The sequence below is a fragment of the Opisthorchis viverrini genome (genome assembly GCF_000715545.1).
Source record: "Opisthorchis viverrini unplaced genomic scaffold opera_v5_322, whole genome shotgun sequence".
NCBI lineage: Eukaryota > Metazoa > Platyhelminthes > Trematoda > Opisthorchiida > Opisthorchiidae > Opisthorchis > Opisthorchis viverrini.
In genome coordinates this window covers 20,195-145,520 of record NW_008751975.1, presented here as the reverse complement: position 1 = coordinate 145,520, position 125,326 = coordinate 20,195, and the positions used below count along the sequence as shown (strand labels likewise).

The window sequence follows — 125,326 nt, the reverse complement described above, 5'->3', positions numbered from 1 at the left end:
ACTTCCCTGCTTCTTGCTGAGTCAGTAAAATTGCATCCGATTGAACTGATTGCTGTTCGCTGAAGTCGTGGGATTGGAGTATTGTGTTTGTGTGTAAACTGTTGAACGTCACAATAACTCCTTGTGACAATTTCCAGCTGTGATAAATTCTCACCGTGGAATTTACTTCTAACACTCGAACTACCAGTGGAGAATATCCTTCTTACTCTGGATATATTCTTCGCCGCCGAATACGATTACTGCACAACATTTCGTGTAGTGGGATTATTGGACCACCAATTTAGTGAGTCTGTTCCATTCACTTGTCCATTTCTTATTGCCATTTGTTATTTCTAATCTGATATTTTGATTGTATATTTTATTGAACACGCATACTTAGGTCCTTGTCCGCTACAGATGCTTACCAGACTTTGTCGCCCGAGAAGTCTCTGAGTTATTATACGCCCGACCGTCCACCGATCCATGCGATGCCCTCAAAACAGCTATTATTTCTCGTACCGCTTATTTCTCGTCTTCCAGCGATGAGCAGAATCTGCGGAAGCTTCTCTCCGGTGTTGACGTCGGCGATAAAACACCGTCACAACATCTCCGCCCGCCGATGCACCTGCAAGGTAAGCATCCGGTCAACGATGCGGTTTTGAAAGAACTTTGGCAACAAAGCCTGCCCATCGAAGTCCGTAAAGTCATTTCCGTCATCGAGCAGGATTCTTCCTTAGCGAAGTTAGCTGAGGTGGCTGACCGCGTCCATGAAACCTGTAGACAGTTCGTGGTCTCTAACGTTCAGCAACAATCCACTTCGCAATCTAACCTGGAGGTCGAGTTCAGTGCAATGAAAGCTCAATTTACTGAGTTATCCCTCCAACTGAATGAAGTCACGAAACTCATTGGTCGCCCCCAACAACATAGACGTTCTAGGTCTCGATCCCACAGTCGTGCTCCCAAGCACAGTGACCAACCTGGCTGGTGCTACTACCACCGTCGCTTCGGTGACCGCGCTATCCGATGCACCAGACCTTGCACTTTCCCCACAAAGCCTTCGAATTCGGGAAACGCCATGGCCGGCCAGTAATGGCGACCACTGCACCCGGCTCCTCTACCTGTCGCCTGTTCTTCGTATATGACCGCTCCACGTCCTTGAGTTTCCTCATTGATACCGGTGCTGAGGTTAGTGTAATTCCTCCTACACGCAAGCATAACCTACGGCCGGTGGCATATACTCTGCAGGCAGCCAACGGTACGAGCATTAAGACCTATGGTGAAAAGCTTCTTACTCTCGATCTAGGTCTTCGTCGTCAGTTCCCTTGGGTTTTCACAGTGGCCGACGTTAAAAAACCCATTATTGGTATGGACTTTCTCACGTCATTTGGTCTCACGGTTGATCTCCACAGACGGCAGTTGCTTGACAATTCGACAACTCTCTCCATAAATGGCAAAGCTTCATCCATTAATTCTATTGGAATCCGCCCAGCTTTGCCGGATAACCGTTACACAGCACTGCTTCGCCAATTCCCAGAGATCCTGAAACCTGCTTCCAAGACCACTTCCGTAAAACATGACGTTTTCCACCATATCTCGACAAAAGGCCCACCCACCGCATCCCGTCCACGGAGGTTAGCTCCGGAGAAGCTTGCCATAGCCAAGACAGAATTTCAGCATTTGCTTCAACTGGGTATCATACGACCATCAAGCAGCCCCTGGTCATCTCCACTGCATATGGTCCCCAAAAAGTCCGAGGGAGATTGGAGACCATGTGGCGATTATCGTGCACTAAATCGTGTCACCATCCCGGACAAATACCCAATTCCGCATCTGCATGATTTTGCCCTTACTCTTCACGGCAAATCTGTCTTCAGTAAATTAGACCTCGTCAGAGCATATCACCAGATACCTGTCGCTCCAGACGATATTTCCAAAACGGCTATCACCACTCCATTCGGTCTATATGAATTCGTTCGTATGCCATTTGGGCTCAGAAATGCAGCTCAAACATTTCAACGATTCATGGATCAAGTTTTACGGGGATTAGACTTTGTCTACGCTTATATCGACGATGTACTTATCGCCAGTCGGTCAGAAGACGAGCATGTGCTTCACTTAAAGCAAGTTTTTGAAAGATTTCAGCAATATGGTATAGTCATCAATAGTAGTAAATGCCAATTTGGTGTTTCGTCACTAGAAATTCTAGGACATATTGTTGACTCAGACGGCATCCGTACTCTGCCATCTAAAGTTTCCGCCATTTGCGACTTTCCAGCTCCCAACAGCATTAAGAAGTTGAGACGTTTCCTTGGCCTTATCAATTACTACCGTCGCTTTATCCCTAACTGTGCCGAGGTTGTCCAACCGCTCACCGACCTACTCAGACTGAAAACGCGCAATTTCACCCTTACAGCGGAGGCCATTGCGTCATTTGAAACGGTTAAGGAAGTGTTAAATCAGACAACCAATTTGGCACATATAAATCCTGATCCGTCTACACCTCTTTTCCTGGTTACTGATGCCTCACAAACTGCAGTTGGTGCGGTTCTACAACAGGAGGTCAACGGTGAAATACAGCCTTTATCATTCTTCTCGCATCGCTTACAACCTGCACAGACTCGATATAGCACTTTTGGCCGTGAACTTCTCGCAATCTACTTAGCTGTTCGGCACTTCCGACATATTTTGGAAAGCCGACACTTCGTGATTCTCACAGATCATAAGCCGCTCACTTTTGCACTCAACGCGACATCTGATCGTTATTCACCGAGGGAAACTAGGCAGTTGGATTATATCAGCCAATTCACTAGTGACATCCGGCATATTAGTGGTCGCAGCAATTTAGTTGCAGATGCCTTATCCCGTGCCCATATAAACCACTTGGTACACGCTCCGTTCGATCTGCAATTAATAGCTGAGAGCCAAAAGCAGGACGAAGAATTACAAGAGCTTAGATCACATCCTTCCCTGAAGTTCGTTAATATGCCGCTCTTAAACTGTGATTCTAAAGTTCTGTGTGACATGTCCACTGGTAAACCTCGTCCATTTGTGCCTCAGAAATATCGTCGGTCAGTCTTCATGCATTTCCACTCCATTTCACACCCGAGTATCCGTTCCACTGCTCGATTAATTTGTGAACGTTTCTTGTGGCCTGGTATGCAGAAAGAGATCCGACAATGGGCAAAACAGTGCAAAACCTGTCAACTGAGTAAAGTCCATAAACACACGGTTACGCCACCCGGAAGTTTCAACTTGCCTACACGCCGTTTCCAGCATATACATGTAGACATCGTTGGACCACTTCCACCATCCAACGAATGTTCCTATGTGTTAACAATAGTCGATCGCTTCACACGCTGGCCTCAAGCGACCCCCATGCGCGATTGTTCGTCCGAAACCGTTGCCAGACACCTTGTCGATTCTTGGGTATCCTATTTTGGTGTCCCTGAGAGCATCACTACAGATCGTGGGAGTCAGTTTACCTGTTCCTTGTTTCGTGAACTGAACCAGCTATTAGGATGCAACCATTTCAAAACTACAGCTTACAATCCTGCAGCCAACGGCTTAGTCGAACGTCTTCATCGACAACTGAAAGCCGCCATTATGGCTAAATCATCATCACAGCTGTGGACCGAATCGATACCAGTGATATTACTTGGTATTCGCAATACCGTGAAGGAGGATATTGGTTGCACTCCAGCCCAACTTGTCTATGGACAAACGCTACGTCTTCCCGGAGATATGGTATGTGTATCCACACCCAATGAAGACCTCTCACCATCGACATACGTCAGTCGACTGCAAGATCATATGCGTACTCTTCGCCCGTCTGACACTCGGAAATCCGGTCGACGCACACATTTGGATCCCGGTTTATCTTCTTGTACACATGTATTTGTCCGTGTTGACAGCGTCAAACGACCGTTGCAATATCCGTATGATGGTCCGTTTAAAGTCATTTCTCGCAAGGACAAGTACTTTGTGATTGAGAGGGACGGAAAACCGGACTCCGTCAGTATTGGCAGGCTCAAAGTTGCATTCATCGATGACGAATCGCACTTAGATCCCCCTACTATAGTCACTTAAACACAAGTTCCCGAACCTCCAGTACAGCATCCCAGGGAACCCCGAACATATAGCACGACGTATTGACGATCGCCCGTGACATATCCTGAAACAATCACGTGCTGTCCGAATCTGCAAGACTGCTGTTCGCTTCACAGACTACACCCCTTGAGTTTTGTCACATTATCGAGCGTCATTCCCTTTCATTATTCCTGACGCTCTAGGGGGGAGTACTGTAGTGTCTGTAATCCGTTGTCACATTTACCATTCTTCCTGAACTTAAACAACACTATGTAACTGTCGTTCACATTGCACCATGACGTTTGTTTTAATGTTACGAATATACGATTTTTCCGGGGCGACCTGCTGACTTCTTGCTGAACGAGCGTATTTACGCTCCGTTGAACTGTTTGTTGACTGCCGAACCAATGGGACTAAATCTCTGTGTTTGTGTCAACTGTTGAACGTCGCAATAAATCCCTGTGACATTTTTTAGCCGTGAATAATTTTCCTACCGTGGAATGTATCACTCATGCGGGACCATCTGTGGGAAATTTCGACAAGTGAATATTTCCTTTCACAGCCAGCTACTGCATTTGGATCGATGTAGTGGACTACTGGATCTACACATTCGTGAGTCCCCATTTGACGACTCGTTCTTTTCCTATTGTGATTTTGTGATTTTGTATTGGTTACTTTGTTTGTTAATTTATCCGAACACGCTGATAAGGTCCCAGTCCGCCACATGTTGTTTGTCCATCTCTGGAACTGAAAGACAACAAATGACAATGGAAGCTTACCTGACAACATTCTAGAGTGCCGTGTACTTGTATTCGACATAATAAGCGCCATTGGTGTGGTGGTTGATGAATCAACAGACGTGTTCAGCACTACTCCACAGAGACACGCACCGCGCGGTAGGCGTGCAAGGGATGGAGACTTGTAGCCCCTAAGTGGCTTTTATATGATACGGCCTTGAACTGCTCGCAGTTTGGACCAAGCTGCATGTTGCAGGCTCTGTGATGTAATCACGAGGACGGTGGGGCGTTTTGTGGATAATTCGGCTTCTCCACATGTTTTGAAAGAGCACATAACGACAAGTGTGTCATCCTTGCCCGTGTGAATTTCAATGGAGCAGCACTTCTCAACCTATGTGGGTAAACGTTTCCTACTGTTGCATCAGGCACCCTGGCAGACAAAGCTAAGGAATTCGTCGCAGCCAGTGAGTTTGGTTTGATAGAAGACGTGCTGTATCGGGTAGGGGTAAAGGTTTTATCTTCACCCGTGAATTGGATTCTTGTTAGTGATATCGAACGAATTGTTGAGCTTATGGACAGAGTGAGCAGATTGTGGCCATTACCTTGGCGTTTTGGCAAAACAGTAAGCGGAATGAGACAGTATTTTGGGCTCATCCAACATGTTCCGTTGAAAAACAGTACAAATAGTGTGAACTGCAGGCAAGGCCTCGTACTGAGCGTGATAGTTGTATTACCGTCCTCGCAACGTTTTGCATAAATCTGTTGACAGCTCCTTCCATGACCAACTTAATTGAGCCAGCCGTAGCTGTCAGATCAGCTGCGAGTGGCGAGAATCTATAGATCCCGAATGTTACGAAACCACATTGGCGACATGTTTCCACCCGGTGTTTTGTCAGTCTCCAGACAAAGGACAGACAAAGAGAACACCAATACGACCAATCGTATCGCTCCCGGAGACTTCAACCTACAACCTGTCGAAAGAACTCTGAGGATTGAAATATCTCATCATTGGGTCACAACACGCAGTCAACAACGCAGGATGCTTGTTGGGGGAACCGAGAAATATAAACATCGAAGATGAAATGATGGTTTCCTGTGATGTAAACTCACTTTTCACACTATTAGGCCCGGAAGCGGCCAAGATAACTGTCGCCGATCTACTTGAAAGATATGGTAACTAAATGGATCGCCGAAAAAGAAGACCTCCGTAAATCGCTCAGTCTGTGTCTGACCACATATCTTAAGTCCAAAGGTGAGTACTACAAACAACTACATGAAACGCTAATAGGATCTGTGATTTCTGGGTTGGCTGCAAAGGTTGTAATGGAAGAACTGGAACTAATTGTACGTCTGGACACAAATCTCAAGATAGAGATCCGTTACGCAGACGACAGTTTTGTCATTATCAAAAGAAGTGAACTTAAACGAACAGGTTATCTGATAAACAGCACTTTTCATGATACTCAGTTCATAATGGAAGAAGGAATCGATGGGAAACTGGCATTCCTGGACGTCCTCATAACGAGATTACCCAATGTACAACTGCAGACCGAAGTCCGCAGGAAGGCAGTGCACTCAGACAAAATTATCAGCTGCCGCAGAAGTCACCCGAACTGTCAAGAGCAAAGCTCTATTCGGACCTTTTTCAACCGTATCGAGACGGAGTCAAAATTCGGGTAAGAGAAACTCTCATACAGAGCTTTCCAGAGAGATGGATGTCCTAGAAATTTCATCTGGCGGACTCTGAGAAAACCCAGTTTTACCAACCCTACAACACAAGGAGAAGGTCAAAGGATCACACATGCATACGTTGGGAATATTTCGGAAACGAGAGCACGCTTGTTACGACAGTACAACTGTGCAATAGCGTCCCACAAACTTGCAAAGACCCGACGAAGAACACTACTGAAGCCCAAAGAGATCGAGCTTAAAAACAAACAATCATGCTGAAGCAGGGAACCCACCAAAAATAAAAGCCCCCGCCACAGCCAACTAGTTTTAAGGAAGGAAGACCACAACGCAACACAAATTGGGAACGAAATAACCGCAAACAGACATGAAGCACACAAAACCAGCCATTCGACAAACCATTGGGTAAACGGCACACAGTTCACAAAGCAGCAAAAATCACGGGCGATCCAATAATAATGCGACATAAGGTATATGCCATCTAGCCAATCACGTCACAGGATAACAGATGCTCTTTAGAAAACTATATAAACGCAGCTTGGCACGGTTGAAGCACCGATTTAACTTGGCGCTGATGAGGTTTCCTCGACTGCGAACGAAACGTTTGCAAGCCGATTGCCAAACTCGGCGAACAGATCAACTGCTATCTGATCAACCATCACTAAAGACGACATTCTCGAACAGATCACTGCTATCCTGATCAACATCACTAAAGACGACATTCTCTCTGTCTGAAGGGAAGCCATTGCCATACCAATCCAATAAACTTGTGACCGCCCATCACCGGGCATGTGGAGGACTATTAGGATCACAAGCATGGCATGCAACGTGATAGAAAGCATTCTGTAGCAGACCATCTTCAATCACCTCATCACCAACCACTTAGTATCCCCAGCATAACATGGATTCCTTTCAACCTATTTTCGTATGACGAACATGCTCGTACTTAAGAAAAGCATAAATCAAGATAAAGGTGAAGGACTGACATCGGATACTATATGTTCCGACTTCACAAAATCACTGAATTGGATCTCGAAATTTTCACTGCCTCACAAGCTTGAGTTTTGTGTCATTCAATAAGAATTTTCATGCCCATTTTGGACACTTCCACCAAGCAGAACATTTCGGGTAAAAGAAGGCCTGACAGGAAGGCCCTGCTTTCGGATTACTGTATCAGATCAACGTCACCGGCCCCTCAGGTGCACTACTGAGTGCGTGTCTGCTTTTTGCAGACGACCTAAACTACTAGAGTTTCAAAGCCAGCGGCCTCCAAATGGACGTAAACATTGAAAGTCAGCGGTCACAAAACCTGAGTAGTCCTCCAAATGACAAGGTTTGTGGTTTGGAGGAGACCATTAGACTCCCTCATCATGAGTGGTTTGAACGGACTAGAAGATATTGCAGAGCTGGATACCAATAATAATTCAGGCATCTGGCTTTCTTCGCACACTTCGTCATGGAACATCGTCTCAAATGGCTTTTGTCGTTCTAGATAGGATTCGGCATATCTTCTCCGTGTTGCTGACTCATGCTTTCACACATCCCATGGGGTGTACACAGGACCGCTGTTGAATATGTCGACGGGAATGTCATCTCAGGACGCAAGGAAGCAACCCTTATTGTGAGCATCTAAAGGGCTACTGCAGAAATAGCTACTGGCCTGGAATGCATTTGATCTTTTTCCATGGCGAATCGTCGCTTCTAGGGAAAACTAATATGTCTTGTTTGAAAATGTTTTTTAGGAGGTTGATCCTGTCGACCCAACTATTGGGACGATTTCCAAGCCCAAAAAGCACACTTTCATTATGCAACGAGTTTTCACCATTTTGACTAGTTGGCGCATGTAATACCTTCCTCCGAAGGCTGCTCATGAAACATCGAGTAACCAGTTCAAAGCATTTTAGATGCCTTTTCTAGGTCCTAGCGCTGGCAAGATTACTGCCACACGCTGAGTACTTAAGGATCAGCGCTACACCCTACCTTCGCTTGTGCCTTCTTGAGTGAGAAAAAGCCGTTGAACGACAGGACGAAATACGACGTTGAGGTTTTGAGTAGAAGCCCCGACTTTGCGTATCGTATTCGCACGATGGAATTGATTTCTCGAAAGCTACGACATTTTCAGGCTTGCCACCTCATAGTGTATAATGCCGAAGTATAATATATAGTTTTCTACACTGCTAAAAATCATCTACGATGGTGATTTGTTTAAGTAAGCGAATCCTCATGGTCAGTAAACACCACCGACTGTGAATACGCTACCTAGTGTAAAAATTCCGAGTTGTGGGTAACGTTCACCCACTTACAATGGACGGAACTTTCAGATAGTTTTCCAGCCGAAAAATTCCATGAACATTCCAGAATCTAAATGGCCTTTAAAGATGCAAAATATGCGTAGGTAAATTCGTCCAAACAACGTTTGGTCGAAAATTCCTGTTGCCAATTAAAATTCCGTTGTCCATGTTCACTATTCGCAGCACGTCGTGCCCTTTTGCCGGCAAAAAACAGTTTCCCTTAATGGGTTGCGATTTATGCTAGGAAGACCCTGACGTTTATCAATTAGCAACATGAAACCTACGCCGACCATAGCGGACAGCTGAACGAACCTAGCTGACGCACAAGACTAACATGCGGCTGGAGGTACACGATGCTGTGTGGATGTGGCCCTCCTGGGTTTCATTCTCTGAAGCTTATTCATCACTCCGTTCAGTTGCTTCCGAAGGCCGTCAAAAGCTGTCGGTGGTGGTTTGGGAACAAGTGTGAGGGGCATGCCTTTTTCCGGTAGGTTGTAATACTACAGTCATCGTTGGTGGACTGGGAAGCAAGCCAAGTGAAAATCAATGTAGAATAGTTCTTACTGCTCGGAACAGACTTATCTCGAAATACAGAGGACAGGTGTATGCAGGGGAGCCACATCGCCTGGTAGAAAGGGCATGTGCGTCCTCCAGCAAAGGTGTCAACAGTCTAGGGGCATCTGGGTATTTGCACCACAAACTATACTTTAGTTCACATGGTTTGACCTCACCTTTTTTGTTCTAACACTATCATGCAGCAGCCTCGAATGTGGCGGTCCCAAGTGCCTCAAAACCAGCGAGCATGCATACATTGTCATTCGACAGACCACGTTACGAATGTAGGCGTTATCTTCCAGAATTAGTTGTCTGTTGCAGTGGTACGATATTTGCGTCTCGAATTCCCGCACCAGCCACTCGACGTACTGGGACACCTTTTGAATTGCATGCTCCAACGTGTAGGAGTGGTGCACCCGGTCTTTACGGTGGCCTTTCGCATTCTTCACGCGGTTGTTGATCACATTACCGAAATGGGCCATTCCGAACTGTGCGTGTATGGCCCGTTTTCGTGTAATGTACAACCAGCGGGCCGTAAAATAGGAAATAAATCAAAGATCGGTGTGGCGCAGAAGCTGCAGGTCTTGCCGGAAGCTGTGTGCTAGCAATACAATGAAAAACCTACTGCAGATCGTTGTTCAGGCGAGCCACGTGATGAACTATGTGCCGCCTGTTCGCAGAATGTGTCCACGACCAAAAATACATCGATGTTAGGAGATACATACGGGCTTTCTGATGGTTTTTCAGGCATGAAAATAGGAAGGCGTCACGTCACGGCCGAACAGGACTCTTTCTGCACGCAATTCGTCCATTACTCTCACGGCTAACAAAATTCTTGACCGGATAAGTTCTGCTCATCATTTCTTTGAATCAGTCGAACAGTATACGCATGGGAGCAAACCGTTCGCTCTCTAAAAATGCATAGATCGCCGGACTTCGGGTTCCCATGTCATTCGTCATCAGGAGGGTGAACAGCTTATATCTACATGTAGAATATTAGGTGCTTTAAAAAGTTTACCCAAGATGGTTTGCTGCATGCGTTCCGTCTACATTCACTACATCTGGAAGTCGTTGGAACAACGTTGTCTGCATTCATCAGGAGAGGCACATGTGGCTATATTGAGCTTCCTCTGCCTGGCACACATGCACGCGTCCGCCCTCCAGAATTTTTGCCAGGACCGAAGGCATATCATCTGCCAAATTAAAACCCAACTATGCGGCACCTACTCAACATAGCCGGTTGACACTTCGGGCGGTAGTTGTATATATCCCGAGTGGTGAGAATCTTGCCTAACTCATCCGCCAAAAAACTGTCGCACCTCACACCACGACGTCCCATATTTCAGAAGGGCCTTGCAGGTACCCAACTCTTCTTCGCTTAGCCGTCGATTAACCGGAAGCCGATCGTTGTGTTCTAGAAAATAAGAGGTGACTACCATTTGGAACCTTTGACTCCGTAGACAAAACCGCACTGGACAGCCAGTGCTTCGAGTACTTTTTATTGTAAAATACGCCCGGCTTATTAGCTTATTCTGATTCCACGGCTTCACGTTGGTCTTAGGGGTCGTCTGCTGCATCTGTAGTACACTCATTCGTAACGCAAAACAGCGTTGGTTCTCCGATTACTGGATGTATTGATATAAGGCCTTCTCAAATGCCCGGAAAGGTGAAAACGATTCAGCCAAAAATTTCTCAACAACTGCTTGTGAAGCCACTTCTGAAGCCATAGCTCATCAATTTCGAAGTCTAATGTGCGCCAAAAACTTCTATAGGAGATTAAATAAAACAAATCGAAAAAAGCACGGCAGATGAGGGTGATTGTTGGGCACATATGAAAACAAGTGCAACGTTTTGACATGGAAATTTCTATTCCACCCACAAGGGTTTTTCAGAAAAATGCATTGTGCGTCCAAGGCGCGTCTTACGTATCAATTTCCGATTACTTAAATTCATAAACCCCGCGGCCAAGAGCGGCTGACTGTAGTAAGTAGGATTAACTTTGAAACGCGACGCATTAGTCATTACATAGAAGCCTCCTGAAAACCAAGAAAACGGACAATGTTCGTGGTTGGAATCCCATTCAAAAAATCACCTTCGAAACCTTTTCGTTTGATTGCACATCCGATTCAATACTTTGTGCAGTGTGTAAAGTCTATTCCTCACAAGCTATGCCATTGTCTGCCCACTCACTGTCCTAGTTCGTCCATTTGTGCGCCGATAAGTGTAAACTAAATGCACTGCACTCAGGTGGCGATTTTCATTATTTAAATTATCCTTAGAACCATGGACATGATGCGGTGGATAGACAGGGACATTATTAGTTCAAAAAAGATTAATTATATTCCCTGGCTGTTTACTCTCTAGGCGAGACACAAAGGTTCAACTAGTGCCATCGTTTGCATGAATTCTCTTGAATCTTTGTTTATATGCATATATTTTCACGCCCTGTATCTACCTCGCTCAGAGGGTAACGCACGTATTCGTGGAGAATTTTCGAAATATATGGACGACAGGCTATAACCTACAATATTAACTGCTTGATGCAGTTTGTGGAAGATGTGAGGGTACATGGACCCTTGAGTCAGTCGAAGTCAGTTGAACTGAATTTCAACAAAAGTAAGGAAGATTATGGTTTTCGTTCCGGACACATGTATATATAATCGCAATATTTCAAATAAAATTATTTTCCTAGACATGCGATACTTTTGGAGAAAACTGCATGTGCTGAATAAGAGTAGTGCTTTCTTGGCCACTAAAAATGCGTGGAGATTCAAAGGTCTGTTATTTGGCTACAGAAATGCGTAACTGGAGGTTGCGGGTCGTCGTTTCTTCACACTAGGGGGCAGGCAGTTTTTCGGCGAAGCCCATGAACCTCAGAATGGAATGTGTTAGCTCGAGGATACAAAAGGGCTCCGGAGGCCACCAGGGGAACAACTACCGTAAGATTATTGGAAATAATTAGTTAACGTCACAAGTTAGGAGGGGTGCCGGATTAAGGCTGTAGTCCGAAAACATTACACAGTTTGACCGAAAGTTTGGTTTCGCGCTGGCCATCGGTGTTTGAATTTTTCTGTGGATCCTGTAAAGATGCGTTAACCATTTTCATAAAATATAATAGAAAATGATACATGTATTGTATATGTTGGAGACAGACGCCTTTTGAAAAATTTATTCATCATGTGACCACAATTCAATTCTGCAATAAAGTAAGCCTGGTAGGAATCCTTAAGGAAGAGCGCATTAGAAGGTTTCGGTAAACAAGGAAAGATTATTGCTACGGTCGACTCTAAAAAGGATCCAAGCACAGTATTGCGTTCTCGAACAGTGAAAGCATTTTTTCACTTGCGTAGAAACAGGTTCTTGATAGACCTTGCTAAAGAACGTAACATGATGCTAATTAAAGTACCAGCGAAGGTGTCACACTCGAAGTAGCCGGGTTACGTGTCACTTAGTTTCAGTGAGGCGTTAAGGCTGAATACGATGAAGAGTTCCGTTACATTGTGTGAAATGGCAATACAATTTAGCGTAGCTTTGAAAGAAACTGGGGAAAATTAGAATGTTTAGTGTCGATGTGAACAAAAACAAATTTGTCCTTAAAGTGTTAGCGTACGCTTTGCACGTTGTATGAAGTAATGAAACCAGGAGTCCAGGGCTCCCGAACATACCCAGATGGCGGGTTCGGTATTTTGATAAGGCCGTATAGATTTTAGTTCAGTGTTTCAGCGGCAGCCATAAGTAGCGGATAAATACTTGCGGCGAGATACGAATCAAACAGCCCATTCTCTCCGGGCTTCCCGGTGGCCCGTTGTGGGAGAACGATTGTAGTTTAAAAGCTAGGTATGCTGTCAGCGTACATGAACTGTTGACGTGTATCCTATATACGTCTGAGGTGAAGCGGAAGATCGCCTCAGGAGGCTGTAGAATAATCGTTCCTTTATGGTGGTGGGGGTAGTGGAGGCGTGCTTACCACAGTCAAAGGGAAACCCGGTGGGGAAGGGGGCAAAATGTTGTAGCATGAATGCTATGGAAGACCAATTGTCAGTGGATTCACGAAGTCAAGTGTCCACGGCAATATCTGTAGATGAAAAAAGGAAAGCACAGTAAGCACCGTCGTACACTAACACTTACACATGAATCAATCGCACTGGCAGTTCAACTGTAAACTGCTGGTAGCATGGCAACAAACAGAGAAGGAAGACAAAATTAGTTGAGCGTGGGCCTCATAATTCACTGTTGATTATTGGTTTTACCACAATGCGAAGTTGCCTAAGTAGAAACTTGTGGTGGTGTGAAGAGATTGCACCATTCAAGAGGAGGGATCACATCCGGAATGGATGAATTTGAATCGGACCATGGATGCATCATGCAAGTGGGGTAAACATGGGGATGTGTCAGAAGGATCATAAATGAATGTTGGGAAGGACTGCCGCTCAATTTTGCGGACGCAAAACTTTGCAACACCATGATATTCCATCTTTTCGGGGCAAAATATTTAGAACTACCGTTGCGTAAGGGGTTCCTTAACCGTAGATGTGATCCATTTCTGTGGCCAGAAGTGCGTTTGACAAGTAAGGAGACAAATGATATCGTGGGATCTGCGTTGGTGCTGTTTTTTGGAGGGTGATGGGTAGCCAACGTAGCCGGCACTAAATAACCTGAGATCCTCTGATCAGAATTACCTAAAGATCTATAAAGAAGTGAATGCGCAACACGTGAGTCCTGGATTCGTCCGATATGCGAAGCGGTTCTTCCAACGTATGGCTTGGTGACAAGGTGGCTGTTGCTTAATCCGAAACGTCGGGACGACCACTTGGAGGGAGAAAAGGCTCCAACGGAGGAAAATGGCAATAAGCGAGGATCATTGGCTGTGATTTATTTCTGAAGAATCAGGAAGTAGCAGGCCTCTAATAAATGGCCGTACACCCTCTCTATGCATTATTCAGGGGGTGTTGACTCGTTGTCAGAAAAGCCGATGCATCGCTGCGTGAGTATCGCATAGATGGTTTCTTGGGCATGCGTTGGTTTAGATAACAAGGCTGGTGAGTTGTCGTGTCCTTCATTTATGCGTGAACTTCGTGTATTAAAAAAAATCGCAGTGCCAGTAACAGCTACATATGCTTGAATTCTTTGATGGTCGGAGTAAAAAAGGATAGTGAGTGATGAAGAGCCTGGTGCATTTTCGTCCATCCATTCGCTTCCAACAACTTTCATTCTGGAGCCTACCCCTTCAAAATGCTTGTGCCTTCAGGGCGGCCGCTCCCGGGGTTTTTCAACTTCTTCCGCGGGAACAGGCTCCCTTCTTAGAAACTACATGCTCTATTGAGTTACAAAAAATTGGGCCGTTATGATTTTCTCTATCAGCTTGGGCCACTTTCTGGCACATGATTTCTGAGCAGACTGTCTGTACCGACAGCTGTCACAACTTCAAGGAAAATTCAAGTTCACCTCTGTCGAAATCACTTTTAGCTGTAGTGAACTACAGTCCCTCCCTATATAATGTCCGCTTCCCTACAATTGTCGTCCTTCCCTAGTAGCCACACGCACCACTAAGTATTCGCATATTGCAATTAAATTCTCAAAAGCCATGACGTGCGCAAGGTTATGACCTTATTGTTGAGATTCTCTAAGGTAAATGAATTGATAATAATGATGATGCTTATTTCTCAACGGGTCAGTGGCGTACCGTCAGGCATGATCATAATGTTCGTTTCGGAATAAAGCATGACTGGCGGGATTTGCTGGTACCAGGAATCGCACGTAAAATTGGTGGTTTCACAAGCAATGGATACTATCCGATGAAGACGCAGAAATGCCGAGACCGGCACAATCAGGAGAACGCAGCCAATACCGCTTTCACTTTTCGGGAACAGACCAAGCAAAAGAAATTCCAGGTCGTTAGGGTTTGAAAATGCTGCGGAAAACACGAGACCGGGCAAACGGGAACAAAAATAATTTGAACTAAACCTTACAGCCAACCCTGAGGCCTCGGAGCTGGGAGTGTTGGGCTTATGGCGGGGGCCACGAAAATGCGTAAGAAAATAGTGAATCGGATAAGTAGTAACGGGACCCGCAGGAGCTTGGTGTACAGTAAAATTGTTGAGATTCAATGGTCTCGTTGTTGGAGTAGAGTCGGGTGAGTAAAGGTTCCCTAAGGCGAAACTCGAACCACACATAGAGTTACCGAATTTGTGGGAGCACAAACTGAAATTACACCGAGATTGTGAAATCCAGAAGAAATGTTCAGTAAATTGGAATGAACGCGTCCCAGATCTGGCTGGCGCCGGGTGAACAGTCTGTTCGTATTTGTAGTTAAGGCAACGAGTGGATGGAGGGATACTCTCAAGAGTGAAAAGGGAATGGTCGTTGGTTTGCTATAAAATTGGGTATTTCAAATTATCCGCATGGCTGATTTGCTTACGTGAGCGAGACTTAAAGGTCGTCAATCACCACGGGTTATGAACAAGGCAACTAATTACGTTCTAGCGCAAACCGCTTGCACATGACTAAGTTTTCTGATAGTTCAGCAGCTGAAAGTTTCATTGAGTTTTCTAGGAACTACGTGGTCTTCTTGGATAAACTTTGCGGAGGTGCTACTCCTGTAAATAATATTGATCTTCGTATATCCTTGACTGGACGAATACGACATTATGTGTTCTGCGACCTCGATAATTGCTATTCCGATTTATCACCGTGGAAGACGCATTATATTTTTGGATAAACCGTGTGGGGTTTAAAGAACGTAGGACTAGCGGAGCTTGATGACTTGTGCGAGTCTGTCGGTGAACAGCAGAGTTCTCCACTGTAAATGGCACAATATTCCAGAACGACCACGTCGCCCATCATAGCGTATGGCTGAATGAACCTATGTGACGCACCGGACTAACATGCTGGTAGGGGCCCATGATGCACACTCAGCTAGCAACATGTGACCTACTTCGGTCATAGCTGAAAGTTGAATGAACCTGGTGCCCGTCCAACTATACTAGAGATAAGTTTAAGGGGCAAATTGTGACACATGAGTTATTGAATTTTATTGATCATTTTGATTAGTGTATATGTCCTACAGAGTAGTGTATAGCCGGACGCCCTCAAATGAGAGAAGGATACGAGTTTGGTTATTAAAATATCGCTTCAAGTGAGCCGGCTGTCAAACAGATAGCAATGGTTGCTCTACAGAGGGAGCATTTCAATGGCGACAATACGGTACGTGCTAGTTTACACAACGTCATCTTCAACAACTGATCCGCACTGCGTAGTTTTCTGTATCTTGTCGCCTACTGAAGTCTCGCTGACAGACGAACTGTCTGGAAATCATCCTCATCCCTTTCATCTAGCTGACGCTCTACAACGTTAGTCGTAGTAGTCAGATATTTCACTCATTGGTGTCAATTAGCTCCTCCTTGTACCCAAAAATACGAATAAACACAGACGTCCGGGAAGTATTCTGCTGGGATTCTGTTATACGTAAACATCATAAAACGTCTTCTTTGCGGACCGGTTAGCAAGCACACCTCTGCTTTTCCGAACAGGCCGGGGCCCAAGAGCCAGAAATAAATTATTCATCTGTGGACCGTTTTTGGGACCAGCCCGAAGAGCAGTACCGCACGCGGGTAATGTTCAATATGACAACGGTCTCTGTGATACGTTACTCGATTGGTTGCAGACAACTGGTCGCTAGTAGCAGAAGGCTGGTCACAAAACACACAAAAGCGCAGGTTTGGTTTGAGGTGTAGTATCCTCGACCGCCGACGGCAGGTCGCCAGTTGCAGCCTTGATTCAGTAGGATGTGAACCTGAACAACCAACTGCCTAATGATGACTGTGAGCCTTCTGAGTTGCAGCACCTGAAACTTCCCCACCCCTTGGTTGAGCTGCTCACGCAGGCCGTCGATCGGCAGCTGGTTGCGGCCAAGCACGATGGGTACTGCTTGGAACCGACTGGTCCCTAAATGCAGAGAAAAAATGCGTTTAGAGGAGCCACTTCGTCCACAGGAGGGGCATTTGCATTCTCCGGCGCAGGTGTCAACTGCATGGGAGCACCTGGATGTATGCAACACGAACTTTAAGTTAGCTGACGTAAGTTGACCTCACCTTGTTGGTTCCAACACTATGATACTGTGGCCCAAGCGTTTGCGGCCCAAAGTGCTTCAAAACGTGGGTACACACACGCATGACCATTTGAGGGACAACGTTAGGAACAAAGCTGTCACCTTCCGGGATTTCCCTAAGGTGGCAATTATATGACATGCATCTCATATTCCCGAATGAGCCACTCGGCGTGCGGGGATACTTGTACAATCTGCTCCGGTGTGTCTAAGTTGTGCATTCGATCTTTCAGGCGGACGTTTACTTTTTAAGGCGATTGTTGGTCATTACCAAAGGGAAACGTCCAGAATCGTGCGTGTACAACCCATTTGCGCGTGATGTACGACGTGTGGGCCAGAGTGTGAGAGACAAATCCAAGGTGTGCGCGGCCCAGTTTTCGCATATCATGCCAAAATGTGTGCTAGTTTTGCGATAAAAAAACTGCTGTGCGGCATTGTCCACCCTACACGGTGGAATATATGCCGGGCGTCCTCAGAGTTTGTCTGTGACCAAAAGCACATGGGTGATATATAATGCATACGTGCTGCCTGGTGGTTTATCTAATAAGGAAGTCGCTCAACATTACGTCATGACCAAAACTACTCTCGCCGCCGACATATATGCGACCAACTTGTACGTGATAGAAGCCTTTGCTTGATACTGCTCGCCCATTATTTCCCTGAAAAGGAAGGACGAATTACGCGCGAGAAAAAACTATCAGCTTTTAACGAAGGTAAACATAGCCGGAATCCCGATAACCATTCTATTCTTGATGAGGAAGGTGCAAGGTTTGTGTTTACGGGTCCGATATTAGTGGCTTTAACGAAACGGTTTGTTGCCTAGGTTCAGTCAACACTCATTAGAAGTCAGACACGTCAAAACAGCGCCATCTGCTGCCACCTGGCTACAGTGAGCCTTCCCTGATGGCTGCATAGGCATATGTTCGGTCTCCCAACGTATCGTTAGGATCGTGAGAATCAATTCAGCAGAGTTGATTGACATTTCCGCTGTTAGTTCTATATGCCCGCAGTGGTAACGACCTGGCCAAATTTGTCGGCCCCAAACTGCCACATCTCACATGGCGGCGTTCCATACTTTGACAGATGCAAATGCGCAACACCCACTCGGTAAGCCGTCGATTTACCAGAAGCCGACTGAACAAAAAGCTCAGAAACCTTATGGTTGTGTTCGAGACAATAGGTTACCGTGAGATGGTCCCCCTACCTCAGACAAACCGTACTGGACAGCAGACATTCTGCATACTGTTTGATATTAGATAGCACGCTCGGCTTACCAGCTTCTTCGGATTCCTCGAATCTCCGTTTGTCTTGCAGGCTGCTCACCACATTTATAATACACCTATTCGTAACACGAAACAGCGTTAGTGCTTCGATTACTGGGTGCACGCACAAACACGACATAGTTATCCTTCATGTATTCACTTAAAGCATTTTCAACCGCCGTGGAGGATGAAGGGGAGACAGCCCCAGATTTCTCATTAAACATATAGAAAACCACTTCTAGAGCCATATCGCAGCAAGTTTCAGGTCGAACGCGCGCGGAAAATGTACAAACGAGATTGTTCGAAGCAAATAGAAACGGCGCTTGTTATTCACACCATGGAGTTTAATATTAGAAGGCTACGAACTGTCCCTGATGGTCTAAAAGAGACATGCAATTGAGTTTAGAGTACGAGTCTGAACTTCTGTGCCTCATCTACGCACCACGGGGTCTCAGCAATGCTAGTAAGTATTCCACAGAATGGAAATAGTTTAGGTTGATTTTTGGCTTAACACACTTAGAACGAAATGCAAAGTTTTTTTATGCAATTCGCAAGGGCTTTGCAAATAAGAGCGTTTTGCGCCTGAAAGTCGGTGCCACACTAGATCACTTAGCACTTTCTTGCATCTATCTCTCTTGCTGCCGCACTCTGTACCATTCGCGCCGTGCCTGTACATAACTGTAAACACGGCTATGTACATATCCAGTATATATCCAGCTAACAGTCCCAGCATTCTCTTTAGGCTTCTCAGAAGGAAGGATAGTCCTGTGCAAATGTATACCGAACCAGGAAGAACGCCTTCGTATCCATTTACGTTAATCAGTAGCAATGATATTCGTAGACCAACCTTCAGCATTTTCATGGCCGCTCATCTTCCAATGTTTATGCCTGCTGAAGTAAGCTAGAATTAGCGTATGATTTAGGCATGATTTAGGCGTGCAACTGCATTGAAAGATGAACCACAGTGTCTGTAACAGCAGTCCCACTAACTGACTCCCACTAGTGCACACCAATTACGAACATATTGAATCTCCAGAATGGTGAAGCAACCATGGGCTCCGATTCTTGATAGTTGAAAACCACGCACCAAGGATCATGTAAAGCTAGCTGCGCACTCTTCTTCTTTGACCGCTCTCGACCGCGAGCCCTGATTAAGATGCAGACTCCTGGGGGGACTGACGGTTCTAAACAGTGATGAGGAAACTCAAGTGTGGTGCTTGACATTAAATTCAATCATGTGTAGCGACAGTAATACATTCACACTCTATACAAGTTAAGTAAATGATGAAACGCATGGGGAAGCGGTGCTTTTACGTAAGAATCCTGGATACGTTTGGGCTCTCCTCGCCACTATGGACTTGGGGCTGATCTCAGCTGAGCTGTCCGAGTCGTCTCCCATTCATTGACTGGCTCAGCAACAACTGCAACAACAGTTAACAGTTGGGTATGGAGGGGCCTTGGTACTGAGTGAAAATTACATTTTAAACCAGAGAACGGAGAATATATTGGCATTGTTTTCGCCTAATGCGCTAAGAAAAACCCAGTATAAAACCTTTCTTGTTTGTCTTCACTAAATCAGTAAATTGTAGTGGCACTTATGGCACACTGGTTTAACTTTCCGTTATGACACTTCGTGGGGTAATCCATCGGTTACCTGTGTCCAAGGTGAGATTCCACTTGTTTTCTGAGATAAAGCTATTCTCTGCTTTACAGCGGTTGATATTACGCGGTCGTGTTTTAGTCAGGTGGAAAAAGTGATTTTCAGGGGACTCAATACGCAGGCGCTAACCCGAGCTAACACCAAGCCGATCAGTTTGGATAATCACAACATGTACACTAGCGATGGTGGTTATAGGAAGTCAAGCAAGTAAAATTTTAGCCCGCTCATACAATTCTGATTCTCTGAGATCAGAATTGTAGCGGAAGAGAACCTCGAATTAGCCGTGCACTCTGATGTGAGCTTTGACCTCATGTAGTCACTTGTGGGAATGGGAGAGCAACATAGATTGTTGGCGAAGAAGAGGGTTTTACTCGTAGTCGAGCTGGGACTGTGTTCGGGATTGCCTAGTTCACCAGTGACGTTTTCTGTTCAGCCGATCCGAAAACTCCGAGAAGCCTTTCATTTGATGTGGTGTATTTGGGTCGTCCGTAGTGGGTACAGGCGTCAAGCGCTGTTACAGTTATTAGAGATTCTAACTCTTCCATGGGAATAAAACTAAACAGGGGTCCTGCTCACAGGACTTTAATCCCAAGTATATCCCACGGTGAAGGACAGCATTTGGGACAGCTAGGTTCATGAGGGTTTCCACAACTGCACATAAAGTCCTAGCGCAAAATGGTACTTCCAGTATGTCCGAGAAGACCAAGTCCCATTGTATCGTCTATAATGAGACGTTCAGCTGTAAGGACTTCAAACCATTATAATCGACTTGAATTAACGAGGTTATGCCAACATGTTGGAACTAGCTGGTTGTAGGAGGCTATCGTTGAAGCCCGATTGAAGGGAAGTTAGTATCACCAGTCTGCGGTTAAGTATCAGAGAATCAAATAGTGAGTCGTTAATTCAATAAAGTTATGTGCGAAGTTGGAATGAATATATTGTCTACGTTGGTGAACACGGGGAGGCGGCTGATGAGTCCTGTGGGTAAGCTTGACTTAAGACAATGAATCTGTGAGATAGGGGCCAGAGTTTTGCTCTTCTGTGAGTAGCGAATCCTGGATGAGGGTACACACACCCCCTAGTGCGAGCACATGGGTAGTAAAGACTGTACGCACTGCAACATGAGGGGTCCGTTTTTCTATCCTGTGCAAATGACGTAAGTCGGAATTTAGTGAGTAGTATCAGTTCGGAAGCCCCAAACAAGGGGTCACCTTGTCGCAGTTGTTTGGTTCCAGGACTACGGTGACCCTGCGAGCTACAGTGGTTGGAACCTAGTTCCCTAAGGTTTAGAAGTGTCGGGAAGATCAGTGAGGAAAAGCCCAACGGAAAACAGCAATCTGCCTTCAAGAAATCTTATTGCCGGTCAACGAGGAGACAAAGTCGTACTCTCGTATGCCGTAGGACTGGAGTCAGTAAGGTGTATTCCCCAGATTTCCATGTATATATTTATGGGGCGGCGATGCTACCTTAGCCGGAGTAAGGAGAGGTTGGGAAAGGTCGGCCCTAAATATCTGGAAGGTCCCTAACACTTCGTAGTTCGGACTCTGAATTCAGATACTAGAGGAAGGGCCTTTGAACAGAACCGTATTTCTGCAACCGGCTTGACGATCTGAGGCTCAAATGACCCTCTTCTTCGGCCTAAGTGACCCTTGTGGCCCTTACAACTCTTTATTCATTCGCCCCCCTCCACACATCCTTCAGTGCCTTAACTGATTGTCGATTGCCTAACAGCTGCCTCCTATCTGAGCTTTTGCCCAGTGAACTGAATCAAACTAAACCTTTATTAAATTTAAAGGATCCGATTCACATTGCTGCTTTCAAAGTTCGCAGTGTTAGTCCAACTGCTCCCTTTTTTGATGGATACATGTTGTATCTCCGAAACACACACACATACCCCAGTTTGATAACACATCTCAAATTGCTCGGGACGAACTCGGAGTTCACTCTTTGGATGTCTGGTTATTCTGATGCAGTAATCCATGGCATCCACATCGTGGGAGTTGTACTTGACCTCAGGGCTAAATGCGGTTTATTGGGCTGGATTGTAGCAAACAGTCGCCTTTTCGCTGTTTTACTGACTGGATCAATTAAACTAATCATATCTGGATGTGTTTATTTGTGTCAGCATGTGTTCCGATAGACTGCAGCCTTTAGGCTGAGAATGACGATTTTTATCGAGATTTTGGTTAGCATGAAGGACAGATCGTAATTCTTGCTGGTGGTATTAATGCCTAGGTCTGCCGACTTGGTTGTTGGGGCAGAATTGGTTGATACGCACCGCACAGAGCGACTTCCTCAGCTATATGCAGAGAGTCGTTTTTTCTCACAAACACAGACTTTAACACAAGCATTCACCTTGTGGCTTTGAGTCATCCAACTGCAAAGGCAACCTTGGACTTATTTGAACTCTGTGATAATCAGCTACCGGTTAAGAACCCTGGCAAAAGATTGCCGTTCATTTAGGAGTACACCAATTGACTCCGATCACGGCATTGTATGGGCGCTTATGTCTATTCGTCCTCCCCCAAGGAACACACCAGATGATACAGAGCCATTCAGTTCATCATTTGCACAGCGTATCTGTAGCCCAACAGTATGGGGTTGAGTTAGTTGAAGAGATCTGATGTGTCGACGGGTACGATGGTTGTGATAGTAACTTGGATAGCGATTGATCGAAGGCAGAAAAAGGTATGTTCACATCTTTTTAGACCATATGCACAAGTGTTCGTTGGAGTATACCAAAAAACACTATCTCGTCACAATCAGGAGCTCTGATTGAAGCCGAGGAAACCATGCCAGCAACCAACGACTATGATGGCGCTTGCATATTCCTCAAGCTCCGAATAGTGAAGAGCTTTTAGGCTCATAAAGAGAGAAATATGGTATGCTTTTACAACGGGAATCGATCTTCAATAAAGTGGAATCTCGTTTTTTTCTCAGAAACGTCTGAAACGATGGACTGAACACTTCGGAAAACAGCTTAGCTCATTTTCCTCAGCCTATCCTCCAGAAGGAGCATGTGAGCCATAGTGGGGGGTTTGCACCAGTCCATAATCGTCGACGGAAATCCAGCCTGAAAATCCATCACAACAAAGCACCTGGCTTGAGCGATTTGTGTTGTGTACTGTTCAAAGAAAGTGGAGAGTCCCTTGTAGTTAGACCGACGACTTTAGTGGCTAGAATGACCATCGAATGCACACAGAATGGAGTACCTCGGCCTTGACTGTCACATCCAGAAAGTTTGCAGAAACATTTTGTGAAAACCAACGGGGTATCACTCTAGCGGCCATGACCTCAAAGCCTAAGCAGGTTGATCCTCCCATCAAGAGAGTCATACTCGCGATAACCAAGATGGCTTTTGCTATAGCTACGGCTGGATCGATCATATTTCTACTTTGTAGCAAATACTGAAACTGCGTCTCTCCTTACAGTGACTGGCAGTGGTTGTTTTTCTCGATCTGAGATATGCTTTCGCCATCGCCGATAAACTGGAGTGTGGAAGCGTCTAGTGATGCAGGGTGCATTTCTAAAACCTTGCCTCGTATAAAGACCCTGTATGCGTGCCTACGGCAAATGCTGTTCTGAGTTCACTACATCCAGTGGCATCAGACACGGATGCCCTTTGTCGACATTTTTCCGATTTATTAATTTATATGCTGCATTCAACATAAGTTCGTTTTGTTCGTAGACTTCCGGAGACCTCCCCAAAAGCTCCCGTACACAGAGCGGTGTCCGTCAGGTGTCGCCACTATCTCCATTCCTATTTAATTTCTTGATCAATGGGATAATGAGAGGAATGCTGTGAGGTCTCCAAAGCCCCAGTGTTCTCATAGCCTCTGACAAACACCTTACCGATATGGAATATGCAGTGTGACAGCCCTGCACGAATCTGCAGGGTTCCGGTCGCGTTTGCCAATTTGAGACACCTATGGGATCCAAGCGGGATACCCCTAAATATCATCGGACGTGTGTATCAGGCTACGGTGCGGTTTTTTGTATGGCCAAGACTTGGAATTTTTGAGCAACAGAACTAAGACGCCTACAGTTGTTCGACAGTTGCACGAATCGGGTTCCGGTCGCGTTTGCCAATTTGAGACACCTATGGGATCCAAGCGGGATACCCCTAAATATCATCGGACGTGTGTATCAGGCTACGGTGCGGTTTTTTGTATGGCCAAGACTTGGAATTTTTGAGCAACAGAACTAAGACGCCTACAATTGTTCGACAGTCGTTGTCCCAGGACTGTACCTCGTGTGGTTTGGTGTCGGCAAGTCCGTAACGAGGTGACTGGAAAACGAGTTTTTGGTTGTGCGGCGGGGAATTCCATTGAATAATGTGTCTAGCACCAGGAGCTGCTTTGGTTAGGCCATGTATTGCGCATGCCAAAGGGAGTGCTGTTTTCCGTGCCCGGTTCAAAGTGGTGGATGTAAAGGGGTGGCCAATCGGTGACCTGGCAGAGAGGCACGAAAGAAGTTACGGAAAGTCTGGGTGCAGCCGGTGCTACTCATCTTCCAGAATGGGGACCACGTGATCCCTACTGCGTCTGTTTGGAGAGGCCGCAGGATATGGCTGCTGGTTGATGTCAATGGCGTTCTTATTGTCAGTTTCCATCCAGATTTTTCTGAGCGAGTGTCTGTAAGTGTACTTATTTCGGTATGATTGCCGTAAGCTAGTACTATGGCCCTTTCCCATCTATCCTTACTCTTTTCTTCACGTTAGGGCCCTCTAATTAATCACATTTGTACGGCAGTAGGACACCAGTGTTGAACACTGATCTCATGCTGTCGACGTTGATGATGCTCATGATGAAGAAGTCCAGCGTAAGGCAGCGACGAACATATGATGCCAAGTGTCTCGTTGCAACTGGAGTTACGCTGGTCCTTTCGTGGTTATCAAATTCAAAACCCGTTCCTTTTGGAAAATTCAATGCCACCGATTCTTCTCAGTTGTCTGAGACAATGTCTTCTCAGCTGGAAGCAAGTGGATTGCACGGTATCATCCTCATCAGCTGTAGGAACCGCGTACTTGTCATACAGTGGTTATAGCTGCCACACTTTCGCCTACGGATAATTTTGAGGGATGCAGTAGGTAGCTTGACACTGGAGGTTGATAAATTGGTGCGTAAATGCAGGCTTGTTAGTGGACTTTTAAGTGGGGGGATTGGGAAGAAAGTCATGCTTAGATGCACGAGCGGCATTAAGGACGCGACCGGGCCATACCTGACTGTCAAACTATTGATGTGGACCGTCTCGAGGTCTCCATCAGGGGCGACGGCAATGACCAGCGCAGCTGAGTTTGCTCGTAATTGCTTTCATATTTCTCCGACAAATCATTATTTGACCTCCCCTGACTATCTTCTACCCTTCGTGTGCTTGTACGAAAAGAACTTTTCCAGGAAGTAAGTCGACTGGTATAGGTAGCACGTGGCCAAGCCGGCAACCTACGCAGCATTCTCAATTCATTTATTGTGAGTGAGGTATTCCTTCTGAGTATCATTTGATGTACTTCAACATTGCTGGTCGGGTGTTTCCACCAGACTAAGGCAATGCTCTAAAGACATCAATGTCTAGGCACTGAAAGTCTTTCAACGTTCTCGGTGCTCGGCGGCCAGGTTTTGGACTGGTATAGTGATGTGGAGAGCATCGTAGCACTGTAAATTTGACCCCTGACGGATACGTTGATATCACCCCCACGCGACACAAAAGCTGCTTTAATATTCCGACTCTTTCGTGACCCGGACTCATATAGCTACCCAAGTTTACTACCTCAATCGGCTCATCCTCGGGCATGAAGTTAGGTTTCGAGCCCAATTAGTCTTGTAGTAGCACTCTACACTTCGCAAGTGTGAAACGCACGCTAAACTGTGAGGCGGAATCATTTAGATCAGTTTGAATTACCACATCATCAGATATGAGAACTGTCGTCTGCGTACTCGATATTTGTGAGCAGATGCCTCGGGAGAATTTCGACCCCACAGTATCAGAGGCTGATAGTGCATTCTTTATAACCTTACCAATGACGAATTTGAAGAGGGAAGTTAAAAGAGGACAGTCTTATCTATCACCACCTGATGTGGTGAACTCCGGCGAGAGCTTCCCGTATACCTTCACATTTCCGCCATAGTTGGCGTATAGCTCCTTGAGGAGGGTCAAGAATTTGTGGGGGACGTCTTTGCTTCACAGACTCTGTAATAGTGCCTGACGGTCCACAGATTCAAAGACAGCTTTCAAGTCGAAAAACACTACTATTTTTGATTGCTGGGAACAGTGTCGCTTTTCCGGATTCTACCGGAGGGTAAAGGCATGGTCGATGCATCCTCTTGCAGGGCGGAACCCACCTTGGTTCCCACGGATCTGTCTCTCTCTGTGTCCAGTCAACCTTCAAAGTATAAGGGAGGTGAGGTGGCTCAGTGGTTATAACAAGGATTCGCCGATCTGAAGGTCCTAGTTCGAACCCGACCACTGCCTCTCAACTTCTTCTGTCTAGGCTTGGACAACCTGGTAGTATCCCAGTCCTCATGCTACATTCGGGAGACATCACATTTGGGCACCGAAAGAGTGCTACAGCTGAGTGACTCGAAGGATAAGACCAGAGAGCACCTTTGATGCCACAGCCAGCAAGCTAATGCCACGGTTGTTTTCACAGTGGTTTATTCGCCAGCTGATATCGGGCACAAGGTAAAGACCCACTGCGAAAATTTACAAAGTTGATCGAGGCAGGATGTTCTTTCTTCTGCTGTAGAATCGTTACCAGATGCTAGTTAGCAATCCTGTTTCTCGGCCCAGTGAAAAGTGACACAATTAGCTCAGAATATAGGAGTAGCATATGTGATCTAGCAGATAGCAGGCTCACCCCTCCTCGTCTTTTCTAAATTTATAGGGCTGATAAATTGTACGCTTACATCCAATTGAATTCCGACAACAAGGGCTCTGCCTAGGTAACCTGCTACTCACAATGGGCTGTTGACGAGCAGATATAAACCGGCTTCATGTAGCCTAACTTCTGGTCATTTGGCCGCACACGACATCTCCAGCATTGTTGCGAAAGCTTGTTACTCTTGGAATCTAGGGACTACTGTTGTAGAGGCCTTATTTTTGTCGACAAAACCATGTCGTTACTGTTTAGGCAGGTAGCATGCCCTCCACTCAGCTGCCTAGTATAAGCGGTGTTTCTTTGAGCTTGGCAATTGGCCTTATTGCCTTCGTCGACCACCCCCTATTTTACTCTTCCCCTTGTCAGCTTCCTGTGGGTGATATGACGCCCTGCAGGGACATTCGTTCTTCTCGTAACCGCTACCTGATGTGAGGGGTGTGAGCGAGCCGCATGGCCTCTAGAACACTGTAGCTGCTCGAGATAACGTTTCTACAACTATGCCGTTGTCTTCGCAGTCGAGCGATAGTCTACGGAATAGAGTTTCCTCAGTGTGAAAATTAGGATTTTGGATATTTTTCTGTATTTGTTACGGAAGTAGAGTGTTGTTCTACCTTATTGGTTTATTTTTTCTCGACTTATGACTGACACGCCGCGACGGCGTTTCCTCCATCGGTTAGACAGGTTTGAATCAATCTGTGTTGGTTATGGAGTCTTAAGGAGGCACTGAAATTCAGGATGTCTGTTTTGTGGTCTCTGAGCAATGGGATAGGTTTCTCTTCTATTCACTCTCATATCATGGATGTCGAAGTGCATTTTGAAGGATTGTCTTCCTCCTTATCTGTCTCAGTGGAACTCTTAGAAACTTAAACTTATGAATGTGGGTGGAGCAGGTTTTTACTTGTTGGATTTGGGAAATTTATAGGTTTGACTTTGATCTTAAAATGTTGGCGTGGCTAAAACGTTGAAAATATAAGTACTTATAAACAAATGCGGACCCTTCAAAAACAGGTAACCAGGATTACCTCTGGGCCAAGTTCCTTTGACATTCATATGTCTAGTTGCTTCTAATTGGACCGAACACTGACGGGTTTTTTATAGGTGCATGCCAACGACGGTGCCAAAAAAGAGTCCCACAGTGGCGCGTTGGTTTTTGATCAGGTGGTTGTTGATGTATTCACCGTGTTCCGTATTTGAGTTGTTGTTCTACGCGAGTGCTTTAAACGAAGCGAACTGGAAGGGTTACTCAATTTGAGGGCAATAAAAAACACGCCGAAACAAGGCTGTAAAATATCCTACCTAAACGCGCGTGTTAATTGGAACTACACTTGAACATACACAGAGAAGGAAGGCTTGTTTCTTAGTGGTGGTTCTTGTAATAGACTGCTCGTCTTGGTGTCGGTTTTTGTGATCCCGTTCACGTTTGGGCAAACCTAGTCGGTAGATACCTGAAGAATTGAGTGCGCATTGGAATACCCTGAGATTTTGGAATCGCGGGTTGTAAAACACTCGAATAATGCATGTGAGAGTCAAGCGGCTTCTATGAAAATCTGATGCCGAACCTCAGGGACCGGCTATATGTGTTCGGCTTCGCCGATCTGCTTTTCAAGACGCGGTTCTTTTGAGCCTTTTTGTACTTTGCTGGAGAAGATGTTAGGCATTACTTCAAGTCGATATCAGTGGTCTTCGTGCTGTCCCATACCTCCGAGCCGGTCAGGGTATGCAATATTCTGCCCAGGAACCTTTTGGCAACTAGTGGATGACGCCAAGGTTGCCCCCTCTCATTTCGCCCAGTTTTGTCATGTACACCATAATGGAGTACACACACAAGGGACCCCGGATCTGTGTATTGAAATCGTATTCGGAGGGAAATCAACGGATTTGGATTATCCGGACGATATGGTTTCGTCGTTTTACTACTGATTGTCCGTGCAAACTTCCTTAGCCAAGTTACCGGAGGTCATACCATGTTTGGTGTCGTTTTGTACCTTTAAAGTGCAAATTCTTAATTCAAGGTTTTATATCCCCCTGTTCTTCTTTGAACTTCAGAGTGAAGAGTTTGAGTTTGTTGATCGTTTCAAATATCCTGGCAGCTGTGCAAGTCATCACCGTACGGTAGCAGATGAAGTTAATGCGCGGTTAATCAGGACGCGAGTAGCATTCGCTTAGGTCGGGTGAGGTTCTCAAAGGACACTGATTTGATCCCGCTGATGACGTCCTAATCCGACATGATGCTGTATATGTTTATGTCATTGCTATCGCAAGGTCTAGGTTCCTTACCCTTCATCGTGTTATCTTATTCGGACTAATTCATCATCCCTCCATTTTCCTTCCACTCTTTACAAAGGCTTATTCCTTTATGGCTGTGGTAGTTAAGCAGCGATATGTATTACTGCAAATGACTGTCAATGATGATGGAATCAGTTTCTATTCAGATTAGCGTAGGGTTTTTATATACAGCTATGAGAATATTTGTTTTGAGAAATTATCAACCCCATTTTCCCGGTTCTGGGGACTTTCAGGAGCCCTGGTGTTTGACAGCGAACTGCGAACGTTAGGACTGGTAAAATTGCCCACAAGTATTAAAGATAAGAGTACACATTAGGATGTGCACGCTTCTTTGTAGCACTCATTCAGCTGGCCCAAGTTTAACAACTAGTAAATACAACTTTCCTCAGCTACCCGAGCGATGAGGTAGTAACATTTATTTTTTTGCTGTTGTGAACCAATTAACCAAGTTGCATGCGGTGCTTAATTTTGTCGAGCATCGTCTGCTTGCTGTTAAGTCACTCGAATATGGGGCTGATCAATAACTACCCTTATGATGACTATGGCATTCCGCGATGCTGGTTACAGGTTCAACGGTTCATTTAATGTACAAACCAGTGCACTTGGTCCATCTGTTTGTTCAGTTTGGTTATTGTACCGCACTTTTGCAATTGAATGATTTATTAGAGGATTACTGAATTGGAAGGTTAATTCGAGGGTATACATGGCTGAATATTTTTCATCGGTGGTTGCCCAAGTGTGTACTAACTTCGTAGAGTATTGCTAAATATTTAGCAGCGTGCTCGTCTATTTTTAAGTGCACCATCTGGGAATATGTGATGGTCTCTACTCGTCGGAGAGGTAATTGAAAATTGTAAGTATTTCCGTTCACCTTCGTCACTATTGCTCTTCTATCTTTTATCCTTCGTTCTGTTTGAATAGAAGCTCTGTACTAACTTACTTATTTCACAAGTGACATTTCCAACTGAACCGAAACTCTCAATAAGTTGGGGCGATTAACCGCAGCATCCGAAGCTCAAGACACAAGAACTCGAATGGAAAAGCGTTCATATTGCGGAACAAATCCACTGCCGGGTCTTTCACATCTGACAAGGAAGACGAGAATGTCTGCGTAATTGCTTTACGGGTTTGAAACGAAGGACATGTTTGGAGTCTTTTACCTATCCGATTGAACCGTTCCGGTTTTGAGCAATTTGACAACAAACTTGCCACAGCTGAGTTTTGTAAATGAATCACGTGATTTTACTTGATTGATTATTCGGAATCAATGAACAGTTGGTGCGCTGGCTTTCTATGTATTGTTTTAGGTCGTTCGTGAATATCTCAGAGCAATTACAAGAAAGTCTCTTTATGAAGCTCTGAGGATACTACGTCGACATTTTGCTCTGAGGTTTTGCTCATAAATTCTTACATCTGTCGTACAGTTTGCGTAGACAAACTCAGTCTAATCATTACTTTAGAATATGACTTGAAAATATATTTCTGCACTTGTCCGTCCGAGTTCGCCGACAGACTCTTGATGGATAGTTAGCCCAGCGTGGACAGTAGTAAACTATATTGCTTGGCATAAGGGGCCAATTAAGCTAGTTTCAGTTCGCAGGGACAAAACGTCTGAACCATCTTGGAAACTTGTTCACAGATCCCACTATGGGAACCACAGAGGTTCCAACCTGTATACCAACCATTCAGGACCTGATTGCTTGAACCTTGTTGACCGCGTTAGTAGTCAACCAGCAAGCTCTGATGTTTCGGTTGAATAATGTCCAGATATACAATGAAAATGCGATGGCCGTTATCGTAAAATTTTCTACCTTGTCTTAGGCGATCACTGGTACCATCCCAACACAATGTCATTCTAAACAGCTTTCAACGGGAACAGACGCTCTCAATCCTGTCAGAGTAACCGTAGAAAATGGACTGCCGCAATTTAGCATCCCCCTTCCTTCACGACGTGACACATGCATGTTCATCGTAAAGCCGCTTCAACACACGGTCGGAGATTTAACCAACTTCATCATGTCCGAGGATCGTGGGGTCGACTACGTTGCATTTATCAGTAAGAGTAAGTCCTATTGTGCCTTACTTTGTGGTTTAACTATGTTGTTTATACTGGGTTTTTGTCTGATGGCGAAGAATATATGCATTTGTGTTAGGATACTGGAAGTGGATTTCATCTGTGCTCCAAAGATAAAACTATGAAAAACGTGAAATTAGTGTACCTAAATGAATACCAGTTTTCTCCAGATAACGAGTACTTTTACGCACAGATGAAGCTGTTTCTACTTTCATAATCAGCATCGTCATCGACATCATCATCATTGTCATTATCAGTCGTAAGAACCGTGGACTTGTCGTACAGTGGTTGTAGCTGCCACAGTTTTGGAGATTTGAAGAGGCGGGGTAGGTAGCTGCGTAGTCGAGACGGGAGCTGATAAATTGGCGCGTGGTACCCCAAGTATTCTACCATCGCACATTTAATTGCTTGAAAACATGATAAAGGAGGGATTCAGCTGGGTTCCAAGTGAGTCTCTCCTTAAAACCAAATGGTATGCAAATGAGTGTATTCCGCTAAAGTGCTATGTTTCTATGGTGATAATATCACCACTCCTCTCAACCGGAATCCCATCGGTCGGATAAGGAGACCGCCTTCTGGTTTACAATCGTTGGTTAATATTTGTGGGAGAATACAGTCCGCACATACCTCTGCACCTCACTGTTCAATCATTACTGTCTGTGGGTCCCTGTGGAAAGCAAACATTTGGCTGCTGTGTGGATGTTAGTCAAACCAAACTAATCGAACCTTAGTGGTACTGCGGCAAAAAATACCATTATTCCAGTAGGGCGTTAGTCAGGGTGGATTTTTACTGTAAGTTGAAGTAAGTCATATCGGTTGTCTCCGGCTGTCTGTCGATCAAAACGGTGAGCAGAAACAGTGGCGCCAGAACGCATAATGGCGACTGTCGAAAGTGACCTGTGTACATCACCAATTTAGATACATATAGCCTTGATACTCATACTGAGTGCGTGTATTTCACAATATCCGTGCGAAATCTCGTGCCTCAACCAAGTGGTAATGTGATGCAGGTCAGCCATCATGAAAGTTCTTTCTGTTGTCGCCACCTAATTTTCAACCTCACCCTTATGTGTCTCCTGTTCCAATGACCTTTCTTAGACGAAGCGCCCTACTGAAACTAAACGGATTGTTCTGAATGTAACGGCTCATTCTGCTTCGAAAATTCTTCGCTAGTTCACCTTATGAGTAGTCGGCTTCGCGTAGCTAGTGTATTACGATATCTCAAATATATTGTTAACTGGAACATGAGATGGCTTTTATGTAGCACAACCAGTAGAATTTCCCGTTAAAACAAAATTAGACTGCAAATGAGTTTATTTCACAAGCATAGAGATGTCATTCTCCGCCTGTCTATGATTGAAAAATAACAATCTCACTGTCTTCCTGTGGTTCATCCACAAGCTTATTGAACGAAACCAAGTGTATGTTAACACAGCGGCTGATCTTTGACATGACACTCGAAAACCAAATACCAGCGAGGAAAAATATGCTCTTGTTTTGAGTGAATAATCCATACTACCCTAAGCGTGCCTATGAGCCACAGCCGTACATCCTTCCCTCATATAGTAGACTCACGAATTTTCCAGGGCAGTACACCTCACTGCTTCACGAAGGGAATGCATGGCTTGTGGACCTACTGATCTTCATTAGGCTTGCCCACGTGACGTCCATACAGCTTCACGCCATGTTCGTCAGGGCATAGAGGTCGGACTAGCAGTCATTTTACCCTCTAGGTTGGGCGTTGGATCTTGAAAGGCTGCACTGCTTTGGTCGGCTTGTGTCAGTCCGCTGCAGTTTATTGATATCCAGATCTCAGTACACTGTATTGAGGCCGTAAACATTCCCCCTGTACGTTACAAGAAACAGTGGCTGAATGATGTCAGTGGCGTTCCAGCTGTCAGTTTCAAGATTGTGTGAATGAGCATTTGGAGATGTAAGCAGCTTAGACTGCTCTCAGTAGCTCAGCACCAGTTCCCTTCCCCATCTAGTATTTTCGCTTTTCATCCGAAAGTTTTAAGCGTAATTAACTAAACCTTGTGTTTGTACAGTAGTGAAGTATCAGTCACCACTGAAGCTGTCTCTGATAATGACAACTTCCCTTTTGACTCGACTTTGGCGCCCTGACGACATACCAGCCCACACAACAATCGCGCACGTACCAGTGCTATCATGCTACAAGGGCTCCATCCACCAGATTGTGTTGCACACATGGTTGGGGGCCGGAACAAACTACTGTCGACCCCATCCTTGGATATTATTTCTCAGCTGCCCGTCTGTCGCTTGTAACGGCTACTCTTCAGCTATTGACACGTCAGTGTTGCATCCAAGGAACTGACTAATAGCGCGCCACTGCTCAGATCTGTCGCTTTGCGTTCGCTTCTCGCTCATCATAACCGTTTTATCGCAGTCTTTGATGTGCGAGCTCTTAAACAGTTTGGCCCCAAAGGTTCTTTGACACACTATTGACACTATATCCAAAGACATCTGATGCGTTTCCGAAATTCAGTACAGGATCTACGTGTTTACAGCACCTTTGATACTTAGATGCTATCGCCTGCTAAATTAAGGTGATTTTCCAGCCGACGAAGAGGGTTGTATCCTCATTGATAAAGATCTTGTTTCACCTGCTCACTTAGATCTTGAGCTGAGGTCTCCTCACGTTATTTATTCAATATTTCCAGTGGGTTTCAGTAGTTCAACAATCTGGCTAGCGGGCTACTGATAACGATCTCGTCGGTGACGAAGATTGATTGGCGGGGGAATCGAAGAGAGCGAGTGAAACTGCTATCGGCTTTATGGACTACCCATCCCAACCATTCGAATCAACTAAGTAATCAGTAGATAGCGTTGGATGCACGAGCTATTACCACTACCAGAAAATGCATACCTGTAACTGGTGGCTACGATTGCGCACGCAACCATATCTTGGGTGCTCAAGATACGGAAGGACGACGGAAGACGTAGGGGGATTGCGAAAGCCCAAGACAGGAAGAAAACCTTCGTTGCAAGGAACAGCCGCGCTCTCTTTTGGCCTATTAGCTGTGTAAAGCTGAGAGAAGGTGAGTCCCGGGAGAAGCTAGTTGCAGGAAGGATGGAACAGCCATTCATTTGCAGAGTAGTTGAGTGATGAGATGAGCACGAATCGGCTGAATGGTTTAGCTGATCCCCTTCAACACAATCTCAGAAAAAACTTGACAAACAAATAGAATATCAGTATTATTGCGCCGCCGGTAACCGATCTCAACACGACATATCAATCCTCCAACATAACTGGTAATCCGCCGCTTATGGTTTTCACCTTGCTCTGTTCAAAGAATTTAATGGAACCCTAGCTAGCTGCCTGTCGTACTTCACTGTCGTACTATTTGTGTATGTGCAATTCATGGTTGTACGTGGACTGGGATACTGCCAGGGCGCCAACACCTGGACAGGAGGACGATTAGGGTCCTCAACCAAAGCCTTTGGCTCAGAAGCCTAACCGCAAGGCAGCGGTGTTTGGCGGGAAATGCAAATGCATTACCATTTCTACGGAACAAGTCGCCACATGTTCCAACCCCCAACCTGGAGGGCCAGGAGATTGTGTTCGTCGGACCTCTAACCATTGACCAACCTGGTGTGAGAGACTGTGAGTGTCGCGGGACACTCTCCAGTATAGCTCAATGGATCGCTGAGGTGCGCAAACCGTCACACCACGGTAAGGTCCAGTCTCTTCGTGACGGTCAGCCCTACTACAGAAGATTTGGAGCGAAAAAGAGATTGTTGGTGAAATGGATCGCTTTGATTCCAATCCTTGAAATCGACACACGGACGTCATGCGAAAACCATTGCGACATCAGCTCGGTAGCCGATTCATCCGATGTACTCTTTGTTACCATTCGGCTCAAGCTTTCGCCCTGGTTGAGGATGCATTGTTCATATCTTTGAGACAGATCACAGGTTACCCTGGTTGGGTTGTGTACTTCGTTTGCCAGAGAACGGCTATCTCGTATAGCCCTATTTTCCGAGCTATGAATCAGATGGAGATGACCCAGTGCTGGTCAGTTCATGATCTGGAAACTAAGAACCAAAGAACTTAACACTCAAGTTAGCCGTGATCACTCTCTCCTCGGATGAAGTCTCTTGGAGGAGACATCAATGGTTAGTAAACATGGCTCTGCCACGCAGCCAGCGGCGATCTAGCATCAAAGCTATTACCACTATTAAGTAGCAACTTCAATCCCTGCATTACGGACGAACATTCGATGTCGATGAACTGATTGGGCTATTGCAGCGTGGCTCTCCTTCCATTAACCCCTTCACACTCGGTGGAAGAAGCACGTTGCACACGCAACCCTACAATCCAACCAGCCTAATGTGAGCTACTCTACTATCTGCTTATCTATCTAGTTTCGATGAAGCTCACTCAAGGGAAGTCAGATAGTCTAATTACCTCAGTCTTCTGTATTCCATTAGTTCAGTTCTGTCTCACAATGATTTTGTTTTTCGGTAGTGCGAGGAGATTTGGGTTTTAGTGGAGATTTCGTCCTGTAAGTTGAGCCAATCTATGCTGAAAACCCGAGAAGCACTGTTTGTTTTGTTTGTTTTTGTTTGTTTGTCTTGTCATCCACAAAACCCGCAATGAGACCGAAATGTGCAATTGCAACCCGTGGTTGCTTTGTTTGATTAATAATGTTGCCATTTTTGTTGGCAATACACTTGTCCGACTTTCCTAGAATAGGTGTCACAGCAACCATGGGTTTCATTCAAATACTTATGTCGTTGCGCTGATCATTTTGTCAGAAGGTTATTTCATAAACTTATCAGTTTCAGTAGGATATATCTGGCAAAACAAACATCTCCCGTTTGCTAGGCTTTGTTCTCAAACTACCGCTGTCCTAGTTTGGATTTGCTCTCGAGACACCATTTCTATAGTATTATCTGACCATTGCGTGAACGTCACTAAAAAATTGCTGATTCGCGCAACTTTTAATAACACGGACAGTCGTTCCCGGTACCGGAATTGCATGAGTGGTTTTACGGGAAAATGTCTGCATTTATACGCACCGAGTGGCCACAGAATTGCAGCTTTTGAGCCGACTTGACCGGGAAGAGGCTGTGGTGGGTTTAAAGTGATCCAGGACAGCGTCGTTATCTCTTTGGTTTTTCTTCCTTGTTGCAGAGTTCAATCGGTCTAGTGCTGTATTTTGCATTTTGGTCAACTATGTAGGTTGTGTTCATCGCATTTGTCAGTTAAGTAGTCAATTCACACAAGTTTTAGATGGCCGACCCACCCTCCAGCCATGTCACGGGCAACTTGTTTTCTTTCCGAACTCCAGGTGGTACCAGGATAGCGAAGTCGAACACCATAGCTGACCTATTAACCTCGAACTTTCAACTGGTCATAAACAAGGATGTTTTTCACGTTGACACTACTCCACTAGGTAAGTCGCTATCTCTCGGCTTTTGGCATATTTAGAGTCTAGCTCCAGATTTCTTTCTTCCGGAAGGTAACATATCAAGTCAGGGCAACCAATACCTGCCATACTGGATAAACAATTTCCACCACCACACAACCTCAAAATACTGCTATCGGAGTTTCATTTAAATAATTGTTCTTGAAACGAATCCAGTATTCTTCACGAAAGTTATCTAATTATCGGATTGGCCGCATGGGGGTTGAGCGGCAGTATAGTGTCTGTTTGTGACAACGCAAGCTGCTTATCTGCAATTGTAACTTTCACGTCTGCTATGTCATTTTGAATGCCATCTAATAATTCGGTGTTTCAATCTGTAGATAGTATCTGTGGCCAACTTAGATTATATGATCTTGCTTAGTACAGTGAGTGCTTTGGCTCCCACAGAGTATTAGTGTGTGGGGAATCATCCAACAAAGCCGGTTTTTTAAGCTTTCTTGGTTAAGGCGTCACAGAATAAAGCAAGTGTCCAACCATTCTGTCTAACAACCTTGCTCTTTTCAGCCAAGCCGATATTGAGGACTCAATCCTTGGAGTTCATGAGTACATTCATGGCTTCACTTGACTGATTGGTGTGCTTTCTGTCCACCCAATACCATTTATATTAGAATGCCTCAAAACCCCATTGAAACCCAGGTATATGTCTTGGTAGATTTAATATTTGGTCGATCTGTTTGTCACGTTTACTTCCACACTTTCGTTTGTGCCAATTGATTGTTCTGGAAACGTAGGAGTCCCTGGGTTCGGAGCAATCATGACTCAATAAATACGAAAGATGCATCGAGAGGCCTGATAAAAAACTCTAAATAGGTGGAAGTGATTGCCAAAACTCATCACAACCGACCATGTCGGTCGGTCAACGTTTGGCTCCAACGAGAGAAAGCGAACGACATATCAGTCAGTCGTTATAAATACGATTTCGCTAGCCTAAGAGACGGTGTATTTAGAGCATCTGCGAATCAAATACTGACGACATCACTCCTGCCTAAGTAAATTAGTGTTGACATCCAAGTGCAATGGGGTTGTACTATGAGTAGGGTCTTTGGGAAGAAGAGTAGTAAGAAAGTAGGGACGGTGTATTATCTAGACATAAAATTCGACTTAAGCCTTCCCTTTTTGTTCGCTGGCACGCAAAACGTCGGTGTAATAGAGGAGGTCCTTATGGATGCCTACTTCCACCTCCCATTTTGTAACCCTTCTTTGCTTACAGTATCTTGCACACAGGAAAACGATGTCTCTTTTTTCGCGCCGAATTTCGCACCTCTGCAGAACCGTATTGACAGCCAGGTTCTGAATTCGGAGGTCAAAAGCTTACGCTAGCGTGCCCGGACTCTACCAGAGCAACTTAAGGAGGTCGAAGTTCTGTTATTGGCCGCTGGAACTTACTACATTCACCGATTGTTGCGGGTTTTAATTCTGTGGAGTTCATGCTCAAACTCTCCGTTTTGTGGTTGAGGGCTGTCTCTAGGGTATTTGCTCACGTACTGTAAGAAAAGCCAAATGATATAATCGTTTGCCTCCGGACAAAAATAAAACGAGTTTATCGGAGACGATTGGTTTGCAAATATCAGCAGGCTCAACTGCTAAGCACGCTAACCAGCTGATTCGAAATTTTCCGATTGCCCGTGGGATTTGTTTCTATCAAGTCAAATTAGTGGTATCTGAAATGGATTCGTTCATGATGCCAGCATGTCGTGAGAATGGTTGGGTTTGTGTTTGAGTCATGGGACGTTCTATTCCGCTTTTGAATTTCTCAGAAATCAGGAAACAAATAAATGCTAATCTTGTTACTTCGAGTGCTCACTGACTAACACTGGTGGTACGCAATGCATATATGTAGTGCCGGTAAGAGATGAGATTGTGGTGGGAATCACTGTTTGTAAGACATCGTCTATAGTTACGGTACCTGGCCTCAGAGAACTTGAGAAGGGATTACTGTAGCTCACTGTCGACAGTCAAGGAGAGGTTTTTCACCATGTACCCAACCGGTACGGATATTGCTTCTTTGCTAAGCGATGGATGGGTGCCTGAATATAGTTGATCTCTCCCTTGGTTCAGTGGATGATCCGTGGTTCGAATCCGAACTTCGCATCTCGACATCTCCTGTCCAGGTTTGGGGAACCTGGTAGTATCCCAGCCCTCATGCTTCCTTCGGATAGCACGGCACCTAAAGGATGCTACAGCTGAACTATTTTTTCCATGCAATTATTCCCGTATATTCATATTGACCAGTGGTGATTTACTAGTCAGCAACACGCTCTTTGTTCGCCACTGTTGCTTCGTTGCACTAGAAATGTTCACACTCATGGTGCGCTCATGGTGTCCTTTATGTGCAAACCACCATGTATCGACTCGTTCCTCATGCTTCTTCGGATAGCACGGCACCTAAAGGATGCTACAGCTGAACTATTTTTTCCATGCAATTATTCCCGTATATTCATATTGACCAGTGGTGATTTACTAGTCAGCAACACGCTCTTTGTTCGCCACTGTTGCTTCGTTGCACTAGAAATGTTCACACTCATGGTGCGCTCATGGTGTCCTTTATGTGCAAACCACCATGTATCGACTCGTTTGTCCTAGATATTTACCTTTAACGAAAAACGAGCGTTCCACTTACACCCTTTTTGGATCCCTTTGCGACCTAACTAACCAAGGAACAGAATCCGGCGCATCATCCTGTGATCTCTCGAATGCTCGGCTGATGGTTTCACGTCTAGCGAACGCCTTACATTCAGACGAATTTCACAAACAGCAGGAACTAGAGTTGGAGCGGCGCATCGAAGACGTTTCGTATCAACTACAACCATTTGAAGAAGTAAGTATTTCCAAGAATGCTGCTACTGGACTAAAGCATGTTTGACAATCTCCTATGTTGTTCCTACCTACGTGGACAGAAATGTTCAAATTTTCGAACGATTCTTGACTTGACATGAGTAAACGTCAGTCTTGTACTAACATGATACTAATTCGAACCTAATTGAGACAGTTACAGTCCAGTTGACCCACACAGTCTAATAAACAACCGGGGAAGCACCGTCACTTCTCACTCAAACTTATCATTGAGCATTTCAACCGAAAGGCAGCATAGTTGTTGGAATATACTTATATTCCTCCCCAAATGTGAGGCCAAACACAAGATCACGTGGTTGCTAGTATTCTTTGCCTCAGAAGTTATCACAATTGAGCTCCGGTCGGTGTACGAATGGTTATTAGGTAAGGTGTACCTTTGGTTATCTAACAGTTGCTTAAGTGAGCGCTTTAGTATCTGGTGTGTGAATAACGATCAATACGAACTGTTCGTCTATTGATTGGTTTACCGTGTGACGCAATGTTTGATCAGCCGTTGATTCGACGTACTTTATAGTAGATGTAAGAATTGATGACTGAATGGAGTGTAGGGTTGAGTGTTCAACGCGCTTTCATCTTCTATCCCAACCCTATTCATTTCTCCAACTCGATTACCAGATCAGTAAAGCACTCTAAATCACTATCAGATGCAACGATGTTAGTGCCGACATTGGTGCTTCACTGTTGTACAGCCACATAGTTTACTATAGTGCAAAATTTAATAATTATACTCAAAGCCTCTAAGTGGAAAGAAGAGAAAACACTGGGTGAGGCAGGAACCTTGTACTGGCCTATCGCAAGCGCTCAGCCTAACACATACTGCATTCAATGTCTGGCGGAGTGAATTAGTTGGCTTCTGGCATAACCGCGCACTTCACGACAGAATTATATGACCACCAGTGTTTTTTTCTTCATTAATTCATTCTGTGGGTGGAGGTGAATAATTCTGTGTTCGATAGGTCGGTGCCAGCTCTGGAGTATTTGGAGGATGCGAAACACTGCATTTTTCTGTCAACACGCGCAGCCCTCTTGTTTACTGCTGGTAACGAGCAGCAGTCAGTCTGTCTTTCATTTATAAATAGTGTACCTGAATACATTTTGTTCAGCTGATATAGCTTCTTTCACCGGGTGCAAAGGGACTAATGGAATGAGAGCCACGTTTCGTGTTGTTTGCTTTCGTAGACGGCTGTGATCCTAATTAAGTTTAAAATGCATAAAATCTCCGCATTGTGCGCATGATAACTTAAGGCGGTCCTGGTCACATACATTGCCAGAATATTGTAAAAGCAAACGTTTTTCCATATTTTTGTTTCCGTATTTCAATAGTACAGCTGTACGAAATCCTCTTCCAATGAAGATTTCGTCCTCTAGAAGAAGGCATTTGATACTGAATAGCCAAGAATCACTGTTCAACGGTTTCAGCCTTACCGAATATCACTAACATTGCGCATCTCACGAAACTTCGGGCTATTTCGAACTCGCGACCTCGTGCTAAGTAGTTTGAAAACCAGACCGTTCTGCAGCCAACGGCTGATCAGCAGTGTGATTGACTCGCACCTCTGGTGCAACACAACTCATCCTTCCCTCGCAGAATTTACATCTCGTGGTGACATGTTGACTGATTTATCTGATGACCTCTATGATGGGAAGCTCACTCGGGTCAATTGTTCTTCATTCTGAGTCACTTATAATTTATTGCTTGCCTATCCCGAGTGATAGTAATGTGTTTCCTGAAGTCTCGAGATACTTATCAGATCCGCGGCAATTGACCACGCTTGCCAGTTTGCCCATTTCTTAAGGAACGATGGTGCTCAGACCAACACTTCTCGACGGGGTCTTCTTTTATACCTGTTGGATGTCTATGATGCTGCGATAACTTCGTCCATTTTGGTAAGCTCCTGAAGGTGGTTTGGTTATAAGCCAAAAATTCGCAGCTCACTTTTGAAGCGATGAATCTTGATGTTAATTGGCCGGAGATAGCTCATTGGACGTACTGGCATTGAGGTCCATGGTTCGAACCCAAGCTCCGTATCTCAACTGTTTGTGTCTGCGCCTGGCAATCTCGAAGGAAGCACAGGGAATGAAATACTGCCAGGTCACTCAGACCCAGACAGGAGCAATTGATTCATAAGTTTTTCGGCCATGAACTTTCACCTCAACATATTGAGTCTTGCTTACATTATTTGAATGGTTTGAATAAGTAATCGTGAATGCTTTTAATGAGGACGTAGTTAGAAGAGGTACATTGGCCTGCTCATAACAGGATTTTACTTTATCCGGCGGGTCAATTTTCACAGTGAGTACAAAACCACAGATGTTCATCAAGGCAGTTTGACTGAATTAGTGACACTTTAGCTGGATCATTCAGGTCATCTGGTTTGCCTGATTAATTTTACCGGTGGGACCTGTTTAAGTACTTTGTGAAACATATATCTCCAAAGTTGCCTCTCACTTCGTTTTCTGCTATCTGCGAGTTCGTGGAGTGTAAACAATTCACTAAGACCGATTCCTGTTGCGTTCTCTCTTTTAGCAGTGACCACAAAACGCCAGTAACAACAAATGTACAAATCAACCCCTGGTTATCTTACATACCAATCCACCAATATGTACTTCCTTTTGTCGTGATATTTACGTGGATAGAATGAATGAGAGCTTGTTTTAACTAATATCTGGACAGCTAACGAATTTCTTCGCTGTTTCATCCAACCAGGTGCACATTTTGATAATAGATGACTATTATAAATAGCTAAACTCCAGCGTCATCGGGTGCAAAGCTGGGATCGTACTTACGATCGCGGATGAACATCTTTTGGATTTTGTGAACATAATGTAGCATAATAGGTAAGTTGTGTTTACCTACCGCCTTATAGCTTGGTCTGACCAATGCATTCCGTCCCGACTTGTTCGACGAGTCCTCTCCGTAATTGACGAGGAGGTCCGCTTAACACATTCAGCTGATAAATTGTCCACTCGTTATTTTCACTCCTTAGATCCTTAGGTCCCACGACCAGTTTCCAGTCAGGCTGACCGTTTTTCCTCACCCTCATATCCGCCATTTGTACTTTTGTATTATGTGTGCTTGTTTATATCACAGCTGAAAACTATGATCTCCAAAGAGGCGGCTAAACGAACACGTCGTCTAACCTGGCTCGGTCTTGGTGCGATGGGACTACAGTTCGGCTTACTAGCGCGCCTCACCTGGTGGGAGTACTCATGGGATATCATGGAACCTGTCACCTACTTCGTCGGCTACGGTACTAGCATGGCCATGTATGCATACTACGTTCTTACCAGACAGGTAAGTAGAATGGATTCCTTACTTATTTTTGTTCACAATCAGTAAGGCATGAAAGCATTGGTAAGTATGGTCCATTCGAGGTACCAGGCTAGGATTAGCTTATACGGTGAGTAAATAGAAACGGATAAGAGATATGTGTACGAGGTTTTCGACTGACGCACAAATGATCCAATATTATTCTGTTCGGTCTGTTAAGTTGAACAAGCTCCTTTTCTTAGCTATTGCTTTTTGAAGGTCTCTTGCGCGCCACAAAATTCCTGACTACAATCTTTTCTGTCTGGGACTGGACCCTCCAAATTTAGCTTGTATGTATACAAGGGGCAACCTAAGGATAGAGCACGTCCCATTAGAGACAACATGATCGTTCGTATTCCTTACCTTAGTGGATCTAAGTAATATTTGTTGTCCCTCACAAATACATCATTACCCCACATTCATTTGGGCAGCTGCTACGTTAAATGTGTTTTTTATGAAATCACTCCTTTGATCGTCAGTCAAGAGCTTTCTTGTGTTTCAGCGGAAACTGCACATTTTAGAAATGGAGCTTTGTGAAATGATTGTTAAGAAACACAATAGCCCCTCTTGTTCGTGTTGCCTTCGCACTGGTATAATTTATTAACCTGTTGGAAATCAACTACTACGAATACGACAAAGTGACTTGATTCCTATTCGAAACAACCGTCTTCTGTCAAGGCTAGTCATTGAAAGCTACTATGTACTGAATGCTGTTCGGACGGTTGTCTTGGCCTGTCCAGCGGTAATATGCTAGCCAAACGATGCTTTTCAACTTCTCTTGCTCTGGAATATCTAGTAGCCATCAACCACGGCACACAAGTCAGACGATTTGAGGTATTTTTAATATAGACTTCCCTTAATCCATTCCACCAGGGCACTCAGAGGCTGAGAAAGGTTGATTTTTGTATTTACTTCCATCAGAGACAAAACATTTACCATTTGCAGGTAACAGCTGAAGTAAAAGCGAGTTACTGAGATTGGACGACACATTTTTCTGAGGAAGGTAGTGGTTCAGATCCAATTCCTGGGCAGTCGGATAGCTTGAATAAATAGCGTTTCGGCACTGGGGCACTGTGCTTTTTTCAACGAATTTTTTGGGTTTAGTAGTGTGGCGGTATGGTGAGAGCATGATCAGCTAGGTGGGTCATCTTAGAGGTGATGTTTTGCAGTCAATTACTTGCAGTTTGGTGTGGACGTTAGTACTTTGACTCGTTTTGCCGCGAGGACCTGGCAACTTATCTGGCGTACGTTCTGGGATCCATTGTGAAAAACATCTCTCAGCCCTGCCACAACTGCAAGGGAACCTAGATGACATGCGAAACAGGGTACTCACGAAAACTCCGGGGTCTATTTTGTAACCTAATCTCTCGAGTCATCGACAACAGACGCAGCTGAGCTGCTCCGTGAATATGGCTTAGGGCGTGGTAAAGTTTCCACTTGATGTTGCTTGATACATGGTTGCCCATAATTGTAGACACCACTATATCTTTCCTCTTGGCTAGATGAACCGAACTGAGTGCAGCGTTTTGTTGGTTACGCAAGTTAATATACTGTTCGGAGTGCCCCTTTGCCAACAGAATCATCTTCAACAAACCAATGGGTGGTTGATCGGTTGTGCCAGTAATTTCAGCTCTGCGAAACGTTTTTAACGAGGTCTGGCTTGCGAACCATTGGAAAAAGCTCCTGAAGTGAAAAGTTGACCACTCTATGTAACCTTACAATGAACGCTCCAAACTCAAATCCGGATATAGGGCAATTAGTATATCAAGGAAAGATAAACTAGCATTCATTTCACTCTCTCGGAATGCAGACAAATAAGAGCGAATATCAAAACCACATCGGAATGATAGCCAATCACTTGTACAGGGACACACCGAAAATCTATCTTCACGAGAAAGGTCTCAGCTAGGTCGGACCCTTACAGGGATTGCCTACTTACCAATAGACAGTTTCTTTAAATACAAAGCAAATGTTTCGGGCGTAAATAAAGAATAAATTTGAGAGTGTAAAGTGATATCAACCGGCCATTCAAGTAGTCTACACCATAGCCTCATTTTTGAGGACATAATGAGGAAATGGAATACAGTATCAGAACCCATTCGATTTATACCTGCCATGGATTTGGAAGGAATGCACAAGAACTGTGACACTATCAGACTGGCAAATAATAGACAAGAGCAATTGAAGAACCAGAGTTGGGTGCGTACTAAGAAACTTCCGCCCAGAGCCACACGATGTCTTGAAGTCAGTGGGCTGAAAACTAAGGCGCACATCACGTTGGAGACCGTCGGTTTTTGCACACTCGTCTGTGGATGGCTTTCCAGCACTGCACATGAAAACAGTACTGCCAAAATTTTCGCAGACGTATCTCCGTTAGCACCCACTAATTATGATCATAAATTCGGCAGTGAACTGTTTTTGCAGCCGTAAACCTTCCATTGGGCAGTTTGGTTCTATATCAGGTCCTCATCTGGTCACAACTCATTCCTACCTCTTCACGGCACCTGTGGCTATGTGGTTGTCCTATGCCTCACTTAGCAATGCTGTTAAACAGAATTATCGGGCTAGTGTGTGCCTGTTAAAACCCACAAGACGTCAGGTGTCCACAACGTATACATTTATGGTGCATCCTATCATTGTAGATCACTCAGTCAGCTTGGTGGCGGCATGCCTGGTTATCTAGCTGATACTTTGCGGTGTCAGTCGAGATATCGTGGTATCTTTCTTGATATGACATTACTTATGAGGCTGATGAACACTCCTCGAGAACCCAACGTCGGTTTTTCTCTTCGTAGGGTGTAACATAAATAGAAATACTTCGACCGCAGAAGTATCTTTCCAAGTGGAACATGAAACTGCACGTTGGCCTGGGAAATACCACCAGTTAACACCAATCTTACTTGCAAAAGAGTGTATGACTCCACCCACTTACGATGCTATCTTCAGGTAAAACATAATTTAAAAGGAAAACAGAGAGATGCCAATGGTAACTACGATGTCCTTCAGTATTGACGGAATTGATGAGGATTTAAGTATATGATTTCTTTATTTTTGTTTCATTTGCCTACAGGACTACAGCTTTCCACAAGTCTTTGATCGCGAATATTTGAAACGGTTCTACAAATGCGCTGACAAGCATGCCTTTGACGTGAATCGCTACAATGAGTTGCGGGAACAACTAGCTGATCTGAAATCCGAGCTTCGCCGATTACGGGACCCTCTGCTTTGTAATCTTCCTCTGCAACAGACAGCCTACCTGGTGGCTGAACAAGCAATCGAAGCTGTGAATCGGGGTCCGGCACAACATTCAGTTCCGCGCAAGCCGACTACCGGTATCAATGAAAAGCCATGAGGCCCGACAACAAATTTTCCACGATACACGTCACTTGACTTTGAAGATCGACCGACGATGGCACTGGTACTGAACAAATTTCAATTAACGATCACGTGAGCCAGAACCTGTCCGTTCTTCCATGGTCATCGATTTTTCAGTTTTGAAATGTGAAATTGTACATAGTGCCTCTCAAGTGTGACTTTATTCTTTAGTTTGAATTTTTACCCCCGTCGGGTCTATTTCAATGAAATTTTTAACCAATGCCAGTAGGTGACATCCGTGTGTAACATCCAGATTCCTCTCTTTTTTATTCAACTATTGCTGAGTTGCTTTCCTATGGAAGATTAAACTTCCTACCAGACTCCACAATGCCTGCCTGTATGCTCTCTCACTCCCTCTGCCTTTCCTCACCACTTTTGCTTCAAACGTCTTCATTTACTTCATTTGTTTTACAGTATATTTGCTATTCGATTATATTTTTACTGCAAGTGGTCAACTTTAGTTCTCTTTTGACATATTTGGAGAAATTTTTTCTACATATGTTTCCCTAATTTACTTAATGGGTTCCGCTTGTTTGGCTTTGTACAGCCGTTTTCATCAACAGGGTTTAGGCATTTTTAGGCTTTTAAAGAGAACAGTGAACTTCCTCTAGGTATTAGCCTTTACAAGCAGCCGATCACCTAAACATTCCAGCAGTGATCGTTGTTGCGCGCCCCCATTGATTTCCCATAATTTGATCGACCTTTCGATGGAGACAACGGTACATTTATCTGCGTAGGTTTTGAAATGTCTGTATTGATGAATGGAAAGCGCCGCATAATGTTTTTTTGCATTTGTGCATATGACGGACAATCCCAAATAAGTCTTTTCTTTGTGTATTCGGTCACCGAATTTCCTATTTCATGGAACAGAACACACAATAAGAGCAGCTAGACCGACTGGACCAATGCTTGCTAAGGCTGGCGTGGAAGACACTAGTATTTATTAAATCTGACATCGGAACACAAGTGAAAAGGTAAATGACTATTGGACGTTTGATGGGCCAGCGGAATGATTGCGGTTGCTAGGTGCTCTCCTAGCTCTACTGTAAAGGGCTTTGGGTGGCCACAAAGTACGAAGTGAGATGTCATTGTCCATCTTATGTGGAGCTTAGGTTGGTTTAATCGGTTGAAAAGGTGTTAGGGGAAATTACTTGGCTTGAGGCTGTAAGATTGTCAAAATGATGGGGATGAAATTTTACAGTTGCTGTTTTCTCAAGGTACATGCGTACATTCGTACGTCTTAGATCATCTTCACAGACTTTAAGTAGGTTGGATAACATCCTTTAAGCCAATGGTGTTTGGTCACTCAACGTTTCCGTGGTTATAAGTGTCAGGGTCTTTTTGTACACTGTTTCCAAGACCAACAAATTCGGACTCATGATATAACGTTATCATCAAATTTGAAAGAAACGCGTCAACAACACACTATCAGCTTAGGTTTTGTTGGCACGAATCAACTAGGCACAATCTCCAACTTTCCACCAACCTAATGTTCCACTCGAACACTAACGTTTGCGTAGGTGTAATTACACACTTCGTTGCATGTTGTGTTGTGGTTACCGGGCGCATCAACTGGACCTCCGTTTTGTTACTAATGGGGTGAATTACGTTTGGAGTAACGAAATCTGCTAAACTACATCGAGGAATCCTCACGTTTGGTTATTCGGTAGTACTTGAGATCGATAAACTGTCCCAATATAAATCCGTCTTTCTAATATGATTTGAGTGTGTGTATAACTACTCTAATTTTTCAAATGGATTCTTAATTCAAGTAAGCTCGTTCATTTGGATTGAGGAATGAATAGAATTGAAAAAGTAGAAGATCAATAACGCAGTTGCCGCCAAATCAGGTACGTAATACTTCTGTTTATCTGTGTGTGTAGCCGTTTGTAGCTGTCTGTTGTTAGTTTGTGCAACTATCCAATAGTCAGTTTTGCATTCGCATAATTCATTTGTCACGGACTATGAAGGCACGTTGCGTGACATGAACGACATGAGTGTTTTTTCATGATCATTAAGGTATAAGTTATTGGACGCTTCTACAGTTTACAGTAGTGGTTCTAAAGGTAGTCCCCAGGCAAACACCTCATATCTTTCTGAAGGCGTCTCTTATCAGTTAGATGTATCTCTTCGATACACAGAATAGCCCTACAGAATAGTCTACTGGTTTTCGAAATATCGGTTGAGAAAAGCCGTTGCATCGTAAGATATCTTATAGAAGGATTATGAGAAAATTGCTCAAACATGAAGAAACATTCAATAGTATAGATGTCAGACTTTCCAGTACGATGAGCCGTAAACAACATCCGTACATCAAACGCGGACATAACGCACTGGGTATGAACGATCTTGACATAAAGGCGGATTAGTGACTCATTCATGGATGACGTGCGAGAATCACATCTGCTGTCCTCAAGGTGCAATGGATAATGAATTGCTTTGAAATTCAGTTCTTGTTACCAAACACGGTTTGTGTGATGCGATGGAGTTATCCCGCAAACCCGCACTCCGTTTTAAAGTGGGTTAACGATGTTGTCATCCGTATTAATGACAAAATGTTTGCCGTCAAGGGGTCTACATCAGCTAAAAATCAACAACAATCTAGCCGCCAATATTCCAATCAATCATTTCTCTCTTACAAATATGAAAACTTAGGAGGGATTGGCGGGAGGAATGGCTCACCGCTCGAAAAATTCATTACAAAGAGAACCATGTTTGCATGTGAATATTCATCATTGTTAATTTACGGGCTGGCTTCAGGCGCCGGCTACTAAGTAAGCAATACTGGGCTTCCATTGAGGCCGTCAGTCCACTCCATGTCGTTATTTGCATTCGTGCATGCTTATAGTGTCCATCTATCGGAAAAGGAAAACAGTTAACAATACGTAGTCTGCACAACATACCAAATACCCATCTGAAGTTTTCCTCATATATCGTGTTCAAAGTTCCGCTGCGGTTAAGTAAATTTCAGAATCAGTGATTAGACTGCATTAAAGATATCGAAAACAGGTAGAATATTTTACCAGGGCTTCTGCTATCCTCTCGTGGAACCGAAATCAACACAACGTCCACATAAGGAGCTATGTTGACTAAGTCCCTTCCCCGTCCACCTTTACTCTTTTCTTTACAATAAGGCAGTGAAGCATCAGTGTCGAACACTGATGTCATGCTGTCGATTATGATGATGATGGTGATCACAAGACAGTATATATCGCTGCACGCAACCAAACATTGATTTAATGTATTCGCCACTTTTTAGCTGACTCCGTCCCACAATTTTGCTACCTTAATGCGACGTTCTATGTTCAGGGTTTCTTGGTTTAGCTTTTGCTTACAACCATCTCGTTCTAAATTCGCCCCTGCACTACATGATGGAAATGCGAAAATTCGTTAGCCTTCTTTTCCCTGTTGTGTTCAGATGAATAAATTGGACAGTGCTGCAGACAACTTACCTCAAAATGACCTTATTTTGGAAAGTTACGTAACAGGTCACCGGTAAAGTGATGGAGCCCAAACAATTATTATTGAATGGTAGCCAGGAAAACGCCCTAGGAATGTTGCGTGGTTGCCTTGGGCGCTTAGGTTCATATGACCGGCAGATTTGGATCGGTGAGTTTCCGGAGCAGAAAGGTAAACATGCACGCGAATGGGGTTAAGAAGCTTGTAGTTGCTTTTAATCATAGCGTGCGTTTTTTATGGATAAGAGCATCCATTGAAGCGGGTTCAGAGCGTAGAGTTTGGAACATAAGGTACTGAATTCAAACTGGGAAGGAGTTATTTGAAAGAGTGAGTGATGAATGTTCATTCAAATGATAAATGTGCAAAGTAAGTGGGGTTGGCGGCATCAACTGGGACGGAAGCTGAGGAATAAAGAGCGTTTTATCTTCACTGTTCGCTCTGCATGGTTTCTAGATAAGTAGACAAGCATAGACTAAGAATCACATAGAGGCGCTGTCACTTGTGGAGGAGATAAGGGTGTGACATGCATGTAGTAACTGCAATAATTTCGGTTTGTCATTTGGATTTCGTATGTTTGCCTGGGCAAAACGTCCGACAGTAAATTTACCGTCTGTGGTTGAATCAACGACGTGGGACAGCTTTGTGAGCGGACATGTTAGGCCTACTAATTAGCTGCCTGTTGATCAAAGAACGTATCCATAAATACAGTGATTTACTTTAACTAGATAGCAGGCTGGCTGATTACCTCACAAGTCCAGAGACTGTTTACATCTACCTTTGCTAATGTTTGAGTACCAGATAAAAAGTTTGCTTTTGAATGAATCTTAAACTTATCCAGATGATAAGAAGTGAGTTCACATTTTAGGATATCTGATTTCGTGTAGGGAAAAGGACGGGGAGGTATCCGAGGTCAACGGGTAAGAAATTGAGCTACTACATTGTAGTACACCGGCAGTATTTGAGACGGAAGCCTTAAATCGATGGCAATAAGCCACTTCATTTTTCGTGGCAATATCAGTTTGACCAGTTATCTGTTAGAAACTCAATTCAAGGGCTTGTATTGGTGAACTACAAACAGCCCCCACCAGTTGGAAGTGGTAATCACAAATTCATTCTACAAATTCTCGTACTACAGAGGGTGACTGCAGCGCCAGCTAATCAGTCGTCTAATACCTAGGCAAATCAATAGTTAGTTATCTTGTGTATGTTAGGTGAAACCTGAATTATGCACTCCATTTGCCACTGGCTACCGAAATCATAATGGAGCGGCGTACTCTGACTCTCGGATGCAGGTAACTTCAATTCACTTGCGTTAAGTTTGGTCATTTCTGCAGCGCACTACGTTCGTTTGCTCACCAAATGAACCGCTTGGCACCCTACCGTTCCATAACGTTGCACGATCGATTAAGTCGATATTGACGTGCTTCGAGTAAATTACTGTGAACAGCAAACAAGCGAGTCCACCTGCTACTTAGATGTAGTTGGAGTGCTTGAATTTCTAATTTGGTCGAGGCCAACTTGTTTGTGTGTGACAAAGCTTATTTAACCACGCACAATGGTGAGCTGGTCAATCATTTCCGTTTACACTTAAACAGAGCAGCTGATAGCAGTTGTTTTTCCTCCTTTCTTCGGAGTGATAAATCGCCATAGTTCTTGCGCACCTCACATTTACGAAAGTGAAGGCTGCGAAGCACGTAGTCCCGTCTTTTCCATTATGCATCCCTCGGTATTTATATTTCAAATTCCGCTTGTATTGCTCGCAACCTTCATTTCACTTTTACAATAAATGATTGGAATAAAAACGAGCATAGCAGTGGGACTACCGAACGGAGTATATGCAGTCAAAGAACTCAGTCACAGCACAATGTATTTTGCGGAAATTCATCCCACATGTATCCGTAGTTTTGCCTGAGACGATTTGGCGGCTCTCGTAAGTGGGCTTTGTCGAATATGGTGCCAACTGAATCATGAGGCTGCCTGTGTGCAGCACATTCAGCTGGAGAACATCATAAACGAGAGATTCAATTGAGTCTCCCGTGAAAACCAAATTGATTTGCAAATGAGTGTATTTCTCGAAAACAGTGTTATTTGGGTGCAAGTAGACCATAAGGTTGACGGAAACGCGAGGACTGCGCCTACCTGATGAGCCCCAAGAAGGACGAAACCGGTCGTGGGCTGTCAAAGAGTTTTCAGCAACCTTGTGAGTAGTTCCCTTTATGATAATAGCATTTAACTTACTGCAAGCTTACAGTAAGACATGTACCGACACCAAAGGATTCCGGCCCAATTAATTTTCTTACGTCTTGGCACCAGAAAACGAGCTGATCAAGAACAAGTACAAGTAAGATAATAAGGTTTTATCAACATATCCGACTGTCGTTTTAACCACACCCTAACATCCTTTTTCCCCATGGTTGATGTGCGGACATTCAGTCCTCTGCTCAGGATGCTCATAAGCTTTCTGGTGTGTCTGTAATTCGGAATTCGCATACTTGTTATTTGTTTTGTGTCATATGCGCTTCGGTTAATGTTTCAACACACCCCAAATAGGGCGATCGGGGCGTACAATCTGAAATTTGGATAAGAATGTCATGAAATTTGCCTTTCGGCTCCTGAAAACAGTGTTCACAGTGAAAACTTCCCCAACCTGGCCGTATCGCATTTGAGCACCCTTATTCGATGAAGCTGATCAGAAAAGAACAATGGGCATACCAAGCGTGAAACGACTGCATTTCAGTTCTCCTTACGTATATGCAGTTTGAGAATTGCTTTGTGCAGGAATTAGTCACTACCTAAACGTGGTAAAAAATCACGAGACGGCTTATTTGGCTACTTCGATGGTGACAAAAAATGAAATTACAGTGACGGTTCATAACGCAGATAATGGACCTGTAGGGCACGTGATACGAATTATGGTTGTTCTGTTAAACTCTGCGCTGAAGTCAGTCGATTGTACACAGTCCGGAGACGCGTGAGATAGGCAAATACTGCGAGCTGACGAGCTTGTTTTTGCTTAACATATCAGCAAGGTGCGCACTCTCAGCGTGAATGTTATTGTACTGTAATTGTCTACTACCCACTCAGGTTTAATAGCTAACAGTGAATTGAAAGTCACCGAAAATCTTAACGATTTACTCACAGGTTTCTTGATAAAAATGAGGATTCAGGCACGGAGCGCTAAACCAACCAATACAAGTAACTGAGGAAACCGGAGGCAAGTTTGTCCAAACGGTACACGAAGTGAACGTTCAACTTGTGGGTCCAGTAGATAAATTTCTTAACGAACTGCCAGCATATCAGGGTTGTGAAACCGGTTAACCTGGTTTGTTACAATTGAAACGTATAATTAAAATTTTTGGGATTTTGCTGGATGTCAGACGCCTTTCAGGGATATTCAGCTCTTGCGTTATCTACTCCGGCGTCGTGTTTTTTGCTGTGAAAAACCACCATCCAGATACAAGTACGCTTAATATATTTCAACAGGGATCTGTTTCGTACCTGCCTGCTTGTTGTTTCAAGATACATAGTGTGGTAACGTAGTGTCGATAAATACATGTTTGCAACACACTGCATCTTGCATATCGGGTCCTACTGGCAGAATGAACAACATGAAAGAATTCAACAAGTGGCTTATTTTCTGTTCTCCCTCGTTCGCTGGTTGAAAAAGGGTTTTCTAAGCAGGTGTAAGCAAAAATGCAGAATTTCGTGGACAAACATCCTCAGTTGGCTATGTTGATAATTCGTTCATCAATCTTTTTGTGGTATCTTTTAGGCGGAAATTGATAGTGTAGTTTTAATGCGCAGTATGTTTGGGAGACTTTCTCAAGTATAAATGTAAAATGGTTGAAACATCCACATGACCAACTGTCTATTCAAAATCTGGTCGATACACTAACGTTTTGCAAATGCAAAAGTACTGATTACTAAACAACTTAGAAGTCGTGTAGATTTTGAGCGTGTTAGTAGGCCAGCCTAAAATATCGAAAGACTTAGCGCTTTATAGCTCATCAGACAAAAAACAGCTTGAAAAAAAACGAAAAACCGAGCTGCTCATAGAGTTACCGAGGTTTATGTTATTTCACAATACTGAGCAGACTTTCTGCCGGTCCCATGAACGCTTACTATTTTGGGACACACTGGCCAATTCTGAACAGTCAGTTCTTGGCAATGTAACTGAGCCGATACTCTGCTGCCTAGGCCATAAATTTTGAGGAACACACGGCGTGTACAGTATTATTGTCATCTATAACATGAGTAAGAAGCGTCGTTCGGAAACACATCCAAGACACGCGTGCCTCTAGAGATTATATTCACCGGCTTTGAGTGAAGGGGATGATGCATCATCTTTCGCCAACTTTCAGCAGCCGAGGATCAAAAGGATACTGGCTTTAAAAGAAGAAAAATATCTTTCCGAAGTCCTTCACAAGGTGAAGCAAACTCACTGAAAACAAAATTAATGAAGAAACGAAAAATATCTCCATTCGATTATATGACAGGCAGAACAGAACATGTAAACCAAACCCCATAGCAATAAGTAAAATCATTAAAAACGACAGAATCCAGCATGTTATTAGATGTTGGTATTTAATAACACATATTTCTTATATCAACCTCATTTTACAAGTGTGGCAAGCCTGATTTCCAACACCTCATTTTCCACCTTTGTACGTTTCACAACATTGTAACGGGTTCTTTGAACAGCTAGAACTCTTCGATAAAATATCACACTGAAGACCCTCTAATTGAGCTAGACTGTCATACCAAAACATGTCATTCTTTTTAACAGGCCTGAGCCAGTATTATCGTGTATAAATTATCCTTAAGTTGAGTCAATATAAAACAAATAGTCCAATCCCAGGTATGGTTATTGCTAGGACAAAACTGAAGAAGCCAAGAAGTTTTTCCTTCGATCAATACGAAAGTTGAAGACGCTCTACTTCTATATGATGTGCGCTAGTGGTATTCGCAGGCATGTCTAGGATAGCAGTCTGATAGATTTGGCTAAAAGAAGGAAATAAATTTTGTTGCCACACCGATATCAGCTTATGAATGTACATATGTATATATAGCCGCTTGGTCTCTGACGGCTGGTTAAAACGCCGAGCAAAGCCTGACGTTATAATGTGGCTTCCTGACGTGAAGTCCAATTTTCTATCGCAAACCAATTGCATGTGGCTTTTTCAGTACGTTGCGACCGTACATTTAACTGATCACTTTGAAAATCCGCCTTTCTTGGCCATATGAACAATTCCACATTTGATCAAAAAAATTACTTAGCTTAACCGGATGATTTTGAAGTAAAGTAGACATATGTTCCGAAAGAGAATAATAGAACTCTCGGTGTTTTCCTAATATTTCCGCCAAATAATGGACAAAACGGAACGACCTTCAATTCATATTTAGTGGATACAACCGGAAAATAGTAGAGGGGTCTGATATCGGAAAAGAGTACCTAGGTAAACTAGCGTAGGAACGAAAAATTGGAAAATGAGCACCACACAACTGTTTGGGGCGTCGTTTCACTGACAGAATTTCGAATATCAAATGCCATTCGGTTTTCCTCTTCTATAGAAAACTCATGAATTATTTTCGTCTCCGTTGATGAATGTTGTGATGAAAAACCTGAATGGCTATTTTTAACTGTGTCCTTACAAGTGTTTGTTTCACGATTTAGCAATTGCAGAAGTTTGAAGCTTTTGACGCTCCGTATGCTATTGGTATAACCAATGTTCTCTCGATGGGGCTGCAATTTGAACAATTTGATCGATTCGTGCTACTGAATAAAAACCAGATTATGATGGAGACTAGTGAACTTCGATTTTGCCCCGTTGAACAGAAGCCGTAACTGCTTTGGATACCAGGATATATGGATCAATTTATTAATCGGTGTTAGTTGCTGCCAATTTGCTCATATTAAGGGCTAAGAAGACCCCTTACATCAATATCTCACCATCATGCGCGTTGTTCACACTTCTCATCATGACGATTCTTATCCGGTCACTAAAGCATCGGTGCTAACAAAACATCCTCACTAATTCCGGAGCGATTACTGGGTGGTACGTGGGTGAGTCAGTGGCGTCGCATAAGGCACATGGTCGTCTCGTTGCAAACTGCTAGTCTGATGAGGTGGGAATCAAACTCTTAAGTTTCTCATAGATGACCGAAAAGTCGCACCCCATCGGACGCAAACACAAGTTGCAAACACCCGCACACACTCATGGGACCCTAAAGCAAGTAAACTTTCTCGAATAGTGTACACTACGCAGCGCAGGAACGTTTTTCCGAGTTATTTCTGAGGCAATTTACGTTAACTCGCCTATTTCCTGACCTGTTTGCACCCAGAAAGAGCCACCCACACACCTGACCGAAGTCAGCGAAAAGCTCATAAGTTTTGTTATTTCTTTCTGCGGTCGTAAAGACCAAGGTGTTACCCTAGAATTACAAAAAAATTAAAGGCGCTGTTTACCACAAGTAATATTACATCTCGGGGAATTCACGATTTTTCCTGTTTAATGCAGCTTACTTTTAAATTCTACTGGCAGTTACAAGCATTTGTCAGAGTAACACTTTCTTCTGAACCGCCTACTTACCCAGTGAGCTCCGTGAACATGTGCGCATCACTGTCAATCTTCAGGTCCGGGCAATTGATCGTAACATTTATGGTCTGTCCTTGGACTTTTTAGGAAAAAATTGTTCGAAACAAACAGTATCGCCTTGAAGTCAACTGAAAATTCTGGTTAATTTCTATAGGGAACGATTTTTCGGTTGCCGTTTGACCATCCAGTGCATGGTATGTCACCGCTCCCATGTCCTGATGTTGTAGAAAACGTATGGATAATCTAATTACTATCCTGCCACCTAAGTGCGCCTGCAGCATGCAGCTGTTCAGTTTAACAGCATGCTAACTGCTCTTTTTGGTAACGTGGTGGTGAAATAAAATTCGCGGTGGGCTGCAAAACGTGACGGGGCTAGCTTAAAGAGTTTGTGTTATGGCAGTCTTCTTGGGTTATGGGTAATATATTTTATTCGGTTAATAAAAAATAAGTTACACTTTATTCAACTGTAGTCGCGAATGAGATGAACAGTTAGCTCAGCCAGGAGAAGTCGTCAGATTTTTCAGCAGTCTAGTTGTGTCCTCTGTGATGAGTTGAATACTCAAAACCCAGGCCTTCTTTGTGGGTCACTGTCACGCTTTCCACAAGTTTAAAGTTAAGAGCTTCGTGCAAACCTATGCATTAGAACGAAACATAATGTTAGGCACGAATAGAACAAGAGGTCAGGTCAGGGGTTAAAGTTTAATGATGATGCTGTTCACAGATCCGTGATGTTCAGTGTATGCACGCAAATACCGCTCACCGGTCAGGCAGCACTGTCTTGTCTGCTGCATCTGAACATCGCTACTCCATATTAGGCTGAAATACTCGCTAGAAAGCGTATTATAGGGAAAATCATATTCATCAATGCCTGACAAATGATGCAAGTAAGAATATGCTTGAATACCCATTCCATTTAGTGCATGCGAAAGAATTCCCTCAATTACTCACTGTCGGTTACCCTCATGCGTCCTGATGACCGTATTTCAGTGTCCAACCAAATTAGCCCCTGTTTAGTAACTGACTTCTTAGTTGGATGCATTTATTTTAAAAACAGAATGAAATATTGAGAAAAAGTAGCGGGGATTTGTAAGTAGTTGTCCCGCTACGGTCTGTCTGCGAACGTTAACCGCAATCGGAACAGATGATCATTTGATTATACTCAAAACGTTCACCTTGCATTATTTAATGATACAGAAGAAACGTTTGAGTTTCTCACCGAAGCCTTAGTGCCTCAAGCCACGCACGTCAAACAAATATGAATGAGCAAATGCACATAAACATCTAATATTATCGCCTCAAAGGAGTGCACACTGTGTAATTTCATTCCACACATTGCCTTGTACAGATAATAGGCTGATACCTATGGACCAGACAAATTGTTTTTCAGACGAAGTGACAGCAACAGGGCTTCTTTATTTTCAATAATAAGGAAGAATTCCACCACCTCTTATGTAGCCATACGGAAGTGAAAAGAGAACCGTCATGTAACAAAACGTAAACCACCGTCATATTGGATAAAGGTTTTCTCAAAACGTAGACAAACCCAAAGCAGTGTGGAACGACAATTTAGATCTCCGTGTTCACTGAGACGGGAAAATCGACGAAGGGGCACAGGTGAACCTGTCCTGTTTTATTGAATGCAAACCTACACGTTTTACATGCAAAGCTAGGATCAGTTACTTCAACAAGACGGATGTTGCCAACTTTTTGGAAACACGAACCCCTCTGGGAATAAGTGTTTTTCAAAACACGCATGAGTTGCTCAGTTGGGGTTGTACGTTATTGTGTGAACCAGATGATTGGATTCTCCATGAGAATTTCATAGTGCAAACGGGATCAAGTTACACCAACAAGCAGATGCTTGTGGAGCAAATCGATTTTCATCCGAACTGTTGATGACATCTAGACGAAACGCATAAGGATTTAATTCTACCAACGTAGATATGCGAAATTCACATCAACTAAGATTCATTAATGCATGACCTATGGGATATAGATACGGCTTATGAAAATGAAAATTCTTACAAGTGACGCTGGCTGAAACTTCAGGAATACGGTGAACGCAAACCTGAGTGACTTGGACAGCTTCCCGAAGGAAAGTTCTTCTTGGTTCCCTGATCGACTAAAAAATTCACTTTCCTGTAAAACGAATAAAATATCAGGAAGGTAAACAAATGTTATGTTGACATTGGCTTATGGAGGAGCTTTAAATGCTTTTGGAAAGCAAATGGAATGATAGCTAGATGACGAGTATTCTTCGAGTGCGTAAAACAGGAATCTCACCAAACACGCTGTTGATCTCATAGACATTACTCATAAGTTCACTGACTTCCTGCATGTAAGACAAGCGTTACACGCTGTAGACTGCCTATAACGGTGGCGTGCCTATTAGAAGCTCATTTAGGAAATTGCAACGAATAGTAATGTGGTCAAACTTTGGATATGCTAAAATTACAGCTTTACTATGTGGCATTAAAAAAACGTGGTGCATCTTGTGGTACTCATTTATTCACTGCTTACTTGACCTAATGCGACATGTTCCATTCCTCAATCCTCTTTGAAAGACTATCAACAATTTCACCTTCTTGGAGCTCACCATTTTGGCGTAGTGTAGAATCATTTTAAACCTGATACCACAGCCAAACATGAAATCGTACTTATATGAATCTATACACTCATTTTCGAATTACGTTTGAGGTGGCAAAAGTGTGGGCTGACCATCAACCGAACCTCTCGATCATAATAACCAGAAGTGATCCTTGTGTGGCTGACTCATTTGAATTAAGTGTTGATGGCTGCACGATTTCGTAGAATGTATACTCATGACTCTCGTTTGAACAGTTGTCCTCCTGGACTTGTCATATGTTATGGCCATGCGGGGTTTGAACTCCGCATATTAATCACACGAAGCAAACTTTTTATGATCATTCATTTAAAGTTAATGGTATGCGATAGATTCAGGTTATATTTGCTTTAATCTTTAACCAACAGCAAATAAGGTTGCAGATGCCAGTAGCTTTATCAGAACATAAATAAGTTTATTCAGTTCACAGTAAAAGGTCTGCTACAATTTTCCAATATGTATCCTCATTCCATTCCAAAACTTGAATAGCTTAACATTTTATAATCTGTTCACAAATACAATCCTGACTTATGAGTTATCAATAATACCATGGTTTTCACTGCTTTAGATTGCCTAAAAGGTTTGGTACTCGATTTGGGTGCGTGCACCGGTCTGATGAAATCTTATTGGCATCTATCAAGCCATAGTTTTAAAATCTAATCAGATCTGGGTCGAACATTGCAACCCCTTTGGTTTCGTGACAGTAGATTTGCGTCATTTTAATCACACTAAGGATTAGTGTGACTGCCACAGATACACGTCAACTTCTATAAAAAACGATGCAGCTGTGCAATGTTTGGCTGCTTCTTGAGAGAGATACCACCGACACAAAGATGAAATCTCAGCTAAAGCTCTCCATTTTCCTTGTTTTTTGCTGCTATCATTTAGGTGAAAATGACGTATATAACTGCTAGTGTCGGAATACCGGTAGCTTGAGAGTACCAGTTGGCTGTTAATGGGGTGGTGGTTTGTCTGTTCTTCGAGCTTTGAAACTGTCTTGCGAATGCTTCTGTACCACCGGCACCGCTCTTTTGTATGAGTATTTCCTCCCTTGTTACTGGAGTTTATATTCTCTTCAAGTGTCTTATGTTTCTGAGGTGAAAGGACATTTGAACTACATATGAGGGATGTGTTGTCTTGTGAGTTGCTTCTTGTGCTAATGAGATGCAAAAAACGACGGACAAAAGCCAACACAGATCGAGAATGAATCAGCCACCTTAATGATACGGGAACCATAGCAAAATTAATTTAACGTAGGGAAAAGATAAATTTCCCGAGAAACTTTGCACCGACGAAGTCGCATCGAATTGTGATGAAGCATTTGCAGTAATTTGTCAAGCTGTGCACACATGTCAACAGTCAACCCAGAGAACTTGGTAGTTGATACGAATGACTCATGTTCAATAATGGTTTGTTGTTGAAGTGCACGGTCCAGTTACTGCAACAACTTCGGCATCTGAATAACATCTGCATATAACAACCACTGGTGACCGAAGTTGCTCTGCAACTTCAAAAATAGACAAAAGGATTCATGTTTACTGCTTCTAATACAAATTTTTCAAGATTTTCAAGAGGATATTAATGACTTAAGTAAGGCAAACTGTATTGATTTAAATTTTGTAGTACTGTAGTAATGTGCCATTGGGTGAACACAAGGCTGCAGGCACAATAATTAGACCATTCAATTGCTTTGGCTGTTCACTGCTCCGATCATTCACCGATGTAGAGAATAAGCAATCCCAGCTGGACTGTCTCCAGATATCACCGACAGTACAAACTGTGACACAACTGGTCATCACCCATCTTCCTCACTGCGTTATTCCCCTCAAACATTGTGTGAATGTCATGCAATTTCTCAGTTCGCTGATCTACACTGCGTACCACAGATCGGAAGCATGCCTCCACATGCATACAGTACTTACTGAAACCTAGTTTATCATGTGAGTGTTTTTCTTCTTTATTACCCCACTACAGCGACTACCATGCTTCCTAACTGAAGCTCTTACATAAATCCAGTTCGCGAATGAAAAAGCTTCTCGATTTTTCTAAATTTATCCAGAGGTTTTCAATTTTGTCCATTTTAGTCACTATGTCAGCAATTTCTTTTTTCTCGTACTATAAGTCTTTATGAACTATTACTACTGGTTTCGAACCACCAAGAATGGAATCTAAGGGCCTGTCATAACAGTGAGAAAGCCGGTTTAAACTTCACACCCAACCTAGTTTACTGAAGTTTTGCTCTAGAAAAGCTTCTCCAAACAACCGGTTTGGAGAACCGGTTTTCTTCAGTTTTTATTTGATGCAAAGTGCAGTCGTTGCATTCGTTTTCTTTTTCAAAATGTCCATTGAGCAATTAACAAGAGAACCTATTAATTCAAATTATGCGCTTTTTTAAAACCATATCCTGAATTTACGTTAGTTTTTGTTTGTTTGACCCATTCTCAAATGTTCTGTTTTGGTGAAACAAGTGTTTGGATCCTATCTGACTGTTCACAACCCGACATTTGAGTCATGTTTTTTCAGACATGAAAGACCATTTAAGCCACAAGCGCTTAACACTGAGAAGTTACCTTTTCGATTTAAAGTGGCACGATTCTGTATTCCAGAAGGTCAGTGAGTAATAGTTATCGATAGGGTTCCATATGTGAACTACTTTTAACGTTGATAAGACGCGCACGGTTAGTGATTCCTAACAGCGATTAGACGACTACAAAGCAAATGTAAGCACTTCACTATTTTTTGTATTGCGGTACAAAATACAATCTTGAAACTAGCTTAATTATTTGCGCACATTTCGAAAGGGTAGATCATACAGTTAAAAACGACAATCATTGTTCGGAGCATCCATCTGAAATTGATTTACTGCGTGATTTCGATAGCTGCAATTACTTGAAGCCATGAAGTATGACCAAACAAAAAGACCCACAAACAACCTTGCTACATACAGCTAACAGTTCGCAACAAAACTTTCATTCTGGATTTATGATTTGTTCTGAATGGATTTATTAGTGGATCTTAATGGGTGCCGACAATCACGATAGAGATCTTTTGACTTATAACCTCGGGATCCTGGCACACTCGGTACCACATCCTGCTTGAAAAAGTCTTTGGTAATATGATCTTGAAGTTTCCTACTTGATGGCTTCTATTTTGGCTCCGTGTTAAAAGGCTTTACTTTAGCTTGTTAGTTCCCACAATGTGATGTTTAAACCCAAAGGCCTTTATTTGGAGTTTTGATGGTAATATTTGACAGAAGAATAATTAAACGAAGCACAATTTTTTTGATAAGTTTAACAGATCAAAATTTACTAAGCTGTTTTAAAATAGTCTATGCATGTTCCGAGCTTACTGACAAAACCATTGGAGTACACATATTTCCGTCTGCACAATATCAATTAAATTATTGAAGCACTATAATGGTATACATGCTCCTGTTAACGGAATTGCGATAGGTACTTCAAGTTCAATAACCCAACACGCCACAGGTTAGAGGTTACTGCTAGGGCCACTGAATGCAAACACAACACAAAAAAATGACTTTTAAAATTTAACCTCAGTATGGCTTTCTGAGATTTCTGCAATATAATCCACGCAGAATGCAGCGAGAAAAGCCTCTTGAATGAGACTGTTTCTTGTGAGGGACTCTGTTTGTTTATTAGGGATTTGAGTTTCACAGAGGTTCATTTGCATGTATGTAACAAAGTTTTGAAGACGACCTGTGATTGTTTAAATCAGCGAGAAATAGTACAAGTAATTTTGAGACCATTCTCCCGGATAATCATCTACCTTAAACGAAATTACTAAACAGCTCATTTTGATATGAGAAAACGAACACGGAAGGAATTCTCTCACCAAAAAAGGCGATAAAAGCTGCTGAGCACAATTTTGGGAAGGTCGTTAGTTTTCCTTTCAATCCAACACTGCTTGAGTTGAAAAAGAGTTCAGTCATGGTTGCCATTCCCGTCTACTACTGTTTTTCATTCACACAGTGATGGTAAAGTCCTCAGTCGGATGAGCCTTCTAAAAGACTCCCGTCTTCTTCTTGGGAGACAAATTTAGATAACTAAATTTGCAACGGCTTGGCAATATGTGATCACGTGGATTCGACCTGAAATTCCACGCATATTTTCGTACTACATGCACATAGGTGGAAGCTCAGTTTGCGGTCGATAACTGGTTATCAACAGCAGCTGTGTGACGACGAAACTCGTCAATACTTTTTAAACGCAACTTTCGGTTTGTCTCAAGATAGTGCGCCTTATAAAATAAGAGACCAGCAAGCAAGCATCAATAACAAAATAAGCAGAGATTGCTTAACTGCGGTTTAGTGTGTTTCAGCCTATGTGTAAAAATGCACTTTTCACTGCTTGCACTGAGACAACTAACTTTCATGTAATGACGGAGTCTTTAAATGCATTTTTGACTTAACAAAGTGTATTTTCAACGTGAGTGACCTAATGTGAGTTGAATGTCTAGAACTTTGTTTTGCGTACTGTGCATCAGGTGAATGCGCTCATTCTTGTATGAAAGTGCTCTTTTTTCAAAACCCTTGCGCCTAAACTGGAAAAATTTATTTAAAAATGTTTCATTTTGTTGTTTGCTTAAACAAAAGTCACTCTAATCTAACTTCATTTTGAGGCAATTTGTTTTAATTGGTTTCTATTCTTAAATATTGGCGCTCATTTAACTTTGACCCCACTGTGCTGTAGCTTCAGATATTTTATTAAAAATTTCAGGCTCACCGCTTTTCAGAGAAAGCCACGGAAGAATACATCAATTATTCCATCTGCAAAACTGCCTGAGACCATCGTCCATTGTAAGCAATTCACATTTTACCGCAAATACCGATGAATTTTACATCAGGCACCGGTTTCTAACATGAATAAAATTTATTAGATGAAGATATTGTCCATTATTATGGACATGACCTTGGAAACCCCATTGTTTCCGATAAACCAATTTCACTGCACGAATACCGGGTGGCATGAATGCAGTTGTACCCGTAGAGTAATGTTCGGCCCAGCTTTTATCCTTAAATTATGTATTATTTGGGTTGTTTTGGTAACGTGATAGTTAACTGAACATCAACATGGATCATGCTTATTACGGTATTTATTTCATGCATTGGGTATGGCTGTTTGGCAGCTGGAATTTTAGGGATCGATTATGGTTTGATGATTTTCCCACCAATAAATTTCGTGTCGCTCAGTTATTCTTGCCAAAAAATGTGCATTTATTTGATAATTGCTTGTAAAACAAAATGGAATCAGCGGTGCGGACTGCAAGCAGAAGTTTCTCTTGCTTAGTCCGGCCTGATGACCATCTAACTAATATCACATATTTAGCATTAGATATCAGATCAATGCAGCAGGATTAGTCCCTTTTCATTTGGATTAATATTTATCATTATGAAGTGCATGGTCATGCGTACGATAACCAGAATTTTGTGCGGAGCAAGATGGGGCTAAAATAATTTCCCGCTTCATTTCTTTCTAAAGAATTTGTCGGAAAACTAGACAAATTGTTAATGCAAACCTAATGAGCACCGGGTTTGTGCGATTTTCATGTGATGACGTATATATATATATATATATATATATATATATATATATATATATATATATATATGTATAGTCCCAGAAAAGGTAGGACTAAGAAGACCGATCATAAATAATTAGAAGTTCTTCAGTTCCAGTTTTTGTAATTTTCACATACGCTAACCCGGATCTTCAAAATCTGAGAATAAGATTCCACTAATTTTAACTAGAGAAATTTCTTGACAAACACTGTCTAAGCCAAAAGTCAAACAAGAAGGCAGCTACTGTTTAGTTCGACTTTGGAACAACAAATTTCTTCTCCATAAATTTCATGATCCATGGCTTAGATTCTCTGAACAGGTACTCTTTGTAGTGCACAATGACCCGTTTCTCGATTCTGTGAAGTTTGATGTGAGACAACTGGGAAACTGCTCTGGACCGTTTGTGGCGAATAAGGAGCGATTTCATGGCATCCATATGCTAGGATATCTGCTCCAAAAAATCACGGCATAATTATCATTAACTTGAGACCGTCTTTCTTGCAACGTTGAAATGAATCAACTTTCCGTTGAAAAAAACAGCTGATGTTTCAGATTCTTCAGGGATTCCCATGTCCCGGTTTCGGTGGACCAGACTCATTGAGGCCTCAGCTTTTATTATTTAAATTATTGCTTTTATGCTCCATAGTATACGTATAACAAACAGACATTCTACTGTAACTAAAGTGTTGTAGAAATTATAGGGATAAAAATTACCTTGACAAACCACCCGGTAAGATTTGTACCCTGGTTTCGTAATTGCTTCCGGTCATCTCAGGTTTAATTATTCAAGAGTAAAAGTACGAAACTGGGCTTAAAAACCACTTGTTGTTCTTCTGTGCCAGTTTCAAAATCATTTTTTCTTAAACAAGTGTTATAAATCCAAGTATGCTTGCCTACTTAGGTTTTGAAAAGGGCAGAAAATTTCTTGATGTTCTGGTATCAACCAGAAAACCACTATAGATTTTATTGCGTCCACTGACAGGAACTAATCAATATAATCTTCCACTAAATACAAACTCCAAATAGTTCCCTGGCTACTGCGCCTATCAGATGTCGGACTGTTCTGAAGTGTGAACCTAACCGCGGCTGTGTGGTTGCTTACCTAGAGGGAACCAGACAACCTATAGGCACCTCAGCCCTGGATCTCACCTAGGGCTTCTTGGCAGCTGCAAACAAAAAACGTAAATTGTTACCAATAATAGTAATCTCCACTGTATATCCCCCCCTTATTTAGGGAGTGCATGAACGAGTAAATGATAATAATTCAGGCAAAAGTATGCAGACTTTAAACGCGTGTCCCAGGCTTGGATCAACCAAAACTCTAAATGACCACTATATTGGTTATCGGAAACCCAAAATCAGAGTAGTCAACTCTGTTTTTCAGAGAGCACAGGAAGGCCAGCATTTCCTTAATTTGCAAATCCACCGTATGCGTTTTTTCTCCAAACACAACTTCGTGTTTTTTGTCCGTTTTTTTTAAACAAAACCTTTTGTATGGTCGATCCTAGTTACCTGCATAATCTACTAAATTGCCTGCAATGCTCTGTTCTCTTAGAATCACCCAGTCAAAATGACCAACAGTGTAAAAAATGCGCAAATTTTTGAACAAAGGTTATTTTTTAAACAAGCCAGCTAACTGGTCTTTACAGAATGTCTCACGATAATATGACTCGGAGAAAATGCACGCGATTTAAACAGTCATTAGTCTACAGCGGATAATAGATTTACTGTCGACACCATCCTATTCGGGATGCATTATTATCCGACTCTGAACCGTGGCATTCTTGCCGCTTCCAGTATATCAACAGTATATCAACCACATATCAGCCTTCTTAATAAGACTTATCATCATTTTTCATGATCTTTCAAACTACCCGTTTCTTTCTACTTAAAACAAAAAAAAAACAACATTTTCCATGTTTCTACCATGTCTTTGCCATATTAATGTGATTGAATTCAACGGCAATGCTAGCGAAGCAAAAAGCCTCGTTCAGTTGCCATCACAACAAACCCGCACATTTGCAGTGGAGTTACACATTTTCCATTTTCTACCATGTCTTTGCCATATTAATGTGATTGAATTCAACGGCAATGCTAGCGAAGCAAAAAGCCTCGTTCAGTTGCCATCACAACAAACCCGCACATTTGCAGTGGAGTTACATGTTTGTTGCGGCTCACCTTCTGCCGAAGAAATGAATATGAAAGACAACGCGTTTGAAAGTGCATGTTTTTGGGCCCGGAGAGTATGTTTTAGATATATTGTAGCAACTGATGGATTGTCATCAGCGTAACAGAAAAAGTGGTGATAAAAAGTGGCGACTTTTTCGGGTAACGCGACAACTTTAAAAGTGGCAAACAATCACATATTAGAGCATCATAACTAAGAACACTCCGGTGGTAACTCAATGACTTAAACACACGGAAACTTTGAAAACGTGATCAGCTGAAATATTATTAGCACCGCAACTACATTCATTTTATTTACGAAATCAGATCCTACCCCCTGCAGTACAAACAAATATTGATCATCAAATGAGAATTCGCTGATACAGAAAAATGGGACTTGTGTTCTTTGTTAGGCGTGACAGGAAAGCATCCAAAACAATTAAATTAAGTCAAATACGTTTGTGCTGAACTAGAAACAACAAAAATGGCTAAAAAAACCTGACAAATTAGTACCAAATTTCACACCAGCACGTCTAACGGTGATCCGTTTTGAAGCCATCAAAGAGAACATCCTTTTTCTAAAGTCTTCACAACTACATTCTCCGAATTCAATTAACGAATTTGTCGCCTACTAGCGTAAAATACTGGAGAATCACATGCGACTAACATCTATCATACAACTAGAATGGGTCACATCTGTCATCGGCATGTTGATTTTGGCCTACGTATAAACTTTGTATGACATGAAGATCGATCTGCCTTCAAACGGATGAAATACGCTAAAGTTGGAGTCTGTTGAGCAAAATATTGAAGACGTCCTTTATAACTACTGGGCATTCGGATTTTTTATACGAAACATACCTAGTGTTTTGAGAATACCAGTGATAATCATTCGTAAGTTATTTTAATGCGTTTTATTAGTGGCACAACAAGGTGTGGTGATACGCATTGCTAGGGTTTGAGATGGAAGAATACATTATTCAAAATATGACTAAGAATTGTTCGCATCCACAAAAGGACTTGTGGTGACCCTTTTCTTTTGGCTTCGTTATTTGGTTATGACCAGCTCAGATGAGATCAGCAGGGCGCTGGATGGTAGCGTTTAAAAGGTGTGGGGACACTGAGCAGTGTTTCGTTCGTGTTCCTATATCTTTTTTTTGGTTAGGGAGTACTTTTGACTCTGACCATAGATTTTTAGGGAGTATTTTGACTCTGACCATAGATTTGAAAAAACTATCCTTTTTGTTGTATGTTTGTTTCCTTTTCTGATTTCTCTGAGCCTGACCTCCGAGACTCGTTCTGCCGGATCTTTATTTGCTATGTTTTGCCGGCTGGTCTGCTCGTCTGACCAATGACTGTCTGAGTTAGTCGATCAATTAAGCAACTTTTGCTCCTAGGGCTGCGTAGATTTGGTCCAATTCAGTATGAGAGTTTACTGGGTTTATATAAAATGCGATTGTCCTGAAACTATTTTGCTTAACTTTTGATTTCATGCGCAGAAAATCTTCAGTTTTTCAAGGATGAATTTATGTACCTCTCGTTCTTTGTGTATACAATACATGGATAATTGGTCGTGTTTTGTGATAACCGTACTGTTCCGAACTCGTATGTGCAGTCTGTTTGGTAGAGCACTAATCACAGTGCATGCGTTCAGCTCAGTATTCAACATTTTATCTTTCACTTCCGTTAAGTTCAACATTCAACCTTGAAGTTAATTTCTTCGAAAGAGCACTTGGTTTGTAGGACCTCAGGATGCACTTTGTTTCAGTTATCCGACTGCGAGTTCAGGTTGAGATGACCACTTTTTCTCTATGCTATGCTATGCGGAATTATTCTTCCTCCACTTTCATCTAATAAAACTTCATAGGAAGGAATCATTTGGACATATAACTGGTGTAAGAAACTTTCTTATTCTCTTCCAAGTCCCAATGGACTGCAGTTAGTTGTGCTTACATGAACAGGGTTCGGAAGCGATTGTTTGGCTAGTTGTTGCGGTGGTGCTTTCGCCTATAAACTTATCCTGTCAACGAGTAACACCAAAGATAGGAGTTGCTGTTATCTTCAGTTCCAGCTTCATAATAATTACGACATTTTCTCTACAGCGGAACCAGAGTTTGGGTTCGATTATTGGTAGTATGCTGTTTAATGTTCATCATTTTTTGTTTGCCGGTAAATCTATATATCAGTTATTCTAGTGAATTGTGTATGAGTCAATCCGTTGCGTCCAAAGTGCGAATGAAACTTGAAGCATAAGGTCTTGCATAAGATCTTCATCCCGACCCTGGAAGTCCGACTTTGTCTGAGTTGTTCTGGAGTAGTTTCACTGCGGTTTGTGTCGGAACCGTAGCCGACAGACGGAGTCAGAGCAATGGAGGCAAACGAGGAGGCAGTTTTACCACTTTAACTTCCGTGCCATATTGCAAAGTCGTGAAGCATTGAGCACGGCTTGTTTTAATATGTGAACAGATAATTCACTCTCCTTTGCGGAGCACTGTCTAGAGTTCCTGGTGATGAAAAGGCTGGCCGGAATAGAGTTCTCTCCATGCGGGTTTTCGGTAGCCCGTAGGTTTAGGCGATTAAAGGTTATTAGTTTTATTGTTCCATTGTCCACTTTTCGGAGAATCGTGTTTTAGAAAGAATTCCTGGTTGTTTGGCTGACATTTACCTGCACCATTCGACATCTGTCCGTTTTTCGCAGTATAGTTCAATCGTTCTGTCAGAAGAAAAACAGCAAATCGCAGTGCCACCGGACGAACCGAAAAAACGTTTATATAGCACAACAGCTGCTGAACAATTTGAGAATGGAAATTCGCTGTACACCTCCTGCAACCTAAAACTGTTGTAGCTGAACATTCGGGAGAGTGTGCGTGGTATCATTTCCGTTCGGATATTGGATATTCAAGTTAAATGGTAGTTAATTGGTAAGAATGTTTATGAAGTGATCGGTGTTTTATAATTCTCCACAATATTCCCCATGGGAAATCTCGGAACAAGCCTCATGCCGCGAAATACGCACAACAGCTTTCATTAGATCTCTCACTGAACAATTCTGTCCGCTTGTTTTTCCATGCTAGCGTATTTTACGAATTAGATTACATGCAAATTGAAGACTGTCACACCATAAAATCGCAGTTCTCCGATTTCAAGTGAATTCTATTTTTTCTCATTATTTCAAGTTCTAACGAGTACAATTAGTCCTCAATTGGAATCATAAGCCTCACATTGCTGGTTGGAATGAAACAGATAGGTTTGCACGGTCAAGCTCTCAATAATGACTTCAGCTGAATCGATTAAAACAGCTGCTAAAATTGCTTAGTGCTTTGTTACGGATTCAGCTGTCATCCAAAAAGGTTGATTTACCCACTCAGGTCACAAACGTCCGAAGTTATATAACAGGCATCAAAAATCGAATGCCTTAGTTGCCAGTTACATTTATCATAGGACCGCACTGCCTGCAGTCTTTTACGCTGTGCAATCAGAATACCATTTTACTACTGGGTTACGGTGTTTTTCTTCATTGATAAGGCTGGTGGTAGAATGCCAGTTTATGGTTTTACGTACTGTGCACATTGGCTTATTACCAATATAATAGTTGCATAGTACCAGAGGGGGTATCAACGGACGGTGAGTTACAACCCTGTACATAAAGTCCATAAAATTTGCAATATTATATATGCAGAAGAGACGCATCTTGAAATGGCAGTGATCTTTTCTGTAGTGAGCTTTATCAACTATCTTCAGTGCACTTGTGCTACAAATCCTGACGTTGCAATTTTTGTTCTGGATTTCTCCGGTCTGTCGCATGGAGGAACGCTCTGATGGCTGCAACTATAAGGTGCCCATTTGACCACGTTTGTTGGATTGCAACGGCGCAGCCATCAAGCTATTGACGGAACTTCATTTGGACTAAAATTCGCAGTAAAGTTTATTGCCAAATTGGGATTCGTATTCACTATTTTGAGTTCCATGTTATGTGTTTTCTTCGTGTTTTTTGTTTTCTTCAGAGGCAGTAACTCGACAAAGTTCACTATGCAAATTGAGACAGGAATGTAAGATTCAACTATGTATTTCTTGGCTGAATTAAAGTTGTAGACTAGAAGCAACGTGACCTTAAATTACTCCTCTAATTACGCTGACGCAGGAACACACAGAACCCTATTTGGTCAACCCAGATGATCGCAATTCTTAAAGGCAGCAATGAATTCTTTAATGAACTAGGACTATTGGAGCCGCAGAATACTAATGGTTAGTATAGAGAAAAATGTCGGTATCTCAGGTAACGTAGATCGTCGTTGGCTTGTTAGCTGTCTGGGCAATTTGATTGCACACCAATCGAGTGGTTGTGCCACAACCACTAACTCACCGCTACACACAACTACGCTCCCCAATAACGCACTGATGATGTCACCTCGATTGGTGATGAAACGTTTGCAGTCGAATTGCCCAGCTCAGGGAACAAGCCAACGACTAATGGTTAGTTTGGTAATGTGCTATTTTTTCAACCGAGAGTCATTATTACTGTGGGTTCACTCACAAAGTTGGTTTGGCAATTTCCTGTGTCCTCATGCACGATGAGCCTAGGTAGACGTTACACGGGGTATGGATCATCCCATTCATATTTCTCTTGTGTGTCGTTGCTCCTTTGCGTTACCTTACCATAAAAGTGCCTATGGGGTTCCGTTCAAACGAGGATCAGCAATGAGAAACCTCGTCCTCATTATTCCCATACGGTTCTCTACCGTGTATCCTAGTGCATGCGTTTTTGTGAATTGCACAAACATTCAATAGGTGGATAAGGCGTTGGGCAATATCAGAGTGAAATTCACCGTACAAGACACGGATCCGGAAAAACAAAACTCCGCGGCGGAGTGCATTCCTCTTTTCATTTCATCTCAGCGCTATAAATTATCCACGTCTTGTAATACGCCCTTACGACATCTATTATTTAGGCCCTTTGTTGTCGATTTAATCTACATTTGGAAGATGACGCATCTCAACAAGGCGATTATCTCTATCTTACATTGAGGGTATTCCCGGTATCAAGCAACATGGTTTATGTTTTTGGAATTCCTCTGTGGGCATCTAGAAATAAAATAATTACTTATTAGCGAAATCTTGCTTCAGTCCTGTATTAACTCCAGCATCCATCTGTCGGTATCACGGCTTCGAATATTTCAGTTGATGTTTTATGAATAAGGCTAAATGACCACCCCATTACGCTTTATCAGGTGGGCAGTAACCTCGTGATCACAAGCGTTCGTGTGTTATGTCTACACGCTCCTATGTCAACGAGTCATTCTCTTCTTGACTGCTACCATTCGACTATGTAAACTCCGTTCGGACTGTCAGTTAATCAGCATGTCTTTTGGGTGCTGTGAGAGTGTTTTTAATTGACCACATTTGCATCGAGGCATCAAACTGATTTGCCGAAAATTACTGTCATTTTACTGCGACCAATTTCTCATGCGATGAGTCTGAGTCAATAAAGACCTGTATTTTAAGCATTATGATCATATATTTGGGTCAACATTTACATTAAAGTTTCATGGAGACACAACAGTGCAAATAAAATTGTGTGCTCCTAATCGTCACCTTAGTACGAGGCTAGTTAATCACACACTTTCTGTTGCTTAGTGGAATGCAGCTGCGATCACATGATCTTTGCGCATGTGTATTGCAACGAAACAGCCAAACAACTAATGGATCAGCATTTACGGTCACGAATTTACAATCTCTTTTAATTGGTGTCAACAAATTTTGTCCTTCAGAAATGAGTAAGTCTGTGTGAAATGTGTGTGCAAACAATGAACGCTGTGAATGAAACAAAATTAAGTTAAATCTCCCATGTAATGAGCACGTGCTCTATTCTCATGACGACTTGGAGTGAAATGTGAAGATCCCTTAAAAGAACACGTCACATCTACAGAATAAATGTCCCCTAGGCTCAGGATCTAAAGAAAAATTGTTATGATTTCGTTCTGACATATCAAGCTGTAGTAAACGGATGACCTGAATAACAAAAACCTTTCGAAATTATAACTCGAGAAAAAATTAGCCCCTAATAACACTCCTTAAATTCCTGGAGATTCTCCTGCTAACAATAAATGAATCTACAGATGAGTGTAACTAGCCGACAATGAATTTTAATTCAGCTGTTTTGCATTCTGTGTTCCTCCATTCCACTATTGTCCAAGTTGGAAAAAACTTACTGAATGGATTCGACAGTAAAAAACGTGACTGTTTTAAGGACAGTGATTTCTGGCTAGGGGCACTAAACGCATAGCTGAACTCTAATTCCAGGTTCAATGACTCAAATTTAATGTTATCCACAAAGCACATGATGCAATAATTACATTAATCAACGGCCCTTCGGGAAAATTGGTGGCTGGAATGGTTGTAAAACCCGTGTATCGAAGAAAACCATCACTGCCCACTGATGACGTTCCGACGACTGATGACGAACAGCCAGCGAGAAGAGTGCCAGGCTCGGCGAACACATCGGCAGTCGCCTGATCATCACTTAACTAGCGCACGAGGACTGGGATACTCCCAGGTTGTCGAAGCTTAGACAGGGGAAGTTGAGAGACAGCGGTCGGGTGTGAACCACGGACCTTCGGCTAAATAGATTCGCGCTCTAACCACTGAGCCATCCCGCTCCCGGAAGAAGTTTTTTCGTCAAACTATCAAAAGCACATCAAGCATCAGCGGGATGCCAAAAACTTGACATAGCTTTTTGATCATCACTTAGCGCACGAGGACTGGGATACTCCCAGGTTGTCGAAGCTTAGACAGGGGAAGTTGAGAGACAGCGGTCGGGTGTGAACCACGGACCTTCGGCTAAATAGATTCGCGCTCTAACCACTGAGCCATCCCGCTCCCGGAAGAAGTTTTTTCGTCAAACTATCAAAAGCACATCAAGCATCAGCGGGATGCCAAAAACTTGACATAGCTTTTGTCTTCTAATAAGAACAAATGCAGCAAAATGTAGCATTGAGCTGCTTTTTGCAAAAAACAATTCACAAGAGTTATGGAGTCTACGGAAAAGTGGATTTATTATCAAAACCACTGTTAACAGATGAAATCGAGGGGCACACGGACACCGCAAATTTACTGACTTCCCAAACCACTCTAACCAAACGTTCCTATCAACGGCAAAATCTCTTCGGCACAAATTAGTGGAATGTTTGGTACATGAACTGAAAATGGTGGGATATTGGTTGAAAAACCCTTATTTTGGTGGGCAGATTCAATCTAGCGTCATCGGAAGCGCAGCTGAACATGTAAGGTCAACACCCCGCAACTTGGACACCATTTTTTGTTTGTAAACAAGCCTATACACGATTCCGTAGCAATGGCGCAATTTTGTCCAAGCCAACCACATCATCCTTGTAATATCAGCTACCGAACGGAAACTTCTAACCTGGCTTTGCAGGCGCAATATAAGTTTAAACGTCCAAGGTAAGTAGCACAAACAAATCAATATCAGCCCTACATGCAATCGGTTGTGATGTCGACTTTTTGGTTCACCAACCGATGATAATCTCTTATCGATGGATCTGCTTTCCTCAATCCGTTAAGGCTGTTATTGGACTGGGACTTCCTAAGGTCGCAGTCAGTGACTTGTGTTTGCTTGCAGTTGTGGGCTCTCTGCGTACTTATGACATTTTTATGCGTGGCGTTGAATGTACATTTTTGCCATTTAATCTCACACCAGACCCAGTATGACGGACACATTGTGCCTGATGTGCGAGTCTTGACTGTGCTAGTGCCTACCACGCATTGAAGAGCATTCAACATTATTTTCCTTTCTTCGGTTGTTGGTCTTTAGATGCGTGTTTCCATATCAAAATCTTTACATATTTGGAATTCATCTCATCAGACTGGAACTGCTCTTGGCATGATCTCGAATGGGACGTTTATCACTTTTCTCCCATATTCTCCTGTTATTCTTTCGCATTTATCGCTTGCATTCGCTTTTTATGTTTGTGACCATGCTCTTCAGAAATAATTGATAATTATGGTACCGTTGGAAGCCAGCTCAGCCCCATCCTAGTTCAGAAATGCTGAGTTGTATGTGGAAGATCTCGCTTGAGTGGGTGAATTCTTCGGAAGGTACTTAGACGATATATTAATAAGTACAGAAAAAAAAACAAGAAAGGCAGGTGCCAGTCCTGGCACTGAACACCACTCATTCAAGCACGAAGATACTAGCACAATGTGATATCCAACTCGACCGCTTAGATAACGGAACACTTCAAATGTTGGTCTAGCGAAAACGACAGAGCGCCTGGCAGCTACATTTTGTGCCGATACGCTCAAAAAGGGGTTTAGCTAGTGCGGTAGTGCGAGAAGAATTTACTCGGAAGGTAACACTGGCGATAAGACCCATTTTCTGAGGGAATGTCTCATTCAAGCAAGTACCAAACAGAATTTGTAAAACAAACACAGCGCATTTCGAATGAAAATGGTGCAAATCTACTCGTTTCTAAAAGCGAAACTTTTCTGAAACAAATTATACTGGGGTGAGGTGAACCTGCTCACTTTCATATGCCTTTTTGATGCTTGTAACATGGAAGTCATGTTTAGGTTTCTCAAATGCATCTCTGTGTGTGTATTTTCGGGATTGCTACGGCAATATATATTGTCCATACCAATATGTAAATTTATCGTTATTCTATCTACTTAGTGTCATGAATTGATCATCTGTTATTTATTGAACAAACATCCGTATGGACGATGGTGATTTCTTACCAACCTTGCTTCATGTTCGCACTTTCTTGACAAAAACTCCCCCCGGCAAAATTCAAAAGCATGAAACCACTCCCCATTGGTCGACTCAAGAATGTCTCCATATGTGCCCCGAAAATCTTCACAATGCCTGTTTTGGAAAATTTCTAATGTAAATCAAACGAACGAGTAAAATTTTGAATGAATCAGTTAAATTCGACCCTAGTGGAAGAACTTCTTCAATAATATGTCTCTGTGTTTGTTTTCTGCTAGGTAGATTAAGACAGCCGACGGTATATCATAGTACGTAAGGTGACAGAGTGTCTAGTGAATCATATACCAGTTTATTGAAACACAAGGAGTAACTTGTTGTCATGCAAGCAACCATGACAAGGTGCATTTTACATTATATCGTCTTTTTTGCCTAAATAGTCAGTTCGTCTACAGCCCCAACCTTTTGATTGTAATCAGTGTGAGGTGGCAATTCAAAGCTTAACAGAAAGATGCCGCAAAGTTTTCAGTTGTTGCGGTCAGCATGCAACGTCAATCAGCATTTATGTTCGAACCTCCGGAATAGTGAATGAGCTTAAGCATAGAACGAATGCGGCGGAAGCTGAGTTGAAATCTGCACCACACAAATGATGCAAGCGATTGCCTCTAAAATATGCTAGATTTTGCGGATGAGCTCTCATAAGAGTGAAACACTAAAATACATGTGGCCCTGCATGCACCATTAGTAACATATACTGCGAGTTTTTAATGGAGAGCAAAGCAAAGTAATGAACTGCTATTATGATTTAAACCTCGAGAGAAATGCGTCTATAAACGGTGTTCCACCATTTGGAGTCGAGTCCTGAAAAACTGGTTTTCTGACTTTAGAAACACTCCTCTAAATCACTGTTCATCGCACGTGGAACTTCCCCAAGTTTCGCTTCAGGTGCGTATTGAAAATGTCATACGCTACTCATTTTAACTTGAAGGAATTGAGCACTCTGCCCATCAGTTATTACGTCATCCAAATCCCTCACACACATGTCCGTAACCTCATTGTCCTATCATGTCAGAGTAGAAACTGAGTTCTTTAAAAAATTAAAAAATAGAGAATTAAACGATATGGGGATTTATGTGGTAGAATGTCCCACCCGTTCCAACGAATAAGGCAACGTTTTAGTTTTTTCCGATAAGACATGAGCAATTCTTCCAGAAGGCCATCAAAACGGAGAGTCCGCAAATTGGAGTTTGCCCCATATGTTTTATGAGGTCTCATAAGGTAATGACTGAGACAAACCATCCATGCAATTTCTGGGACGTAAATGGGTGTTCTTCCCAGCGAATAATCTATTAAGAAAATTCAACTTCCTAACTGGTTACCATCAACTATGGAAATTAACCACAAGTTCCTACTTTGAACCTACTGACTCAAAAGGAGCTAACCAACAAGTGATTCTTCTAAATCTGTCTTCATATAACTTCCAAATCCGAGGCAAAAATCTTATTTCAAGTCATTTACAAATGCTGGACGTATTATCACGCCGAAAACGAAGAACTCAATATTTATATGTGTTCTCATCTTTCTTTGGACAGCGAAGGATTCAAGGAAGCAAATAAACGTTTGACAAGCTGACGAGGCTTACTGTTGACATTATTCGCTAAATTTTTCGTCTGATCTGCTGAACCAACACTAAACTTGGCGAAANTAAACTTGGCAAATTTTAACGGATGGGAGTCACACCTGCCTAAAAGCAATAAAAAAAGAATGCAATTCTATCACATTATTCAGGCATGCTCAGTGGGGGAGGTAATCTGTGAATTGAGGAGGCATCTTCATCATCTCCCTGTATTACTTTATTCCAGAAAATTGAAATCGTAAAACGTTCAACCGTTGGGCACAGGTAACCATTGGTTATTCTTCCATATATTCTTATTGTGTGAAACGGGAGATAATATTTCTTGCTCATAAAGGCTACTCTTGTTTTTGAACCTAACAACCACTCGTTGGCTTTGACATTGCGCAGCTAGTTCCATACAGCCATCGTCATCTTGTTTTCATTACCTCGACCTAGTGTGAATTTTGGGCGGACCTATTGTTCTTCAGCTACTGCCTTTCACAGGATTTCCTTTAGAATCGATGCTACTTACCTCAAGGTGTAGAAACCGGCACGGCCTTAATAACTGAGGTTGGAATCACGCTGTACTTTTAAGGTCGCTTTCATGTTGCTACATTCGGAATGGAACAACGCAACATCCATCGGGGCGCAACGTGACCCATCCAAAACACTCATCAGTGTCCAATTACGAAACGGTATCTGAGTCACGATTGTCAGCCTATCGTCAGATGAAGGAAATTTCCAAACAGTTATTACACAAAAGTCAGGCGGCCATATGCTTCGGACTTCTGATTACTCAGCTGGGTCTAATGCCCCAGTTCCTCCACGTGAGTTGTTACTTCGGCACTTCCCCCTAACCCAAGCGTGGTTGGCTGTGTGGGGTCCAGCATGCGTGTGGGTAGAAATTTGCTTAGAATCCGGTTCACACATGAAGCGAAAGAGTGGAATATATGGAAAAGGAGGTTAGTGTCAAAAGCTTGTTTTGTTGGATCACTAGCTTTTGATGACTAAAAGTCAGTGGCGGATGACTGTAACGTGGGCTCCCATTTGTTTGACAGAATGTTGAGACATTTATTGTAAAAATGTAGGATCATCCGACCCCGCGAAACCAAAATAAATATCGAACAAATGTCTCACTAAGCACCCCAGCGTTGAATGCAAGCAGGTTCTTTAAGGACTGGATGTAAACATAACAAATTACCGTACTCTCAAAAGGAGACCACGTGCCTATGAAATTTTTATTGCGACTCTTGGGGAGAAGTGTGCGTGAAGATCCTTTCAATTCAGGTGGGATGTGCAAAACTTGTATGCAACGACAGTGTATATCTTTTGTAGACTACGGTACCAATAAATTGTTCATCAGGCTTATGAAGTAGTTGTTCTGGGGGGTCTGATATATGTGCATGGTGCTGCCCCTACCTTTAGACAGACTAAAATACGTGGGGTAAATAAATCAAGAAACGCACAGTGCTGCCCACCGCACTCAAAGACTAAAGTTTTGGGTGATTCAAGTCATGCAACAAGGCGCATACTTCACTGCTCGGTGAGTGCACAGGAAATATAGCCCTAATGATAAGAGACCTCAAGCTGTGACGGTTTACATTCACGATATTTTTCACAGCCTGATACCTATGTCTATGGAGTGCAACTGTTATTATTACAACATGACACCAAACAAGCATTCAAGATTTCGCAGAAAGATATTCACAAGGATAACTTCATTACCATGTAAATATCCCGCGTTCTAGAATACCGAATTTCATTACCGTCGGATGTTAATAATGAAAAGATAATCATCCTAATAAAGTAAGAATGACTAATTTTCATGGAAAGGTTCTAGTGAACACAGCTCTTGCAATAGTGCTCGTATTCCCGCCAGGCTTGGCAAAAATATACGCTGGGCTGTGGCTTGTGTATTGCATTTTTCTATTCTGCATATTCAAATGATCTCGAATACAACGTTATTATTTTCGAGCTTTTGTTCTTCTGACATGCTTTTTGTTTGTTCTGAAAGATTTATCTTCCTGTTCGTGCTATCAGTCACCGTGTATGGATCGGTTATACGAAAAAGCTTATCTTCCCCCAGAATCATAACAGGTTTCGCGGATACACATCTTGGAACTAAACCCAGCCGCGCTAGTCGGTAACCGTCAATATGACATTCTCCAAAGTACTTGAAGAGGAGTCACACACGGCTTTGGTTTTGCGACTTTCGGTGACAAACCTAAACCACTGAATTTTTGTCCGGTTCATACACGACAGGCTTATATTAATTGAGAATGTGAGCGAAAAGTCGGAGGAGCAAGAAGCCTGACGTCAAGTGAATTCGATTTGACAAGAATCATTTCTTAACAAGTAAATTTCCACACGTATGATTCATGTAAGCAGACAGAATAACTGTGTTTCGACTAACGGACACCTCAGTTGTGTGCGTATAAACCTAGTGTTTATCCAAAAACAAGAGCATAAAGCTGAAACTCAAAACCTTCCAAATCAGGCTTTAGAAATCCATCTAAGTGTTCCTTGGTTCCAAAAGGCATCACCGTCAAAAAATCTGCTTTTAAATTGAAAAATCAAAAAAGGCATTTCAGATGAGTAATTGTTGCATACAAATGCTGAGAAATACCCACTCAGTCTTTTAATCAACGGATAGTAGAAACTTGGAAATTTCTCAGCCAGTGCTTGAAAACAAAGAAGGCATATGTCCTCTGTAATGTGTAGGTATATTGGTAGCTTAAGGGTGTTAAGTGGTGATTGATCATGTAGTAGTTGCTCATCAACCAACAGGTATCGTCATTTTACATTTTTCAAGTAGTTATGGAGAAATAATACAATTGATGGAATCAGGAACTTATGAGACCGAACAAAAAAGATTTCGTCCTGCTATAAAATTCATATATAGCCTCCGGTTATATCGTTTAATGTCAGTTTGAGTTAGAGGTGTTGATTTTCATGTGCTGCAGTGTTCCGCGGAGTTGAAAGTAAAATTTAACCACAGGGCACACAGGTATGATGAAAGATACGGAGTTGCTACCCGAGGTGCCACCGTCACCTTCAAAAGCATACTAAGAGCCAGATAATCAACGTAGACCTTTATCTGATGACGAACTATCAGTTACTTGGCCTATCGGGAAGGAGGTGTCAAACTATATTGACGAGTTGTTGTGACGATGAAAAGATGCGCCGTTACTTGCTCACGCACTTTATTTAACATGCAAAAACGGATGACAGTGAAAGAATGATTGCTTCTGACAGCCAAGGAATTCAACGGCGTGGATATGTGGACTGAGTTGGCATATCTTCCGTTCCACCCATTGTCAGGGAAATGTCCTAAAAGAAAAACGAGCTAGAAGAAGTGAAAAGGAATAGTACATTTTCTTGCATGGACAAAGGATGATCGACTAATATCCCCTGCAAATGTGGGGATGGCTCTTGGAATTAAAAGATTCTTAACTATTTTCAAGGGTAATTAAAAGGGACTGTTATATTAGTCGGACCTAAATACGGCTTGAAGATTCTTATTCTATAGTAAGTCCATGATGAATAGCGTTTTACACGCAAAGCTTGTATGTCTGAACAAAGGTCATAAGAACTTGTGTCTTGTGTTTTATTGCAAAAATCTAGACGAAATGCAAAGTGCCAATCGTCGTGTTTAGGTAAACCAAACTTTTTTATAGTTTTCCATTGCTTTGTGAATCCAGTGGGACCTCTGCTGAACTTATGCATTTGAATATAGAGATTTAGATTGGAAAGCTCAATCTCATTTTGCCCATTTTCCTCTAAACGCGAAGGGGGTTTATCCCTTAACTGATCCAAACTTCGCGAAATACTTATTATTCTGATTTTCGCAAACTTCTTGGGACGTAAGTGCTTGGACAACGTCTAATTAAACGTCTAAATTGTGGCACTAAGGCGACGGCTTTATTCCGTATAAGCTGCCTTTCTACCATCTGAAGGCTACACCTATCAACGGAATACCTGTTTTTTTCTATTCATCGTCAGTGATTTGCTGTGATAATAATGTGTTGTATCATACGGTTCTAACAAAAGTTTATCCACCTCGGTTTCTCTAGTGGATTCCCTCGTAGTTTCTTTGGTTGCCGGATACGAATGACTCTAGGTACGCAGTTGATATAGTTTCCAACTAGTTGCATTCAAATATCACCAGGTGATTTTGAAGACTTCTTGCTCAGCACTGATATGTATCCATGCGCAAAAACCTTTGATAAGAGTTCTGTGGTTTTTAACTTGTTTATGCGTATATCTCAGGGGTTTCCTCTGTAGAGCCTACAGTTGATCGGTTTGTCCCGCTTACAAACATTTTCGGTTCGATAGTTATTATTTTTTTATTTTTCTGTCTTCGTAGCTGTCGTACAAGCGATGTCTGTAGGCAGATGTTTCTGCGTCATGGAAAAGATCGTTTTGTTTAAAAAAATCCACTAAAAAAGTAAAATCTTGCTTTATTCTTTGTTGTCCAACACTGCTGAAACTCTACTGAACCAATGAACACTCAATGAATTAGGTAAACCAATACCTTTCGAAAAATTCCCGCTGAGGGTAGTCGAGCAGAATTGCTCACTTACAGTAAACTGGTCGCTGGATTCTGCACTGCTTAATGTATGAGTGGATGTAACTTCATTCCAGGAATATTTGAGTCTCATGTAAGCTCTGTCGGCAGGACTCCTGCGATTGCAGCCTGAGGTGAAAAGGAGAAAGCAGTGTGATTTTCACAAACATTATCTATAGGCAAATAAATCAACTTTCCGCTACCTTGAACAAACCAATTATCAAGCGCCTTTTTAAACAGTCCCAGTCCTTAATAAGTCCACACTTCTTTTAACTAAATGGGATTTACACATAGGGAATACAGGGGAAAGCAATAAACATTTCCCAGCTGGATTTGTTTCTAACACTTGAACACAGACATCTAGCTTTTTCTTTGTTTTACCTAGTGTCATATTCGTAATATTCCAAGCCTATATTTGAATTCCACACGGTAATTTATGCGGTTGTGAATGTGCAAATGTCAGCATTGATTGGCTCTCTACCAAAGAGTGCTACTTTGTGAATTCATCTGCGTTCTGTATCCACGTACCCAAAACCCTCCCGCAGAATACCAGACCCAACACAACAAGATTAAACTTTTATTGTGACAATCGTCCCTCATGTATGCTAACTAAAAACAACTCAGTGGATTTGGCGATTTTCTAGAGCGACCTCATGCAATAGAGTTATCAAAGTTTTCCCAAGAAAACTATGAACAAAAGGTAAATTAGTTCAGCGAATCGATTGGGAATACACAAGTTCTCTTGATTAAAATTTGAAAGGCCAATCTCTCTTAGATTTCACATGAGGAGAAACAGTAAGCGAAATACGTCAGAAAGAACTTTTGTTAAAATCTTCTTTCGTGTATGATCAACTTTGTTGGACCTGATTCTTTTGAATGTAAGTCCACCAAAGTATAGCGCAAACAAGACCTAACACTTAAGGTCGCATCTGGTGCCGCAGTAATAAATGCTTAGGGAATGAATGAATTTCCCGAATTCGACAACATTCATCCTGTTTGTAAACAGCATGTCGGCAAATTCTATTGCTCTGCGGGTTTACAAGATAACGTGAAAAAATAGTTTCGTGATACCGGATATCATATCTGATAGAAATATCTAGCAGATGCTAAAAATTGTGCACTTTTACCTGTTGAAAATTTACGATTATTTAAAAATGAGTATAATATTTCTGTATCTTATTTGTTGGACAAAGTTGCCACCTTGTTTTCAACCGTTTATGTTCAGCAACTGACAAACCACATCCACAGAACATATAAATGTGTAGAACAAGTGTACGCGAACCCCGTTTTAATTCTTTTTTAGCGTTTAATTTGTGTATCCTGTAAAAGTGCCAGAGGAATGAGATGGCATTTTCAAAAAATGACAGGACTTAATTCACATGTTTAGTGTACGCTCTGCTATTTTGTTTCCTTGCAGAATTGCTTCCCATCGCACTAATTTGATCAGATCAATGAAACTTCTTGTGTACTTTACCTAATTTTGGTCTCAAATTATTTTTGTCTGTTCAAATATTATGAAGTAGATGATAGCCATTTATTTTGACTGATTTTAATATGGGAATCAAATAACATGGGAAACGTTATTCATCCAAAAAATTCAACCAGGCTTCTGCATTTTTCTTTCGGCGAAAACTTACAGGTTAATGCGCTAACTACCATTGTCACAATGAAGCTGCAGACGATGCACGCACTTCCAACATACAAATAGGGTAGATTGAATCCAGATCGTTGTTCGGATTCGCGATACATGCTCAGCGGACTTGAAGAGTAATTGACACAGTTGACATACGAATTGAGTGAGAGTTCGTTTCGATAAGTTGCACCAAAATGAACGCTGTATATAAGCAGCCCGGCCCCCACAAAGGGGCTGACAAGCAGACCCAACAAAGCACCCTATTTGAAAATAGATTAAAGATTTCAAGTTCACGTCATGCCAGATAAGAGAAATCAGCATGAATTCTGTTGTACACTGTTCTAATTTTGTTTGACAGAAAATTAATTGAAGGTATAAGCAATGGAACTGCGCTAATTTTATCATCTCAGGTATTAAAGTAAGTGGTTTTCGTCATGAAAGTATTATACTTATACGAATACTACGTAGGAGCCACCCTAGTAAGCTTATGCTGAATACACAAGTGGAGTTTGGATGACCGCTAATCAAGCAGCGTCTTCGAGGAGAAAACAGAACGGAACATTCCGATTTTATTCGTCTAGAGAAGGGCAGATCACATCACACAATCAGTTTAAGGCTGCCTAAAAATCACAGGCGCATTTCCGTATGAACCTAAAGGTACGTATATGTGTACAGTTAAGCAGTATCCCCGAGTTTCCACTTGAACGTACTCTACTTTCTACATTTATCCTTCACCTACCTGCAAATGATGAAGGAGTTGCGAAGAGCAACAACCGAGGTCGAAAAGTGCTCTGCAGTTCATTTTCCTCGGGGCCAACGTCTTTCTTACAGAACTTACCAGCGTGTTGTTTGGTTTTATCAATATGGACATCACGTCCGTCTTACGTTGTTTGTGTGTAAAAGTCCGAAAGTCTACAAAGGAGGATGACTGTTATGATTGCTCACAGTGTACAGGATTCTAAGGCGCCTCCCAGATGTACCGATTATCTCCTAGAGCACAATATGGGAATTTGTTGCTTGAAAAACGTAGACGAATTTCGGGCAATTGGTCATCAGATTGCCGTGCTACACTACATTTTTGCGAAGCTACTAGTAAAAAAGATCTAAAACCATATTTTTGCCTAAACATTTAGTGCTGGTGAAATTCAGTCTAACAAATGAGGTATGTAAAATAACTCGTGATTTAGCCCCTCAGTTCCAGATGGTCACCCTTCATTTCAATTTCTTTTTGCCTCTGTACCGTTGTAGCCCGACCTAAAATTTCATTCCCTTTTAAACCTGTAATCCATGCGTGGGTTTTCTCACTATTTATTACCACCTTATGTTCATTTTTAAACTTCATGAATGTGTCAAAATTTCCAGTTACTTTTTGTATTTAACCTCATAGTAGTATCCAACTACTCATCTCAGTTAACCCGTTTGGCTGATAAAACAACACAAAGTACCTGGCAAGATATAGGTCTGTCGAGCACAATGTCAAAAAACCTCAAATAACACTACGATAAGCACATAGTCACGAAAGCCCTTGAGGATTTCGCAGTAGTTGTTACAACCGGCACACTAGACCACCTCTGTCCGGCACCGACTTGGTAGCCCGTATACTAATGTGTGAGCTGAAAGGTTGGCAGCCCCAAACATGGCCAAACACCCTGTTTGTTTACAAAGTAATGCTTACCTTTGACAATGAACAACACAATACAGCTGGCGCCTCTGCAACAGTACAAACCAGTGCACAGGGGAGACACTTACGGCTCATTTTTGATGACAGTGGCAGGTGCTACAAATCGAAAGCTGACTTGGTAGCCCATCGTCGAATGTTGACACAAACATGGTCGCCTAATTTGCCTGCGCCTATTATTTACGTCGAAGATTGGCCTAAGTCGGTGGCGCCGGCTTCCGGCAATGCGGGTAAGTTTGGTCAAGTTAAGGATTGCGGTGAGCGCTGGCCCCAAAGGAGCCACCGTCACACTTGCGCAAAACTGATAAGCTACATCTACCTTGTGACACGCCAGGCGCGCTGCTCGTGAGACTTGAGCGAGTTTTCCTCGTCGATCGCCTATCAGTATCAAAACCAGGTTGTTGGCAAGTCCATGTAGTGGCCCTGACTAAACCATCCGACAGACAGCTCCACATTCGTCCGTCTCTAAAGACCCCACTGAAGAATTAAAGCAAATTAATGTGTTACATTTGGAATCCAATTTCGACCGTTCGCCTGCTATTACTGACCTCATGGCATTTGCCTGAAAGTAGCAAATTGGCACCATGACACGGGAGCGACTGCAGCATCCACGCACGTAAAATTGCTACACCATCATCAGCGAACCCATCGTGTTCCTATCCACCGAAATTAAATCTGTCGGACCAAATACATCAGTATTCAAACTTAGTGCCACAACGTGTGGAAATATGTAGCGTCTACCGCTCTGGAGTTGTCGTGGAGGAGTTTATACTGATGAAAATGTGGTTTGTCTTTTGACGCGTGCATAGTCGGGCAAGGCGGGCAGAATGAAGCCACTAAACTGGAGTTTGATTGAGTCGATTATGGCGGAGAGTCGTACACTTCGTGCGGCCCCCAGTTTTCAGCCTGCCCGAGTCCAGAAGGCTTTGTCGGTTCAGTTCTAATACTGATTCTATGTACTTCAAATTATTGTTATTATTTTGAGGCTGCCCTCCGTATCGCTTTTGCCTGCGTCACTCTATTTTCGAAATTCGTAAGTAAACCGTGGATCATCGGAGACCTACTTCCAGATCATTCATTGTTTTGGGTCATTCCATAAAGTGCTCGATGGTCTATAAAACCGCATACTGTGACAGCCTTATCTTCAGCTTGCATTTCCACATCGCGAAGCTGGTCTTTAAGCCACCATTCTGTTCCGCACTTTACTTCGTTACCATTTAGCTGGTTTTTTTTTGACTTCAACTTCGCGTGTTTGTTCATCTCAGAAGTGTTTTTGATTTGGTCAGATTTGCCTAGACTTCTGAAGTACCGTCAGTTCGGCTGATAAGCCGAACTGTCCTATGATAATTTTGTGGTACTTTTCCCTCATTGTAGATTTTATTGCGTTAGGGATTGAGACGGGTCGATCCACTCTTCTGAATGTTGATCATCATGGAGATGAATGGGAAGACTGAAGCCACTGGCATCAAGTTGAAAAGACCGGCATGATGACTAACGTTCAAAAACGAACTCAACTACGATGTATGGTGGCTGCAAGCATCCGGTGAGCTCATTTTAGTCAAACGCTTTTGAACTCAGCACTTGTATGAATTCTAAATATTTCGGGACTTATTTAGGAGTCCACATCAGTTCCAAGATGACAGAAACCTGCAAACACCAAAACAGCTGACGAAAGTATTCATTAATACCGCATCAGCGGATGGAGATCACGAGGAACTACTTGAAATCTAGGCTAACCTATGTGCTTGTACTCAGCCAAGGTCACCATAACAGCAACATAAGTAAGAAAAATCGTAACATTTTGTGGTCGACGACATCAACTGAAGGACACTAAAAGCTAGCAAATAAACGTGTCAGTTCAAAATAGCGGAGCCCCAATACAGTGATTAGCATGTATAATAGATTTTCTGTGTACGAAACATAGCTACTGCTTCTGAATTTCACATGGCCGTTGAGGGCTTCAAATTTCTAATCCGGACCCACGTTACATGTGCAAACTCCAAGTAGAAAGTGGTGGTTACTAGGGATACAGTGCACAGAAGCGTTGATGGACTTGACTTTTGATGGGATCGGTGGCTTGTGTTTCCAGAACTCACGCGCTTTTTGTTATTATCCTCCCTGGTCAGTTGCTACACAACCTGATGAGAGAAAGAATTAGAAACGTTCGGTACGATCTTTCGCATTGGAAAATTTGGTCACCTGGAAAGTTTTATGCCTACCCTGAAGTCCTGTCTGCTCACGCATGATAATCGGTGTACTCCTTATAATCGGATTTTATGCAAACCCGGAAGATATCTCCAAAGTCGAGTAAATAAGACCTCAGGGTCATTTGTGAGCGTTGAGTATCAGAGACAAAGGTGATCGTAGTGTCGAATGAGTGCGGATTTACTGTGTGGAGTAAGGTAGGGCAGAATAATGGTGCTAAAATCTGTCATCTTGCTATCATAGCAATGCTCTCTCTTTGGTTCACGAACCGATGTTTACTTCACATCTGCTTTCCCCAATTTCCCAAGGCTGTCGTTAGACTAAGGCTTCCTAGGTCATTCAGTGATTTGCTTGGTCATCAGCTGAAAATATCTACATAAGTGAGACACTTCAATAGCGATACATGGAGTTGTTTTTTCTTACTAATGACTTGCTCCTGTATGACTAACGACATATACCTGAGGTAATAGTGTTGATTTTTTTAAAGCACTGCGTCTTCAGTATTGCTTGACCTCTCCTCAGTTACTGGCCTCTGTATGTGTGATTTTACATCAAAACTATTTTTGCCTTCGAAGATCAATTCGTTTGACCGATGAGGAGTGTTGACCTATTTTCCACATATGTCGTCAACATTTTTATTTTTGTGAACATAACCTTCACAACACGCACTAACGATCGCTCCTTTTGTCACTGTTTTTGGTATGTCCCGAAGTCACAATCAACAAGGTGTTTATATTGCAAAATATTTTGAGCTTGTTGAAATCAGGGTTTCCTCAACCAATCGTAGTATATCGTAAGAAATTGTTCTGGTCTGCTCACGCATTCCGTCGGAATTTTTAGCTTGAACACATCTACTCAGAAGCGGTTAACCGGTGCTACTTGTGATTTTTAAGAGAACAAACTGGATCAGATTGTCAGGTTGATCTCTTCGATATTACTGCATAATAAAATAATCACGGTGCTGTCCAAACATGCGTTTGTTGCACAACTACTGATTTACTTTCAACTAAAGCTGGTACCGTTGAAAAAATACTATCTGGGAGAGTTAAAAATTAATTTTTGTGAGAAGATCATACAGCTGAATCTGAAACACTGAAATATGCTACAGAAATATTCCATTCTCAGTGACTCACCACTGTTGCATACAAACACTCAATCAACCGGAAATTCGGTTAAAGACAGCCTGTATGTTAACCCCAAATAGAATCAGTCATGATTCACATTCATTCTTAATTTAACAGTTATCGCAATTTAGGACTTTTTAGAAAGACGCTTACAGAAATTTTGGCAGATTTTTCTAGTCTACATGTGGAAATGGTTTAATAGGATCCCACTGTGAAGCCTGTTGCTTAAGGACAAGGCTAATATACTTTGATAAACCGAGAAGCGCCGAGTGAGTGCTTAGGGAAAATTAAGGTTAACAAGTAACGTCGTTCATATGTTTTTACAAAGGGACCAAATCCAAAAACGGTGCCAGGATACGTTCGCATCGAACCAGTATGTATCTTCTGCCTATTTCAGCCTATTAGAATAATCAATATGCTTTATTTAGGAATGCTGCTAGGTAGTGAACCCAATATGGAAAAACAGAGTCATGTGAAAACAGTCTCAATTACAACAGTTCAATGCAGATGGAAATCAGTGTCAAAGGGAATGTTTTTTTCAATGAAAGTTTCCTCTTTTCCAGGGGATCGAGCAGTTGGTCTTAAGTAATAGGAAGGGTAGTGGCCGACCCTCTAATATTCTTTTGTTGGGTTACGTACTTAATTCCACTTAACTTACTGATAATATGAACCGCAGTAAACTGTCACCCTAATCTGGAAAAATGTTGCTATCATTTGCAAAGTACGCCACTTAATGTAGTTGATGCAATAAACAATACAATCTAACTTCAGAGGGAAAAATAAGGAAGAACATTTCTTACCACGGAGTTAGTAAATGGCATATACATTCCACAAATTGTTGCAGCAAACAGAGGTCCACCCAGCAACCCAGCTGTGACCAGAGAGAGTTTGAACAGACTGGCTGGTGAGTTCAATAGTCCAAATGCAATAGGCATGGCAACTACTCCGACAAGTATCGCTTTGAGTGTGAAAAAAATTGTACAAATAGACGCAGGTAAATTGTTGGTGATTTTTGAGCGTCTCATAAATTTTGAATAATGCACCAAACTTCATTTTATACAATGAGTTACTGACATGAATGTCTTATATCTCACTTATGTCACTAATGTATGGTGCGCCCCTGAGACTCACATATAAAATTTGCAGGCAGCCTGTTTCATTGAACGTAAGTCAAAAAGAAATCATGGTATGGATTGAGCAGAGTTGAGGCTAACGTCAGCCCGAACGATTCAAATAGGAGGGTAACAATATGAGTTTTTTGACACTTTACTGCATTTGGAATGCAGTTAAATGTTGAAGCTAGTTTCAACTAGTATCTCACTAGTTTTACGTGTAGAATAAGGACAAAGAAGTCTCTCTTGCAACTTACTATAAGCAAATAAGAATTGGTAGGCAGTTTCTGCTACCAAATTCACCTGGAGTTTCTATGAAGACATCAAACATAAAGTAATTTAGGGTACTAGTGCCTTTTCATCATCATTACGCTAAGTAATCGCTGCACGTGCGCATTTAACCAATCCAATTTTTGGACTCGAGCACAATTAAAGTTCCGCCAAATTCATCCCTTTAATTCTCTCTCTCTGTCTCCCTCTCTATATATATTGTTGGATGGTATCGGATACGAATTAACTACACAAATATCTGTGCGGAAATATATATACTATTGCGCGCGAGGCTGACCTCGACCTACCCCAGAAGAGGGAAACTGGCACGCAAACGCTAGGACAGCTATCATAGCCGGTCTAGGCATTTAAATGGACGCTAGCACAGAAGTAAACGGTAAAGAACTGGTTTTATCTATCAGTCCTTATAAGTTTCAGTATGGCATTGCAATTTCTTCGCACAAAACCACAGCTTCATAATTGTTGACGGCTGTTGAGGAGGAAACCTTATGATTATCATGGCTAACTACGAGGTATAGGCGCAGTAGGGACATTTATTAAACCGTTAGGAATCAAAGCAAATTCAACGTACTCATTAGTGGCCAACAAGTAATAAAGCACTGGAGTGCCTCAGGTGCAATTTCGCCCATACACATGTGCCCACATTTTGCCCAACACCGTAAGTTTACCGGTGTTAACGTTGCTATGCTTGTCGCAAGTCGTCAGTACAATTTAACATACCGACCTGCGATTCACGCAATGTTCATTTGTCTGGAAAGCTTTTCGAATTCGCCTATTTAGGCGATCACCCAGGCAATAATAAACATCCGCACTATCATTCGAATTGTACAAGGCTTCGGCTTGTTTACGTATGTAAAGCTAAATAAGTGCTCTTTCATAACTCCTTATTTCGTTTTCCCTCGTGCACATATCCTTCCTCGATTCGCAAAAATATTAGCTTTTATCCAAGAGCGGAAAAACTTGGCAAGATTTGACAGGTTTCTCTGCCGCCAAAATAGCTTTCATGAAGTCAACGAACAGGACATATCGCGGTAAGATATGTTTGTGACGTCACTCTTGCATTTGTCTCATCAGAATTATGTAACCAATGGTATTCTGGAATCCACATTATTTTTTTGAAACAAATTCACCCGATATCTGATTCAAGAGAAAATGAGTCGAGGTTTCGTCGGTAAAAGAAATTGGACCGAATCTATGGCAATCGCCTTTCTCTTGTTTGCCTCATTTTTCTTTAAATGAGCTTACATTGGTGACTTCCTTGTAGTACTTGGCCCTTTATTTTGTGCAAATTTAAAGGTGGAGTTTATTTCACATCTACCTATCAAGTTTGGAAACTGCAGCAAAGAATTCGTTGTTTCCAGAAACCCTTCGGTCTTGTATCTGCAAAACTGCTGTTTAATTTCTTACAAATTCGAATGACCGTCCAATTAACTCTTTTTTTGCTTGGCAACTATTCATGGAGCTGATCATATTTGGTTTCTAGCGGGCGGCCGAGCAGTGTAATGGTAGACATCGGAGTGCAGGTATTGAATTTCGGATCGGTAAAATTTGTTAAATGCTCCAGAGAAGTACTTATGAGGGCAGAGATCTGCGCACGTTTGTAAAACTTCACCAATATTTATTCTTTGACCAACGCAAGTTTTCTGTGAAATTTCCTCCTGCGATCCGAAATGCTTCTCAGACGGTTGGTTTCAAGGGGTATTCAGCACCGTACTTGAAGCTGTGATCCGCCACTTGGCGTGGTATGAAATTATAGTTATATTTGTTAAACCAGTAATATTGAGATGATTTTCTTATCTCTGATATGCTCAGTGCTGCTTTGGCATGTCTCTATTTTAGATCATTGCTTGCGTACTGAAATCCGGAGAGTTGACTATGGTAGCCTCGTGGATATCTGTTCCTAAAGCGCCGTCACATTTTTCGAGGTCCACAATTTTTCAACAGTTTAATTTTTTCTTCCATTAGGGTGTATTTTCCTGAAGGCAAGGCATATTCTGCGCTACTAAAGAATGGTCTCTGTTGCGCTCAAAGCCCCGCACCACTTTGGTAGATATACCTCCTTGTCGGATAATAACAGAATGCGTAGGATATCCCTGCTGATCGGGTAAATTCATGGTCTAGACTGATTAGAAATAGCATTACTTTTGGGAATGCAAACTCTAAATGTCTGCTTGAGGGTGGGTACCGAATTCCATCTGTGTGGATTTCAAAGAAGCGACACCACGTTTGAAGGCAATGCAACGGCATTACAACCATGCGTCTCAGTGCTTGACTCAAAAGGCATCTACAAAGAAAATTAATATTAATCCAGAGCGAAGCTAACAAGTTTCGCTGTTTGAGAGATGGCCGATCATAGTGTAGCTTGTGAGGGCCAGCTGATTGCACCGAAATATTCTCCCATGGTCTGGTGTGGCAAACTAAACGGTTGCAACTAACCAATAGTGCGACGGGTATAGGATGGAACTGTTTGCTCACCATCAACTTATATGAGCCAGGACTCGAACTGCTGTTCTACAGGGGCCACAAAATTGGTAATTCATTTGGTATGTGCGGCAGTTTTTTATTCCATCAAAAATATACAGGACAGGCTAGTTAGACTACTGCCGTTAATAGAACTTTTTTACACGGTTCACGCAACCAGCAATCAATCATTTGCCCGATGAACGATTCGATTTTGCGTAGAGTAACGCAAACAACTTACAGGTCTTGGTTACATTCTACATGTAGACTGGTACGTATTTAAAAACTACGCAAATGGAGTAGAAAAGAGTTGCAAAAGTGTCCATCCTCTGTCACGACGGGTGTATACATAATGATGATATACACTTATGTGAATCTTCACACCAACAGCTATTGTTTTACGAAAAGTAGTTTATTTGTAACGTTAAATAAACCAGGTTTTGCGTCTATCTCATGGTATTTAAGAAAATTAGACTTGTTTCTTAGCTTTACCAAACAACAGGATCCGAAAACTGTGGTACCGTTATGTCCTCGCGTTGGTGAGTGATCGCTTGTAATACTAAGGCACACAAGTCGGAGTTAATTACATAATAGAACATGAATACTTGAAGAAGAATAGGAATCGCACCCAGATAATTAGAAATGTGCTTCATTCACCCAGTGAAGCGGACTGATAAATGCTGAATATCTTGAATATATATAATCTTTTTGTGCGTTGTGTCATTTAGTAAAATCCTGCTTTTAGCCAAAAAGAAGTTTGGTGTACTTCTCCTGCGTTTTCCACGTTCATTAAGTTCGTCAACAAACTTATTCCGCTGGTACCAACACTGGCTACTAAACACCGCGTACATCAAATCTAATTAGTATGCGGATGCAGTAAATTGAAGATTCCAATCGATATTACCAGGTTTAAAATGCATGCCAAAGGCAGGAAACCCATTTGCTCATTGTCTTCTAGTAAAATCCCACCACTTCCTTTGTCTGAAGTGGTCAAAGCGCATGCGAACTTGAAATGCAAGTTTACTTGAAGTGGACGGTGACATCTGCTCGGGCTTTCTGAACTAACGCCTAGCCAACCTAATCTAAACGGCACTGGTGATAAATTTTGAGTTTGTTCACGGCTAACAGCGCATGTCTCACGTAGCAAGCATGAGGGTTGCTTTTCTAGGCTAAAACATAGGATGCACGTCGAAACTTACCGACCCACCTGGAAACCCAGTCAACAGTGCGGTGGAGGGTTGTCATCGTGCATCCGTAAAGCACACGGATCCCAAAAAGATCTCGCAAAATTACGGCCGCAAGGCTGTTTGTGTTTGATCCAATAGCCCTGAAATATATTTATACAATTGGTTGCATTTGGGTGAACGATATCCATCCGGAAAACTAGAAAATGCTGATTTGATTACAATGGGAAACAGTCAACTTAAGGAGTGTGGATATAAATCGCGAATAGATTTATTTGAGTCGTACATTTGGTAGTGCGGTAACGTGTAACCGCTTGGTACGCTGATACCGGTTGGAATGTTCAACAAAAATGAAACGGATCCAATATATGGTTTATGTGAATTTATTTTAGTTTCCCATAGTGGTGTGTTTGAGGATAAGAGATGACAACTAGAAGTGCTGTAATCAAGTTGTTATAATACAGCATTTTGAAGTAAACTGATTACGTCTAAGGTCGATAATTTAAGGCTTCTCAAACCTAACCTTATATTATGCACATTCCTGGAACAGATCATCATTAGTTGAATGACCTTTGATAGTCGATAGTTAGCTATCCCAGTTATATTAAATTGTATTTTCCAAAACAAAAAGTGTGTTGTCACAATTAACAAAGTTCTAAACCAGGTATTCGTTTATTCCAAGGATGTTTCTAAAGTCGAATTTAGAAGTAAATCCCTAGCTTTTTATGTTCAGGGATAAAATGTTAAGTGAACGCAGCAACCTGTTATGTAGTAGCAACTCGTATTTCTTCAGTAGTCGTGTCCGTCTGGCCTCTTCTCGTGAAATGTGTGCTCTCTCAAGCAATAAGATCAGTTTGATCCCAACCAATCGTAGCTCCTGAAGCGCTGCACCTTGTTTCCATGGCTTTCAACAGCCGCCAAGGTTAAGTTGATGGGACAAGTTAATTCTCAGTTCAAGGGCCATAACCCAGGTTGTATAGTTCGACAAATGTTTGAGGAAGTAATGTGTTGAACGAAAATAACTCCAGCGATCTTCACTTTCGTTCGAACAAAGCTTCGGTTAGTATAGGGTCTTTGTGATACCGGTTAATTTTTGATTTATTTATACTTGTGTGTGAATGGTTTACTTGACTTTAAGTGGTGTTTCGAAATACTTCAGGGTGAAGACTTTATGACTTCCACATATCTGACATTTATAAGTTACAGTTATCAAAAGCATTTCCTAAAATTCCCCCCTGTGTAGTTTCTTGTAAAGTAAATCAGGAGGAGTTCACTGACTACAAACAGGTTTGCACTACTACGAATATCGAGAGTAGTAGAGGTTGAAACGTAGCGTGACATATTTTGCATAGACATTTCTAGATGCAGGCATTCGTGATATGTACTGGTGCCAAGAATTGTTTAGTGAGAATTACTGAAAATCAGGTTGATGATACCTGGAGGGCGATTCACTGGCCTGTCCATAAGTTCCTTGCCAAATGGCAGGAGCTTCGCAGTAGAGAGAAGCCATGAGCACAAGTATTCGAGCGCTATTTATACTCCCCATAAAATCTGGATAGGAAATAGAGAATCCAAAATCCTAGCGCAACAGACGGGTAACTTTGTATGAAGAACGACGCAAAACTAGGAAGCACTGCACGGCTGACTCGAACCAACATCGAATGAGGAAGAGAAAACATTGAAATTTATACTACCAACTACACCATCCTGCTGGAGTTTCTGTAAGTTTCCATTTCACATCCTCATCCACAGTTTACCTCTTGTGCATTTCGATAAACGCATTTTAGTGGGCCAGAGTGACATGGTCAAAAACATCTTCTTACAGTCATTCTGATCAAATCAGTGGCGAAAGACTTTGGACAGAAAACAGGATTAGAAAATGCAGCTGGCTAAATTGTCTTTCGTGTCAATCATTTGGTGGTCACAAGGCATCCTGACCATTCAAGCAAGTATGCTCTTTGCCGCCTTCCACATTTAGGTGAGCTTTCTTCCCTACGGCGGGTAGCTAATCAATAAATGATTGAGTTTAAGAGAAAAAGCCCCAGTAGTTGAAAAAAATTCGTGAGAAAACCACGAAACCCTGGAAAACTTTTAACAATTTACGCTTATGGTTGTCTGTGTAAACTCAGTAAGATCAGTGCAGCGACGCCAGGGGTTTTGGTACCACATTAAAGACTTTATTTCTCAAATGAGAATCAAGTGTAAGAAAAACTAAATTTGTGAATTTCAGGCAGCTGAAGGTAAACTGTATCGTCAATTCGTTCTGGTGAATCAAGTTAGTTTAGCTCCTTTATCAACTAACTTGACATGGTAGGATTATCAGCAACACGATTTGACTGACAGTTGAGTGATTGAGCTACAACTGGAAATTTCACTTACGAAAATCCCCCAACCATGAGGCAGGCAAGGAGCCATCCTTTAATTACAACCATTTTATCGAATAGCATCCAAGTTGAGAAAGCCAGCAACTGATCTCTATAGGTCACGAGGCCGGCGGTCCAAGGGTCGCATTCATTCAGTATCGTGAACGCCAACAGACCAAGTGCGAACATGGCGAGTAGGAATGGCCAGCAAAACACCATGCAAACATATCCTTTGCTGAAACAAAGAAGCAAAGACGATTAAACGGCTGTGAATTGACAAGCTTCTGACTTTTGGATATCGTGGTCAGAAACTACCAAAATAATATGGTTAAAGTGATCAATACAAATTTTTGTTGCATTTTTTGCACCAGTTTTATGGAAACACATTTCTTAAGAAGCCCCTATTTTAAAAAAACAGACTGCTTTTCGTTTGAATAACTGGAAACTCTCTTTCTCCGCTGGCAAAAGACGAGTCAATCCTGCTGAACGTAACAAAAGATGATAGCTGAGCAGTTTTCTGCAACTTGTCTTGATAAGATCCATCATTCAGGCGGATGTCATTACATAATCTTGAAATATTGTTTTCTGTTGTTCCAACGATCAAGAGGTTTAGTTAACCATTATTAAGATAAACCAATCAAAGGATGATATTGAAAATGACGAAATGATGCCATAATCGTTGTCTACTAACAACGATGACCAGTGTCATTTGTGGTTTATAGGCGTCAGAGATTTTGAGGAATATATATGAGCATTCGAATGCTCCGAAGTTGTCACTTATTTGCCTTATATTCCAAGGTTGCAGGCTGATGTTCACCATCTTTCAGTTATCCGTAACAACCTATCACAGCTCATAAACTAGGGAACCAGAGACATGTCTTGTTTATGATAGTAGAAAACGTGATGACTGAAGTCCCACTAGGTACCTCATGTCCTGTCAGGAGCGTTCACGAGGTTAGTTTATGAACTTCAGCCACCTTGATAAAAAACATGGATTAGTACGTAGATAATCTCGACCTGATATCTGTCTCAGGGTAGCTACGATGCTTTTGTGACTATTTTTGTAATCTCAACGCTACTGAACAGACTCCGGTGTTTTGTTCACTGAAGTTATGATGTGGGGAACTAACATGTAGATCTAGAATGAAAAACGTATTACTTGTGTTTTTCGTATCGAGGTAGAATGGGTGGTTGTTTGGACCCTATGTTGAAACCGCAAAACAGCTTTGTTGATTCCAATGACTGACGGGAAACATGGAACATTCGGTAAATATCATGAAGCCTTTTTTAGTGAGACTCTCCAAACATTTAATTGAAATACTACGTGTCTAGCAAGGTAGACAGATATTAGAGTACCCATGCCTACTGTTAACCCGCTGTTGAGGTTCTGCTCATTTGACGCAACTTATCTCCGCACGGTTGATGAGGCCAGACCATGAGGCTCCACAATCTGGGTTTAACCTCGAGCTTACTCTGGTTGCAGATTTATTAGATGAAAGTTATTTAGCATACCATAGGTGTGTGATGTACAAATCGAACATTCAATCACATACGACGCCCCTTAATTTGGTGCCACCTGACCCGATAGAATACTGAGGTATCAGCACTAGACCATCCGCCAAGTCGACCCCTAAACTGCATTCAGCAAACGCTGAGCTGTATTTCGTACATTCATTCTGCATTGTCGAAGCTATGCAACCGAGGAAATTAGAGATTCAGGTTATCCTTGTTCAGTCGGTGATTATTTACTTTGAGGATAATTGAATTTGCTTTACATGCCCAATAATTAAAAAAACTGACTTTTAAAACTGTTCTCTGCGTTGTTTTTCTTCCGAGCAACCAGAGATTACTAAGCAATTCATGTTTGAATGATCTGCAGATAACTCGGAGAACTCTTCGGTACACACAAAGGATGTTAATGTGAAGGTAAGCTTTCTTATGAGAAAAAGAGCAATTCTTCGGCCACCTAAGTTGCACCACCATATGGAGGTTTAAATCACTACAAAATTCCATATGCATGGCATAAATGACGGCCTATTACTACGGTTCCACAATGGTGTGCAAATCATACCTTGTGCAAACACCTGAATGTAAATGGCTACCATTCAGTAACCACGTAAAAACAACAATTAGGTTGTCGCTGGTCATTTTTTTCAACGCAAGGAGTGAAATGCGATTTGACAGTCAACCAAGATGTCTGTAATTATGTCAATTCTTTCACCATCAAGTTTTGTGGGAGGAATCTTTAGTACCAACCAGGTGCCAATGATCCGTGTCACGATCTTAGAAGAATTCAAGAGTTCGAGAAAATAGTGCCAGCATGTGTACACAGATCAACATCTGTGTATAGCTCGTCATGAATGAGCGCTTTTATAAAGGGAGGAAATTCTAGCCTTAAATGCGTCATAATCCGGCCCCATGAGCTGAAAATCCTCACCGGATAACCCTTTCTTACTTCAAACCATTTTATTTAGAGAACGTTTCCAAAAGGTTTCTAGCCCTCATAAATGATTTATAGATCTACTGATTCTTCACACCTGCTCTTTCCCTCCGTTCGATCTACAACGTAAGTAAGCGTTTTGTTTCAATAAAACTGGTTCATCCTCAACTCTGTATTCAGTTTAGCTTTGAGAAATAACTAAGAATGGTTACACATGTTCACCACATGATTGTTGTTATCTCGAACTACAACCCTCCACTTCAAACATTTCTAGAAATATTGCCATCGAGTTATAAAACGGAACAAGGTATCTGTTTTTAAGTAGTTGGTGGTTATCTACTTGCCGGCAACCATGTTTACGTTCAGGTAAGGTCGGATCCAAATGCCACAATATTCTATTCAATGTTGCATACAGGGTGCTGCACGTACGACATAGTTGATGGGCATGTTATTCCTCCAGGGAACATTTGATCCTTCTTTTACCTTCACCTGACATTCAAGTCTGACTTGGTAGTTCCTTGATTACAAAACCGCTCACGGAGATCTAAACTGCACGGAAAGGGATCCCAAACCATTTGAAAGTAGCCAGTGCTGATATAACCTCGGCAAACTCAACGGGTGGTTTGAAAAAAAACACATCGCCTGAGCTTAATGGACATGCAGGCAGACAGGTTTTAGTGAGGATCAGGTAGAGGAATTTCTGCTACCATCGTTCTCAGTTCTCTTCAGCGTATCCATATATTTCTTCTGCTTCCCATAGATTGCAAGTGATTGTTCAGAGGCTCGCGGCGCAATGCCGGGACAGTAGTCTAGTGACATTAGTGATTTTACACGCATCATGTCTCAGCAAAATCTATGGCATTGTAGGTTGCAGTATGTGCATACCTTGGTGTTAGCTGCTACGAGCAAGGACTGCCAGTTCGCTGGTTAGATTTCTTTCTGGAAGTTCGCCCCTACAGTAATCCAATGAAAGGTATACCGAACAGTACTTAGTAGCCAAGTAAGACCACTGCGCAACAAGCCTACTGGTTTGCGTCAATAAAAATATCAACGAAATAAATAACCTTACTGAATTCTACCGGCACCAACGTGCTGCCTCCAGCCATGAAACGACGATTATTGAGGGTCAAAAAGTCGGAGCAGGAACATGGTGGTGAAGAAATGATGTCTGCCAAACGAAACTTACATTCTTGCGTTGCGACGTGATGTGGCTAAGGCGAACTGTTCGGTCTGTGTTGGTGAGGACGTGACGAAACCGAGCATAACCCCTAGTCCACCGAGCAACAGGCTGCACAAGTCGTAATCTTGACCTGGACTAAACCGAAAGCTGTTGAGGGAAATTTTTCAAACAGATTAGATATGTATGTTATGGATGAATGTGTTAGTAATGTGTTTGGAGCAGCGCTGAAGATAACAAGGGAAGAAAAAGCACTTATCGTTTCGTAACAGATATTTTCAAGTGGTTTACTGATAATCCAGAGGTTACATAGATTATTTTCACTGATGTCATGGGCATAAAAACTTCTAGGATTTTTTGTGCAATATAGAAGTGGGATTTTAACAACACGTTGCTCGATTCACCACATACCTGTTTAGGTAGCTATATCAGTAGCACTGATTACTCTTCTGACTTTATCTCCATAATGGGAAGAAATTACATTGAGATGGATTACTGAAGGACAAAATTGGTGATTGGTGCTCCCTATAACGACATTTTTAGTTGACTCAGTTTTTCTCTTTTGGACGTTGTAGTTTGACAATCGGAATGCTAACATCTAGATAGTGGTAGCTCAGTTGGGTCACTTGATTTTCGATTGGTGAGCAGACCAACCACCACCTGGTCTACAGATACTTAGGACATCATAACCTTTAATCTATAAACACTTTTCCGTTTTCCGTTTACTGGGGATAACCGACCGTAGTTCGTGGGACTACCGACACGGGAAACATTTGTCTTCTGATAGAGCATATAAGAAGATATTTTCTCTCAGAAGACATCGAGTGGACGAGTGTAATTAGACAGATCGCATGTGTTAAGGATTTTGAACACGCCTCGGGTGCACTAGGTGAACTAAATGATAGTCAACATGGCATGCTGGCTGAAAACCTCAATGAATATTATCCCTGAGGCGAATGCTGGACCATGTCCGGTTTGAGTATGGCCCTGTGCCTGGAGTGCGGATACCGGGGCTTTTGCCCAATGGCTTGCTTGCAACTTGTTAGCCTCTCAGCTGAATATCATGCACGCAAACAACTGACTTTCCCACAACGCTAGCCAGGTTTTGTTCGGTGCAGCACATGGCTATGTGGAAATTGCGGTTGTTGTGTTGTGAGACAGTGGGTATTTTCAAACCAAGACGTCAGGAGCGAACCAATAGATTGTTTGTCACTAATACAAGGACCCGGTTTAGCTCTACTACGGAGCATCAGTTTCCGCGTAGTATGAATGAGAACTATGCCATTTCGCTTACCTAGAACTAGAACCAAATTTTAGACTGTCAGTCTTATTATGCTTCAACTAATCGGTGGTCGTTAATACAGTCGGGAAAATGCACAGACACTGTATTTAGTCAGCAAATGAGTTGGGAAATCTTCACACCAACCCTGCGTCTGAGTTCAAAAATTAAATGAAAAATTAAATTTGACGTTCCGTTGCCTGCCACTTCATTTCAGTCAGTTTGAATTTCACAACAAACCATGCGTTGAAATCGTTCTCATGTGGATTTATATAGAGCTATATGAAAAACCTGACAATTCTCAAACATTCACGCATTAAGCCAAGTCACGTTTGCAAAGTCCAGGTTTGAAGTGTGACATAGATAGGAAGTTCTTGATAATTCAGTTTAAGGGTATCCGCCCAGCAAAAATAAGCGCTTGTCATCCTGAATCATTTGTACTCTCAAATCACACCTCTAGGTATGACCTATTCCAAGACTTTTAGCATTTACACTATGGTGTAACACGGTTTTCCTTAAAAATTATGGCTCCTATGGATCAACAATAACATTAATCATACAGTCATTGGAAGATTATTTTGAGTGAAAAGATAGCTAATAGAGAAAACCGCAAACGGTTACATTGTAGCCAGTCTCTAAACCTGAACTCACGTGGTGAGGTTAAAGAGTTTCGACTCCTGGATCCGTTGCCAAAATGCATGCACTCCTCCAGCTTGCTCAATCCCGAATACTAAAATAGTGATCAGGGCCACAAACAAGATTAAAAGTTCTGTTGCATTCGCCAGCACCCCGATCCGCAGATCCGCCTGTAGGTTAAAGGAGAATATTCGGGAAATAAAACTGTACTCACTAGGAACAGCGTAAGTTTCCTAAGCGATCATTTTTCAGAGATAAAGAAAACCGCTCTACACCTACTCCGTTTCTATTCAGAGCAAGGTATATGCCCAGCTCAAAACAAGAAAACGGCCCAAGTTGTAAAGCTGTCTACGGCTACTACCTGATCGTTCTATTCCGAGGTACTTTTCAAGCCAGTACACTAGTGCTGAGTATGCTACCGGGTTGAAAAACTACTATCATTTGGTTCGCGGTCTTAAAGATTGAATTGTCTACAAGTTGCAGTTTTGGGGATTAGCGGGACGGATATTTTGTTCATAGTCACACCACTCTCGTTTGAACTGTCATCCTCCTGTTCTGGCGTAATTATTCCGATGAGTCCACACCAAAGGGAATTTGTTTGAAACTGAAATGGATAAAACCACTTTTGAAATCCAAAGTTTCCTTACATTGTGGTAACAAAACTAACCTTCATGGTTGCCTCGATAGTAGGAACAGAAATACGATCTGACGTTCACAACTTTGCGTTTGCCCTAAGAAAACAGTGGAACAAGCTTTTTGCATCCAATACTTCTTGTGTACTAAGACACTGATATCTAAGCGTGCGAGGCTTGGCAATGCCGATTTACTTTGAAGTTTTAGATGACGTATAACTTAAGATTTATTCTTTTCTCAAACTGCCAAACGACAAACTGTGCCCAATTCCTTTTCAATTGTGTGTAAATGTCGACAAGATTTCATACCCGAACAACATGCAACTTACCAACCCTGTGTAGGTGAGTCCCAGACTTCCAACGACCAGCAGTGAGATCCAGATAGGAAATCCGGTAACTGTGAGATATTTGTAGCATAACTGGTAAACATGGTTGAGTAGAAAACTCAAATTCAATGGAAATGCAAATAACTGATATAGTTTAGTCCGAAATTGTGCTACACTAAAAGCTGACAGACAAGCTTCGTGTTTGCACTCGTGAAGTTTAGTTGATGATGATGGGTATGTCCATGATTAGCTTCCATGCAGACAAACGTCCTCTACGCTCCGGCAGAAAATGGTAATTAGTTTTCTCTTGAGCATTCACAACAGAAAACTGAATAGCTCTTTTGGTCTCATTGGTTTATAATGAGCACTGTAGGCACGGAGGCTGAGGCCATAAGATGAAGGATACCCTCTGACAATAAACGCAAAAGTGAAACCATCCTAATTGGCATGAACTGGTAGTTGGGTGTTCCGGGGTTTATCTGATGTTGTGAATAGATGTCTGTCAACTTGACTTTTTCCCATTCTTCTGAAAATTTTTTCAAATATTTCACCACACGTTTTACAGAAAAAATTCAAAATGCAAATTAAATGTATTTATCTTCAAATCAAATAGCTAGCTGGACCAAAATACTTACCTTGACTGAAGGTCAACGCAGGGATACACATGACGAGACCAAGTTGGAGCAACTAGGACAGAAAAGAGGAGTGGTCGAAACGGAATCTTGCTGAATGCAACCGTACTAGATGTTTACTGGCAGCTAGATGCCAAATATGCATTTTTAATCTCCCAGGCTTTTCGATCCTCTGTCTGTGCAAACCACCGCCTAACACTCAAACTGTTGGCTTCTAATCATTGGGATGACAGCAGAAGCTTTTGGATGATTGCTTAAGCTTCTCCTGTCATCTCCAACAAATTTTCTTTTCAATTGATCCACTAGTTTACAGGATTTCAACTAAAACTGCCCTGACAAAACATTTCTTGATTCCGAATTGTTTCTAGGGTTGCATTGCACTGCAGTCACATTTTATTTAGCTGAGTGCCCGGTAAGCCAGGGGACCTAAATTTTCACCTCTCCAATCTAGACCGAAACAGCTAGGAGCATGGTTGAATTGAATGGCACATGGTAGTATTACTCTACAAAAAGTGGCTTTTGTTGCAACATTACATTTTTCAAGGATTTGTGATTAAAGTTAAACGCCCCCTTGATGAGCATTTCGACTCATGCACCCTCCATCAGGTACAGCAACTTTTTAAAGCCATGAACCATCGACATGACAATCGAGTCTGTTTTGCTGCAAAAGTCAACCTATTTGCACATCACCTTCATCCCTACTAAGGAACGTTACTGATACGCACTAAAAAGCTTGACATAATAGGGAGGCTCCATTCAAGTACGTGTGTTGCGATGAGCCATAGAACGCGTTGGTCGAATGACGGTTGGTCTTACGGTTTCAGGCAAACCTCATAACACTAAAAACAATTATAAAATAAACCACTCGAAGTTAAAGTGGTTGTATGACGGCTGTATCCCAAGTCTGGTTCCTTCACGAGAGATGGTATTTTCTTGTTGAAGGGACAATGTGGATTGGTCGATGGTTTGTTCACGGAGCTGGACAATTTGATTGCGAACGTTTCATCACCGATCGAGGTGGCGTCATCAGTGCGTTGTTATGGAGCATAGTGGGGTGTAGCGACTGGCTGGTGGTTTTGCAAGCCAATTGTAGACTGATGGTAGTGTGGAGAAATTTGGAAGGCACAATGTGGTTCAGTCGCTTTTCGTCAAATGATTAAGTGTGTAAATACTGAAATGAATGTCACTTGTTCGAAACTCTCAGGTTTTCGTGAAACTGGCATTATTGCTGATTCCCACTGAGAATGAAGCAGTGAACAGTGCTTGACTGAAGCACTCGCTTATGCGGAGCTGGATTGATTGCGAACGTTTCATCACCGATCGAGGTGGCGTCATCAGTGCGTTGTTATGGAGCATAGTGGGGTGTAGCGACTGGCTGGTGGTTTTGCAAGCCAATTGTAGACTGATGGTAGTGTGGAGAAATTTGGAAGGCACAATGTGGTTCAGTCGCTTTTCGTCAAATGATTAAGTGTGTAAATACTGAAATGAATGTCACTTGTTCGAAACTCTCAGGTTTTCGTGAAACTGGCATTATTGCTGATTCCCACTGAGAATGAAGCAGTGAACAGTGCTTGACTGAAGCACTCGCTTATGATATTTATCGGTTGCTGCCTTGGTCTCCGATGCAGTAAGAGGTTCTACAATATTTGGATGTCATTAGGTGAGTTGCGTGGGGATATTAATCCAGCTCCATTCACTTGTCCAGCAGTACCTGTGTTGCTAGCCATATACTGAAATAAAGGTCGAAGTAATTCTACTATTGGGTCAATTGTTGTGCAGTTATCTGACAAATAAATTTCTCCGCCAACTTAAACATGTGACTGACGATGGAGGATAGCTTTACTCAGCTGGTATCCCACCTGTGCAGCTCACCAGCACACACGAACATGGGCCAAGTCCTAACTGAGTGTTATTGATTCTCAGCTCGGATAAAACAGCCCTTTAGTACTTCTCGGTTTTTGGAAATATACTTAACCCGTATACGAGGTAAAATTCCCGTTGGGTATGAGGGCCCGTTTGGGACGTTCTCATGGAAGTCTCAGACAACGGAAGCTTCTACCCCGTTTGGGGCCCAATAGGTAGGCTAAGCTGATTGTTGAGGTATCCAGTTCCTCACCTGAACAGTAATTCAAACGAATAATTTACTTCTTGAGCTCATGCGCATGAAAAAATTACCGCGAACAAAAGCTGGTTGGAGGCCTTTGTAGTCAAAAGCATTTTGACATTGTTCCGCACAATGATTTGAGGAGAACTTTCTTAAATTTCTACAGACGCCATCACGTAGTGGCCTAAAATGTCCAAAAAATGATGCCAATAATTTTTCCCTCAGATGGATTCGAGTCACCATGTCTGAGTTAGCAAACGCAGAGTAATAATACTAAACAGCATCTCAAAGTCTCAAACAATCACCATCGTATTAGGTGAAATTGCCGTTTGTTTGAAGTAGTACAGATTAATTAGATTGATGTACAACTTGATGTTTAGAAATCCTATCCACACACACTGTTTCAATGATTTGACCCGTAAAAAACCGTGTCACAAAGATACCTTTCGTGCAGGAGGGTAACCCCAATCTCACACTGCTATTGTCAGCAGGTGATATCCAAAATAGTTATCATGTGATCGCCCAAACCTGAATAGATAAGCTAACTGAAAGTTGTTGCGTTTCACCTTATCACGGCCTCTAGTCGGCCTATCGGTAACAAGAAGCGGACTGTAAACCTTAGCGGCCATGGGCGTTTTCGTTAAAATTATTCCCTAGTATCATCCTTCTTTTTTAGTCCCACAGCAAGCTTAAAGCCTCCAGCACTGTAGTTCCTCGATGAATGAGAGTAAACATGGCTGTTCACATAAAACATACTCACTGAACAGTAATACCTTACTTAGTGAGGGTCTCGGTGAATAAAAGAACGAGTTCAAATATGGAAGATGCAATCTTGGAGTTATTCTCCCGGAGTGAAACGAAGACAAAGTCCGCTAGTATATTTCAGCAAACCAGTTGTTTTTTTACTTCCTCGGATGCGCTGCTGAGCAGTGCATTTTTTCACAGACTGAAAACTAAGATAGGGTCTCATTTCTCTCTTTTGCGAGAGTACTGAGCTAATAAACCTTCTCTTCACCATCTTTGAAGACTATCTTCTGTTCAATGAGGTAACCATCCTCTTAATTCAGGCTTCCATATTCGAAATCCGCTAGGTAAACTTTCTTCTTCCTTTGCCCCCTCCCGCTTCCCTTTTAACCACGCGAATTTTGCAACAGTGTCAAACTACTGACGAAAACAGCAATCCAGCAATGAAACGATCGTCAATTAATGAATGTAGGTGACCTTAATGTGGCATGTGATTACATACGTTGCCCATTCCACTTCCGTGGTAGTGTGTCCTCGACTCATTGGATTGGTTACGGGTGACCCCAGTAGTATAACAGTGTGCATCGTGTGGGAATAAAGATTTATTACGCGAAATCGCTCAAAACCTCGAGATCACCTGAATCCAAACAGGCCTTCTAAGAGAGTTCATTTTTAGCAAAACCGTATATAGTTGATGCTGGAATTTCGAGGCGCAGTTAGTAAACCCCTGAGGGAAACAAATTCACATCTCAAATTGATCCTGCACCTCCAGTAGTGCGTCATCACAGATAAAGAATACAGGTTGCAATTCAGTAGAAGCCCGATAATATACGTGGCTCTATTTTCAAACATAACTGTGCAGTTATAAAAATAACGAACGAATTTAGTGGGCGTTTGTGATGTAAAACTTACCAAGTGCAAGGACAATAATAATGCCGCTACCCTACGCGCTGAGCGGTTGAACCGGAGCCCCAAATACTGAAACGGAGGGAAAGAATTCTGTGTGCACCATTAGAAACCACATTCATATTGGACTGAAATAAAATAAGACGGAAGGCCAACAGTCGTTGTACAACTGCTTGCCGTTTTAGAAATCATCAGAATTGCGCACCTTACGAACCTTCTAGAAAGAGTCGAGTTTATGACCCCCATAGTAGGCGTCTGGATGGCATATCATTCAGATCCGACTGTCTGATGCACTGGTGTCTTTATATTGTAATCAACGCACAGTACTGCACCTTCAAAATAAACTAATATCTTATTATAATTACTAATCAGACGGAAACCCCCCCTGTCGATTCCAATACCGTATGAATCTTCACAGCAGCGCGGTAAATCAGAACTCATCAATGCAACAACGAGCTCAGTTAAAATGCGGAATATCTGTTTTTTTTTCAGGTGAGAAGACTATGGGAGCGAGTGAAGTTGATCACTCGCGTTAAAAGCTCACCACCTCACCGGCCCGTTCTTTTACGATACTTGTTCTGGAAGCGTAGACTGAATCCAGCTTTCATTCATCAGTAACGTTCGGACTTTACTGAATCTGAATAGTTTAACCCTTAGGCTAATTTCCTCAGATTGCATTGGGCATGTACATTAGCATGTACGTAGATGTGCCGATGTGTATTGACATTTTCTGAATCCGGTAGGTGCTCCCTCTAATTCACTCTACCATACCTTCAAATTTTCACCGCCTTTTTTGGTCTCATAACCACAATCCGCAAGCTAATCTGGCCAGCTTGTACAAAGTAGGTTAGGCGTTGTACTCCACTTGTCCCAATGTACCAAAGGCCACGGATTTTTGTCAAAGTGCTGTTTACTTTTTTCATAAGATACGGCTGGCCACCAAGCTAATATTTCTGTTTTGTATTCTATCCCTTATAAGATAGTTAACACGTAGAGTCAATTACTCGACCTACACTTATTTTTAACCAAACAAAGCCCACCAAAGTGGAACGTCTTTGAAAATGTCGAGGTTAACTCAGAAGTAGCATAAGACTCAAACTAACATAAGCTTCTACATGAATGCCCTGAGTTCTTCAAAGCCAACTCCGGCAAATTCATGTTAACAAATGGCTTTTTACGGGATCTGACTGTCAACATGTTTATTGACATTTTTCTGTCCTGTTCCACTACACGCCATGAAATACGGTAACTACCCCTGGGATGGCACATTGCTGTTGAAAATTATTCAAATGACATCGATGTGTATTACACAAATGAAAATTTTACTAGATTCTAGAGATATGTAATGGTCAGTCCCTGAATTTCAAAATGAACACAATCTGTAAAGCCATATTAGAACCGACAGCAGTGGCGGCCAACTCCGAAGAATACCACTTTCCACTGATCATCTGCAGATTCCTCCAAGAGGTAAACCTCTTCAAAAAAATATCACTCTAAGAAATGACTGCTCTTGGACAGCATATTTGTGTCTTTCCAGAGGCGTATTTTTGGACGAGATAATTCTCACAGGGGAATTGCGACCGACTCGAAGTAGATACTTTGGCTGTCACAAATCGAACAGTGTGATAGAGATCCTGTGTTGATATAGTTATACTCTTGCTGCATTTTAAAGCAAACTTGGTTTCTCAACTTTTTAATGGCCGGTGTAGTCTGAAACCTTGAACGGATGATGTTGGAGTGTGTTCTGTTGCACTATGAACTTGAATCATTAAACTGGTGGCCTAGTCGAGTAGCATTAGAATATTCTTTGAAAATATTTTAATAATGATCGGTATTGGCTCATAGACATTCTTTCAGCACTTCCGTCTGCTCTGCACTAATACGAATTCTCCCTACTTAATGCTGCCACCGCGTCGTCACAATCGAGCATCCAGGCTGCAGTAACCCTGCAGGCCGCACTGTTAGCATATCTGCTTCTTGATTTAAGCAGTAAAGCCGAAGCAATCAATATTACGCATCATGAAGAGGTCTGGGGGTAAATTCGTAGGGCTCACTGCAGTAGAAGTGTGGGAACAGAAGATTGCTTCTCTTAGGCTGACAGCATAACAAATTCCATGGAGTCAGCAATGCTGTCGACCGAAACGGAAGGACTACAAAATACAGACCCTCGCAGTTGACTTTACATTGACCGTGACGGCGGGTGCATCATCCAGTACCACTTAAATACCTTTAGAAATGAGAGTCCGTGCTGCTCAGAAATCACCTGCTGCTTGCAGTTGCATTAGAAATCAAATCTGCATGATTCACTCCCTGGGCTCTTGGCATAAGACAGACGTTACTACCTCGGAATTGAAATATTGAAGGTCGAAGACTCGAGATTAGATACGTAAACAAATAACAAAGACAGAGTGCGTCACTCCTCTCCATCTGAGGTGCACTGCTGATAGAAGAGGAATGCGCTTGCTGCCACTTGGAACCTGGAAAATGGAGACTCTTCCTGATAAGGGTGGATGGAGCAGGTCAGAATAGTAAACTACTGTTGTCCAGCAAGGGCCCTAAATTTGAATCATCACCTTCAACCAAAAAATTACCATCATGGTTCTTGACATGCTTTTCGAAAGATAGAAGGGCAGTAGAAAAAGCAAAAACATGGATTAGGTTTGGCGTTTTCAGATCACATAAACCGAGGAATAACCGTTGAATGAAAAGGCTTTAAATCGAATTTGATGGTCATCGGATTTCTTTGACAGATGAAGGATTTCCTTATATATCAACTGAGATTTTGTCCTACAAATGAAGTTAATCCATGCCGGAACCACTGTACAACTGTTTCATCTGTATTGGGAATGATTAGCAGTGCGCATCTCACAAAACTCCGGGGAGCTCCATGTCTACCGAGGACGAAACACCTGCACAGTGCGTTTTGACAGTTCAGGTTGGTAGAAGCAACAGTGAAGAGGGAACTACTCCTTCTGCTAGGCACAATTTAGGACATGGAGGACATTCCAAAATGTTCCATGGTTGCAAAGTAGGAGAATAAATCGAAAGAGAACCTGCAATTACTGCGGAATTAGTCTGTATGCACAGAAAGAAATACTGTAGCTGGTTTTATACTTAACCAATTAATCGCCAACACTATGCAGGAATTACAGCAGCTGACTTGACTGAGTGTTAGCTAGCTTTTAAACTGAGCATGAATATTCCGACAGCTGTTACCTGGGGTCCCAAAATAAGGCACAAGGTTTTTAACTAAATTATTCTAAGATGACGTGCTGGACGGATCTTTGTTGCTTCGGCAGTGCACTGCCTACAGACTTAAGGCCTGACGGTAAACCGAACGAAAGAATTACATAAGCCATCACATATATTCGCCTCGATAAATAGCGCCTGAGCAACCAAAGTTAACAAGGCTGCAATATATCAAGCGGCTGTTCAGTATTCAGTTCCGCATGAGAGCAACTGTAGCCCATGACAAGCCTCCGCAGGTTTGTCCACGTTTGTCGTCCACATGGGCTTGTGCGCCAAACAGCTCTGAACGAAACGGCCTTGACTTCTTAGTATGCGCGGGCGTCCAGTGGTTTGACCGATGTTGACCGAGCAATCTGGATCTGATGTCAATTATTTATTGTGAAGGGAGAGATGCCGTAGTGCGCTTGGGTTCAAAGTAATTAATATTGGTGCTCTGATTATTAACAGGTAGTTCGTGCGGGTGTTCACTGCTAAAAATCCCTCTGAGGCTAAAACGTTGCTTGCAACCGGTTCATGTATTTTTGCCTACCGATTTCCCCCTGGAGTTTTGCACGAAGCACGACACGCGAATGCATGTGCATACTTCGAATGCATGGAGAGATGCTGTGGTCTCCAGTTGTGACGGGCAAACCTGATACTTATATCAGCTTTGCGCTTAGGATTTAAGAGTTGAAGAATAGGAATTACAGGCTTCACAACGCTTCTTTTCCACACATTACGTTAGGGTGATTACTGTGTTATCTAGTCTGCGCTTGGGATATAAATGATTGTCGTACAGCCATCAAGTTTGATTTAATGTCAAAATGTCACTGTATTAGCAGCTGATAACTTTCTGATTACAAAAAGCAATCCTCCATATTTGATACAACTCCCTTCCTTTACCAGTTAGAGTGACTCACTTCAGGAACACTGTAAATCCGTTGATCGCACAAAACAGGCATTAGGAACTCCACCACGATTATATGCGCCAGCCCATGAGCAGCCACCAGATAAATAAGTTGTATTCCGTTGTGCCTCACTTCGTTTGTTGCACTCAGCATACATGTTAGGAAGGTAACAATGCTCGTATCCAGGGGAAATGAAGAAAAATCTCCCTTATCTGAACTGTCCTGGGATGAAAAGCCATATTTTGCTTCGCACAGGGAACCTGAACGGCGCTGACGGAAGCAGAACTGTTGCTTTGTGCAGCAGGTGTACAATATGAGACGCACCGTCGCGTATGTGATGATAAGTCCCGCAAAGGTTATGTAGTCAAACCACTGCAACAGGAGGGGACTGGACTCGACATACATTCTTGATTCTTGAAAAGTGATATCTTCCGCATAGCCACACGTACTAAATCTGCTTATGTGCTTATGCCTATGTGTGCGTGTTGATGAACGTTGGTGCATGTGCGTGCCCTATATGCGAATCGATATTTTCGTCTTTGGATGAAACTGGCTTCTTCATGAGGTCACATACCGTTTGAATAGACAACAAATCTATTAATATCATTGAGCTCGTGGAATGCTACCACTCGGTGGAAAAGTTTGAAGCACGTGCTGGACACTATGCGTGAGTGCGCATTCGTGTGAGAATCTCTCTCCTGCTTTCATTGGCTAGTGTGTCCCAAGCATTAAGGAGTAAGAAAACATTCCTCTTAAAACTTCCTGGAATTTCCAGATACTCTCAGCCAATTTAAAAGCCCTGAAATTTCGCGGATGTGCACACGTTCTTTCTGAAAACATTCATAGCCTATATCGTGTTGAGCAATCCCATGTTTAATACGGCTTACCTAGTTTTTATGAACATGTGGCTCGAAGTTGAAAGTAGCTTCCAGTGGATCCAGCAATGTGAGTGCTTCGGTAGCATATTGGAGTATTTATGAATTAGCTTTATTCAAGTTCAGTCCTTGGGAACCATGCGCGTATGTTAGGTAGTCTTCTGGATATAATGGCGTAATCTCCGTAGTCAACCCAATGGGTTTTGCTAAAGATAAAATGCGTACTGGAGTGCTGAATTCCAGAGATGAATTCACCTCGCAACTCTAGTAAACTAAGGTGAAAATGCTCACAGGTTAGGACACATTTAGGTGTTGAACGCACTTCTTATCCTACGAGTTAATCGTATTCTTTCAGATGCCATGAGTGGTGGTCCATCTAGGAGGTAGATATAAACCGGATATACGGTTAACAAGTTCTGCCGGTTTGCTTACGTTGTGGTGTTGATCCGAAAATTCTACTGGCCCTCTATTTTTCAGCTAAAACCAGTTTGTGCTGAAGCGCCAAGAAGCACCGTAGAGCTCCTTCACACTTGTAAAGGACCATCAGCGGGACACACTTCTGAGGATGCTGAACACGGAAACACCAACGTAGTAGCTGGGTCCTATATGATCAGTATAGAGTGGATGTACAACAGAGTAATTAGCTTACGCTCAGGTGGAATTTTGTGTCAGTTATCCAATGGTCTATTTACCATCTTCTTCCGACAGCCCACCTCAGTCATTTAATAACATTAAGGTGAGCTATTTCTAAACCACTCCACAGTGATAATCAACATGGAGTGCACGGTGCGCAAGAAGTAAGTCAAACCTAGCGGTTACAAGCTGCTTAGAAGTGAAAGTTCACCTAAGAGAGAGAATCTTTGACGCTAAGCGTCAAATTTATCTTAAGCCACTGGGGTCATCTCACAGAACTGAGAGATTGGCTGCAGCCTATCTACACCCAGACTAAATTGAAAAGCGAAATTTCCAAGGTACCCTCCTTACCACATAATCTGACCGTGGGTTGTGAGATCTCTGAACTTTACAACTGTCCCTGCAGGTGTAGTCAAACTACATTTTAAAAAATCAAAGGATTATACGGCTATTTTATCCCTGCTGGCGCTCAGCAGTAATGGGGGTCTCAGAAATGTCCACGAAGATTTAAACCGGTCGTCTTTTGAAGGGTTCAGTGCTCCAGTTCAGCTGAGTGGGCTAACCAGAAATGTTTTAATTGCCCTTGGATAGACCACATTGAAGCACCATAACTCGATGTTGTTTGCTTAGCACATAATGCCTGCGAAGTAAGTGAATCAAACCGTAATAGCGCTGTAGTATGGCGTATTAAAATCCCATTACTTTGATATACTTTCCAACTTTCCAGATTCGAAAACATTTGATATTCTACTTGTTGAAAAAGCCATTCCCCAGAAGAAGGAATGCAGCTTTCTTGCGATACACTTCATAGTAATAAAGCCCCCTAGTTTTGCACCTTAAACTGCCCGCTGACTTCTGCAGGCTTACGAATTGGGACTTACACAACCCTCAGCAGTCCTGTGCACGAGTAGTAACTCTAACTTCACAATTTTCATCCAATACCTATGCGTGCATTTAATTTATTCTTACACCTGGCATCCTTCAGTTAAAAAAAATAAATCCTGAACACATGGCTGTCAACTAAATATGCTCGCAAATGCATCCGCTAGTCCTTCATTTGAATGTGCCATAATTAGTTAGACGAAATAGTTTGTTCCGGATGATTTCCGCCATAGGAGGAAGTTCCCAGAACTTCATATATTTTTTCTGAAACGTAAGCATCTGGGGTAACCATGACAACAAGATTTTGTGTATAAACCGTGCAAGTCAATCAAACAGCACGCTACATCAACTGTCTTCACCGACCACCATCCAGTATCAGTCTCCCACCACGCGCATGCCTAAGTAGCTTGCTGTCCTCGCTACACTACTCCGACAACGAACAAAACAGCCATTTTGCGAACAAGTGAACGCAAGTGCGAGTGCGAAAGTTACGACGGCCTCATGCATTTTCATTGAGGAACACCGTTTGACCTTAATCCAAGGCTCTCGCACTACATAATGTGCGGGCGCTTTCTAACCTTGATCCAATGCTGTCTCGCACTGTCTGACTTTGATTCCGTGCTGTCTCGTCTGCGTCTAGTAGAGTTGGGAATCTCAGTAGGTTTCGGATATTCCTGGATATTCTTCAGGAAACTGACCTTCTTGACACTTACTATTTATCTGAAGCGATAGTTGATTTCATTCAACTACGGTGTCCCTTAAGACCATAGCTGCCTTGTAACTGCAGAAGGCATTACCTGAAAACTGTTTGTCATGGCGAAATCGAAATAGAAAGCACGTTACGCAGCGCGGTGATCCAACGTCATCAGTGCTCTGCACCCCGATGTAGGCTGAAATGGATGGAGTCTTTAAAAGCAGTAGTTTGTTCCAAGTATTTCCAAGAAGCTTAAGAGCCGCCTGTCCACGGATTAGAACTTTGTCCATTCTATTCTTTAATCACAGCAACCCTATAGTGTCAACGAATAAGCCGAAGAATGACCACTAACGAAGTCTCATGACATTATCAACTCCCATATCTCGAAATTCACCAGTATGCGAATTTTGTTAGGCAGAACGCTCATACGGATGTCCTGACAATGGCCTTTTGATAGCAGTAGTTCTGTTGATTTACGGCTTTTTCACGATGGTGGAAAGCATGTATACAGATAAACATCTCGTAATGGCTCCGCTTAGTGCGAATCACTGTGTACTGACAGTAAAACTCGTCTGCTATTAATTCCTGTTCTCCTTTCCATTCTTAAGCATATCAAATGTGTGAAGTATTAGTCGCATCCAAGTACAAAGATTCCAAACATGTTCACCGAGAAAAGGAAACGAAACCATCAGAGCCTCAGTGAAGTAATACATGCAGCTGACTTGTGTGAGCCCAACTATATTAGGATAAAGAGAAACGATAAACAAATAAGTGGTAGGTTCGGGATATCCAGACCCTTCAAAGCCCTACGAGACTGCATGCACGAACACTGGAAAAAACACTTGTGCCGCTGAAGCTATTTCTCAGGAGCAACCAATTCCACTACCTTAAAGTTACTTACGACGATAATATCCTTCCCAGCAGACACTACATTCACTCAACCCTTTCGGCAATCTCCTCAGACAAGAGCTACAGCAACTTCAAAAGAGAGAAACAAAGATAGTTGGCGGCAGTAAGATCGAATAAGATAAAGTAGACTTGTTGGTAGTGTAAGGAGAATCGGGAATTTTCCAATGGAGACTTCGCACTATAAATGAAGTCAGACCATACTGAAAAATCGAGAAGTATACACATGAGCACGAAACTCAAGGAAGTTTCGAATGCGCGACGTCCAATTTAGTGCTACGGCCACAAGCTGCTGATCAGCAGCTCTGCTTGGACAGCATATAGCGTCGCCAATTCCCCAATCACGGAATCCACATCACGTGGTCACATGTTGACTGTTAACGACTGTTGACATCAGAACGTCACCCCTTGTCTGCGTCACCAGTTAGCACGATTGACCAGGGTTACAAAATGCGCAACCAAATCAATCCGCCGATCCAGCAATCCAGTCAACAGATAACAGCTGGATCAGCATGGTGTACGATTACCCGAACAAGCCTCAAGGAACCTGTTCTGACAGGCACCGATTGGTCGCCACATTAACGGTCCAGTCAACTGGGCTATAATGATCCATGACATTGCAGTTGTGAGGTGTCCTCATTTTACTTTGTCCTGTTTTATCTTTGGTGCACTGCGCTCTAGCAGATTAATGGGCGATGCATTATCGCGACCCACTTTACACGTAGATCTGCATTCAAGGCAATACTGCATGTCTGCAAAGATATTTTCTTATCAGGCGACTGATCTTCAAAATAGATATACAACACATGTATTGTCTGTTCAAACAACTTTCTGAAAACCTGCTCAGAAAACCGGTCATCGGACAGACCGACTGGGAAACTAGCTTTAACCATCATCCAACGCTTCAACTAAAACGAGGAAAATTGTTCACGTCTCCAAACAGATGGTGGCCACCCCAAAAGTAACTGAAGCCCGTAATCATATTGTAAATCAACCTTCATGCTTTCTGGCTTGTTAGCTCGGGTTTTTGCTACTGAAGACCGGTGGCACTACCCCGTTTAGGAATGGACCTGGCGCCAACATAAGGCCACTTGCAACGCAAAATTAAACCAAAACTGGGGCCTGTATTGTTTTAGCTTTTGTCACCAACTTTGTAAGTCAAATCAGTAACTAGTCACGGAGACGGTTGAGCTAGGATTATTGACCAAGAATGATCACGAACATTACGCAATCAGTTTTCGAAGACGGGCTCTGTTAAGTCTAAAGCACGACCCCGCTTCACTACCCTGAGACTAGAAATGCCCTCAAACGGCTGACAACCACGGCCGCACTATCGCCCCTCCTGGTAAACACCAAAGTATACCCACGTTATGCCATCACTTGATAAAATGGCACTCGTGGTTCACAGAGAGCTTTTTTTGTTGAAATTTCGAAAACTGAGGGATAAAATGAAACTTTTGATTGCAGAAATTATACGTTCGTAAGCACTTTGTCTCCAGCATTTACTTGGGGCTTTGATATGCCAAAACGTTGCTGAAAACATCACCTAATTAGCCAGAGTACCCAGATGACTGGGTACCCATGAGCGCTGACACAAGCGCTAACAGACGCAGTTAACTCTACTTTGAAATTACGGAATTGCCCACTGTGCATACTGTGCTTGTCAGTAAGCGTAAGTGATTGAGGAAACAGCTTCAGCTTACCTTGTGTTGGCGCCATAGGAACACTGAATGTGAGAAACCCCTTCACCTCGAACCTGGTGAATCTGGGCGGCAACATAAACCGGACACTACTGGTGAATAATTTTAAAGTCCGGTCTGGAGTGGAAATCGTCTGCATCCAGTGCACGGAAATTGTCTGTTGACGTGGGTTCTTCGTCTCCTCCTTCAGCTTCGTATGTGATGGTATAATGAAAAAGATTTCATACGGTTTTTAGAGCTTGTGTGGTTGGTCCAGCAGCATTTTTGAGAGTTAAAAAAATGAACTTTGGCTGCCTACGAGCTGAATCCTCGCAAACTAAGGGGTCGGATGAACAGTTCCAACGCGTACAGGGATAGTGGGCCAAATGCACACCTAGTGAAATACCTATCGAAACTGCGGTTTGCTGTGGTCGCTTGATGACATCCGGATGCCCAATCACCCGCTACCGCACCTTTGTCTGATAAGCCTCAAGTTGAATGGAGGTGAGGTGGACAGTCGATGACAACATATCGAGTTATAAATTCCATGCTTGAACAACCTAGAAAGCCTAGCAAGTGTCTAACTGGTTAGAAAACAGATAACAACTCTCACCGACTGTTGGAAACACTTTAGCAAACTGGCCAACCCATCCTAAGTGGTCTCACTCATCCTTTATCACACCAGTTATCAACATCCTCACCTTTCCTCCCATTCCACTTTTTTATGTTCAAAGCTTTCAGACTTGAGGACGGATCAAAGAAATGGAGGATAACTGAAAATTCTGGTGATGACGAGCAGGATGTATGTACTCACCTAACCTGTGTGTTACTGTGGTTTCCTTTCTCCGCTTATAGGGATGGTAACCATTGCTGTGGACTTCCTACCGTTAATACTATGACTACTCCGACAAGAACCTGTTTGACCGTGGATAGTTCCAGAATACAAGCGGTGGCTTAAAAATTCAAAGTCACAAGATTTCCTTTTTGTTCACCCAAGGGGTCCAAGAGTGAATTCTACTTGGATCTCGTTCACGAATCGAACCATACGTACTGCACGTTGGATGGTCATACGATAACATGATGAGCTGGTTGTGCATGGCAGTTTTTGTCTGGAACATACTGCCCATACCCAGGTGGTCCATAATGTTCCAAAAACGTGGAAGCAAAACAAGTCTAACCGAACGAAGCAGACAACAAATCACTACACATGGTGCAGTGAATTCCACTGCTTTGGTTCGGACGTGATATTTTGTAGTACCTCCTAAGGTCTATGACAAACCAGTGTGGCTGTCAGTCAGAGACATTTGTGTATTTAGTCTCATCTATCATCAACGAAAAACATGCGTATAAAACGTCTGTCGACATTGCATTCCGATTTCGTCTTACTAGTCAAAACTCTGCACATCAAATGGCAACATGTTGCAAAAACATTGGGTTGCAAATGAGAAATATCCGAAAACCATCCGCTGAAAACCGGTCGCACTATGTTGGCGTCCAAGCACGCGTACTACGCTAACCAACCATATTTTCTTGATAAGTTTTTGTCTTCTACTCTTTTCGGTTATTATGAACCCCTCAAGCAGCATAAAATGAGTCCGCCATACAATTTTGGTTTAGTCGAATGACCCACATTTCATAAGCCAATTATCCAATCCTCGCAATACTAGCTGTGCTGTCCGGAGTTCCTATCACGGAAATCCTTTTGAAATATTATTTTGACTACATCGGATCCTTATAATGTCACGTAACTGATATTCTCATTAGAACATAGTGAGAAGATCGAGAGAGAACCTATACAGTGAAGGCAACCACTTGGATGCATGAGCACCATTAAGAGCACAACTTTGGCAGGTCTTTAACTATTGATGTGTCCCGTCTCGAAGTCCGTATCCAAGGAGACGGCAACAAACAGCACAGCTGAGTTTACTGGTATTCAAGCTTCAGTTATATCAGTTACCGCCACCAATGCGCAGCTATCTATCTCATCTAGCCGAATGGCCGGCGAACGAAACTGTGGCAGCTGTAACCAATCTACGGTAATTACGCGGGTTTTCAGCTGAAAACGACCATCATGATCCTTCGTAAAAAGTACCTACACACTTCCAAAAACAAAGAATCAGCACAGATACTCAGTCTACCACCGCCACCAACAGAAAGTCGTCCACCAACCATAAGATTATACGAGTCAAAGCCACCATAGAGCCGAATCTTGGATTTCATGAAACTTTATAATTGCATCGATGAAGAGAAACGGGTGATTTGAGAACATATGATAATTGCGCTGGAAACAACATCACACTGGCGTATCTGTTCAAAAATCGTCATCTTCTTCATCTTCGGGATCCTTCGTGGTTCCCATCTTGGAAGCTTTGGACAACAACCCAGAAGCCGCCTGTCTCGTTGAGTTGCTTTTCAAGCCTGAATCGGTCATTTTTCCCTCGGCTACACCACTACCAACTGGGTCACCGCTGATAATGCCAGCATCAGTATTCACCTAACAATGAAGGGTGAGAGAAATTGTCTAAATTAGTATATGACTGTTATTATTTGTGGAAAAGATCCATATTACCAGCAGATAAAACTCACACCTACGTATGCTGGAGGTTTTTCGTCTAGCTGATTCCAGTAATTAAATAGATAACCTGTATGTTCTGGTTAATTTGCTGTATAATTGCTATTTCATGAAGAAAAGAAACAGAGCGAATGAATCCCCCTCAAATTTACTTCACCCAAGGACCAAAATCGCACCAGTATAAATAAGCGAAATATCATTTAAAATACGCGAAAACTTGGGAGCAAAGTATTTCGGTAAAGATAACCGTGATTCTAAGAAAATAATTAACACGTATCGTTTCATTCTCGCTTTTTACCTGGGATGCTAAGGAAAATAAGTTGCTTCCAGGGAATACTGTTCCAATTTAACCCAGTTTGCTATATATGAACCATGTACCCAGGTGTCTTGCTTCCGGCTGCTACCAGGAAATGGAAGAAAAGATACTCTCGGAGATAGAGGCCATGATACAATCACTTAATTAGTATTAAATCATTCTTGTTGAGTGAGGAAACAATAAACCGGGCGGCTGAAGGCTGAAGGCGATATCTTTGGTGCAAAAGTGTCACATACTGTATAACTCAGCGATGTCTGCAAACGTCTTTGACCACTGACCATGTGTGTCTCAGTCCTCGTCTAAGGAACGACAGTTGCTAAATCAACGAGGTTTAATGGTTACCACTTTGGTACTTCGTTGCCCCGTTATAGACTCTCCACCTCCCCGTGATTTGCACTCAGCATAGGGATGAGAAAAACGGATCGGCGAGGCAGATGGTCTCTTGGCTGGTGAAGTACGCGTCCTTACTAGTTAAACCTATAGAGCTTAGTGGCTCTTCCATCGTAAGAGATATTCTGCCACTAAAAACCACATAAAGTATCTCCGCATTGCTAACCATATGCTCCCACCAGGCCTGGAAAATGCTTTGTAGAAACCCATTGTCAAATACTGACAGCTTGTGTACATCCTCTACACATAGAGGCCACGCTTCTGACTCGTAAGCAGCAAGATTCAAACTGCTACAGTGTAAACCCTGCCAGTGACACACAATGTGACGTCACACCGGTGCCATAGATGTGGGGAGTTGGCAAAAGCTATCCTGGCCTTCCCGATTCGATAAGTGATCTCGTCTTCAGCCAGTTCACCCTAACTTATACGACTGTTCAGGTGGGTAAACTTAGCTACCGGAAGTATGACTTTTGGGTTTGAGCCTTCCTAATATTGTAGTAGCACTTGACACTCCAAAGGCATGATCACACAAAACCGTGCAACAGAATTATTTAGTTTAGTTGAACCACTGAAGAATCTGAATCGAGGAAGGCGATATCCTCTTCCTATTCAATGTCTGTGAGCAAAGGTCTCTGTAGTATTTCAATCCCTGAAGCGAATTTTATTCAATATTTAGTCCACCAGCCAATGAGAAAACAGCCATCTCCTACAAATCAGAGAGACAAACATGTAATAGTATTTCGCATCTTATCTGAATGGTTAGTCTTTTGAGGAAGTTCAACTAAGTCGTACCTGCATGAACGTTGTTTTGGCCTGTTTTGGAGGTAATATTCCTTCACAGAGTCTCCATCGGGTGTTTTACTGTATTTACTACACGCAATGCGACCAAAAATAAAGCGCAAATATGTGTCTTACCTGATTTTTGGACCCGATAATGTCGGTTGGCACTTGGTTTGTTGACTTATCCCTTGATGAATTAACAAGCTGTTGCTTAGTGCCATCCGTTGAATTCTTTTCTTCAGCTGTTCCATCCGGATCAGCCAACTCACGTGTATAAACCCTTTGGGATCTACCGTGATAGCTAGCCGCTGGGATACGTTGTCTGCTGGGCGACCAGCCTGGTGCTAACTGATTCCGTCCCGCACGGATTCCCCCATCCACCTGGTCACTTTTCCTGCCAAACAATTCAACATCCTCATCATCGACGGAATCGTCTTCATCATCGTCATCGTCATCGTCATCTCATCATCATCGTCATCATCATCATCTTGGCCATCTATTAAATCTTCTTCGTCTTCCTCCTCCTCTTCCGTATCTTCTTCTTGAGCGTCATCGAATTTCCCGTTTTTCATTGACTGTGCGGACTGATGTCCTCGGATTCCAACACTCTTCATGGCAGCGGATCCTTTACCATCGGTATTCTCATTGACATTTTTCTAGAGAAGTAATTAGTCAGATAGCATCAGTTATAAACACTTTGCTGAAAAAACTAACTTCGGATTTTCAAAGGCTTCTTGCTCTCCAGGATGAGTTGCTCCTCGTAATGGATACTAGTCTATCATCTGAAATCTCAGTTGCAGAGACAGTAATACAACTCAAGTATCTAGGGCTAGCGTGGTAGATTTCGAAAACGTTTTCCTTGTTGGGCAGCCGCATTGTTTCATACGGAAAATTTTTTAAAAGTAGGCGTAAGACCATCTACTGACCATCTATTACATCTACACTTAACATCTCATCCTGGTGAAGCGCATTTAATTTTTGTCTGTATGAGGTCGACCAGCCACCTGCAGTCACTTTTCAAGGAGAGAGTTCAGGTGGTAGATTTGCATCACCCATATATTCGTCCCATCAATATATCATCATAACTGCTGAACTTATAAACGCTGACTATGAATCGGAAGTACGGGTCAAAATCAACATACCACATTTTGCTTCAAATGTTCAGCAATAGTCCGCAGCGTAGTCTCAGCATCGTCAGTCTGGGTGGCTCCAGCTTTGACCAGCTCCTCACACTGATTTTCTAGGAATGCCAAGTTGCGAAAACGTGTGAGATAAAAAGAGTAGAGGGCAGATAGCTCTTCTTCCAGCTGTTCGTACTCTTCCATGTAGGCCGGTCGAACTGACTGGAGAGTGGAAAGACGTTTTTTATTACGTTCCAGCTCATTACGTTTTTTCTCTATTTTATCATCGAGTGCGGCCTCGTCTGCCGCTATATTAATGAGTGAGGACTCGGTCTTTTGAACCTGAGAGCGTAGCGTATCACACGCAGCAGCAACACGCTCTTCAACCCACGAACTGTCCAATTGACGACGGATAGATGAGTCACGCGACTCTCGCAAGTCAACTTCTTTTCCCAGCAGCGCGTGTAATGAAGCCCCGGAAGAAGCGAGTTGGCTAGCGAGACTGCGACCTTCCTGTAACTGCTTCCTCTGTATTCGAAGGGGCAAAGAAATGGAGTCGATAAAAGTCCTGTTTAAACATATACAGCGTTAGATCCAAGATTAGTTGAACATTGTTAAATATGGGATACATTAGAGTGGCATTCCAGAATCAATCATTGCAAATCAAAGATCGCCTCCTGGTTGATAGAACCATGGACTGTGTACACGAAGCAAAACTTAACGACGGCACAAGCCTCCACATAGGACAAACAGCATGGGATAACTGCACGTCGCAATTAGCAGTTGTTTAAATAAACAGCGGAAGGTGCAAAAAAATATCAGCTAAAGACTAGACGATGGAGGAGGGCACAGGCTTGACGATGAACACAGAAATGTTTGAAAAATGTAGTTTTGTGGTTTTACCCAAACTCCACAACACGTACAGTGGTTCCCGAGGCGTTGGAGAATGCCAAGTCGGCAATTTTTAACAGAACATCGACAGTGGAGCCGTGTTGAGAGCCGTTTTGGATCAGTCAAATCTATATGTGGCGTTTCGCGGCCAGCAGTAAAGAAGAGTTTTGTAAACTAGTAGTGCGGGATTAAAGCATAAGGATCAAGGATGCAAGGATTTACATGTTTTCCACGAACCCTTAAATATCCTGGCGTTTAACAGTCAATAAAGACCAACAAAACTGACAAACGATATCCTATCGAGATACCCAACTGAAGTTCCTCATCGCATCAGTCAAAAGGAATTTTCGTCAACATCCAAAAGTAGTCGGTAGCGATATCGCTGATCGTTGCACCGTCTGTTTTAGAGATTAACAAACCCAATTACCCACTTGGCCTGGCGAGGACTCGGTGTCAAAACTGAGACGTTGTCCGGCAACAAATCCACCACCACCACCGTCATCAACAGCAGCAGCATAACCCACTGACTATTCACCAAACTCTCCTGAAAAGAAACTGAATGGATGTGTTATATACAGATTTGGTAACAGCGTGAAGACAGAAGATATAAGCTATCCATAAATCACAAATTCTAAGGTCCAATCTACTGAACCGAGAAATGCGGGTCGAAAAATGCCGGAAGGCATCAGGAGGATTTGCGGGAATTGTCGAGCACAATACAGAACCATCGTCCGTTGACATGATTAGTTCAACAGCAGTATCACTGTGATAGTTCAAAACCTCAAAAACAGAGTCGGGTGGAACCTTGTACGTCCAGCGATCATCTCTGAGGAAGGAAAGATATGGTCGGCTACATGCACATACGAAAATAGGAAAACAACTGCCTGCACTTCGACGGGAATTCAAAAGCTCCAACTGAAACTTGAAAACTAATTATAATAGTGGATGGTGGCAGTCACCAGTGGATACCGGTACGAATACTACGGTGATCTTAGCCTTGGAGTCTGGATCTTCTGAGGTAAACCGCAGGTCGGAGTGCTGACACGTAAGTGAACCAAGCGCAACAAAACAATGCCATTTGGGGTCCGCGTTAGGCTCTAAATTAGAAAACAGTACTTCTTCACTTACCCTGGCCACATCAAACAGTTCAGTCACACATAGCTCGGTTGTATCTCCAGCATCCTGTCTTCTTTGTGTATATGTGGCTGTATACAGTATTGTTGCGATTTTCATCATCTCCTTCACTGCATACCCATTGGCTTGGTACAGCTTTTTCGTATTTAGCCTTATGTTAGCCCGCGTGGCCATGAAGTGCGCAACACTTTTGATGAATATCACTCGATCTTGTTCAGTATCCAAACACTGTGCTGGTAAATCAGCGAGCGCATCGTACCGGAGCACAAGCCAAGCGAGAATCTCCGCAACTAGAGGAAAATTCGGTGTCCGAAAATTCTCCATCGATATGATACGGTTATAGCCGAGTGATCGCATCATTTCTGTAAATGTACGCATTTCACGATAAGACATGACGAGCTGTCAATGATGCCAGACGGTACGCTGAAAGAAACAACCAGAGATGCAAAATGGAACAATAAAGAGGAGATTCAATGCGATAAGTGATTTTTTGTAGATAAGTTGAAACCATAGGAATGTTGTCGTTGTATGACGCGGAAATCCCGTGCATAGCAAGAAATTTCGAACAAACATAGCAATAAAGATCCGAATAAAAGGTTAACTCAAAAACCTTCACACATGTATTTCTAAAGGAATGAGTCTAAGAAAAGCACGGTTAGGGGTGTCTAGTTGGACAGGCTAGTCGAAGTTCTCTGAAGTGGAATCTGATGGTCTCGAAGCACAACTTAATTGCGGCCTACGGACTCTGTAACTAAAAAAATTGGTGCTGGGAATGGATAATGCTCTCTAAAAAACCTCGCTACACTCACTGACGGTAAAAGGGACACAATGATGACTGACGACACCCAAGCTTCCCTAATGTAAATGGTAGGCTGATATACTGGAGCCAGCTGAGTTCTTAAAGGAAATGCTTTAATAATTAGCGATCTTCTGCTCTTACCTTGCCACCAAACCGGTACAATAGAAAAATAACTGACTGCCCAACCAGTCCTCGTGAGCAGGTTCGATCTTGATAGCGTGCGGAGATTTGGGAAATATAATGGAGATTTCGTCATGTGAGCCAAGACAATCTACGTTATAAGATCAGGAAGCACTGTACATCCACTTCAGATTTATTGGAAGTCATCAGCAGTTCGCGTATCACGTAACTCCAGGAAGTCTCGAACCCGCATCCTCCTGAATACTAATTTGAACAACTGACCTTTACTCCACAAGCAACTGGTCAGCAGTATGATCAACTCACACTTAAGGAGGATATAGCGCCACTCTTTCGTCGATCACAGAACCCAAATCGCAACATATGAGTAACTCAGAGAAAGAAAACTCTCATAAGATGAGTGAAATCTCCATCTGAGATGTTACTGGAATACACAATCAACACTCGACCAAGTGATGTGAATTCCGTGATTTAGGGGTAATTGGCGCTGTATTCCGTCTCATCAGTATCATCATCATTATTACCGACACCATTAACAGTGAC

At 42.5% G+C, this 125,326-nt stretch overlaps 2 protein-coding genes across 2 annotated transcripts; one reads left to right on the top strand and one right to left on the bottom strand.

The window, feature by feature from the left end:
- Positions 1–20,293: 20,293 nt before the first annotated feature.
- Positions 20,294–47,259, top strand: T265_09926 (hypothetical protein; the record flags this gene model as incomplete). Its single annotated transcript, XM_009176147.1, has 6 exons — positions 20,294–20,368; positions 31,345–31,585; positions 36,913–37,017; positions 39,708–39,868; positions 42,995–43,198; positions 46,284–47,259. 6 exons carry the CDS (start codon positions 20,327–20,329, stop codon positions 46,563–46,565), a joined length of 1,035 nt encoding a protein of 344 aa, XP_009174411.1.
- A 71,584-nt stretch (positions 47,260–118,843) lies between these two features.
- Positions 118,844–124,239, bottom strand: T265_14999 (hypothetical protein; the record flags this gene model as incomplete). The annotated part of the gene is given in 5 exon segments (XM_009176146.1): positions 118,844–119,136; positions 120,836–121,081; positions 121,090–121,356; positions 121,843–122,349; positions 123,841–124,239. Coding segments are annotated over 5 exon segments (1,602 nt in total).
- Between the last annotated feature and the right edge of the window lie 1,087 nt (positions 124,240–125,326).